The sequence below is a fragment of the Muscardinus avellanarius genome, assembly GCF_963383645.1.
Source record: "Muscardinus avellanarius genome assembly, chromosome: 3".
NCBI lineage: Eukaryota > Metazoa > Chordata > Mammalia > Rodentia > Gliridae > Muscardinus > Muscardinus avellanarius.
This window is the reverse complement of record NC_137788.1, coordinates 29,890,768-30,022,722: the sequence shown is the minus strand read 5'-3', so window position 1 is coordinate 30,022,722 and position 131,955 is coordinate 29,890,768. Positions and strand designations below refer to the sequence as shown.

The 131,955-nt window shown below is 48.7% G+C and overlaps 5 protein-coding genes across 7 annotated transcripts; 3 read left to right on the top strand and 2 right to left on the bottom strand.

The window, feature by feature from the left end:
- Positions 1–5,726: 5,726 nt before the first annotated feature.
- On the top strand, positions 5,727–6,101 carry LSM10 (LSM10, U7 small nuclear RNA associated; the record flags this gene model as incomplete). Its single annotated transcript, XM_080692859.1, has 1 exon — positions 5,727–6,101. The coding sequence occupies exon 1, from the start codon at positions 5,730–5,732 to the stop codon at positions 6,099–6,101; it is 372 nt and encodes a 123-aa protein (XP_080548985.1). The 5' UTR covers positions 5,727–5,729.
- Positions 6,102–39,946: 33,845 nt separating this feature from the next.
- Positions 39,947–62,915, top strand: STK40 (serine/threonine kinase 40; the record flags this gene model as incomplete). 2 transcript variants are annotated; one of them, XM_080692124.1, is made up of 10 exons in its annotated part: positions 39,947–40,061; positions 43,315–43,400; positions 43,744–43,887; positions 48,766–48,993; positions 50,194–50,246; positions 57,632–57,747; positions 60,694–60,838; positions 60,956–61,075; positions 61,686–61,770; positions 62,697–62,915. In XM_080692124.1, 10 exons carry the CDS (start codon positions 39,950–39,952, stop codon positions 62,913–62,915), a joined length of 1,308 nt encoding a protein of 435 aa, XP_080548250.1. The 2 variants fall into 2 exon arrangements, with proteins under 2 accessions (XP_080548250.1, XP_080548249.1); XM_080692123.1 differs by having other exon boundaries at positions 39,950–40,061; positions 43,285–43,400.
- An 11,960-nt stretch (positions 62,916–74,875) lies between these two features.
- Positions 74,876–75,666, top strand: EVA1B (eva-1 homolog B; the record flags this gene model as incomplete). The annotated part of the gene is made up of 2 exons (XM_080692151.1): positions 74,876–74,957; positions 75,230–75,666. The coding sequence occupies exons 1-2, from the start codon at positions 74,891–74,893 to the stop codon at positions 75,664–75,666; spliced, it is 504 nt and encodes a 167-aa protein (XP_080548277.1). The 5' UTR covers positions 74,876–74,890.
- Positions 75,667–78,389: 2,723 nt separating this feature from the next.
- SH3D21 (SH3 domain containing 21) lies at positions 78,390–88,100 on the bottom strand (the record flags this gene model as incomplete). Its single annotated transcript, XM_080691383.1, has 11 exons — positions 78,390–78,484; positions 85,031–85,073; positions 85,988–86,074; positions 86,184–86,284; positions 86,419–86,464; positions 86,548–86,603; positions 86,765–86,855; positions 87,190–87,308; positions 87,485–87,548; positions 87,635–87,792; positions 87,980–88,100. The coding sequence occupies 11 exons, from the start codon at positions 88,098–88,100 to the stop codon at positions 78,390–78,392; spliced, it is 981 nt and encodes a 326-aa protein (XP_080547509.1).
- Positions 88,101–90,634: 2,534 nt separating this feature from the next.
- THRAP3 (thyroid hormone receptor associated protein 3) lies at positions 90,635–115,531 on the bottom strand (the record flags this gene model as incomplete). Of its 2 annotated transcripts, none has more annotated exons than XM_080691003.1 (10): positions 90,635–90,856; positions 93,048–93,191; positions 93,671–93,869; positions 97,538–97,725; positions 100,211–100,295; positions 101,542–101,653; positions 102,330–102,502; positions 104,313–105,011; positions 107,275–108,180; positions 115,395–115,531. In XM_080691003.1, the coding sequence occupies 10 exons, from the start codon at positions 115,529–115,531 to the stop codon at positions 90,635–90,637; spliced, it is 2,865 nt and encodes a 954-aa protein (XP_080547129.1). The 2 variants fall into 2 exon arrangements, with proteins under 2 accessions (XP_080547129.1, XP_080547130.1); XM_080691004.1 differs by having other exon boundaries at positions 93,048–93,188.
- Between the last annotated feature and the right edge of the window lie 16,424 nt (positions 115,532–131,955).

Here is a 131,955-nt window from a genome sequence, read left to right as displayed (position 1 = left end):
CTGTGAGTCTGGTCCTCCATACTGTCACAGATGAGCTGCACGGCCTGCTCCAGCCCTCGGAGGTGGCCCAGGAGGCCCGGAAGCAGCAGCCTCCTCCCTGCACCGATCCCAGAGCCATGCTGCTGATTTCAACTGTATATCCTCTCAGTAAATAAACAAGATACAGATCTCTGTTAGGCAGCATTGTGATGAGGCAATCTTTGAGTTTCATGTCTCTAGACTTAACACAAATATTGAGAAAAACAAGTTTATTTGCATGGTGGTTCCAGAGAAAGCATGGGAGTCAGGAGGAGGCCATGAGTAAAGAAGAGGGAGCTGGAGGTGTAGCCTGGAGGTAGAATGAAATGCCCCTGGGTACAACCCCCAGATCCCAATGTAAATATATAAATACAGTGTCAAGATGGCCAGGTCCAGCCAGGCATGATGGCACACACTTGTAATCCCAGCATTGGGGAGGCTGAGACAGGAGGATTGTAGTTCATGGAGAGCCTCAGTTACTTAGTGAGGCCCTCTGCAACTTAGTGAGACCCTGTTTCAAAATAAAGAATAAAAGCCTGGCATGGTGGTGCACACTTGTAATGCCAGCATTTGGGAGGCTGAAACTGGAGGATCGCTGTTCGCGGCCAGCCTCAGCTGTTTAGCAAGGCCCTTTGCAACTCAGTGAGACCCTTTTTCAAAATAAAGAATAAAGCCGGGCATGGTGGCACACACTTGTAATCCCAGCATTCCGGAGGCTGAGACCTGGAGGATCGCGGTTCGCGGACAGCCTCAGCTACTTAGTGAGGCCCTCTGCAACTCAGTGAGACCTGGTTTCAAAATAAAGAATAAAAAATAGGGCAGGGGGTGTAGCTCGGAGGTAGAATGCCCCTGGGTTCCATCCCCAGACCCGCAAAAAAATAAATAAAAAAATAGGCTGGGGTATAGCTCAGAGGTAGAATGCCCCTGGGTTCCATCCCCAGACCCGCAAAAAAATAAATAAAAAAATAGGCTGGGGTATAGCTCAGAGGTAGAATGCCCCTGGGTTTCATCCCAATACTGGGGAGAAAAAGAAAGCTGGCAAGGTCCAGCCGAGGGTGGTGGAGCTTGCCTGTAATCCCAGGACTTCTGAGATGAAGACGGGAAAGGGTAGAACATCCCTGGGTTAATTCCCCAGGACCATAGGGAAGAAAAGGAAAGGAAAGGCAAGAAGAGAGGGATGGAGGGAAATGGCCAGGTCCCTTTCCAAACGTTCCTTCCTCCCTTTCTGGCCCTTCGCGTCCCTCACCCTTACCTCCCATCCTTGCTCTAATTCTCAGGCACCTGTTACTTATTCTCACCCCATCACTGATGCAGTGATTGACAATCCCCATCCCCAGGGTGCTTAGTTTGAATTCTTCTGCCAATTGTTTCCTGTCACTTTTCCTAACATCAGCCTCCATGTTCCGACATGCCCTCTGTGCCATCCCAGCCCCACTTGCACTGTGGGTTCACCTGACTGATGTTCCACACATCACTCCACGCTTCGGTGCCTAAAAACAAAGTCATTTTTCACACTTCATTTTCAAAAGGTATGGTGGCACACACTTGTAATCCCTGCACTTGGGAGGCTGGACAGGAGGGCCGCACAGGTTCAAAGCCAGCCTCAGCTGCTTAGTGAGGCTCTCAGCAACTTAGTGAGACCCTGTTTCCAAATAAAGTATAAAATAGGTCTGGGAGTATAGCCCGGAGGTAGAAAAGCCCCTGGGTTCCACCTCCAGTACCACAAAAATAAATAAAGAAAAATAAAGAAAAGCTGAGTGTGGTGGTGCACACTCATAATTCCAGCATTTGGGAGGCTGAGACAGGAGGATCACTGTTCACAGACAGCCTCAGCTACTTAGGCCCTTTGCAACTCAGTGAGACCCCATTTCAATATAAAGAATAAAAAATAGGGCTGGGAGTATTGCTGGGAGATAGAATGCCCCTGGTTTCCACCCCCAGTACCACAAAATTAAACTAAACAAGTAAAAATAAAATCGGGCTGGGGGTGTAGCTCAGAGGTAGAATGCCCCTGGGTTCAATCCCCAGCAACACACACACACAAACACACACACACACACACACACACACACACACACACACACACACACAGTATGGAGAAAGCCAGATGCACACACCTGTAGTCCCAGCATTCAGAAAGCTGAGGGAGAAGGATCACAAGTTCCAGGCCATCCTGGGCAACTTAGCAACGCTCTCAAACTAAAAAATACAAAGGCTGGGCATGGTGGCCCACACTTTTAATCCTAGCATTTGGGAGGCTGAGACAGGAGGATGGCAGTTTGCAGACAGCTTCAGCTACCTAGGGAGGTCCTTTGCAACTCAGTGAGACCCTTTTTCAAAATAAAGAATAATAAAAAAAAATAGGGCTGGGGGTATAGCTTGGAGGTAGAATGCCCCTGGGCTCCATCCCCAGTACCCCCCCACACACACACACAGAATAAAAAATAGGGCTGAGGGTGTAGCTAAGAGGTAGAATGCCCCTGGGTTCCCTTCCCAGTACTGAAAAAAAAAAAAAAAAAAAAAAGAGTTGCAACAAATGTAACTCAGAGCGCTTGTCTAGCTTGTGTGAGGCACTGGGTTCAATCCCAGACAGTGCAGAAATAAATAAGTAAATAAATAACCATCTGTTATGGGAAGCAGAACCTCCCCTCCCACTGAGATCACAGGATGTCAGGTTCCCAGCATGCCTGAGGAGTCTTGGGCCTTTCTCCCCAGCAGCCTCAGGATTCCGGTGGCTCCCCAGCCCACCCTGCTGAAGCTGTGGAAGACCCTGGCGGGTCCGATGGATGCCTCACAGCTAGCCCTATTTTACTTTTTTATTTTGAGACAGGGGCTCGCTAAATTGCTGAGTCCTAGGCCAAGCCCTCAGCAGAGCCCTCTTCAAATCTGGAAACCACAGACTTCAAGTCTGGAAGCCACTTCACACTGTGGAAGTCCCATTGACAAGGTAATTTCCACCAAGCCTTTCAAAGAACTTTCTAATTAATGCTCCCCTCTTCCTTGGTCTTTTGCTGTTCGTTGTTTTGTGGGTTTGGTTGGTTGCTTTTGGGGAGGGAGGTTACAAGGTTCATGTCACTCATCTTAGCTCAAATGTCACCTTCTCTGACCATCCAATAAAAGGCCAGCCAGTCACCTTCCCGTCGCACCATTTTAATCAGCTGTAGAATGTTTAAGCTGTATATCCCATTTGTTTTATTTTTTCGTGTGTGTGTGTGTGTGTGTGTGTGTGTGTGTGTGTGTGTGTGTGTGTGTGGTACTGGGGTGGAACCAAGGGGATTTTCTACCTCCGGGCTATACTCCCAGACCTATTTTTCTATTTTATTTGGAAACAAGGTCTCACAAGTTGCTGAGAGCCTCACTATGTAGCTGAGGCTGGCTTCAAACCTGTGCGATCCTCCTGCCTCAGCCTCCCAAGCGCAGGGATTACAAGCGTGCGCCACCACCCCTGCGTGTTTTCTCTGGGGGGAGGGAGTAGGGAGGATCGAACCCAGGGCCACTCTACCTAAGAGCTACACTCCCAGCCTTATTTTATTATTTTGAAACAGGGGCTCGCCCAGTTGATGAGACTGTCCTTGAGCCTGCGATCCTCTTGTCTCAGCCCCCCAAGTACTCGGATTACACCACGGAATTACTTGAGCGCCATCACGCCCGGCTTCCGGTGTGTTTTCGGGTTTTTGTTTCCTTTATACTTTGTGTTTTGGTGGTACTTGAGATTGAACGCGGGGTCATTCTACCTCCGAGTTTCAAACAGTCCCATTTTATTTTTTATTTTCAAACAGGGTCTCGCTAGGTTGATGAGTCTCATTGCTTGCTGAGGCTGTCCTCCAACCTGCGATCCTCGGGTCTCGGGCTCCAAGTACTGGGATGGCAGGCACGCACCCCCACGCCCGGCCTCGGGTGTGTTCTCTGGCGGGCGCTGTCCCGCCGCGCCGCCGGCCCAGGAGCCCTGGGACCTCGGTCCGCGCTCCTCCCTCCTCCCCGCCGGAGTCGGGGTCCCACCTTCGCTGAACCCGCTGGGCTCCGCGAGCGATGCTGGACCCGCCGGCCGCGGGGCGGGGCCCGGGCGCCGCGCGGCCTCCTGGGAGTTGTAGTCCTTGGGCCGCGGTTGCCATGGCTGCCCTGCGCGGCGGCGGCGCCGGCGGGAGGCTGTCCGGCTAGGCGGCGGCGGCGGCGGGGACGCGGGTGCCGAGAGCGGAAGGAATCCGGCGCGGTGGGTGCGCGTGGCGGAGCGCCGGGAGCCGGGGGCGGAGCGCTGGGGAGCCCGGCAGCTGTCCTCTACCGGATTTGCAGAGTAGCTCCTCTCCCCAAATCCACTTCCATTGCTGTGTGCTTACAGGGGCCTCAGGATCCCCATCTTACGCAGGGCTGACGAGCTTGGGGACGCCCAGTGGATGGCGCCAGGTTCTCCTTTCCAGGAAGTGGCGGAGCCTGTTCTAGACCTCGGCCCGGCTTGAGGTCCGGGGACTGCGCTCTGCTGTTACAGCAGCAGCAGGAAATCTTGTTTAATCAGAGTCTTGGGCTGATGGCCCGGTGGCGTCGTTGGACCCTTCCCGCACCCAGCTCTCACCGCCTCGTCAGTGGTGTAGTGAGCCTTGTGGCCCCTAAAGCCACTCTGTACAGCCGTGGTTCAGATTCAGAGTGAGGTAGTTGAGAGAGAGAGAGAGAGAGAGAGAGAGAGAGAGAGAGTGCCAGCTGGTGTGGTGGTGCATTCCTGTAATCTCAGTACTTGGGTCGCTGAAACAAGAAAATCGGAGGTTCGAGACCAGCCTCAGCAATTTAGGTCCTCAGCAATTTAGCGAGACTGTTTCAAAATAAAAAATAAAAATAGGGCTGGGGGTATAGCTCAGAGGTAGAATGCCCCTGGATTCCATCCCCAATACCAAGAAGAAAAACAAACAAAAAACAGGAGCTAGGGGTGCAGTATGTCCTTGGCTCCATTCCTAGTACCACAATAAATAAAGACATAAATGAAAATAAAAAGGGCTGGTGATGTAGCTCAGAGGTAGAACGTCTCTGGGTGCAACTGCAGAAAGGAAGGAAAAAGAGAAAGAGAAGCAGGTAGGGCACATCCCTGGGCCCCAGCTCAAGCACACTGTCTGGAACTGAGTGGGGTCCAGCAGTCTGCACTTGACAAGCCCTGCAGGTGATGCTGATACACACTAACACTTGAGAACTGGTGTTAGCCAATAGTTTCCCCAATGTTAATGTGCAACCAATTCAATTAGGGGTCAGATTCCATTCCAGTAGACCTGAGATTATGCATCAGTAACAAATACCCATACTAGTTCACAGCATATTTTGAATAACAGGGATGTAATCCCAGCACCTGGGAAGCTGAAACAGGAAGATCACAGTTTCAAAGCCAGCCTCAGCAACTCAGTGTGGCTCTTAGCAACTTAGACCCTGTTTCCAAAGAAAAGGGTTGGGAGTGTAGCTCAGAAGTAGAATCTCCCGGAATTCCCAGCACCACCAAAATAAAATAAAGTAGATATAGTTAATCCTTGGCTTGCAAGGCGACCTGAGAATTCTGTGAGTCGTGCACATGAAACACCTGTGTCCATAAACAAAAAGTGGGTAGGTAGTCAGCTTTGGGGAGGTCTGTTCTAGGACTTTTGTTCAAGGTAAGTAGGCAATGCTAGCCAACCCATAGCCTATACACCTCACATCTTTGTGTTTCTGGCCCACAGCGAGTCCCCAGCCGGTGTGGAAAAATGGCGGTGAGCCACTCAGTGAAGGAGCGGACCATCTCGGAGAACAGCCTGATCATCCTGTTGCAGGGCCTCCAGGGCCAGGTCACCACCGTGGACCTGCGGGATGAGAGCGTGGCCCGTGGGCGCATTGACAATGTCGACGCTTTCATGAACATCCGCCTGGCCAAAGTCACCTACACGGACCGCTGGGGACGTCAGGTGGAGCTGGATGACCTCTTTGTGACAGGGCGCAATGTCCGATACGTCCACATCCCAGATGACGTGAACATCACCGCCACCATCGAGCAGCAGCTGCAGGCCATCCATCGGGTGCGCACCTTTGGCAGCAAGGGCCAAGGCCGGCGGGAGTTTGCCTCAAAAAAATGCAAGTGAGGCTGTCCCCTCAGCAAGCTCCTGCACCAGCTCAGGTTCCTCCAGGGTTCTGAGCCAAATCCCTGCCATTTATTCTTGCCCAGAACCCTTGGTCTCAGACAACCTGCCACAGTGGCCTTTCACAGGAGTCCACCTCCCAGACTCACCTTGGAAACCTGAATCCCACCAGTCTGCCTGTGGCCTTGGGGAAGGTGACAGTCCCCCTTTTTGATCTTTTGCATCCAAGTCTCTGATTTACCAATTTAGGGAATCTGTCAAATCGAATTATTACTTGTAACTGGCCTGAGTCATCCCTAAATCCCTATTCCCCTTGCAGTTATATTCATTTTCTTATAAAACCAAATTTAGATAAAATAAGGCCCAGGTCTCCTGCTTTCCCTGCTGTGTTCTGGGCTCCCTTGTTGATCCTGTGTAATAGGTTGTGAGGTCCCAAACTTGGCTGCATATTACAGTCATCTCCCACCCGCAGAGATTTAACTGGTGTAGGGTATGGCCCATGCCCCAGGCCTAGGGATTGAACTCAGGGCTTTACCACTGAGCTACATCCCAGCCCACCCCAGGACTACTCAAGTTTCCCAGGTGAAGCCGGGCATGATGCACAGGCCTGTAATTCTAGTACTTGGGAAGCTGAGACAGGAGGATCACAGGTTCAAGGATAGCCTCATCAACTTAGCAAGATCCTGTTTCTTTCTTTTATTTTTTTTTACTTTATTTATTTATTTATTTATTTTGCAGTACTAGGGATTGGACCTGGGAGCATTCTACCTCTAAGCTACACCCCCAGCCCTATTTCTTTTATTCTTTATTTTGAAACAGGGTCTCATTAAATTGCCGAGGGCCTCACTAAGTAGCTGAGGTTGGCCAGGAACCTATGATCCTTTTGTCTCCGCCTCCCAAGTACTGGGATTCAAGTGTGTGCCACCACACCCTGCAGCAAGACCCTGTTTGAAAATAAAAAATTAAATAGGTGATGGGGGTATGGTTCAAAGGTAGAATGCCCCTGGGTTCAATCTGCAGTACCACCCCCACTTTAAAAAAAAAAAAAAGTTTCCCAGGTGGTTCTAATAGATGTAGGAAAACCCGAGCTGTATAGTAGGAGAGTACTTCAGCTGGTCAAGTGAAACGTGCCATTTCTAATCGGATACTTGTTGAAGAGGATGTTAATCTCACTGCCGTTTCCAGAAGCAGACAGGCATGCACCACCACCACCCCCCCCTTGGGGATAAGCAGTAGTTGTGTGTGTGTGCGTGGTACTGGGGACTGAACCCAAGGGCATTCTATCAAGTGTGGGAGTTCAGCCAACATCAAACTGATCCCGTTTGTGAGATTCGCGGGGCCCTCAGGGATGAGCCCAAGTCTCTGTGGTAGCTACTCTGTGGTCATCGTAAACCTGCCACAGACAGCCCTCCCGGTGAGCGTGGCTCTGTGTTGTGGGACCGGGGAGTTTGTGTTTACAACCTAGCCGCGGAATGGCTGCCTTTGCCAAAGGCTTCCACTCAGCACGTGGTGCCGAGTAAAACTTGAACCTGTCTGGAGAGAGGCTTATGACCTAGTGGGGGAGGTAATCAACAAAAACAAGATGAAATCCAGCTGGAGAAATATCTGTGCCCCAGTTTTTTGTTTTTTTGTTTGGTTTGGGTTTGTTGTTTTTGTTTTTGCGGTACTGGGGATGGAACCCAGCCTGCTACCTTCTAGCTACGCCCCTAGCCCTATTTTCACTTATTTTATTTTTTTTCTTGCGGTACTGGGGATGGAACCCAGGAACATTCTACCTCCAAGCTACACCCTCAGCCCTATTTTTTATTCTTTATTTTGAAACAGGGTCTCGCTGAGTTGCAGAGGGCTTCACTAAGTAGCTGAGGCTGGCTAAGAACTGCAGTAATCCTATCTCAGCCTCCCAAATGTTGGGAATACAAGCGTGCACCACCATGCCTGGCCCCCCATCCCTATTTTTTTTTTTTTTTTTTTGTGGTGGTACTGGGGATGGAACCCAGGGGTCTTCTACCTCCGGGCTATACTCCCAGACCTATTTTATATTTATTATTTGGAAACAGGGTCTCTTAAGCAGCAGAGGCTGGCTTCAAACCTGCGCGACCCTCCTATCTCAGCCTCCCAAGCGCGGGAATTACAAGCATGTGCCACCACGCCCAGCTCCCATCCCTATTTTTTATTCTTTATTTTGAAACAGGGTCTCACTAAGTTTGAGAGGGCCTCACTAAGTAGCTGAGGCTGGCCTCAAACCCAGATCCTCCTGTCTCAGCCTCCCAAGTTTTAGAATTACAAGCTTGTGCCACCACGCCCAGCTTGTGCCCTAGTTCTGAATAAAGCAGTTCTGAATAAGTCCCTGACTGTGAGGTGCTCGTATTTCTTGAGATTTGAGAGGACCCTTAAATTCTGCCCTTGCATTCAGGAAAGAACAGAGGGTCCCAGCAGGGAGAAACCCACTTCTCTGAGTTTCTAGGCCCCTCTGACAGTCAAAGTCAGGTGACTAACACCAGAAGATGACCACGGGTAAGAGAAAGCTGGGGTAGGCCCTGAAGGGAGGCGCTGAGGGTGGAAATGCCCACAGACCCTCAGCAAGTGGAGGATGATGAAGAACAGGCAGGGAGACCCTTCCCACAAAGTCTGCCGTGTTTATAAGCTTGAAGAGGGCGCATGCTGAGAGCGTGTCCCAGGGTAGAGGAAAGGTCTGGCTCAGCAGAGGGCCAGTGAGGGAAGCTGCAGGACTCGTGTGGGTTGCTGAGAGGAAAGGCACAGGACATTTCATGTGCAGACCCCACTTGCGCCCTCCCTCCTTCCTGGGAAAGACCCTGGAAGATAGATGGGAAGGAACAAACAGGCCCCACTGAGACACACTAGCCAAACCCCAGGGATCGGGGTCTTTTGTGCTGGTCTTGCATTGCTAGAAGAGGCGTCTAGGGTCCCAGGTAGAGGTGCTGGGAGCTCAGTGCCCATCAGCCTATGGGAAGCCAGGAACTCTTTTTTGGTTTTGTTTTAGTTTGTTTGTTTGGTGGTACTGGGGTTCCTGGAAACCCTTCTATCTGCGGGCTACACTCCCAGACACCTATTTTTTATATTTTATTTTGGAAACAGGTCTCTTAAGCCAGCGAGGCTGGCTTCGAACCCGTGTGATCCTCCTATCTCCGCCTCCCAAGTGTGGGGATTACAAGCGTGCGCCACCACGCCCAGCCCAGGAACTCTTGTTGCCCCCAGTCAGCCATTTCACAGGAAATATGGCCCAGGCACCGTGGTCACAACTGAAAGAACATCAAGGCGGACAAGGTCTGCCCCTCACATGGCTGACATTGTGTGGGGGAGACAGATAATAAAATCAACCAAGGGAAAATATGTACAGGTGGTCGACATGGTGGTACACACTTGTAATCCCAGCTGTTGGGAGGCTGAGACAGGAGGATTGCGGATCTCAGCCAGCCTCAGCTACTTAGTGAGTCCCTTTGCAATTTAGTGAGACCCTGTTTCAAAATAAAAAATAAGTCGTACATGATGGTGCACACCTGTAATCCCAGTATTTGGGAGGCTGAGAGAGGAGGATCACAGTTCGCAGGCAGCCTCAGCTACTTAGTGAGTCCCTTTGCAACTCAGACCCTGTTTCAAAATAAAGAATAAGCCGGGTGTGGTGGCACACACTTGTAATCCCAGCATTCGGGAGGCTGAGACAGGAGGATCGTGATTTGCGGACAGCCTCAGCTACTTAGTGGCGCCCTTCGCAACTCAGTGAGACCCGGTTTCCAAATAAAGAATAAAAAACAGGGCTGGGGGTGTAGCCCCTGGGTTCCATCCTCAGTATCGCAAAAAAAAGGGGGGGGGACTGGGAGTGTAGCTTGGAGGTAGAATGTCCCTGGGTTTCATCCCCAGTACTGCAAAAAACAAATAAATAATAAAAATTAGGACTGGGGGTGTAGCTCAGAGGTAGAATGGCCCTCTGTTCCATCCCCAATACTGTGAAAAAAAATGAAAGAAAGAGAGAGAGAGAAAGAGAGAAAGACAGAAAGAAAGAGAAAAAAACATGTACAGGTTCCATGAAGGAGATAAACAGGGCCCATTGAGAGAGAACAGAGGTGGTTTTATTCTGAAAGCGTGGTCTGAGAAAGTGAAATTTAAACTGAAAGGGAGCCTAGTGTTTAAAGAACCAAGGGAAGGCAAGAAAACTGCCAGTGCAAAGGGCCTCAGGTGGGAGGCTGGGGTGGGGTCGATAATGCCATCATGAGCACCATTGGAGGGAGGAGAAGCATGAAAGGTGGGGAAATGAGAGGGGAGCGGGCAGGTGCTGCAGGGCACGTAGGCAAGCAGTGTAGCTGTTCAGTTTGTTGTTGTTTCTTTTTCTTTTCTTTTTTTTTTTTTTTTGTGGGGATGTATGTGGAGAGGAGGGTGTTTACTTAGGGACTGAACCTAGGACCTGTGGCAAACTCTACCCCTAAACTATATCTCCAGACTCTGGTTCCAATTTTTTTTCTTTGTGGTACCAGAGATTGAACCCAGAGACATGCTACCTCGGAGCTACACACCAGCCCTTTTTTTAACTTTTTTTTTTTTTTTTTTTTTTTTTTTTTTGTGTGTGTGTGGTACTAGGAATGGAACTCAGGGGCATTCTACCTCCAAGCTATACCCCCAGCCCTATTTTTTATTCTTTTTTTGTGTGTGCATGGTACCAGGGATGGAACCCAGAGGCATTCGACCTCTGAGCTATACCCCCCCTGCCCTATTTTGTATTCTTTATTTTGAAACAGGGTCTCACTAAGTTCTGAAGGGCCTCACTAAGTAGCTGAGGCTGCCCACAAACCGTGATCCTCTGGTCTCAGCCTCCTGAATGCTGGGATTACAAGTGAATGCCCCACATCCACCCTTATTTTTTTGAAACAGGGTCTCACTGAGTTGCAAAGGGCCTCACTAAGAAGTAGCTAAAGCTGTTCCTGATCCTCAATCCTCTTGTCTCAGCCTCCCGAATGCTGGGATTACAAGCATGCGCCAAGCCGGGTGTGGTGGCACACGCTTGTAATCCCAGCATTCGGGAGGCTGAGACCGGAGGATCGCAGTTCGAGGACAGCCTCAGCTACTTGGTGAGGCCCTCTGCAACTCAGTGAGACCCAGTTTCAGAATAAAGAATAAAAAATAGGGCAGGGAGTGTAGCTCAGAGGTCGAATGCCCCTGGGTTCCATCCCCAGACCTGCAAAAATAAATAAATAAAAACAAGCATGCGCCACCATATCCAGCTTATTTCTAACTCTTTATTTTGAAACAGGGTCTCACTAAGTTGCAGAGGGCCCTAATTAACTGAGGCTGGCCTCGAACCCACGATCTTCCTTTCTCAGCCTCCCAAGTCCTGGGATTACAAGTATATGCCACCACACCCAGCTTCCTGGCTCTAATTTCTGATGTGCAACAAACAGAACTTAAATTTTCTTTAATTCACTTTGAGTTCTTATTTCACCCTCCTCAGCTAGAGTGACAGAAACTTAATCGCAGTCAGTACGGAATTCTCTATATATGTTGGGCATGGTGGTACACGCCAGTAATCCCATGTTCGTGGGAGTCTGAGACAGGAGGATCTCAGGTTCGAGACCAGCCTCAGCAATTTGGTGAAATTCTGTTTCCAAATAAATAAATAAATAAATAAATATATACAAAGGGCTGAGGTTATAGCTTGGCGGTAGAATGATGCCTCTGGATTCAATCCCCAGAACTCCTCCCCCAAAAAAAGAAGGTTCGCTGCATTTTCCTCTCATTATGTTTGAATTCTGATTATGAATTTCCTCTGATTATTTTGAATTCTGGGCACTTCTTTCCGAGGTGTGAAAGCCAGGCAGGGGTGGTCTGATTTGTGGCCATCCGGTCACCCCAGCATCCATGGAGACGCCCTCATTTTGTTTGTTCCTCTGTCGGCCCTCATAGGTTGCTTCTGGGTTGTTTCTCCCAGACCAAAAGACCCCTCCAGATGTCACCTATATCCTCCCATGGGTAAATTTGTTTCTTGCAGCTCTCAGTCCCTGTCAGGACCAGGGAAGCCTTGGGCCCAGTCTGGCCAAGTGCAGGACATAGCCCCGGAGCTGCATTTCTCCGGAAGGCTGTTACCTCCCTGGTGCTGACTCCAAACAAGGAAGGAGTGTGACTCTTTCCTGATCCCAGTGCCTGGACCCAGCCCATACCCGCAGCCATGACCCTTCTCTGTTGACAGGGACCCTCTCCCCAGCAGTCTCTGGCTCCCAGATCCTCCACAGTTTTCTAAATCTGTTTCTGCACAGAAATTCTTTCCATTCCTCCCTGAAGGCTGGGCTTTCAGAATTCAGGAACTAAAAATGGATTCTGCATTCTGTTGTGCCCTTCATTTCCCAAAGAAACACATGCAGAGTAACCTGCAGGAGGCAGGGGCCCAGGGACACCAAGGGAAAGATGGAAAATGCATTTCAGAATGTTATCATCCTGCCGGTCATGGTGGCGCACACTTGTAATCCCTGCGCTTGGGAGGCTGAGACGGGAGGATCGCACAGGTTCGAAGCCAGCCTCAGCTACTTAGTGAGGCTCTCAGCAACGTAGTGAGACCCTGTTTCCAAATAAAATATAAAATAGGTCTGGGAGTATAGCCTGGAGGTAGAAAGCCTCTGGGTTCCACCCCCAGTACCACACACACACACACACACACACACACACACACAAAAGAATGTTATTATCCTAGCCGGGCATGGTGGTGCATACTTGTAAGCCCAGCTTTCTCGGGAGTTGAAACCAGAGGATCACAGTTCATGGACAGCCTCAGCTACTTAGCGAGGCCCGTTGCAACTCAGTGAGATCCTGTTTCAAAAAAAAAAAAAAAAAAAAGAAAGCCAGGTGTGGTGGCACATGCTTGTTATCCCAGCACTTGGGAGGCTGAGACAGGAGAATTGCATAGGTTCAAAGCCAGCCTCAGTTACTTAGTGAGGCTCTCAACAACTTAATGAGACTCTCTTTCCAAATAAAGTATAAAATAGGTCTGGGAGTATAGCCTGGAGGTAGAAAATTCCCTGGGTTCCACCCCCAGTACCATAAAAAATAAATAAATAAAAATAAAAATAATAAAAAATAGGACGGGGGGGTATAGCTTGGAGACAGAATGCCCCTGGGTTCCACCCAGTACCAAAAAAAAAAAAAAAAAAGTTATTGTCCTGTCAGGTGTGGTGGTGCACACCTGTAACCCCAGTGCTTGGGAAGCTTGAGACAGGAGGATCACAGGTTCCCAGCCAGCCTCAGCATCTTAGCGAGGCCCTCTGCACCTTAGACCTTGTTTCAAAATAAAAAATAAAATAGGGCTAGGGGTGTAGCTCAGAGCCGGAACACTCCTGGGTTCAATCCCCAGCACCACACACACACACACACACACACACACACACACGCTGCTGCAGTGTAGCTTGTGTACTACTCCCTCCTGTGGCCATTGCTCAGGCACACATACCCATCCTTCCTACAGCTTCAGCCAACGTGGGGAGCCCAGGTGATGACAACCCCTAAGACTGAGTGCGCGAGGAGACTGCCAAGACTCTGAGGAAGCCGGGTGGGCACGCAGTTATGGTTCAGATCCCCTAGGGCACGGCACAGCCAGCTCTCAGTGTGGCCGCACGGGATGGGACCTAAACTAGTCCTGTAAGTTCAGCCTGACGTCCCTGACAGCAGGGCTGATTTGAGTTTTCACTGATGTTTGAGAAGGATCCAGAAAGAGCTAGGGGTGTAGCTCAGTGATAAAGCCCTTGCCCAGCATGCTGAGTTCCACTTGCAGCACTAAAACAAAAACCAAAAAACACCCATAAGGACCCCCAAGGAGCAGCACATAGTTTGTGAAGGATAACAAAACGGGCTTAGTCCGTACTGGGGCAGAATTATGCCAACAGTGTGGTCACATTGGACCACTGTTTGCCATCGCCAGCTCAGATGGCTATAACACAGGGCCATGCTCAATAAAAAGGAAGCAGTGACTTGATGCAGGTTATGTGGCACCCAGAATTTACCAAATATAAGGCTTGTATAGAAGAAAAGTACTAAAAAAAAAAAAAGTATTTTGTTGTTGTTGTGGTCCTGGGGATGGGACCCAGAGGCCTCTACCTCCGGGCTACACCCCCAATCTATTTTACATTTTATTTTGAAACAGGGTCTCACTAAGTTGCTGAGAGCCTCACTAAGTAGCTGAGGCTGGCTTCGAACCCGTGCGATCCTCCTGTCTCAGCCTCCCAAGCGCGGGGTTTACGAGCGTGCGCCACCACGCCCGGCTTCTAAAAAAGTCTTTGAAGGCGGGAAGGTTGGAAACTTCTGGCCCACTCCAACTCGTCACTTTGTAGTTGAGAAAACTGAAGCGTGGGGGGGGGGGGCTTCCTGGCTCTCATGGGTCAGTTAGAGTGCCAGGATGGGCCTCAAGTGGTCATCAAAAATAGCTACTACTAAACAAAATTATGGCATTGACAGTGAAATGTCACAAAAAATAAGAAATCACATGCTTTCCCTAATGTGCGAAAACTAGGGAGAAATGGGTAACAGGAGGAACTCTAGATGAAGAAGGGATCCTTTAGAGGAGCAATTAAGGTGACCTATCAGAGGTGATGGGAGGGGGAAGAGGGAAACTCTTTAAGGCACATGATGTACTTAATCGTATCAAAGTCAATCAGGAAGCCAAGCATGGGAAGGAGGGAGGCGGAGGGAAGGGTTAGGGATTGGGTAGGGACTGACCTGATGATTTGTGCACGTATATCTCAATAAGTTTTTTATCCCATTAAGATGTATGACTACAATGCACCAATAAAGATTTATTTAAAAAATAGCTACTACTAGCCTGGCATGGTGGCAGACACTTATAATCCCAGTTACTTGGAAGGCTAAGACAGAAGGATCATGATGGATCACAGTTTGTGGACAGCCTCAGCTACTTAGTGAGTCTCTCCGCAACTTAGTGAGACCTTGTTTCAAAAGAAAGAATAAAAACTAGGGTTGGGTTGTATCTTGGAGTTAGAATGCCCCTGGGTTCCATCCCCAGTACTGCAAAAAAGAAAAAAATAGCTACTGCTGCCAGGCTGGTGGCACATGCTTGTAATCCCAGTACTTGGGAGGCTGAAAAAGGAGGATTCTACCTCTGAACTACACCCCAAGTTCTTTTTTAGTTTAGTTTTTTTTTTTTTTTTTTTTGAACCCAGGGGCATTCTACCACCGAGCTATACTCCCAGCCCTATTATTTATTTATTTATTTATTTATTTATTTATTTATTTATTTATTGCGATACTGCTTATGCCAGGCGTGGTGGTACACCTTGTAATCCCAGTACTTGGGAGGCTGAAACAGGATGATCACAGGTTCGCAGCCAGCCTCAGCTACTTAGTGAGGCCCTCTGCAACTTAATGAGGCTGTTTCAAAATAAAGAATAAAAAATAGGGCTGGAGGGGTAGATCTGAGGTAGAATGTCCTTGGGTTCAATTCCTAGTTATGCAAAATAAATAAATAAATAAATAAATAGCCGGGCATCGTGGCATACACTTGTAATCCCAGTACTTGGGAGGCTAAGGCAGGAGGATCACAGGTTCACAGCCAGCCTCAGCTACTTAGTGAGGCCCTCAACAACTTTGGTGAGACCCTGTTTCAAAATAAAGAATAAAACATAGGGCTGGGGCCGTGGCTCAGAGGCAGAATATCCCTGAGTCCAATTCCCAGTACCACAAAAATAAATGAACAAACAAACTACTGCTTGTACAATGTCCTGTTTCCACGGCTCTGTATGTTCCAGGAGGACAGAGTTGCTCTCTGGAATTATGGGCTCTCCCTCAGTCTGCAGAATCAAAGTTATCTTTAAAAAAAATTTTTTTTTATTGGTGCATTGTAGCCATGAATCTAAATGGGGTACAAGATGGTGGAGGCATACATGCACACGTCACTCTCTTTTTAGCCCTTCCCCATTTCCTACCCCAGCCCCTCTCCCCTTCCTCCTCCTTCTGTTCATAGGTATTACATCTCTATATCAAACCCTATATATTAACCATCTCATTCTACAAAAACAAAAGCAAGTTCAGCAAAGCTAAATGGCCTGTCTCAGGCAAACAACAGAGTGCCGATTTCAGCTCAGCTCTGCCTCCCTCCAAACCCCATAGTCTTCACTGCAGCACCCTCCTGTTTTCGCGAACCCTCACCATCTCCCTGATGGCAGAGTGAGGGAAGAGGTGCCTCTGCTCACCTCGGTGCTCGACCCAGATGCAGTGTGGGCCTGACACTCCAAAGTCGCCATTCCCAGGCCTCAGAGCTCGGCTACAGAGAGAGGCCAAAAACCAGCCAGTGAGGAGGGCTGGAGTTCAGAGCCTGAAGAAGCTCCTGGATGGAGGGTCTCCTCCCTCCTTCTGTGAGAAGCAGATCTGCCTGTATCTAATCAAGCAGCTGTCTCGTGCTGTTGTGACAGGTGTTGCTTTGTTGTAGCAGCCAGTGAACCAGAACCGGAAAGCCGGCAGAAGCTTGTGTGTGTATGTGTGTGTGTGTGTGTGTGTGTATGTGTGTGTGTGTCCTTATTTCTGCAGACTGGCACCTTTAGTTTTTTATCCATCACCTCTTCTCCTCCCCTTTGTCTCTTCCTCCTCCTCTCCTTTGTTAAAATCTTCTAACAGTGAGAGTCTCCTGCAGGCCTGGAGGGGACCGTGGTATCAGCTTGGAGTGACTCATCTACATGATAATTAGAGAAGTGGAAAACCCAAAACTCATTCCTGTCAGAGTCAGAGCTTCCGGAATCCCGAGGCCTTTCCCTTTGTCAGTGTGGGGTGCAAGGGCCTGGCTCCTCTATGCCTGGCTTTTGGTCGCTGGCCTTGTGGAGTCTCTGCCATTGAGATGACTGTGAGCACTTGCTAGGTCCTGTGAGAGTCTGTTTTCAAAGCTCACTGAGTCCTCACAGTGACCCTGCACAGTGAAAAGTGTATTTCTGTTTGAACAGCCAGAAGGGTTAGGGAACTTGCACAGATATCCAACTTGTGACATAGCAGGGATTCAAACCCAAGCCTTTTGGAATCCGCCAGATGATTCAAATCACAGCCCTTCCATTTTCAGCTGTGCATCTTTGGACAGGTCACTGCCTCTCTCTGAGTTCTAGCTTCTGGATCTCCGTAAAGAGATACCTAATGTGATGTTTCTAAAGTGCTTAGCTCAGTGTGCGCACCACGATGGCAGCTGCTCTCATAACTACTGTTATTCATCTCTGCCAGCTGCCCAGTGGGCACCAGGTATTCTAGAGACAAAAAGGATACGGGCGAGGACAGCCAAATCTCATTCAGACCAGCCCTCGTGTTCCCAGCACTGCCTGTGTGATGACAAATTCACATCCACGTAAGAGCCTGGCTGCATGCCTAGGAAAACCCAGCAGTGCACACAGACTCCGACATGAGTACCTTCACATGGATACCCAGTGGCCCAGGGGACAACTGGAAGGCAAATGAGAGTAAAACAGTCACAGCAGCCAGCACCCGGGCTCACCTCTCTGAGACAAAGGAGCGGGGCTCTGGCACTGCCGCTGCTGCCACTGAGCCCTTTTAACTGCTTCTGCATGCCAAGGGAGGGAAGCCAGGCTCTCAGAGGGCCCCAGTGAGTCACCAGCCTGATGCAATCCCTTTAAAAGGCTCATCTGCTGGTGCAAGAAGCTGATTCATGGAGGGCGTGGTTGCAGGAGGAGGAGAAAGGGAATGAAACTGCAGCAGGAGGGACTGAGGTTAGATGACTGAAATCATTAATAGGAACTCTTCACTGTAAACCTCCCTGGTCAAGACTCCTGGGATTACCAGGATGAAGCTGGCTATCTTCAGGATTTCTAAGGGGGGGTAGACGGAATTGAGCGTTGCGAAAAATAATTCCTGTCCGTTATTGAGCCTGATTACAGCTCCTTCTGCACAGAGTTCCAGAAGTCAAGAAATGCAGATCAAGAAAGGGTCGCTTCTGTGACAAATACAGAACAATCGGCCCGATCCTCCAGCCTCTGGAGACTTCAATCCCCGCAGGAGGAGTGCGGGGCCCGCAGGTTCAATGTGGGGCGGTGCCTCCGTCCCAGCCTCACCGCAGACGGAGATTGGCATTAAATCCCTCCCCCTTGGTATCTCAACCTCCAATAGGCTTGCAGTTTTTAACGCAGACCCCGTCCTGAACCAATCCTCAACCTGATTCTGACCGGTTGCCCGAAGACTTCCGCCCATCGTCAAGATGGCGCCCATCTGAGGGCCGCGGGGCTGGAGTCGCAGGCGGGGGCCGGGCCGGGGGCGGGGCTGCGGCGCGGGCCCGGAGGGGCGGTGCGTCACTTCCGTTGTCAGGTGGCGGCGCCGCAGCCATGGAGGGAGGCGGCGGCCGCGGCTCGCGCGGCTGTGCTGGGAGGCGGCGGTAAGCGGCTCCCACGCCCCCGGCTGGGCCCTGGCCCTCCCGGACGGAGCGCCGAGCAGCCCCGCCTCCGGGCTACGGACTATGGGCGAGCAGCGCTGACCACCCGGGGAAGGTGAGGAGGGGTCCGGAGCTGGGAGCCGGGCGGGGGGCTGCGTGTTGGCCGAGCGGGCCTTCGCGGCCGGGGCCGTGGGACTCGGGTGACATCCCGAGTCCAACCTGACGCGACAGAAATGTCAGTAGCGAGCGCCTCCTCCTCCGCCGGGGGGTCTGCCCTTCCCCGGCGTCGGGGGCGGCGGCCGTGGGGACCCTCAGTGCCGCCACAGCCCTGGGAATTGGGCACTGGCAGCCTTGCCCCGAGGCAGCCGGCGTTTGAACCCAGTTTTCCCAGAGAGGCGCTCTCGGCATCTCCATGCTTCCCTCCGGATCCCGAGAGGTACTTGAAAGTTAGGACGAGTCCGCAGGGAGGGCCAGGCGGGGCAGGGCGTCCTCCTGGAGCCCTCATCCGTTGGCACCCGCACCATCGCTGCTGGGAAATTTTTGCATCCTGGGCGGCGTTCAGGTGCGAGTCAGAGCTACCTGCTTGCCAGGTCCACGTTTGGCCGGCCTTCTAGAGGAGAGCTTGCTATGGTCACTGTTTCACCTGCCATGCCGGTCATGCCCGCCCATTCCCATGCCACTTGACCCCAACTTGCAGCCAGTAGGTTGGGGCGTTCATATTCCCGACTGCGTTCTCGGTCCACCCCCACTCTCTGGGTTTGTTGCTCTTTTGTTGGCGGAAGGAAGAAATGACAGCAGCCTTCTGTGGCAGGATAGACTTTGCTCTGTTTTTAAGTCACTGGAGGAAACCGGTTGGCTCTGCTTGATTTTGAAAACCATTGGGGAAGAGGGTAGTCATGCTGGGTTGGGCACCTTTCCCTCTTGTCTGAGTAGTTTTGCATGAGATAAGGAAGAGCAAAATAAGTAATTGTAGGACTCAGCGAATCCAGTTTGTAAATAGTGCTTGTGAACAACTTCTGCTCTCCTTAATGGCCCTGCTTTGCCAGTTATTAGTGGATGAGATCTAGACAATTTGAAGGTAATCTTCATTCATTCATTTATTCATTCATTTCTCAAGAGCTACTGGGTCAACCTGAGGTGGTGGTGGTAGTGCCCCTGTAATCCCAGTACTTGGGAGACTAAGACAAGAGGGTTCCAGGTTCAAGGCTAGTCGCAGCAATTTAAGGAGACCCTGTTTCAAAATAAAAAAGGGCTGGGGGTGAATCCCAGTACCAAAAAAAAAAAAAAAAAAAAAAAAAAGAACATCAGGGCCCTTGCCTGGAGAGGCAAACGAGGTACAATATGTGGTTGAGAGTGGGCTTTGGAGCCATACTTCCTGAGTTCAGGTTCTGACCCAGTAGCTTTATAGCTTCATGACCTTGGACACTTTGCTTGACCTCTTTGTCCTCTTTATCTTTAACCTCGTTGCATTGGTAATATAGAGTTGTTATGAAGAGTTAAAAAGTTAACAGAGACATGTAAAACATATAGACCCGTGTCCACCACATAATAAGAGTTCAGTAAGTGTTAGCTATTCCTATTTCAAGGAATTTGTGGTCTAGTTAGGGCAAACTGACCTGTAAACAGATAGTTGAAATGTGATCTAAAAGAACTTGGGAGCAGAAACAGAGTGCTATGGGAGTCCATCTGAGGAAGCTGCCGGGTCAGCCTGGGGTGAGGGGCATCGGGTGGGGGGCCCTGGGAAGGTTGGTAGAAATTATGCTGGTGTCAAGTCAAGAAGAGGAGGGGGAGGCTCAGCTATGTGGAATGCAGAGAAAGGTATTTACTGAGAAAGAAAGAGAAACTCATAGTTTATCGAGAAACCTCGAATCAGCATAGTGGTGTGGAAGTTGACATGGTATAAGCACAACGTAAGTTGCCTAGGGAATGCACATTGATGATTTGGGACTTTACACCCAGGGCAGTGGAAAGCTTTTAAGCAGAGAGGTGATGTGATTTGATCTATGTTTTAGATAGGTCTCCCCAGAGTCCTCGGACAGGAAGGAAGAGAAGTCTAAAAGGCTGGGATCTCTTCAGAGACCACTGCAGGCTTCTGAGAGAGGAGAGCGGGTACTGAAGTCGTGGATCTCTGCTGAGAAAGCACTGTGTGCAATCAGTGCTGGGTGGCTATTCCCCTGCATGGGCTTAGGCTTCTGTGCCCAGCACACAAGTGCCTGGCACCTATGCTCCTTTTTTCCTGGAACTGCGAGTTGCTTACACAGCTGGGTGGTGAGGCTGCCCTCTCACAAGGCTAGTTGTGAGGGCTGTCACATTTGCTCATTTGTGCCTCTGATTTGACCTCTGGGGAAGGCAGTAGGTTGTAGTGGCTGAGAACTTATTTGGTTCTGTCGTCAGACAGATCTGGGTTCTAATGCCAGCCCTGCTGGTCACTAGAGATGACTGATTCTCTCATGCCTAGCTCTCGTCTATAAAATAGGGACAGTATGAGCATGCCCCTAGTAGGGCAGTTGTAAGGATTAAGTAGGTTGTTGCAGGTTAGTACTTTGCACTCACTGAGTAGTAAATGCCTGGTAAGTGTTTGCTTTTATTAGGAGTTACAGGAAAGAACTTCCAGGAATTAGTTGAAGCAATTTATGTGACTAGAACTATGTCCATTGAGCTGCAGAACTGTCCTGAGGGATCACAAAATCACAGAATTTTATTGTATTCTTTCTGAAAAGGAAACATATGGGGAGTTTACCCAGTCTGTATGGGAGCAATGCAGATAATTCATTATGACTCTTTAAAAGAACCAGTCTTTTAAAAAATAAATAAATAGGCGGGGCATGGTGGTGCAAGCTTATAATCCCAGCATTTGGGAGGCTGAGACAGGAGGATCATGGTTCACAGGTAGCTTCAACTACTATTTAGTGAGGCCCTTTGCAACTTAGTGAGACCCTGTTTCAAAATAAAGAATAAAAATAGGGCTGGGAAGCCAGGCATGGTGGTGCATGCTTGTAATCCCATCATTCGGGAGTCTGAGACCAGAGGATCGCGGTTCGCGGACAGCCTCAGCTACTTAGTGAGGCCCTCCGTAACTTAGTGAGACCCTGTTTCAAAATAAAGAATAAAAAATAGGGCAGGGGTATAGCTTGGAGGTTGAATATCCCTGGGTTCCATCCCCAGTAGTGCAATAAATAAATAAATAAATAAATAAATAATCAATAAAATTAAAGTAGGATTGCAGAGGAAAAAATAGAATTTTTAAAGTATGCATGGGAGAAAATATATTTAGAGTTTCTTCTGTTTGAGCCCCTACTAGTGACCCTAGTTTGGTATCTGACTTTTTATTTATTTATTTATTTATTTTTTTTGGTGGTACTGGGGTTTCTGGAACCCCTTTTACCTCCGGGATACACTCCCACGGGCTACACTCCCAGACCTATTTTTTAACTTTTTTATGTGGAAACAGAATCTCTTAAGCCAGCAAGGCTGGCTCCGAACCAGCGCGATCCTCCTGTCTCTGCCTCCTAAGCGCGGGGATTACAAGTGTGCACCACCACACCCGGCTTGGTATCTGAATTAACATCTGGAAACATCAAAAACATTGATGTGTGTGGTGGCTCAAAATACAGAACCCCAGTTGCACTCACATGACCTCACATATATAGCTGGCAGGTGCTGGGTCCTGGGAGAAGAAGAGAAAGATCCTGCCATGGAGTAGGTTGTGGTCCAGGAGGGACAGGCAGGCACCTAACTCATGGACACTTGCACAGAGCTTGATGAGTCCCTCCCGGAAGTTTGTGCAACTTGTGGCAGGAGCCAAGCAAGTGAAAGGAGTGATTCACCTGAGGGATAAGAAGGAGATTGAGGAGCACTTCAGAGAGCCCTTAGAATTTGAACTGAATCCAAGCTGGGCTCAGTGGTGCACGGCTGTAATCCCAGTACTTGGGAGGCTGAGGTAGAAGGATGCCCAGGTTTGGGGCTAGCCTCAGCAACTTAATGAGACCCTGTTTCAAAATAAAAAATAAAATAAGTTTGGGGGTCTATCTCAGAGGAGGAATGTCCTTGGGTTTTTTTTTTAAAAAAAAAAACTGAGCTAAATCCTGAGGAGTGACTAGAGTGGTCTGGGGGGGGAGGGGGCGTGTCTATGAATTGCTCCAGACAGGGGGAGCATAGGTGTGGGTGTATACTGTGTATGTGGTTCTTTAGGGGCTCCAGCACAGGGTGTGAAGGGACCTGGCTGCAGGACGCACTGGAGAGCTAGGCAGGCACCGTCCTAAGATGCTTAAACTTTGTATTCTGTTGGTAATGGATACCTTAGGTAGAGGAAGCTCACCTTAGACCTTCCAGAGAGCCCTCTGGCTGTGAGGGAGGATGGTCTGGAGAGGGAGCGAATCTAGGAGGCTGTTGCAGTAATCACACCAAGAGTTTTGGATCAGGACAGAAATGGTGGGGTTGGGAGGAAGGGCAGAGATCCGAGCCATTTGGGGGAAAATCAGCCTGACACTGGCAGTGTTTGCAAGAGATGGTTGAGGGAGGAGGAACAGTGGCAGGTGACCCTGCTGTCTTGGTTTGGGTGACAGAGTGAATGATAGTTCCGAGATAAGTGGCTCGGGGAGAAGATAATGGCCAGTGGAATCTGCCAGTTTCACTCAGTAAGCTCTGAGCTCACCCTCAAGGGAGAGGATCAATTGTGCAAAGTCCTATGGAACCCTTTCAGCTTTGGGGCAGGCCTCCCTTTGGTTGTCTGAGTCAGCGCCTGGGAGAAGGGCAGCTTGCCTTCCTGCACCTTCCTCTGCCCAGATTTGACCAGAGAGTGCAAGTTTCAGAAGCTCCATTGCAGCCCTTCCTTCTGGCGGTAGCTGCCCTAGTTCAGCAAGTGACCCTCAGGAGAGAGACAGCTTTCTCAGCACCCCTGGAGGTCCTGTCTAGAAAGAGATCTTGCGATTTGATTTACTACTTGAATCAGTGTTAGCAGATTCAATCCCACTTCTCAGGAAGAAGAGGCATCTGTCAGAGGCTGCCTGGGACTCAGAACTGTCAGAAACATGAAAGCTCCTGTAGTGCCTATGTCTCCTGAGTTCTGGGGAACCCAGGAGCTGTCCCTGGATCAGATTGGGCTATGCAGAGAGGTGTGCTGGTGGGCAGGGCTTCATTGGAATTCGAGAGCTATTTATTTATTTATTTTTGCAGTACTAGGGATAGAACCCAGAGGCATTCTACCTCCAAGCTACACTTCCAGCCCTATTTTTTTTTTTTTTTGAAACAGGGTCTCACTGAGTTGCAAAGGGCCTCACTAAGTAGCTGAGGCTGTCCTCAAACCCCAATCCTTCTGTATCAGCCTCCCAAATGCTGGGATTACAAGCGGGCACCACCGGCCTGGCTCGCTTGAGAGCTTTTTTATGGGATTTGTCTTTCAGTTGTGATACAAAGAAGGTAGAAAGGAAAGTAGCGTTGGACAAGAGGATTTCTCCCTCCTCCACCTGCTCAGGTGACACTGTGGCCTTTAAGGTAGTCACAGACCCACAGCCTTCCCTACACACCCTTCCAGGCTCTGTAAACTGCAATCAAGAGCCAAGAAGGGAAAGGCTGGTAATGTTTACTTTGTGTTTTGTTTTTTTGTCTTTGTTTTTTTGTATGTGTGGTACTAGGAATTGAGCCCAGGGACATTCTACCTCCAAGCTACCCCCCCCCCTAGTTATTTTCTTTCTTTATTTTGAAACAGGGTCTCACTAAGTATCTAGGGCTGTCCACAAACCTGCAATCCTCCTGTCTCAGCCTCCCAAATACTGGGATTACAAGTGTAATCTATGCCTGGCTTTGCTTCCATTTACTTACTATCATAGAAATGGTTCCATTTTGGCATACGCACATATTTGTCTGGGTCATGTTGGGCCATAATTGTGTACCATCTTGAGTGTAATTTATTCAGCAAGCTCTGTGCTGATGATAAACAGAAGTTATTTTCTGTCTTTTCCTCCCTCAAACAAAGATGAAGTGACTTTATTTTTTTTTGTTTTTTTGTGGTACTGGGGGTGGAACCCAGAGGCTTTCTACCTCTGGGCTATACTCCCAGACCTTTTTTATATTTTGTTTGGAAACAAGGTCTCACTAAGTTGGTGAAAGCCTCACTAAGTAGCTGAGGCTGGCTTCGAACCCGTGCGATCCTCCTGTCTCAGCCTCCCAAGCGCTGGGATTACAAGCGTGCGCCACCACGTCCGGCGAAGTGACTTTATTCATGCATATTATTTTGCCCACATTAGGTGCAGGAAAAGTTCAGAATCTCTCTCTCTTTTTTTTTAAAGAATTTAAATTTTAAAGAAAAAAAATTTTTTTTTTTAAATTTAATAAACTAGAACATCCTTACCCTTCCTCTCCCCCCCAGCAAGTACATCTATTCCTGGGTTGAGTAGATGGGCAGCAGCCCAGAGGTATTCATTCTCTCCTATTGGGCTGTGGTACCTGTCTGGGTGTGAGTTCAGGCTCCCAGGGCTTAGCCTGCCTGATGACATAAAGAAACTTCAGTGTCTTAGGAAACACCACAGGTAGTAAAGCTAAGGAGGGCTCTTATTCTGTAGGAAGCTGTCCCCTCTATATATTTTCAGATCACCGACTTGGCAAGACAGAAAGACAGAGGATCTTCTGCTTTGGGGAATCTGTGGCCCAAGGATCCAGAACAAAGATGGGTGGGTCATCAGGGTCCAAATTGCCAAGAGGAGAGCAGGAGTTAAGTGGGCTCGGGGCAGAGCTGGTGTGAGATATGTTAAAGGGACGGCAGTGCTCCTAGGGAGAAGCTCAGTTCAGCCCCTCCAGAGACCTTGAGACTGGCATGGCCCAACTTCCATGGGCCTTTGGACCCCATTGCTGGCATTGCTGTTTCTGAAGAGTAAGAGTCCCGCCACTTTTGCAGTAAGTATGGCACTTTCGGCATCACCCAGCTTGGGCCAGTCTCACTGTATGTTCTGTTTGGACTCTTCTCTTGAGGTTCTCCTAAAGAAACCAGAAGGAAAATGGCACAACAGAAGGACCCCCACCACCATCGGTCCTTCGCTGAGTACTCTGCAATGCTGGATTGACTCTGAGGGGGTGGGGCGCAGCACAGCCAGGCTTACAGGGGATAAATTAACCTGCCTACTGCTCCAGTGAGGACAGCACTGGGATTTCCAGCCCACGTTTGTGTGGCTCTGGAGCCTAATCCTGATCAGCTCTGGCCCAGGGAGCTCGGTCACTAGAGTCTTTTTTTTTTTTTTTTTTGGTGATACTGGGGATAGAACCCAGGGGCCTTCTACCTCCGGGCTACATCCCCAAATCTATTTTATATTTTATTTGGAAACAGGGTCTCTTAAACCAGCCAAGGTTGGCTTCGAACCTGCGCAGTCCTCCTTTCTCAGCCTCCCAAGTGCGGGGATTACAAACGTGCGCCACCACGCCCGGCGGTCACTAGAGTCTTGAACTCATAGAGCTGTAGAGCTGTAAGGAACTTTAACAAAGCTAAACCCGTCCCTTCTTTGCCAGAAGAATGGAGCTGCCAGTGCCTAGAAGCCAGTTCCGCGTCCTCCTCCCTACCGGTAGTGAGTGTAAGGAGGCTTTAAACCATGTTTACCCGCAGTAGGGGCTGAGGTGCAAAGCAGTCTTGGCTACAGAACCCAGTTTTGCCACCTGCTAGCTTAGTGACCTTGAGCAAGTCATTCTAGGTTCCTCCTCTGTAAAAGACATAGCAATCCCTGTGCTCAAGGTAATAATGAGGATTAAACACTTGGTATTATCACCTGTAGCTTGTTTAGCCTAGCATCTGGGATGTAAGCAGAACCTTTTTTCTTCTTCTTCTTTTTTTTTTTTTTTTTTTGTGGTACTGGGGCTTAAACCCAGGGGCATTCTACCTCCGTGCTACACCCCCAGCCCTATTTTATTCTTTATTTTGAAATAGGGTTTCACTAAGTTGTGGAGGGCCTCACTAAGTAGCTGAGGCTGGCTGCAAACCTGCAGTCCTTCCTGTCTCAGCCTCCCAAATACTGGGATCACAAGCGTGCGGCACCACTCTGGGCACCAGCTCATGTCTCTGTTAGCAGGTCTATGAGTATCACCAAAGAGGCACGCTGAGCAACTTCCAGCAATTATGCATTCTAGGTAGCAAGCAGGTAGTTCCTTATAGGTATGTTTGCAAGCTGCCTCAGAGAACTGAAGCTTACCGGGAATATCTGCCTTGACCCTTCCAACCCTCAGGTTGCACCTTGCATCCGCACTCAGACTCACACATCTGGAGCACTAAGTTTACACCTGTCCCTCTGTCATACCTTCTCAAGTTTGCCTTCTCTGAGGCCCAGCCTGCTCCAATTTCATTATTGTGCTTAATTTTCTAATGGGTTCATGGATTCAGAAAATCTAAGATTTCCAGAAATTATTATAGCAGTCTGTGGTAAAAATAGAAAAGTACTGCAATTTGCTTTCTATTATTTTTATTTTTGGTGGTACTGGGGTTCCTGGAAATCCTTCTACCTCCAGGCTATACTCCCAGACACCTATATTTTATATAGAAACAGGGTCTCTTAAGCCAGCTGAAGCTGGCTTCAAGCCTGCGTGATCCTCCTATCTCTGCCTCCCAAGCGCAGGGATTAAAGCGTGCACCGCCATGCCTGGCTTTTGTATCGTGCTGAGGATTGAACCCAGGTGCATTCTACATCTGAGCTACACTCTCAGCCCTATTTTATTTTTTATTTGGTCTTACTAAGTCGATGTGAGCCTTATTGAGTTGCTGAGGTTGGTTTCGATCCTCCTGTCTCAGCCTCCCAAGTACTGGGATTACTGGTGTGTTCCACTGTGCCCAGCTGGACCTAGTCTTCTTTTTTTAAGCCCAGGGGCATTGTACCTCTGAGCTACACTTCCAGCCCTAGTTTTTAGTCTTTATTTTTGAAACAAGGTCTCACTGAGTTGCGAAGTACCTCGCTTAGTAGCTGAGGCTGTCCGCGAACCAAGATCCATCCAGTCTCCACCTCCCAAATGCTGCAGCGCCACACCCAGCCATGGACCTAGGCTTAAAGGCCACGTAGTATCCCATTATCAGTATCCCATTATCGAGGTGGAACTTGATTAGTTAATCCAGTTCTCTCTTGGGGGGCATTGTTTCCTGACTGAGGAGTGTGGATGTTTTAATTTTTGTGGTTTTGTTTGTTACTGCTGCAGATGGTGCCACAGGGACCCTTGTTGAGCCCATTTATTCTTGAGAACTTATTTAAATTTATCTGGAGGATAAATCCCCAGAATTGGAATTGCTGGGCCTGAGGCATGTGCATGTTTTCACTGGGGTCCTGAAGTGGAAACCCCCTCGCAAGACACACGGGAGCAGACATACACTAAACGTGCTCTCCAGTGCTTGGACAGTGTCTGGGTTGTGGCCCTTGACCCCTGAAATGGGTTCTGTCTGGACTCTCACAAAAGCAGGTGAGGCCCTCCTGTGGCCCACCCACCTGAGCGGACAGCTCAGGGCACTGTGTTGGCAAGGCCTGGTGCCTGCCTCTGGAATTATACCAGACAGCCTCTTGCCCCTCTGAGCACCACAGCCCACAGCAGCCCGTAAAACTTCAAAAAGTGAACCATATTGTCCACTGTCAAAGTTGTGAAATTTAAATTAATTTAAGTTTTTATAGAGGCAGTTAAGGAAAGGCAGTTTGTTGGCCTCTGTCCAAATTGCCTTTCTCACAGGAAGATCGCAGGGAGTTTTGCTGTTGAAAACAGTCTACAGAGAGAATTGCATGCACCCAGGCCTGGCTTGGGTTCTCCTATGTCACTCTGGAAATCTGGGAAAGAAAGGAAGCATAACACCTGTGCCTCCTACATGCTGGCTTCTGTCAGTCCTCAGGGAACCTCCTCAGGGGCAGCACTGTCCCCTTCTAGTCAAGGAGGAAACGAGCAGAGAAGCTTGTGTCCGGGCTGCGTGGGGGACAGCCCTTCTTCATCTTGCTGCTGTCTCCTTGCCTGATTTGGGCTGCCTTGGGTGGCAAGACTAGAGCTCCACATGGAGCTCGTGCACGCCTTGTTCCCGGCTGAGTCACCACACAAAGCAATAACTGATGATTTGAGCTGAGGAGCTCCTAAGTCACATGCTCAGGCCCCATCGCCCTTGTTGCAACCTTGGGAGAGCTGTCAGGGACTTGCTCTGCTGTTCCTGCACATGACAGAAGGCCTCCTGCAGAGCCCAGGGCCACCACAAATGTCTCCCAAGCCAGTGTGCTTGGCTGCTTCCCCAAACTGCTTCTCTAGATGGGGGATACCGGACCAACACAGCCAGAGAAAGCACTGTTAAGTCTGTCCCTTCCTCCAACACCCACACACAGTGACAGATTATTTGTTGTAACATCAGCTGCTTCCGGAGGCAGGGAGGGGGCGAGCTGGTGGCAGGGCTGGCTGCGTTGCCCTGGATCCTGTTCTGGTGCCTTCAGAGTGACTGCTAGTGAAGCCCTTTGCCCCCAGGAGCAGCCGGCCTGCTTGAGTGTCCACAGGGACTGGTTTCTCGTTCCATTGACCTTTTCCCCAGAGGAACCTGCAGAGAGAGCTTCTGTCCACTTCTGTATGTACAGCCCCAAGGCATTTCTTCCAGAATTGCTCTGGGACACATCCTCCTGGCTAGGGGCCTTTAGCTACCAGGCCCTCCTTGGAACCTTCAAGAAAGTGACAGTCAGCGGGCGTGGTAACGCACTTTGTAATCCCAGCATTTGGGAAGTTGACTGAGACAGAAGGATGGTGGTTTGTGGCCAGCCTCAGCTACTTAGTGAGGCCCTTTGCAACTCAGTAAGACCCTGTTTCAAAATAAAGAATAAAATGTAGGGCTGGAGGTGCAGCTCGGAGGTAGAATGCCTCTGGGTTCCATCCCCAATACCAAAAAGAAAAAGAAAAGAAAGAAAGTGACAGCGGAGCCCAGTGCAGTGGGCCTTCCTCAGGGCAGTGGAGTAAAGAGGGGCGCAGTGATTACAGTCTCCTGCATGGAACTAATCTGTGAATCCTGCCTCCTGGAGGAGACTAGAGCTGGTCCCTGAGCCTCTGTCCTCTCCGCCTGTGGTGTTCTGCCTGTTGGAGTCCTGCAGAGGAAAGGCCTCAGGAGAGGACAGGTCTGGTGCAGACATGCTGGGGAGAGCAGGCTGGGCACAGGGCCCTTTTTCTGAACACCCCTCCCACTTCCCACTGGCTGAGTCATTTCCTCTCTGGCTGCTGCAGGTATTCTCCCACAGGCCTGGGAGCAGCGCAGCTCAGGGCGTGAGGCTCGCCCTGTGCACCCAGAGAACTCTGATTAGAAGTAGTCAGTTCATTTGTAACCCCCCAGGCAGAAAAACACAGCAGTTAGAGAACGATTGGATTCTGTGTGTGTATTCTTGACAAATTAGAGCTGTGCATATCCTGAGTTTTAAAAATGGACAGAATCGTCACTATTGGGAACAGTGAAGATGACAGCACATGCATGCATCTCTGTCACCAGGCGCCCTTGCTAAAGTCAAAGGATTACTAATTCTCCTCTCCTTCCGCCTCCCCACCCCACTCACCCTGAGCACAAAGCAAACGGCCTCCAGGGGTGCTTCAAGCTCCCCGGGAGAGGGTTCATGCCTCTGTCTGCAAAGGCTACCATTCTGACTCAGAGGAAAAGCTCAAACAGCTGTGCTCCAGCCAGGCCAGCAGGAGTGGAAGGAGCCTCTTGGACTCCAGGCTTTGCCTTCTTGATAATAAAGAGAAAAGATGTAAGAATTAAAGAGAGAATCTCTTCTTTTTATTTTGGGGGTACTGGGGATGGAACCCAGGGGCATTCTGCCTCCAAGCTATACCCCTAGCCCTATTTTCCATTATGTATTTATTTATTCATTTATTCATTCATTTATTTATTTATTTTGTGGTACTGCGGATGGAACCCAGGGACATTCTACCACTGAGCTGTGCCCCTAACCCTATTTTTTATTCTTTATTTTGAAACAGGGTCTCACTGAGTTGCAGAGGACCTCACTAAGTAGCTGAGGCTGCTTGCAAACTGGGATCCTCTGGTCTCAGCCTCCTGAATGCTGGGATTACAATCGTGCACCACCACGCCTGGCTTCTATTTTTTTTTTCTTAATTTTTTTTTTGGGGGTGGTACTGGGGTTCCTGGAAAACCCTCTACCTCCAGGCTATGCTCCCGGGCCTATTTTTATACTTTTTATTTGGAAACAGGGTCTCTTAAGCCACCACGGCTGGCTTCGAACCTGCGTGATCCTCCTGCCTCCACCTCTCAAGCGTGGGGATTACAAGCGTGCGCCACCACGCCCGGCTTTTTCTTTTCTTTTTTTTTTCCTTTCTTTTTCTTTCTTTTCTTCTTCTTCTTCTTCTTCTTCTTCTTCTTCTTCTTCTTCTTCTTCTTCTTCTTCTTCTTCTTCTTCTGTACTGGGGATGGAACCCAGGGGCATTCTACCTCCAAGCCAGCCCTATTTTTTTATTCTTCAATTTGAAACAGAGTCTCACTGAGTTGCATAGAGCTTCACTAAGTAGCTGAGGCTGGCTGCAAACCGCGATCCTCCTGTCTCAGCCTCCCAAATGCTAGGATTAGAGCGTGCGCCACCACGCCCGGCTTTGGGGTGGTGTTTTTACATATTTGCAAGTGCTTTGTTAACTTACAGCTGCATGCAGAAATTATGATGCTGATGTGAATGAAGGTGTGGGCTTCCCATGTGAATTCTGAAATTCACCACTCAGAGAGACTCATCCGGAATTGACTAGGGAACTGGCAGCCCTGTTGTGGACGGTGGTCCATAAAGAACAAGTCCACAGGCAGGCTACCTTAGTTGGATCACATATTCAGATTCACATTGCTCACCTCAAGTCCTGTCATTGCAGGTGTCATCAGCTAAACACAGAGTTAGGCCTCATTTCTGGGGAAGTGAGAGGGAGGAATTTTTCTGACTGGCCTGAGGACCCGTCTCCAGCATGAGGGGCGGGTCAGGCTGTCACTCACAAGCTCCCACATCAATCCCTAGTGGGGAAAAAAAAGAGGTTCATGCTATCTTTGTTCGCCATTGTTGGTGATTTCACTTTGACCATGCTGCAGCTTGCTTTTTGTTCAGATGAGGTGTATTTACACCAGTGAATTTCACAGATCTTATAACTGGAGTGTTCAGTTGCTTTGACAAATGCACACACTCAGAAGCTATGTTCTTTTTTTTTTTTTTTTTTGGTGGTACTGGGGGTGGAACCTAGAGGCTTTCTACCTCCGGGCTATACTCCCAGACCCATTTTATACTTTATTTGGAAACAGGGTCTCACTAAGTTGCTGAGAACCTCACTAAGTAGCTGAGGCTGGCTTCGAACCTGCACGATCCTCCTGTCTCAGCCTCCCAAGCGCGGGGATTACAAGTGTGTGCCACCACACCTGGCGAAGCTATGTCCTTTAATAGTAAAAGTTTTATAGCCCGATATATATGCTTTGCCCTCCTCCCCTAATCTTGCTTCAAAAGATCTTGGACCAGAAGCACCAGGGCTCAGCTCCATATCTGCAACTCCCAAATCTACACTTCATCCCAACTGAAGCATGACAGCAGCGCTGTCCAGGGTGACCTCACCGTCCTGGAAAATCTCTTACTGCGCTCCGAGCAGATAATTGCCAGCTGTACAGCAGCCTTTGCTTGCAGAGTGGAGGTCCTCTGTTCCCCCAAGGAACAGCAAAAGAGAGGACATGATGCTCTGTACCTTCATTCAGAAGAGCAGGCATTCCATGAACCTCCCCACAGCTGTACTCAGCCTGCCTCTGCAGCATGTATACCTGGTTCTGCCCAAAACTACTCCTCCTCTGCAGCAGCTGCAGCATACCCCAGGCCTCCCCTTCTCCTCACTGGGTCGAGCATGGCACTCAGGCTGGCTGTCAGATTCCTCAGGCCTGTAGGGTCAGGCAGCAGACAAATAGCAGGGCAAGGCCTCCCAGGCTCAGTCCAGTTACCTTCCTTCTCCAATCCCCAATTCAGTGTCTAACTATCCCTTCTTGGGCAGGAGAAATTCAAAGCTATTGTGTTTAGCCTAGTTAGTCTAATAATAGCATATTATCAAGTACTTACACGGTCCTAACAGATAGCCTGCTAAACCTTTGCTGTGGTTTATCTCACTTAATCCTTAGAACAACCTCATAAGCAGGGAGGGTGTTGGCCTATGTGGTTTGTAGATATAGAATAAGAACTTGTCATTCCAGTGATGGTGCTGGAGTTTTAACCCAGGTTTGATGTACTCTAAAGGCCTTGGTTAACCAGAGCACGGATTATGTAGACCAAGCTGGTGATCCCTTCAAATCCAGGATAACTGGACCAGGCGTGGGATATCTGGAGTTCAGCCCATTTCACCTCCAAATGCTATACCAGTGTCCTCTCTCTATATCATGAGGCGAAGAAGACTGAGACATATTGTTCTAACAACCTCTGATTTTTTTTTCCCTTCACAGTACTAGGGATTGAACCCAGGGGAGCTCTACCACTGAGCTACATCCCCAGCCTAGGCTGGCCTCAAATTTGCAATGCTTCAGCTTCAGCTTCCTGAGCAGCTGGAATTACAAACGTGCACCACAGTACCTAGCTAAACATGGTGCTCTTGAGCAGAGACTCTTTCCCTCCCGTGGAGGATCTGGGGTGAGTTTGGACACACACACTCCTAACCAGTTCATGGCAAATAGGATTGAAGCCAGGGATGTATGAGGAGCTCTGTGCTCACTAGCAGGTGCCAGGTGGGCTTGGTAGAGGAGCAGGATCTCTGCCTTCTGTAGATGATGGTGGAGGTAAAGACAAGAATACAGGAACACAACTGAACAACTTAGAAATACATTATTAGTGGTAGCAGTAGTAGTAGTACTGGAGCTTGAACCCAAGGGCATTCTACCTCCAAGCCACACCCCAAGTTCCTTTTTAAATTATTTTATTTTATTTTATTTATTTATTTAGTGGCATTGGGGATTGAATCCAGGGACATTCTATCTCAGCTATACCCCCAGCCCTGTTTTTGTTTTTTAACTTTGAAATAGAATCTCACTAAGTTGCAGAGGCCTAAGTTGCTGAAGCTGGCCACACACCTGCGATCCTCCTACCTCAGATTCCCAAGTACTGGGATTACTGGTGTGATCCACCCACACCCAGCTTTTTTTTTTTTTTTTTTTTTTTTTTTTTTAGGTTTTTTTGGTTTTTTTTCTTTTTCTTCTTCTTCTTTTTTCGTACTGGGGACAGAACCCAGGGGCATTCTAGCTCCGAGCTACACCCCCATCCCTATTTTTTATTCTTTATTTTTGAAACAAGGTCTCACTAAGTTGCTGAGGGCCTCACTAAGTAGCTGAGGCTGTCTGAGCGATCCGGTCTCCGTCTCAGCCTCCCAAATGCTGGGATTACAACCATACACCACCATGCCCAGCTCACATCCAGCTTTTTAAAAAATTTGAAATGGTCTTGCTAAGTTACTGAGGGTCTCTCTGAAGTGCTGGGGCTGGCCTTGGACCTGCAATTCTCCTGTCTCATCTTCCCAAGTACTAGAACTACAGGTGTATGCCACCCACCATACATGGCAGTCTTTAAATTTATTTTTGACAGCCAAGAAACAGAGTGGGGATTGGGACTGTTGATAGGGAAAGCTTAAATATTGAAGTGATTGGAGACATAGTCCTTTGGCTCCTAGTAGGCATTAATAGCTGCTGACAGAACATGGTTCTCAGCTGTTGCTGCTAAGCACATGCATGCAAACACACACGCACAAACGCACACACACTCGTTCACACAACAAGCAAGTCACTGGCCTAGGACCACAGTTTGTACCCTTGTGGGGATTGTCTCTGTACTCTTTATTCACTGCTTTGATTTGCAGGTCACCAGCTTTCTGGAAACCCAAGGTTGCTGCAGGAAGGCTAGGACCTTCTGTGCAAGTGTAGGCCTGCCACTGCCTGTCACGTTTGCTGAGGGAAGGGCTTCCTTGCCTGGTACCCATGCCTCCTGTGCATGGGGACCATGCTTCTGGCCTGCTTCTTTGTGAGTGGCTGGACCTGCTACACCTTGGCTAGGCTTCAGCTGCATTATAATAGGGTAAAGCTGGAGCCGGGCGTGGTGGCACACGCATGTAATCCCAGCATTTGGGAGGCTGAGACAGGAGAATCGCCGTTCATGGACAGCCTCAGCTACTACTTAGTGAGGCCCATTGCAACTCAGTGAGACCCTGTTTCAAAATAAAGAATAAAAAATAGGGCTGAGGGTGTCACCCAGAAGTAGAATGCCCCAGGGTTCCATCCCCAGTACCGGAAAAAAAAGGGGGGGGTAAAGCTGAGGATGCACTAAGCTGGGTATTGGGGGCACAGTGAGTATTTTCCTTAGCTCAGTGCTCACTTTCTTTACAGCCCATCTCCCTTTAGAGGTATGTCCTGGAAGCCAAGCCATGTGCCATGTCAGTGCCCTGCCTGGTTACCCCTGCTCTCCTGTGCCCTGTCACACTGTATCACTGGATTCTGGGCATCTGTGGCCGTGGAACCCTTCTGTGTCTCTAACGGCCCTGCTGAGAGAGCTGGACTCACATTGCCCGCTGCTTTGGGACGAGATGACTTTAGCCCCAGATTGACAGGGTGTAGGATCAGATATCCCCACGGAGACATGCGCTGGTAGCTGTCCGAGTTGAGTCCTCTTGTTGGGGCCCACAGCCTACTCCCCAGGTTTGACAAAGCACAGAGAACCCGCTGCTTTCAGAAGTGAGGAGCCCAGCCTTAGTGCCTCACTCCTGGGTAGCCATTGTTGCCTCATTGAGCTTCCTGTTGAGTTCAGGTTCCAAGGGGACTGGTCCCCACTTGCCACAGAACATGGGAGACTCGAGGGACTCAAGGATCCAGAGACTTCTAAGGTGGGTCTGTTGAGTTCTTGGGGGAACTGAGCCAGGTTGGACTGGAATGCTTCACCCAAGTCTGAAGACTGGCCATCTCTGGAGGGCCCAAGCCCCAAGTCCTCCAGAGACCCAAGTAGGCAGAGCAGAGTTCTGGCGGATCTCAGTGACCCCCACCCCCACCCCACCCCAGAAGCCTTGGTAAACTGTTCACAGGCGCACGCGCGTCTCTCAGGATGATTCAGGGTGAGGAGGTCCTCCCTGTGCATCAGCAGGAGGGGGCAGAAAGGCCTGTGCCCAGAAGCCCCATCCTCGCTCTCTCCACAAGTGAGCGCCGCCGCTGCAGCTGGCCATCCTTCAGTCAGCTTCTGGGCAGCGAGAAGGGGTGTTCAGGAAGCCAGGCAGCCTGACTACCTCTTCCCCACTGCATCTTCTTTCTCTCCCTGCCCATCTGTCCTGTCTTTCTGTCTGCCTACATCTCCATCTTGGAGCAGTTCCCTTGCCATTTGTGGGAGTTGAATCCCGAGTGGGGTGGGAGGGGTCAGGCCGAGCCCACTCATAGTCTGGGCTGCAGCTCCTCCTGGCAGACTGTCGTCTAGACCATGTGTGGGTGCATAGCTGCATCTTGCCTTCCTGGTGCTCTCCGGAGAGCTGGGAAAGAGGAGACTCAGCGCTCCGGGGAGGAGGGAGAATGGAATCAGAACGTCGTGATGCCAACAGGGCAGTTCAGGACAGGCCCAGGGACCGTCACCAGCTTCAGGGAATGCGTTTATTTGTGGTGTATCTGAGGGGCCAAACACTGAAGTACAGTGGTTGTGTGTACAACATGGCATGTATATATAGATAGGGTTTATATGTGTATATAAATATGGGTTGTTGTTTTCACATGGAACTTTTGGAGGTTGGGAAGTTTTTCTAAAGGTAGGTGTAGACATTAAGCATATAAACATAAGTAAAACATCATTATAAAATGTGGGAAGAGCTATGAAGAAAATGACAAGATACCATGACTAATGTGGGGCTATCAAGGAAGGCTTCTATGAGGATTTGACACTTATGAGAAGGAAGCCTAGGAGTTAGCCAAGCAAAGAGAAGGCACTTTGTGCCAAACACATCACTGCTCATCTCTTCGTGGTGGCACACACCTGTAATCCCAGTACTTAGGAGGCTGAAACAGGAGGATCACAGGTTTGAGGCTGACCTCAGCAATTTAGCAAGACCCTTGCAACATAAACCCTGTTTTGAAAAAAAAGGGGAAGCCAAGTGTGATGGCACTCTTGTAATCCCAGTACTTAAGAGGTTGAGACAGGAAGATTGCAGGTTTGAGGCCAACCTTAGCAACTTTAGTGAGACCCTGTTTCAAAATAAAGAATAAAAAGTAGGGCTTGGGGTGTAGCTCGGAGGTAGAATGCCCCTGGGTTCCATCCTAGTACTGCAAAAAAAACCAACCAAAAAACCAGACGGATTGCGAGTTCAGGGCCAGCCTCAGCTACTTAATGAAGCCCTCCACACTTAGTGAGAACCTGTTTCAAAATAAAGAATGAGACACCGGGCGTGGTGGCCCACGCTTGTAATCCCCGCGCTTGGGAGGCGGAGACAGGAGGATCGCGCAGGTTCGAAACCAGCCGCGCTGGCTTAAGAGACCCTGTTTCCAAAAATAAAAAAATAGGTCTGGGAGTGTAGCCTGGATATAGAAGGGCTTCCAGGAACCCCAGTACCACATAAAGAAAGGAAGGAAGGAAGGAAGGAAGGAAGGGCGGGCCAGGTGTGGTGGCGCATGCTTGTGGTCCCCGCGCTTGGGAGGCTGAGACAGGAGGATTGCACAGGTTCGAAGCCAGCCTCAGCTACTTAGTGAGGCCCTGTTTCCAAATAAAATATAAAATGGGTCTGGGAGTGTAGCCCGGAAGTAGAAAGCCTCTGGGTTCCACCCCTAGTGCCACCAAAAAAGACCCAAAAAAACAAAATAAAGAATGAAAAATTGGGCTAGGGTGTAGCTCAGACATTCAGTAGAAGACCATTCATTGGCCTCAATCTTCAGGACCACACAGAAGGGTGGTGAGCAGGAGGTGGAGCTTGCAGACAGCCTGTCCCTGGGTCAATCTTCAATATAAACGCAAGAATACAAGCCAGGTGTGGCGGCACATATTCTGTAATCCCCGTGACGCTGGAGGCCAGGGCAGCAGGATGGAATGTTCAAGGCCAGCAGAGACCCTGTCTCAAAGAGAGCTGGGTTTAGTTCAGTAGTAAATTACCCCTGTTCAACCCCTAGTACCACAAAAATAAATAATACATGTAATCCATAAACATGGGAAACAAGTTCCACCTCAGAAACAATTGAACTATGAAGTTAAGTAAGTATTTTTGTTACCCACCAAAGTTGCCATTTACAAGAATAAGGCAATACTTGATTCTGGTGCAGCTTCTAGGACTCTCTCCCACACTGCCAACAGGATAGCAAATTGGCACAGCCTTCCTGAGAACACTCTGGTGGCATATGTCAGACGCCTTTAAAAATTTGTACCCCATTTGACCCTGAAGTTTTGCTTCTTAGAATTTATGTGAGGGAGAGAATTGAGAATGCCAAGTTGTGTACTTGTATAGGTGGGACCACTGACTATAAACAATAGTGGAAAGAACCTGAATTTTTTTTTTTTTTTTTATTGGTGGTACTGGGGGTGGAACCCAGGGGCTTTCTACCTCCAGCCGATACTCCCAGACCTATTTTATACTTTATTTGGAAACAGGGTCTCACTAAGTTGCTGAGAGCCTCACTAAGTAGCTGAGGCTGGCTTCGAACCCGTGCGATCCTCCTGTCTCAGCCTCCCAAGTGCGGGGATTACAGGCGTGCACCACCACGCCCGGCTAGAACCTGGATATTTATAAATAGGATATCTATAAAGAGATCAGATAAATCACAATGTATTTGTACCATAAACTAGATATCTCACATAATACTACAGAAGAATATTGCCACAGGTGTTAATAATAGGGTGTTGTTGTTTTTTTACAGCTTTCTGAGGATTTAGTTCCCATTACAGTTCACCCTTGTAATAGGTGAGAGAAAAGGAAGCTCAAAAAATGGCATTATAGTATGGTCCAAATTTTTGTAATAATTAAAGCTTTGCATTAGCATACACACAGGGAACATCTGCCTGAATGTTAATGTCATTTGTGTCTGGGTGGTGAAATTATCATTCCTTTTTTTAAAAAAATTTTTTTTTTTGCCTGTTGTTGTTTTTTTAATGTTTTTATGAGTAACACCAATTACTTTAGGATGAAAAATAAATTAGAGGAGAAGGTTGGGCTTCTGTGTTTCTGTCTGAGTTCTTTGGGTGAAGGTTACATCCCTAACGTGGCCATTAGGTCGCCTCTCCCTGGCTCACATTGGACACTCCAGTAACAAACTACCTGGAGCTTGTTGCTTTTTATGTAATTTCTTTTCTTTTCCCTTTTTTTTTTTTTTTTTTTTTTTAGTACTGGGGATTGAACTCAGGGGCATTCTACCTTTGAGCTACACCCCCAGCCCTATTTTTAATTCTTTATTTTGAAACAAGGTCTCACTAATTGCAGAGAATCTCAGTAAGTAGCTGAGGCTGGCGTGAACTCGCGATCCTCCTGTCTCAGCCTCCCAAGCACTAGGATTACAAGCATGCGCCATCATGCCCAGACTTTTGTGCCATTTTTTACCTGCCCCGGGCCCCTCTCCCTGGAGTATCCTGGCCCCTTGCTGGTCCAGAGAGGTTTTGTCTGAGCCCCTTCCCCCACCCTGGGCAGCCCTATGACCTCTGCCTTCCCGAGGTGCACATCTGTTTCCTCTCCCCCTCTAGACTCTGCTTTCCGAGGCATTTGGCTTTCTGAAAGGAGACACTCCTTTTTTGTTTTTTAACCATCTCAAAAGGTATCTCCCAGAATCTGGCTCCTTTGTCTACTTTTGCTTGGACTCCTGGTGGAGATAGGGATTATTGGGAAATCAAAGCACTCCAGGATCTCCAGAGGTGTTCTTAAAAGTAAGTAAGGAAAAATTTGGAAATAGGAGGAAGGGAAGAGAAACCCCACATTTTTTTAAGTTTTTATTTTTTTATTTTTTATTTTTAAAATTTTTTATTGGTGTATTCTATTCATACATCATATTGGGGGAGAAACCCCACATTGACATCTTTGGTGTGTTCTTTTATTCAAGAGGAACTAAGATCTTTAGGAGAATAATTATTGCCTCAGGGCAGTGATCTTCAAACTTCGTGGTCATAAGCTGCCCTGGGCCTCATAGAATCGTGCCAGGTCCACACCCCAGCATTCCCCAGAGGTGGCCCGGGTGGGGGTGGGCACTGTGGGTATTTGGGGGAGGCCTCACCTTGGGAACAGGTGCTGGGGAGCAGCTGGATGGGGCTGGCTCCCTCCCGTTGGTCTCAGTGTGGGTCTCTGGCGCCTTTTTGCCCTCAGCATCCGTACACTGGCCCCTTGTGGTGGGCCGGCTCCCCACCTCTGGCCTGTGTCTGCTACCTCAAGGGACATCCTCAAGGAGCTACGCTTCTTTGTCACTGGCAGCCTCAGCTCCTCAGGTTGGGAGCCGCGGCAGCAGCATGAGATGCACCCCCACAGCAGAGACTCAGGATGGGTTAGCATAAGGACTTACTCATCAAGAAGGGATTTTTTTCTTTCTCGTCTAGAGCTGAGAATGAAGCGGAGAGCATCAGACAGAGGAGCTGGGGAAACGTCGGCCAGAGGGAAGGCTCTAGGGAGTGGGATTTCTGGAAACAACGCAAAGAGAGCCGGACCATTCATTCTCGGTAAGCCTCTGACCGCGGGGCGTGAGGGTGTTAGGGGCAGGGTGACACATGGGCTCACCAGGTGTGAGCCTCCACAGCTGTGTGGAGTCCTGACCAGCCCCCACCCGGACCTGCACGTCACCACTTTATTTGGCACTGGGGATTGAACCCCAGGGGGTATTTTACCTCCAAGATACACACCAGTCCTTTATTTATTAATTTTTGTTTATTTGTTTACAGTACTGAGGATGGAACCCAGAGACATTCTGCCTCTGAGCTACACCCCTAGCCCTATTTTTTATTCTTTATTTTGAAACAGGGTCTCACTGAGTTGCAAAGGCCTCACTAAGTAGTTTAGGCCGTCTGCGCAACCCTCGTATCTCAGCTTCCCAAATGCTGGGATTACAAGCATGATCCACCACACTCAGCTTTTATTTTCCACTTGTTGAGGGTCATGCTAAGTTGATGAGACTGACTTTGAACCTGTGATCCTCCCGTCTCAGTCTCCCAAGTACCACTTAATAGAGTGTGTTTATATTGGTGGAAGACGTGGGCATAAGTCACTCTGTACCGCTGGTTGTCGGTAGACACACCAGCCTTAAGTGAGTTTCAGCTGAATATTAGACTGTCTCTTCCTGCAGAGAATCCTGTGTGTGTCCCCAGGATGCTGGTGTGCTCATAGGCACACAGCTGCATTCGAACCCAAGACCCATCATCTAAAGCACTTTTTGTGGGTGCAGTACTGGGGATGGAACCCAGGGCTTTTCAACCTCTGAGCTACACCCCCAGATCTATTTTTTAATTCTTTATTTTGAAACAGGGTCTTACTGAGTTGCAAAAGGCCCCACTAAGTAGCTACGGCTGGCCTTGAACCATGATTCCTCCTGTCTTAGCCTCCCAAATGCTGGGATTACAAACATGCACCACTATGCCTGGCTATCTAAGGCACTGGGGTGTGTGTGTGTGTGTGTGTGTGTGTGTGTGTGTGTGTGTTACTAGGGATTAAACCTAGGGGCATTTATTCTACCACCAAACTACATCCCCAGCCCCATTTTTTTGTTGTTGTTGTTCTTTATTTTGAAACAGGGTCTCACTAGGTTGCAGAGGACCTCAGTAAGTAGCTGAGGCTGGCTGCGAACCTGTGATCCTCCTGTTTCAGCCTCCCAAGTACTGGGATTACAAGTGTGTGCCACCATGCCCGGATTTTTTTTTTTTTTTTTGAGCTTGAACCCAGGGGCATTCTACCTCCAAGCTACACCACCCCAGACCTATTTTTTAATTCTTTATTTTGAAACAGGGTCTCAAGCCGGGTGTGGTGGCGCATGTTTGTAATCCCTGCGCTTGGGAGGCTGAGACAGGAGGATCGCACAGGTTCGAAGCCAGCCTCAGCTACTTAGTGAGGCTCTTAGCAACTTAGTGAGACCATGTTTCCAAATAAAATTAAAAAAAAATAGGTCTGGGAGTATAGCCCAGAGGTAGAAAGCCTCTGGGTTCCACCCCCAGTACCACCAAAAAAAAAAAAGAAAAAGAAACAGAAACAGGGTCTCACTAAGTTGCAGAGGGCCTCACTAAGTAGCTGAGGCTGGCCTCAAACTGCAGTCCTTCTGTCTCAGCCTCCCAAGTACTGGGATCACAAGCATGCACCACCACGCCTGGCTTACTTTGACCATTTTTGACAGCATAATTAATTTCACAGAACATTTTGTATAATACCCACACACAAGATTCTTACAAAATTGGCATAAAAAAATCCTATAGAATTTGATGTTCCCAGTAGGACAGAGGAGCAACAGGGGTTTCTGCATGATGTCTGCGGCCCAGGAAGTCCAGAAAACATATGGTCAGGGTTACAGGTGGTGGGGTGCTAGGGACCCCAACTCACCTGGCACCAGAGGCTGGGTGTGACTTTTGCTTTGGGTTAGCATTGTGAAGTTATGAGCACAGGATCGTGCAGGCCTCAGGCATTTTGCAGATACATACTGGTGCTGCTGCCCACCAGGCCTGTGCTGTCGTCAGGACCGCAGCAGCGATGACAGGCGAGCTCCTGCCCCCTGCCCTCATGCGATTCAATATTCTAGCTGGAGAAAGCAACGAGTAATAAAGAAACAGGATCCTCGGTGGTGCTGCTAAGTGTTGTGAAAGAACTAAACAAGATAGTGTGAGAGTGAGAAGGGCCTTTATCGCTTTGATAAGTGACCTGAGAAGGAGAAGGAGAGGCCACTGAGAAGCAGGGGGAGAGCATTCTAGACAAAGGAACAGCAAGTGCTGAGGAAGGCCAGGGTACACTGTGTAGGAGAGGGCCTGCCGGGGAGGCAGGGGAAGGGAAAGAATGTAAGAGTTTAAATGGCGGCCCGAGGCCGGGCGTGTGACGCACCTTGTAATCCCAGCATCGGGGAGGCTGAGAGGGCAGGATCACAGTTCATGGCCAGCCTCAGTGAGGCCTTTTACAATTCAGTGGGACCCTGTTTCAAAATAAAGAATAAAAAATAGGGCTGGGGGTGTAGCTCAAAGGGGGAAAACAAAAAAAGGCAGGCAGGAGCCAGGCACAGTGGCACACACCTGTTATTCTGGTGTCATGAAAGAATTAGTACTTGGAAAGCTGAGACAGGAGGATCACAGGTTTGAGACCAGCCTCAGCAACTTGGCTAGACTCTGTTTCAAAATAAAAAATAACCAAATAAAAAGAGCTGGGAGTGCAGAAAAGTGGTAGAGGCCTGGCGTTGTCTTCAGCACCTAAAACGCAAAAACACGAAGTGCAGCAATGTTGAGGTTCCACTGAGCGGTGCACGGTGGCATGGTCTTTCTGCTCTGAAGGCTCAGGCTGATGCTGCCACAGGACAGAAGCGCTGTGAGCCCACAGAAGTACAGGCAGTCCCAAAGTGAGGCCTTGGACAGAGGACAGGTAGCTACATTGGGCTCCCCGGGGAGCCTGTTGAAGCTGTAGTGTGCTGGATCTTCACACTGGAGTGGCTGAGTCAGGGGGCAGGTGCCAGCCTTTTTTCACAAGTGCCTCAGATATTCCAGCATATAGCCAGAATCGAAAACTTCTGTTTTTGAGAAATGTTCTGGCAAAATCCGATGCATCTCAGGCAAATGCACACACATTTCTCTCTATTTTTGGAGGGAAGGTCATGAGAACGCTTCATCAGGAGACTAGGGGTCAGGCCAGTGGGCCTAACCAATGATACCCACCTAAAGATCAGTCTGGAGGCTTGAGGCCACTACAGATGAGGCTTCTGGAAAGTAAGCCTGCAGCCCTCCCTCTGTGCCATAGGTCCCCGCCTGGGCAACTCACCGGTGCCGAGCATCGTACAGTGTTTGGCAAGGAAAGACGGCACAGATGACTTCTATCAGCTGAAGGTAAGGGTGGCATGGGACCCAGGGCATGTTCCGGCGGCCCTCCCTCCCTCCTGTGCACCTTCACACATGCACAGTTGTGAGCAAGAGTAGCGCCATTTCTTCCCTCGAAGCACTCGAGTTCACACAGTCGTGCTCAGAACAACTCCTGATTTCAAGTTTTCTCTGTGCATAAATTATATACCTGTCACATTAAGAAAAAACATCTTCACTCCATAGATTTGTGTGTGAGGGGTGTGCAGGTATCACGTGGCAGAAAACAGACCCCTTGCTTCCCTGTTCAGTCGTTGTGCAGTGTAAAGGAAGGTGTTTGGTCTTTTGGTTTTCTCTTTGTGTTTCCATCAAGATCCTAACCCTTGAGGAGAGGGGAGACCAAGGCATAGAGAGCCAAGAGGAGAGGCAGGGCAAGATGCTGCTGCACACGGAGTACTCGCTGCTCTCCCTCCTGCACACGCAGGACGGCGTGGTCCACCTGCATGGGCTCTTCCAGGTGAGTGGCCTGCGCGTGCCCCCCCGGCTGGCTGCATATCCATCCTGTCATAGCTCCTGACACTGGACCCTGGAGTCCCTGCCCTGCTGCTACATCAGGACCTCCTCGGCAGAGTGGGCAGAGGTCAGGCTGGGCATGTTTGCTGCTGCAGTGGTCCCACGAGGATGCTCCTGGCCTGGCAGGAATGCACACAGTTGGCATCTTATAGTGACCAGGCTTTCTTTGAAGGGCTGTTTTTCTAGGAAAAAAAGGAAAGCCAGAAGCCATGTAAAGACAGCTGGACTTAGCCAGTTATGGTGGCACATTCTCAGCTGTTTCGGAGGCTAAAGCAGGAAGATCACAAATTCAGGGATAGCCTGGGAAACTTAGTAAGACCCTATCTCAAAATGAAATTTTTTTGTTTGTGTAGCACTGGGGATAGAACCCAGGGGCATTCTATCTCCAAGTTACACCCTCAGCCCTATTGTATTCTTTATTTTGAAACAGGGTCTCACTGAGTTGCAAAGGGCCTCACTAAACAGCTGAGGCTGGCTGCGAACCGTGATCCTCCTGCCTCAGCCTTCCAAATGCTGGGATTACAAGCATACGCCACCACATCCAGCTTCAAAATGAAATTTTTTTTTTGTGTGTGTGTGGTACTGGGGTTCCTGGAAACCCTTCTACTTCCGGGCTACACTCCCAGACCTATTTTATATTTTTATTTGGAAACAGGGTCTCCTAAGCCAGCGCGTGCGGCTGGCTTCGAACCTGCGCCATCCTCCTGTCTCTGCCTCCCAAGCATGGGGATTACAAGCGTGCACCACCACGCCCGGCCAAAATGAAATTTTTAATAGAGCTGGAGGTGTAGGTCAGTATTAGAGTACTTACCTAGCACTTGGGAGGCCCTGGATTTCATCCTTGCTATAAGAAAAAAAAAAGGGCCTTATCCGGCTGGGTTGTCAGGAATGCCACCCTGAGGTGGCAGAGAGGGCAATGAGGGAGAGTCGGCGTGTGGGCGCTCCTCCAGGTCTCCACAGCTTTTGTATTACCAGCAGTCCTTTAACTGCCCAAGCATTTCAGTTTGTTCAGCAGATGTCCTTGAACTCCCAGGCTCAGGCATTAACAATTCCGTTAAGATACAGGACATGGTAGCACTTGCTTGTATCCTAGTACTTGGGAGGCTGAGACAGGAGGAGCACAGGTTTGAAGTCAGCCTCAGCAACTTAGTGAGGCTCACAGTAACTTAGTGAGATTGTTTCCAAATAAGAAAAATAAAAGAGGGCCGGGAATGGTGTTGCACGCTTGTAATGCCAACATTCTGGAGGCTGAGACAGGAGGATTGTGGTTTGTGGGCAGCCTTAGCTACTTAGTGAGGTACTCTGCAACTCAGTGAGACCCTGTTCCAAAATAAAGAATAAAAGAGGGCTGAGGGTGTAACTTGGAGGTAAAATGCCCCTGGGTTCTATCCCCAGTACCACCAAAATAAATAAATAAATAAATAAATAAATAAGATAAAATAGGGCTGGGAGTATATCCCAGAGGTAGAAGGCCCCTGAGTTCCATCCCCAGTAACACACACACACACACACACACACACACACACACACACACACACTGATTAGCAACTTGTGCCCTGAACAGAGCCATCCTGGGACAGAACTGAAGTTGTGTCTCAAGTAATGAAGAGCCAGATTCAAACCTAGTGTGGTAGTGCATGCCTATAAATCCCAGTATTTGAGTGGCTAAGACAGGAGGATCACAGGTTCGAGGACAGTCTCAGCAAGTAGTGAGACTCTCATCAACCTAGGGAGACCCTGTTTCAAAATAAAAATAGGGCTGGATGTGTAGCTCAGAGGTAGAATGACCATGTTCAACTTCCCACATAGACCAAAAGAAGCCAGCTTCAGAATGGTCAGAGGCTCCTGCTCAGGCCTGGGAGCAGCCCCCTTCTCAGCAGAGCCTTTGCCAAATGCTGGCCGGGACCAGCCCTGCTGAAGCAGAGCTGATGTTTGAGAGGTGCCGTTGTGCCAGGGCAGGCACGTGGGTTTTGAAGCTGGCAGTCCTGGATTCGGGCTGTGTGAGCTCAGGAAGTCATTTCAGCTCCTTGCCTACACAGTGGAAGAACAGTGATGGCAACCCCTCATAAAGTGGTCAGAAAGGTGAACAAGAGCGTCAGACGCTGAGCAAGTAGAGCTTTCAGCAGCATCACCGTTTCAAGCAGTGGAAGCTCCTGTCAGCTGGACTTGCTGACATAAAACAAACGGAGGACGCCTCCCACCCACTGGCCCATCAAGGTCTTATCCATAGGTTTGCATTTAGGGGGCAACTCAGTGTCATTGGCAACTCTGAAGATCAGTGTGCTTCCCTTACACTTGAAATCACAAAGGTGTTTGTAATTTCTTAATATCTCATCTTTAACATCTTGGAACGTTTGGTCTTGAACAAAAGAGCATGGATAGCTGGTCATGGTGGCAAACACCTAAACACCTGTAATTTCAGTACTTGTGAAGCTGAGACAGGAGGGTCACAGGTTCAAGGCCAGACTCAGCAACTTAGCTAGACCCTGTTTGCCCGCCCTTTCTTTCTTTCTTTCTTTCTTTCTTTCTTTCTTTCTTTCTTTCTTTCTTTCTTTCTTTCTTTCTTCCTCTTGTCTTTCTTCCTCTTGTCTTTCTTTTCTTTTCTTTTTTCTTCCTTTTTTCTTTCTTTCATTTTTTTCCTTTCTTTTCTTTTTTTGTGGTACTGAGGATTTAACTTAATGGCATTCTATCTCCTAGGTATACCCCCTTTGGTCTTTTATTTGAAACAGGGTTTCACTAAGTTCTGGAGGACTTTACCAAAGAGCTGAGATTGGCTGCGAACCTGTGATCCTCCTGTCTTAGTCTCTCAAGAACTGGGATTATGAGCATGCGCCACCACACCTGGCCTAGATCCTCTTTCTTTCTTTCTTTCTTTCTTTCTTTCTTTCTTTCTTTCTTTCTTTCCTTTCTTTTTGTGTGTGTGTGTGGTACTTGGGGGGAACCCAGGGGCTTTCTACCTCCGGGCTATTACACCCCAGCCCTATTTTTTATAATTTATTTGGAAACAGGGTGTCACTAAGTTGCTGAGAGCCTCACTAAGTTGTTGAGGCTGGCTTCAAACCTGTGTGATCCTCCTGTCTCAGCCTCCCAAGCGCTGGAATTACAAGCATGCACCACCATGCCCGGCTTAGATCTTGTTCCAAAATTAAAAATAAAAAAAGAAGCCGGGCATGGTGACACACGCTTGTAATCCCAGCATTCAGAAGGCTGAGACAGGAGGATCGTGGTTCGCGGACAGCCTTAGCTACTTAGTGAGGCCCTCCGCAACTTAGTGAGACCCTGTTTCAAAATAAAGAATAAAATATAGGGTGGGGGTGTAACTCGGAGGTCGAATGCCCCTGGGTTCTATCCCAGGCCCGCAAAAATAAATAAATAAATAAATAAATAAATAAATAAATAAATAATAAAAAAAGACTGGGAGTATAGCTTGGAGTTATAATGCCCCTGGGTTCAATCCCTAGCACCAAATAAAAAGAGAACATAGGTAATCAACAGTATTTATAGCGTGTCATATGTGTGCTGGGGACTCTGAGGAAAGGGCTATTCAGTCCTCCAGGAGTTCCCCAGAAGGCATGGTCTGTGAACTGCTAGGATCAAAGTTTCCATGTCATCCCTGTTTTTGTCTCATGGAATACTCTGCAGCAAGGAGAGTGGGTGGAGGCTTGCTGGTAGCAGTGCCCACCTACCAAGTCCACTGCAGCACTCCACATGGGTTCTCTCCTTTAGTTCTCAGCATCCAGGGAGGGGGACTGTACCTCTCTTTTACAAAGGGGTGCTAGAGACTTGGGAGGCTAAGCAAACTGCCCCAGGTCCCACAACTAAGACAAGTGGAGCTGGGGCTGAACCCAGCTGTCCGAGGCTAGAGCCATACTCAGCCATTTTGATGTGACTGCCAGGAGTGCTGCAGCTGTGAAGAAATGGTCACCTTGGACACACACAACACTGTGACCCTTGGAGTTAAAGGGGCTAATCTATCTCTAATTTCTGCCATCTTGGACATAGGAAGGAAGGTACAATGGTGAAAGCTAAAATGTGGAAGTACCTGAGAAGAAGGCTCTTCCAGGCCCCAGTTTACCGTGCTGCTCTAAGACAGTCAATTGTCTTTTTTTTTTTTTTTTTTTTTTAAGTACTGGGGATGGAACTCAGGAGCATTCAACCTCTGAGCTACACTCCCAGCCCTATTTTTTATTCTTTATTTTGAAGCAGGGTCTCACTAAGTAGCTGAGGCTGGCTTCAAACCGGCACAATTCTCCTGTCTCAGCCTCCCAAATGCTGCAATTACAAGCGTGCGCCACCACACCCGGCTTCAATTGGCTTTAAAGGATTAAAGCTAGTCCTTTGCATCTTGATCAAAGCATGAAGCCTTAACCTGAGATGTTTTAGCCTCTCCCCTATGGCCTGACAGTTGGCACTTGGGAAGCTGGGCAGTGCTGAGTGTCCCTGTCAGACTACCCAAGCCTCAGTTTATTTTATTTTATTTTTTGGTACTGGGGGTGGAACCCAGAGGCTTTTCTACCTTCGGGCTATACTCCCAGACCTATTTTATACTCTGTTTGGAAATAGGATGTCACTAAGTTTCTGAGAGCCTCACTAAGTAGGGGAAGCTGGCTTTGAACCTGTGCGATCCTCCTGTCTCAGCCTCCCAAGCACTGGGATTATAAGTGTGCACCACCACGCCCAGTTTAAGCCTCAGTTTTCTACCACCAACACCTGCAGTCTTACTCTAGATTCTCTCGTTGGTTTGAGTATGCAGCTGCGGAGTCTTAGACCCATCGCCTTGGCACTGCCGGGCCTCTAGCCAAGTTTAAGTCTTACCTCCTAGGACCGCACCTGTGAAATCGTTGAGGACACAGAATCCAGCCGCATGGTTAAGAAGATGAAGAAGCGCATCTGCCTCGTCCTGGACTGCCTCTGCGCACACGACTTCAGTGACAAGACCGCCGACCTGATCAACCTGCAGCACTACGTCATCAAGGAGAAGCGGCTCAGCGAGCGGGAGACTGTGGTCATCTTCTATGACGTGGTGCGCGTGGTGGAAGCCCTACACCAGGTGAGCCCGCACTCCCCACACACCTGGCTCCCGCTTGTTGTGCCCAGGAGTGGCCAGGGCCCCTGTGCCATGGAAAGCCACCCTTTAGCAGAAAGCAGTTCTCTCCTGCCCTTGCAGCTGGGAGTGAAGGATGGGTGCCCCGTGAGGCACAGTGCTTCAGGCCCTGGCACATGTTCCCATGAGGGCCGATCAGGCATCGCCACAGAGCCCGTGTGGTTAATTCCCTTCAGTCGAGAAGCTAAACTAGCCTCCCAGCTCAGGGATGAATGCAAGATATCCACCTGATGGCCACAGCCATTCTCGTGTTTTTGGGTTTTGTTTTTTGTTTTTTTGTGGTATTGAGGATGGAACCCACAGGCATTTTACCTCTAAGCAACACCCCCAGGCCTTTTTTTTATTCCTTATGTTTTGTTTTGTTTTTTTGCGAGTCTGGGGATGGAACTCAGAGGCATTTGACCTCCGAGCTACACCCCTTGCCCAATTTTTTATTCTTTATTTTGAAACTGGGTCTCACTGAGTTGCAGAGGACCTCACTAAGTAGCTGAGGCCGTCCACAAACCACAATCCTCCAGTTTCAGCCTCCCAAATGCTGGAATTACAAGCATGTGCCACCACGCCCGGCTATTCCTTATGTTTTTGAAACAGGGTCTCACTGAGTTGCAAAAGGCCTCACTAAGTAACTGAGGCTATCTGCAAACTATGATCATCCTGTCTCAGCCTCCCAAATGCTAGATTATAAGTGTGTGCCACCACGCCCAGCTATGGCCACAGCCATTCTAAGTCCTCTGTAGGATCGGATGTCAGACACCGGAGGTAAGGGGCAGAGGAGCCCACACCTCTTCCAGGCACACAGCTTCTGTGGGCTGAGCCTCAGTACGTAATTACAGGGCCAAGCAGCTAGCCTCTGATCCCCAGCTATAGGCTGAAGCTCGGCTTTCACCGTGGGATGGTTGATGGAGGGGAAGAGAGGAGTGTGCTTCCCTATTCGCTGTTTCTCTGAGGGGGCAAAGAGCTGAAAAAACTGGCCTGGGAGGTACACTGACCAGGCCATGTCTTACTCCTTCAACCTGGTTAATGAGGCCTAAGAGACATGTCCTAGGGGTTTCCTGCCTCCCTAGACCCTGAAGAGCCCCATCTTGCAGGCTGGGCCCACTCCACTCTTACTTTCCCAATGCAAATCATATGCCTGTTGGTTTTCAGAAAAACATTGTGCACAGAGACCTGAAGCTCGGGAACATGGTGCTCAATAAGAGGTAAGGTTCCGCCATTCCCTAGCCTTAGACGTGGGGCCGGCTACATGTTGCAAGTACCCAGGCCTGCAGCCTCCCCCTCGGAGCTGACTCCAGGCAGCCCAGGACCCCAGGGCCCGGGGTGGGCTGCCTGCTTCTGTCTTTTGCCATGTGGAAATCTGGTGCTTGCTGAGACCAGGAAGTTTGTTGGGTTTCTTTGCTTAGTTTTGTTTTGGTAGTACTGGGAATTGAACCAGAGGCATTTACCTCTGAGCTACACCCCAATACCAATTTTCTTATTTGGAAACAGGAACTCACTAAATTTTTGAGAGCCTCACTAAATTGCTAAGGCTGGCCTCGAACCTGTCATCTTCCTGTCTCAGCCTTCCAAGTACTGGGTCTACAGGCATGTGCCACCATACCCAGCTGAGACTGAGAGTTTAGAGCTCTGGAAAAGATTTGGGGGAGCCTCCCTGGCCCATCCGTTTGTCATGTTTGGCTTTTAGTGGGTGCTCACTGAGTGGTGATGAGGATGAGTGGATGGTGAAGGGACCAGTAAAATGAGGCCTTGGCGTAGGTGGGCTCCTCGGGGTGCACACCAAGGGGAGCGTGCAGGAGGCTCACTGGGCAGTGCTTCAGGAAGGAGGTAGAATCGGACTGAGGGAAGCTAAGCTGCAGTGAAGTCGCAGCAGGGTGTCAGCCTGCAAAGTGTGGGAGCTGGGTGTCACTTTGATACTGCAGATCAGGACAAAGGGGCCTGGCCTTTGTGCCCGAGAGCCACCAGTCACTGGATGTGCTGTCCTTGGGAGGGGCGTAGCCTCCAGCCAGGCAGTTTCTCTTGGCCAAGAGGACTTCCTGGAGAGGGACACCACATTGAGTGGTCAGAAGCCGGCACTTTGAGCATCAGAGACAGCACCTCAGTGTCAGAGGGATGTGGCTGGCTCACCCCAACACCCTCTGCAAAGCAGCCACAGAGGCTCATCCCTCAAGGGCCATCAGGTCCACCACAACAGAGGGTCTGGACCCCAGTGGAGTGACAGGGCAGTTACGGAGGGGTACCACCATGCAAGGGCCCAGGACAGACACGTGAAGGGTGCCACTCTGTGGGTGACCATGATTGTAGACACACAGGCTGGGAAGGACACATGGCCCCTCCCCTGCTCTCCTGAGCCATCTCCATGTTGTGCTGGGGCTGCAGACAGACTTCTGGGCTATAGCTTCTACCCCTGTGGAGCTCACCATCTAGTGGGGTGTGACCAGAAGACAGAGATCATATGCTAAGGAAAAGCATGCAGAGGGTGGGGCATATGGTGGGGCAGTGAGTCTGTCAGCTGAGTTGATTTTTGAAGAACAAACAGAAGATTTGCCAGCCTAAGAAAGTGAAGAGATGACAGCCAGGCATGGCGGCGCACGCTTGTAATCCCAGCATTCAGGAGGCTGAGACAGGAGGATCATGATTCGCGGACAGCCTCAGCTGCTTAGTGAGGCCCTTTGCAACTCAGTGAGACCCTGTTTCAAAATACAGAATAAAGCCGGACGTGGTGGCGCATGCTAGTAATCCCAGCATTCTGGAGGCTGAGACTGGAGGATCATGTTTCATGGACAGTCTTAGCTACTTAGTGAGGCCCTCTGCAACTCAGACCCTGTTTCAAAGTAAAGAATTTAAAAAGGGCTGGGCATGTCACTCAGAGGTACAATTCCCATGGGTTCCATCCCCAGAACCAAAAAAAAAAAAAAAAAAATACAGAATAAAAAATAAAATAGGGCTGAGGGTGTATCTCAAAGGTAGAATGCCTCTGGGTTCCATCCCCAGTACCACAAAAAAGAGAAAGAAAGGAAAGAAAGAAAAGAAAGAAAGAAAGAAAGAAAGGGAGAGAGAAAGAAAGAGGGAGAGAGAAAGAATGAGAAGAGGTGAGCAGGGCACAATGGCGCACACCTGTGATCCCAGAACTTGGGAGACTGAAAGAGGAGGATCGCATGTTCAAGGACAGCCTCAGCAAGTAGTGAGACTCATCAACCTGGCAAGACATTGTTTCAAAATAAAAATAAAACAGGGCTGGGGGTGTAGCTAAGAGGCAAAATGCCCCTGGGTTCAACGCCCAAGACTGCACGCAAGAAAGAAAAGGAGAGAAGGGAGAAAGAAAGAGATGAGAACCTGACCCTGTCCTGCTCTCAAGGGCAGAGGGAAGAAAACAGGAAATTCCAGGGCTGTTTGAACCCTGTCTGGCTGAGTGAGGAGTTGGGAAGAAGGAGCAGAGGGCTCACATCTCTGCTGCCTCTTCTCTTGAAGGTCATTGTTTGTTTACTTGCTGATTGGATTCATTGATGTAATAAGGTTCCAAGCACTTCTCTGAGCTGCCATTTCCTCATCTGTGAAAGTGAAGCTGATTCTATCTTCCTGGAAAGATTACCCTGAAATACAAATCAGTGGATGTGAAGCTGCCTAGAGGGGTTTGGGCTGTCAGAAGCACACCCTCGAGCGAGCACTAACCTGGCAGTGCTGTGGCCACTCCTTGCTTCCCCGGGGAGATGGGGCCTGCTGTGTGTTGAGTGGTGAGGACACCTCGCAAGGGCCTGCGGTCCCTCCAGCCCCAGCGGGTGTGGGACACAGCTGGCTGCTCCGGCCCTGAGTTGTGGGGACATAGCTCTGTGTTAGAGGAGGGAGCTTGGGTCCTGCCCCTTCTCGGGCCCCTGTGGGACCTTAGACTCGCCTCTACCCACAGCAGGATGCGGGCTCTGTGTGGCCCTGCTGGTTTTTGTCTCCCTTCTCCGGCCCTGGGTTCCCAGCGTGCAGTCAAGGAGCGCCGCCTCTGGAGCATCCCGCTGTAACTGGCAGCTCAGCCGTGTGCGAGTGTGGCTCCAGTCTCAGGCACGCACACTTCTTGTAGACCCTGCATCTTGGCCGAGCTTCCTTAACTGATAATCTCATTTGTGTGTCATGAGCCAGACAGAGGCTCTGGCTGCTTTTCGTTTGAGTCCCAGGCACCCCAGAAGGGCGAGGGAGAGGATGTGGTGCTCCAGAGCCCCACACTGCTCCACTGGTATCCTTGGCCCCACCTTCCTGGTTGCGTAGTTGGCTTGACCTGGAGGGGCTCTGGCCCCTTCCTGCCTATCCTGCCCAGCCCTCAGGCCAGCTGAGGCGAGACCAGCAGGAGCCTCGGGCTGTCCCCAGGGAAGGCTTGGGGAAAGTGTCTGTGACAAGTCCCTGTTGTGGGTGAAAGGAGAGCGCTGAGATATGCAGCCTTCTTCTGGGGTTGTGTGAGGCTTGCTTCTTCCTCTTTGCACTCGGGTTGGCAAGTTGCATACCAATTCCTAGAAAAGGAGAGCTCTGTGGTAGCGTGGAGGGCATAGCTGAGGCGTGACTCACTCCAAGCAGACCCTGTGACGCACGCCACCCTCCCCCCTCGCTGCCCTGGCCCCCCTGGGCCAGCCAGGGGATCTGGGACTCCCAGGGAGCTGTTTGCCACCCAGCGCTTGTGGGCGGCGCTGGTGGGTGGCAGGGGAGCGCTGCCAAGCTTCAGGAGGTCCTGGAACTGCTACTCACTGTGGGAGAGCCTTGAGGTGCCTGCCCCACTCACCTGGAGCCCCTGTGCTCCAGAGCGAGCTCACTGTCCCTCTCCGCCTCCTGGCAGTGTTTGTCTTGGGTCTCCATCAGTAGTCTGCCAGACATGCCGGCGGCAGGGGGTGAGAGGGTAATGGCCGCCTACCGTGTGCCAGCCTCCAGGCTAGGCGCCCTTTGGATAGTTTAATCTTAGTAGATCCCAGCACAGACTTGAGGCCGGCGCTGGTGTTCTCCCTGTTTCACAGATGGCGAAGTCCAGGTTTAGCCAGAGCTTCACACCTCAAGGAGATGGCCGAGTCAGGACTGGGACCTGGGAATCTGAGTCCCAAGCACCATCCCCTCCCCTGCTCACCCCTCCCGGCATCTCCGTCCCCAGTGACCACAGAATACATTTGTGACTACAGTGGCCGGGGCAGAAAACACACAGTGCTGCTCTGTGGGAACCTTCCGGATCAGAGGCCCAGGCAGTCCGTGTTCAGGGCGGTGACCGGTGGAGGGGGCTGGAGCGGTGCACTCCTTGGCGTGCACAGGCTTTTGTGAGCACCTCTGCCTGCACGCTCAGGCTCCTGTTGCCCCATGAACCGCCGTTCAGGTTCCTGTAGGACTGGCCGTGTGAGAGCTAGAGTCCACGTTCTGTTGGGAACAGAAACAGACTGCCCTTTGTTTGCCCCAAGACCTTTGCCAGCAGAATTCCCCCAGATACCTCAGGGCTCTTGAGGCTCTGGGACGAAGCTCCAGGGAAAGTCACCCACAGCCACACACCCTGCGCCTCTGAACCCAGCCTTCTCCCTCACTGGAGGGCAGGAGGCACGTCTTCACTTCACTCCCCACGGGGGTCTTCTGGAAGGACCAGCTCAGTCCTCACACCCCCAGGCATCGTTGGGGGCTTTTCTTTTTGTTCTGGGGATTGAACCCAGTAGCTTTTATACCCCTAGCCTCCCCTTTTTGAGTGGGTTCTCACTAAGTTGCCAAGGGTCTAAGTTGCTGAAGCTGGCCTCAAACCTGCGACCATCCTGTCAGCCTCCTAAGTATTGGGATTGCAGGTGTGCACCATCACACCCAGCTTAGGGACTTTTTTGGGGGGGCACCGGGAATTGAACCCAGGTGTGTTCTTTTTTTGTGTGTGTGTGGTACTGGGGGTGGAACTCAGAGGCTTTCTACCTCCAGGCTATACTCCCAGACCTATTTTATTTGGAAACAGGGTCTTACCAAGTTGCTGAGAGCCTCACTAAGTACCTGAGGCTGGCTTTGAACCTGTGCGATCCTCCTATCTCGCCTCCCAAGTGTGGGGATTACAAGCGTGCGCCACCACGACTGGCTGAACCCAGGAGTGTTCTAACTCTAAGCTATATTTGTTCTATTCTAGCCCTTTATTTTTTATTTGCAACAGGGTCTTACTATTGCTGGGATTCTTGCTGTGTTGCTGAGGCTGACCTTGAACCTGCAACCCTTCTTTCTCAGCCTCCCAAGTACTGAGATTACAGGTGTGTGCTACCGCACCTGGCCTGGGGACTTCTTTTTAGTCCACATTGTGAGCTTCTAGAAAGGTTCAGAGTCCATGACTCTCAGAGTTGGAGAATCTGATTTTCTAGATCAGGGCAGAGTCTGAAGTTTAAGACAAGGGATGAATCAGCTCTGATGAGACAGAAGAAGTCGTGAGGGGCTGGGTACTGCTGGGACCACAGGCACTGGATACAGAGGCCTGAGTTTGGGCTGCTTCACTGCTACTGCCCATGTGGCCTGGACCAAGTCCCTTCGCTTCTCCCAGCCTTAGTTCTAGAGTGGAGCAGTGAAGCTGGGCATGGTGGTCACGCCTATAATCCCAGTTCTTGGGAGAATCACAGGCTCCAGGGCAGCATCAGCATGCAGTGAGACTCTCATTACCTAGCAAGACCCTATTTCAAAATAAGAATGAAATAGGGCTGGGGTGTAGCTCAGAGGTATAATGCCCCTGGGTTCAATCCTTAGTGTTACAAAAAATAAAAAATAAAGATAAAAAATAAAACAGAGCAGTGAGAAACTCTCTCATTGACTGTTGTGAGAAGTGAATGAAAACTTAACTTCCTTACCAAGTGCTTGCTGTTAACGAAAAGGAAAGTGGCAAAAGTGCCACCCAGTGGTGCACTCCGGAGCGCCTGCATCACCTGGGGTCCCTGGCTTGGTCATTTCATTCAAAGCAAATTGCGCCTCCGCAGCTGGCTGCTCGGGAGCTTGTGGGAGCACCTCTGCTCGTGCCAATGGCCCTCCTGAGGAGTCTGGCCCCGGCTTGACTAAACAACGCAGTGCCCATCGTCTGTGCCTGTGGGGACGCTGTCCTCCCCTGGTGTCAGCGTGGGCAGCGCTCAGCTCAGGCCATGCTGCTCCAGATGAAGACTACCAGGAAGTGTCTAGCCATACTGCAGGGGTTCCAAAGCGTTGGGGAAACAGCTCATTGTCACATTGTCTCATCCATGTGACTAAGTGTGTCCACTAAGTCTGGTGGCTTCTGCTGACCTACAGGACCCCGCCTGCAGTCTCCTCAGCCGGGGGTATTGGTGCCGGCAAAGCAGGTCTGCTCCCCGGCGGTAGACAGCAGCATGACCTGTTCTCTGGTGTTATTCCCTGCCTGCCCTCTCAGGGCTCCTGGGCAGTGCCCAGCACTTTCCTGGAAGGAGGCAAGGTGGACGGCCATCTGTCCATAACTGGCTGTGTGGCCTCACCAGCTCATGGGACCCTCCCTCTGGAATGGACTGCCCTCGGATGTCTCAGCCAACCCAGTTATAGGTGGAGAGTCCTGGGGGAAGTAGCTCTGAGCTCAGAAAGGGCTGGTGGAGACCCAGCACCATGCAGACCTAGCTCACTGCCACCAGCCACCCGCACCTGCAGCAGTGTGGGCGCCCTGCCGCAAGAGGAGAAGCAGCCAAGGTTCTACTTGCTCCTAAGAGCAAGGGTCTCCTGCCATCCACTGGTTCACTTGTTGACAGATGTAATTTCATCTTGGAATTGCCCAGGAAAGTTCCCAGCCACCACCTCTCAGGCAGCTCTGGCCTGTGAAAGGCTTTTGGAAACACAGAGAATAACTGTTTGAGTGTGCCGTTGCGCTGTGACAGCTGTGCTGCCATCTCCCTCCCAGCCCCTCAGCCTCTGAGGACCATGCAGACTTGCTCTACTCAACCCTGTGTTGTGCCTGACTGGATGCCAACGCCAAGGTCCACAGAAAGGATGGGCTCTGTCAGCAAGGGCCTTGTCTCCACCTGGAGGGCTCCATGCTCTGCCAGGCCTGTGGAAACCATTCCTGCAGGACCAGTGCCCCCGAGTGAGGCCCAGCCCTGTGCCCGCCCCAGTGTGCTGGGTCCCCACCCAGGGAGGCGCATGTGACTGCTGTTTCGTCTGCGGTGGATGTGGCGAGACCAGGAGGCGCAGTGCTGTTAACGCAGGGAATGCTCAGGGCCTGCCCTCTGGCCACCGTGCAGTGTGGGTGGGACAGTTTTTAAGGTCACTCACCGCTACTGATTTTCCATTTCTAACGTGTGTGAGTGAGAGAATTAAACTAATTTCCCCAGTCAATCCCAATCTAGAATAGCATGTGAGGCTATTTTGGAGACGTCTCAGAAGGTTGTTCTAAACCCTACTCTATACCCCCGAGTCTCTGCCAGGGCTGTGGGTTCAGGAAAGTCCCCTGCAACACACCAGACATTAGAATGACAGACTTCTGCTGGAGAGCAGGGCAGATGGCCAGGAAAGGACGTGGGCATGCTTCCTCTGCCTCCTGGGTGAGGGGTGGGCTGGCCCAGCAGGGGTGCCGGCTCTCTTCTAGCCCCAGCTGGCTGTAGTCATGCATTTGTTCACTCTTGGCCTCCATTCCCAGGACACATCGGATAACCATCACTAACTTCTGCCTGGGGAAGCATCTTGTGAGCGAGGGGGACCTGCTGAAGGACCAGAGGGGGAGCCCCGCCTACATCAGCCCTGATGTGCTCAGTGGTGAGTGTGGGCCCGGACTGTGTGGCCGGGCTCTGCGGCAGCTGCTCACTCAACAGACAGTGCCTGTCGGCAGGCCCTGCGCTGGGGGGCCCAGACCAGTATTGTCCCTCCCTGTAAAAAGTTGTTCTAGTGGAGGAGGAAGATGTACCATCACACTCATGCATGAGATTAGTGCAAGGAAGGAAAGGGACAGATGTCTGAGAGAGCCCACAAAGGTGCTTGGAGGACCTTCCCAGGTGGTGACATTTAAAATGCCTTTTGTGTGTGTGTGTGTGTGTGTGTGTGTGTGTGTGTGTGTGTGTGTGTGGTGCTAAGGATTGAACTCAGGGACATTCTACATCCAAGCTACACCATCCCCACCCCTATTTTTTATTCTTTATTTTCAAACAGAGTCTCACTAAATGGCTGAGGCTGGCCACGAACCTGTGACCCTCCTATCTCACCCTCCCAAGTTTTGGGATTACAAACATGTGCCACAATGTCTGGCTATGAAGCCGGGCGGGGGACTGTGAACTCCCTGGGTGTGTGTGACCAGGCTGAGCTGTGTCCTGGAGCTTGCGGAGTACATTGGAGAAACTGCAAACTCTCAGAAAGTGGGCTTGGTGTAAGGGAGGGCCAGAGAGGCAAGCAGAGGCCGACCACAGAGCCGAGGCAAGGTAGCCCCCATGGGTAGCTGAGGCTCTGCCGTCCTCCCTGCTGCCGCCTGTATATCTGCCTCTTCCAGACTGATGCCAGTTGGGAGGATGAACGTCAGGGAACTGGCTGCATCAGCCAAAGCCGTAGGCCTTCACTGTCTAGCTAGCTGTGTGGCTCGGTCTCCAGCCCCTTCTCTGCTCTCCTGGGTAGAGGCAGAAGTGCTAATCCTGCCGAGTGTGTTTCAGTCCCAGGCTGCCAAGCACAGCCTTGGGCGTCAGGCGCAGGTCTTGCCCTCACAGAGTTCATAGTCTGACTGGCAACTACATGACCTGAATAACTCCCTTACCCTGGAGTCTGGCATTATGATTACTGAGAGGAAAGCTTAAGCTAAAGCTTGGGGAAAGATTCCCTTCCTGGTTAGAGGTTTTTGCAGACTTTGTTCAGGGGCCATGCATCCCATCCAGGGTGGGGCAGAAGATCTGGTGCATTCCTGTGCACTGGCTCAGGTCCACACTGATCCTGGCTGCGGTACCCCTCCCTCCTTAGCCCCACCATTCTAAGCAGGAACCACCTTCCAGGTGCTGGAGGAGAGGTGGAACCTTTTGGGGAGCCCTATATTTTGTATTGGGACCCCATTGGGTGGGCCAGGGTTGGGGAAAAAGAGCTTCAAGTTGGCCTGGGGTTGACTACAAAGATCACCCCAGCTGCATTTTGGCATCAGGGTCCGGAAAGGGCCGAAGGTACCGCAGCCTTCGGGAGAGCTGGAGAGGGCGCATCTCGGTAGAACTGCCTGCCGCACCAGCCAGGGCAGACGCTGCTTCCACGCAGCCTGTGCAGCAGCTGGCTGCAGTGCCATTCCTGTGTCATGGGTGAAAGGACAGGCCCACTGAAGGAGAGCAGCTTAATGGGGTGGAGACAAGATGGGCAAAGGGAAGTACCGCGGCAGGCCTGGGTCCTCCAGAAGTGCCCATCATGTTCTGGCCCCATCAAGCTGCTCACCTTCAGTGGGCCTGCTGAGACCCCTGGAACCAGTGTCCTCACCCAAAGGCATCCCACCTGGCCTGAGAACCCATTGCAGGGACCCAGATGGTGCCTAGCCCCACAGCCAAGTGGCATGGAAATGTCTGGTGGCATCTCTCCCACACCCAAGGAGAGCAGAGTTGTGTTTGACAACCCAGCTGCTATAGCCTGCCACTGCCCCAGAGGGCACAACACAGGGACTGGGCAGGACAGGGGCTTTGGAAGCCGTGAGAGGTCCTCACTTTTTGTGTTTGGGGAAGTAGGCAGGCAATGCTGTCCCAAGGAAGGGGCTCCATTGCTGATGGGTGGATGGAAGAGCAGCAGGACTTTTGTAGTCAGAGGCAGGCCCCTCACCTGCTGTGTGGCCTTGGGCAGGTCACAACATCCCTGCACCTCACTGTCATCAAGTCCTGGAGGACAGTTAGTGAAACAAGTGTTTCTTCCAGTGCTGTCACAAAGCAGGGGTTCAGGGTCCACTCCTTTCTGTCTTACAGTATCCTAGTCTGTTTTCTGTTGCTGTAACCGAATGCCAGAGGCTGGGTTATTTATAAAGAATAGAGGCCTATTTGGATCATGGTTCTGGAAGTCAGGAGGTCTCAGGTCCAAGGGCCACTTCTGGTGAGGTTCTCCTCGTGGGTGTGGGGACTCTGCAGAGTTCTGAGGTGGCCCTGAGAAGCACATGGTGAGAGGGTTGTATAAGGGACAGCGATGCACTCACGATCCAGGTTAATGGCGATGCAATTTCAGTGAGCTTTGGAGGGGACATACAAACCATAACATACAAGTAAGGAAACTTAGCACAGAGAGGCTGAGGGGGCCAGCGTCTGGGTCCGTGCTGGGCCCTGGGCTTGGCAGTGAGACACACAGAGGCAGTGCCTGCTTCTGAGGACTCGCCTCTGGTGGGGAGCTGGGGAGTGACGGAGGCAGAGGAAGGGACCCTGGCAGGTGGTGACCAGTGAGCCAAGAGGGCGGTGCTGGGGGGCGAGCGTGCTCTGTCTGTTCCATGGGCATACTGACCGCCTGCTCCAGCCGCTCTGTGCTTGAAGAGGCAGCTCAGCCCCCAGGGACTCACAGTCTGGCGGGCAGAGTGGGGCAAGTGAGCAGCTACCCACAGCGGGCACAGCCCTACCGTAGGGCGGGTTAAGAAAGGCACTGCCCGGGGAGCAGGGACTCTTAAGCAGCTCAGAGGCCTACACAGCGCCCGCTCTGGGACAAAGGAGGTGCAGATCCGGAGGGAGGGTGGCCGGTGGAGCGTCCCCTCCTCTGAGTGTGCGTGTTCTCTACTCCCAGGCCGCCCCTACAGGGGCAAGCCGAGCGACATGTGGGCCCTGGGCGTGGTGCTCTTCACCATGCTGTACGGCCAGTTCCCCTTCTACGACAGCATCCCGCAGGAGCTCTTCCGGAAGATCAAGGCTGCTGAGTACACCATCCCTGAGTGAGTCCCGCCTCCCGGGGGTGGGCCAGCCGGGGTCCCACAGCAGAAGCCCTGGAGTGGGTCAGACCCAGCCCCATACACCCTGCTGAGCCTTCTCCCTCCCCTCTCCCGGGTCAGGGATGGGCGAGTCTCGGAGAACACTGTGTGTCTCATCCGGAAACTGCTGGTCCTCGACCCCCAGCAACGGCTGGCTGCCGCCGACGTCCTAGAGGCCCTCAGTGCCATCATTGCATCGTGGTAAGTGGCAGGGCGCTCAGACACTTGCACGTCCTATGCTGAAAAGCAGCTGCTGTCAACCTACTTTCTTCACCAGGCACCAAGATGCCCAGGTCTTCCCCCAGGGCAGGGCTGGGAGGGGCGAGCAGGACGGGGCCGAACGTCTCCCAAGTGCCAGCCCCCTAACTGTGGGGTGGGCATTGCCTTGCTGACTTCTCACCACAGCCATGAGCAAAAAAAAATTCCTTTAAAGCCGGGCATGGTGGTGCATGATTGTAATCCCAGCATTTGGGAGACTGAGACAGGAGGATCGCAGTTGACAGCCAGCCTCAGCTACTACTTAGGCCCTTTGCAACTCAGTGAGACCCTGTTTCAAAATAAAGAATAAAAAATAGGGCTGGGGGTATAGATCAGAGGAAGAATGTCCCTGGATTTCATCCCCGGTACCACTTCTAAAAAAAAAGTTCTTTATTGGATCAGAAAATAGAGCTGAGAGAATTAGTTGTGTCAGGTAAGGTAGCTGGACCCCGTGCCAGGCACACCACCCCCACCCCCACCCCGCCCCCTGACCCCAGACAAGTCTGGAGCAGCACAGGCTGCCTGGAGCCAGCCTGACCCGTGCCTCCCTCAGGCAGTCCCTGTCGTCTCTGAGTGGGCCTTTGCAAGTGGTTCCTGACATCGACGATCAGATGAGCAGCGCAGACAGCTCCCAGGAGGTGAGCGGGCACAGGGCCCTCCTCCCCAGCCCCGGCCATCCTGTAGCCTGGGAGAGTGGCGGCGGAGTGGAGGCCCCAGCCAGGGAGGCCCCCGCTCGCTCTCATTCCTCTTCCTGCCCCTCTGACTCACTGGGTCCTCTCGCCCTTCCTGCTTTTCATTTTTCAGTGATTCATTTGTTCCTGGTTTCTCTCCCTGTTCTCTGCACTGGGGAAAGCGCTGGGCCTGGGGTAGGGGCAAAGACTTGTGCCGGGCATCAGCTGGCTGGTGGTGTTAGGGCGCCCCCTGGAGGGCAGGGGTTGGCTGGGCCTGGGGAGGGATGCAGGGCCTTCTCTCCCTGCCCACCTTGGCACCCCACAGCAAGCTGTAGGTCCACGCCCTTCCCTGGTGTTCAGCAGCTGAAATAACCAGCCCTAATGTGCCTCTGGAGCCCCTCACCCCCAGCGCACGTCATTCCTCCCTATGGCCTTATTCTTACCCCATTCTACAGGGAGGCAATTGGTTCAGAGAAGTAAAATGATTTCCCCAAGGCCCCCAGCCTGAAGTAGTGGAGCTGAGCCTTGAAACCAAGTGTGACTCCTAAGCCCTGCTTTCCTATGTGATAATAGGCATAGGAGGCTTCCCTGAGGCCCCCGCATGTGGGGCTGAACTAGAGAAGGAAGGTGGTCCAGGTACCGAGCACCTGCTGCTACCCCTTGGCTATGCACTGGCCCTGCAGAGTTCAGAACCTTTGCGAGGGGAGGCGGTGATACCTGTGGTGACCAGCAAGCTGCTGGAAGCCAGCACTCAAGGGACCCAAGCTCAGCCCCAGCCAGATGGTGGCCAGAGCGTGGTGCCCGCACGGGCGGCCTTGGGAGCCAGGATGCCCAGGCTCACTCCGCCTTCTCTCCCCGTGTGTGGCGCTTTGTCTCCACCCTCGGCCTCACAGGCAAAGGTGACGGAGGAGTGCTCCCAGTACGAGTTCGAGAACTACATGCGGCAGCAGCTGCTGCTGGCTGAGGAGAAGAGTTCCATCCACGAGGCCCGGAGCTGGGTGCCCAAGAGGCAGTTCGGCAGCGTGCCACCAGTGCGACGGCTAGGCCACGACGCGCAGCCCATGACCTCCTTGGACACAGCCATCCTGGCACAGCGCTACCTGCGGAAATAGCAGCCTCAGCGGGCACCAGCCCCAGCACCACCTCTACCGGCCCCCAGCACGAGGCCCAGCCCCGACAGCGGGGCCCTGTAGTGCTGGACTCTCCCAGTCTGCAGCAGGGACAGGGCAAGGGCAGGGACAGCCCAGGTCACGTGGGGTCAGCAGAGGTACCACGAAGCTACCTTTTGGAATGATTGCTTGATTGTTTGGTTTTTTTAATCTGAGAAGCCTAGATAACTAATCTGCTTTTAATCATGACATTTTAATCTACCTCTGTCTCTAACCATGCTGTCTCTGGACTGAGTGACGGGAGGAAGAGGGCACCTGCCCGCCCCAAGCCCTGACCCAGCTGGCCACCTGTCTGACCCCGGGGGGCCGCTGCCCCCACAGTCCAAATAAGCTGAAAGCACAGCTCACTGCTGGCTTCCAAAATGAGTGCCCACCCTCCCAGACCCCTCCCGCGGCCCCTGCCACCCTCTCTGCCCCAGCCCTCAGTCCAAGCTTTGCAAACTTCACCTCATCTTACTCAAATATTTATTTTTTTACTGAAACCAAGTTCTCTCCCATCTCTAGGTGGCTCAGACCGTGGCCAGCAGGGGTCCACAGCCCACGCCCCTAGGCAAGAGGAGCCCTCCTAGCTAGGCCCCTCCACTAGCCCACCAGCCCTCTCTGTTTCCAGGCTTGGCTTTTTCTGTCTCAGCTTCTCTGAGGTGCTGCATATGCTCATTGGCCCTGCTTCTCGCCCTCCGTGGTACCCAGGTAACATGGACACCTGTGTGAGGGGAGCGTGGCCAGCTGGGGGAGCACTCTGGACCTGGCGGGCCAGGACCCGCCTGCATGCTCTCGCTCCCTCGCCCTCTGTGTATGGAGGACAGAAGGTGCCCCCCTAGCCCTTGCCTCGAAGTGGATGCCGTTTTTCTCCCAGCAGACCTTGCCAGGGGCCCTCATGGTGGGAGGCTTGGGGAAGATTTTAGGGCCTGGGGGACCTGCCCGGCCTGGCTTGAGAACAGCCCTGCTACCCTTTTTGAGCCGAGATTTCGAAGTGGATGCCTGTCTTGCCAGAAATGCTGTTCTCACCAGAATGCCCTCCCCCCCTCACTGGACATGGCCCTGTCCAGTACCAAGCAAAACCCTTCCCCAAGGCCTGCCCCCACGTGCCTCGGAGAGGCCAAGCGTCTCCTCCAGGCAGCCAAGACCCCCTCTTTCCTTGCTCCCCACTGGGGAGGCAACCGTGTTTCCCAGAGTGTGAGCTGCCCCACCCCCCAAAAAAGCTGACTCACTGTGAGTGACCTTGGGCAAGTTCTCAAACCTCCTCGTGCCTCAGTTTCCCCATCTGGAAAAAATGGGGCCACCTCTTGCCAGCAGTAGCAGGGCTGCCCACGCCCCTCCTTCCCCACTCCCCATCCAGCACTAGGGCGCCTTGTGCCTCTGCCTCAGTGGGCCTGTGGAGCCCGCCTGAGCCCAGCACTTACTCCCTGAGCACCCAGCTCTGCCTCTTGCTCAGCCGTCCAGCCGCTGAGAGCCAGGGTATGGTGCTGTGGGGGGAGGGGCTCTTTTCTATATTTATTTGATAAGGAAAATTCTCCTTAGGGAGCAGAACTGCAGTGGGCCTGGGCCCCCAGCCTGTGACTCCTCCAGGGAGGCTCTGAGGCCCGCTCGGGCCAGCCTGGCCCTGGGCCGGCTTTCCAGGTGTGATCTGCTCCTCCTTTTCAAAGCAATATCCTCAGGTCTGCAAAGCCCTGGTAGACAGACTGGTTCCTCCCAAGGTCAACTCATGTGTCTGGTTACATTTCTGGCAAAACAAATGAGAGGAGATTGGGTCTGCCCTCACTGGTCACACACTGAGAGAAGTCCTGTTGTAAAGAAACAAAACAAAATGGAAAAAGTCACAAAAAAGTTTGTATAAAGACATATTTTTGTACTACATGGGGACTCTTCCTGCATGTCAGCAATAAAACTTCCTGATCTGGAGCCCCGTGGCCTGTGGTGTCCGCCATTCTTGCCCTACCCTGCGCCTCTATCTCTGGTCCCCACCCTGCCCCATCCCAGCTAAGCAGGTCTCACAGCCCAGCCCTGCCACCAGGCGCACCCCACCCCCAGCCAGCAGGTGGCTCCCAGCCTCTCCTGAACACAGCAACCCAGAGCCTCCCCGTTTCTGCCTCCAGATAAGTGCGCAGTAGAAGCTGCTTGCTTGGCTTGACCCAGCCCTGACCTGCTCCAGCAAGGAGGCTCCAGAGCCGCGGTAGCTGGGGAGTGTGGCCCGTCTCTGCCAATCCCTGTGTGCGGTGGGCGAGCCTTGCCAGAGACTGCGCGTGTGCACATGCCTAGCCAGGAGCAGGGCCAGGCCAGGCCTTTTCCTGCACCACCCTCCCTCCATAGGAAGCCCAGGGGGTTCCTTCCTTCCTTGCTTCCTTCCTTCCTTTGCCTAAGTTTAGACTGCAGATAGATTGTATGTCCTGAGCAATGACGCTAGAGGTAGGATAGCCCTTTCCCAGCACTCTCAGGCCCAGCACAAAAGGAGCACATCCCTACAGCTGGACCAGCCTCTTCTAGGCAGACAGCAGATGCAAGAGGGCCTAGCACCTCCCTAAGACATAAGAAGGTCCTGGTTCTCTGCTGCTGCTCCAGGACAGGCCCCCAACCCTAGCCCCGGGACCCTTTGTCTACCCAACAACCCACACCTGCCCCAGCAGCCCAGGCATCTTTACAGCTTTGCCGTTACCCTCAGCTCCTACCCTGTCCTGGTTACACTGCCAGAAGGTGCCTTTGCCCCGGGCCACCGCAACCACTCTAGCCCTGCCAGCCACTGTCCCTGGACCTGGGCCCAGTCACAGACCCTCCCTGTTCTTTGACTCCTTCAGCCTCTGTGCGATGTCCAGCTATCTCCTAAGACAGCAAGTTTTAGGCCGGCAGGAACTTTGTTTTGCTCACCCTGTGTCCTCAGCACTTGGAACGAGGCCGGTCACACAGCTGGTACACAGAACTGCTGGTTTATTGATTGGAACTGGCATTGCTCATCCTTCCCAGGTAACCATTGGGAGCCCTGGGAAGGAAGAAAAGGAAAGTACAGGGAAGGGGGTGTGATCGCCGTAATCAGCAGCCTCCTCCAGAGAGGCCACACAGCTGAGAGGCGCCCAGCCCTCTGCCGCCTGGTCTCCAGTGTTCTCAGGAGAGCAGTTTTAGAAGGAAGCCAGGTGTGCCAGGCATGGTGGCGCACACTTGTAATCCCAGAATTTAGGAGGTTGAGACAGGAGGACTGCAGGTTCCCGGCCATACTCAGCTACTTAGGCCTTCTACAACTTAGTGAGAACCTGTCTTAAAGAATAAGCCAGGCATGGTTGCCTACGCTTGTAATGGGAGGCGGAGACAGGAGGATCACGCTGATTCGAAGACAGTCTTGCTGGCTTAAGAGACCCTGTTTCCAAATAAAAAAATATAAAATAGGTCTGGGAGTATAGCCTGGAGGTAGAAGGGCTTCCAGGAACCCCAGTACCACCAAAACAGAAAGAAGGAAAGAAAAGAAGAAAGAAGAAGGAAGGAAGGAAGGAAGGATGGATAAAATAAAGAATAAGAAATAAGGCTGGTGAGGGAAGGAATGGGTAGGGAATTGGGAAAGGGGTAAATGAGTAATGTGTGGATGTATACCGGACCATCTTAAAGATGTATGACTACGGCCAGGCGTGGTGGTGCACACTTGTAATCCCCGCGCTTGGGAGGCGGAGACAAGAGGATCACGCAGGTTCGAAGCCAGCCTTGCTGACTTAGGAGACCCTGTTTCCAAATTAAAAAATAGGTCTGGGAGTGTAGCCCAGAAGTAGAAGGGTTTCCAGGAACCCCAGTACCACCAAAAAAAAAAAAAAAAAAAGTATGACTACAATGCACCAATTAAAAATAAAAAATAGGGCTGGGGGTGTAGCTTGGAGATAGCTGGGTTCAATCCCCAGTACTGGAAAGAAAAAAAAAAAAGATAAAAAGGAAGCCAGATGTGCTATGAGCTGTCTGAATGGGAAGACTGAGCTCGAGAGTCCAAAGAGTTGGTCTGCATCCTCCCATGTTCCGCTCTTTTCTCCGTCTCTCCCATCTCTACCTTGGTCTGACCACGTCTCACGGCCCCGTTTTACCCCAGGCCCCCACTCTTCCCCTCCATAATCCAGGTACCTGTTGGCAGCCAAAGTGAGCCTTCTGCCAGGTGGTGGCGCACGCTTATAATCCAGTACTTGAGAGCCTGAGACAGGAAGATCAAGAGGTTCAATGCCAGCGTCAGCTACTTAGTGAGGCCCTCTGCCACTTAGTGAGATCCTGTTTCAAAATTAAAAATAGGAGCCAGGCGTGGTGGCGCACGCTTGTAATCCCCGTGCTTGGGAGGCTGAGACAGGAGGATCGCACAGGTTTGAAGCCAGCCTCAGCTACTTAGTAAGGCTCTCAGCAACTTGGCGAGACCCTGTTTCCAAATAAAATATAAAAAATAGGTCTGGGAGTGTAGTCTGAAGGTAGAAAGCCCCTGAGTTCCACCCCCAGTAGCACAAAAAAAAAAAAAAATAGAATGCCCCAGGTTCAATCCCCCAACACTGCAAAAGAAATATAAAAGGGAATATAGCCCACAGGTAGGATGCCCCGGGTTCAATCCCCCAACACTGCAAAAGAAATATAAAAGGGAATAGCACACAGGTAGGATGCCCCGGGTTCAATCCCCCAACACTGCAAAAGAAATATAAAAGGGAATAGCCCACAGGTAGGATGCCCCGGGTTCAATCCCCCAACACTGCAAAAGAAATATAAAAGGGAATAGCCCACAGGTAGGATGCCCCGGGTTCAATCCCCCAGTGAATCCCCAAGAATCTAATCCACTTCACCCATAAACACTAAAGACTTAGGTATGCATAATATATGGGGAAATTTGTACTTTTGTCTTTTTTTCTTTGTGTTGGGGATTGAACCTAGGCACATTCTACCTCCTAGCCACACCCCCAGCCCTATTTATTTTGAAGCAGGCAGGGTTTCACTAGATTCATGAGTATCTCACTACTTGCTGAGGCTGTCCTCGAACCTACGATCTTCCTGTCTCAGCCTCCCAAGGATTGCAGATGTGCCCCACCACACCTGGCACACCCCCAGCCCATTTAAAATTTTATTTATATTTATTTTTTTGGTGGTACTGGGGTTCCTGGAAACCCTTCTACCTCAGGGCTACACTCCCAGACACCTATTTTTTATATTTTTATTTAGAAACTGGGTCTCTTAAGCTAGCAAAGCTGGCTTTGAACCTGCGCGATCCTCCTGTCTCTGCCTCCCAAGCGTGGGGATTACAACCGTGCGCCACCACGCCCGGCCCATTTTTTATTTTTAATCTCAAGTATTGGTTGCAGGCATGTAGCATTACATAGGCCCAGCAAAGAGTTCATTGCTTCATACATCAACACTACTGCGATAGTCCAGAATCCATCGGCACACACAGGTGTCACCTTCCCGGCAAGATCCGCTTCACAAATATATTACTTTTTTTTTTTTTTTGGTGGTACTGGGGTTCCTGGAAGCCCTTCTACCTCCGGGCTACACTCCCAGACCCATTTTTACATTTTTTTAAATTTGGAAACAGGTCTCCTAAGCCAGCGCACGTGGCTGGCTTTGAACCTGCGCGATCCTCCTGTCTCTGCCTCCCAAGCGGGATTACAAGCGTGCGCCACCACGCCCGGCTATATTACTTTTTATTCATGTCATAGGACAAAAAAAATCTACATTTTTAATTAGATGAGAAGGTTACATCAGAAATGAACTTTGTTTCAGGAGGGTGAGCAACAGGAGGCATTGTGAGAAGCAGCTTTGGGGCTGGTGGGTGGCAAATGTGACCTAGAGCTGCCCGTGGGAACTGTCCTTGCACAGGCAAGTTCAAATCCAGGCCCATGTGACCACAGAGGACACCGCGCTGAGCCTCACTCCTCCTCTGCCCGATGATGCTACAACCAACCACACGGGAACGCCGGGTACCAGGAAGGCCCCAAACCCTAGGCAGAGTCCTCACTGAGCAAACTGTCCCAGTACCCTCCCCCAGCAGTGTCCTGGGAGCTGGGGTGCAGAGACACACAGAGGCCCTGAGGGAGTTCCCTTCTTGCTCCATCCAAGTCCCCGGCCTGGCCGCAGGGGAGGAAGCAGGCTCCCTCTGAAGCTCCACGTTGCCCCTACAGATGCCAGCACCAACGGTCCCTCCCAGCCTCTCTGGAGCTCTCAGGCCCCTGAGCCCGTCCTTCCTATGTCCTATGAGGAGCACTGTCAGGGGAGGAAGTGCCTTCCAAGGTGACAAATTCCTAGTCCCCTATGCAGTAAGAGGGCAGAGGCAGCCAGCCAGTGGGCAGACCGACTGGACATGGTGCAAGCCTATAGTCCTAGTACTTGGGAGGCTGAGACAAGAGGATGGAAGGTTTTTTCCAGCCAGCCTCAGCAATGCAGTGAGACTCTCAGCAACCTAGTAAGGCCTCATTTCAAAACAAAAGATTATAAAAGGGCTGCAAGCTAGGTGTGGTGTGGTGGTACATGCCTGTAATTTCAGTTCCTAAGAGGCTGAGACAGGAAGATTGTAGGTTCAAGGACAACCTCAGCAAGATGTGAGACTCTAAGCCCGGCGTGCTTGTAATCCCCGCGCTTGGGAGGCTGAGACAGGAGGATCATGCAGGTTCGAAGCCAGCCTCAGCTACTTAGTGAGGCTTTCAGCAACTCAGTGAGACCCTGTTTCCAAATAAATATAAAATAGGCCTGGGAGTGTAGCCTGGAGGTAGAAAGCCCCTGGGTTCCATCCCCAGTACCACAAGAAAAAAAAAAAAAAGGAAAAAAAAAAAAAAAAAAGAAGTGAGATTCTTATCAACCTACTGAGACCCTGTTTACAAAGTATGGTGTGAAGCCGGGTGTGTAGTGGCTCACACTTGTAATCCCAGCATTTGAGAGGCTGAGACAGGAGGATCATAGTTCAAGGACAGCCTCAGCTACTTAGTGAGGCTCTTTGCAACTGAGTCTGTTTCAAAATAAAAAAAAAAAAAAAAATAGGACTAGGAGTATAGTAGCTCAGAGGTAGAATGCCCCTAGGTTCCATTCATTGCAAGTACAAAAAAAAAAAAGGCATGGTGGTATATGTTTGTAATCCCAAAACATGGGAGGCTGAGACAGAATCACAGGTTCTCAGACAGACTCAGCTGCTTACTGAGGCCCTCTGCAATTTAGTGAGATCTTGTTTCAAAATAAAGAATAAAACCAGGCATGGTGCTGCACGCTTGTAATCCCCGCGCTTGGGAGGTGGAGACGAGGATCATGTAGCCAGCCGCGCTGGCTTAAGAGACCCAGTTTCCAAATTTAAAAAGTACAAAAATAGGTCTGGGAGTGTAGCCCGGAAGTAGAAGGGTTTCCAGGAACCCCAGTACCACCAAAAATAAAATAAAATAAAGAATAAAGTCAGGCATGGTGGCACACGCTTGTAATCCCAGCATTTGGGAGGCTAAGACCGGAGGATCGCGGTTCACAGACAGCCTCAGCTACTTAGTGAGGCCCTTTGCAACTCAGTGAGACCCAGTTTCAAAATAAAGAATAAAAAATAGGGTAGAGGGTGTAGTTCAGAGGTCAAATGCCCCTGGGTTCCATCCTCAGACCCGCAAAAGAAAAAAAAAAAGTATATAAAATAGGACTGTGGGTGTAGCTCAGAGGTAGAATGCCCCTGGGTTCAATCCCCAGTACTACAATAACAACAACAATAATAATAATATAAAGAATGGAATGGGGTTGGGAGTGTAGCTCAGAGATAGAATGCCCTTGGGCGGTTCTATCCCCAGTACTGCAAAAATAATAATAATAAAGTAAGGAACCAGGCGTGGTGGTACACGCTTGTAATCAGCATTCGGGAGGCTGAGACAGGAAGATTGAGGTTTGTGACAGCCTCAGCTACTTAGTGAGGCCCTCTGCAACTTAGTTTCAAAATAAAGAATAAAAAATAGGGCTGGGGGTGCAGCTCGAAGGTAGAATTCCCCTGGTTTCCATCCCGAGTACTGCAAAAATAATAATAAATAATAATAGTAATAAAAGCAAAAATAAAATACAGCTGGGGTGTAGCTTAGTGGTAGGATGTCTCTGGATCCAATCTCCAGCACCAAAAAAATAAAATAGGGCTAAGAGTATAGCTTGGAGGTAGAGAGCCCTTAGGTTTAATTCCTACCAAAAAAAAAAAAAAAAGGCTGGCAGGCTGCAGATAAATCCTGGGCAGACAGTGGAGGCAGCAGGGGGAGATTAGCACATGCACTGCCAGGCAGGATGCTAGCCAGCCAGGCAGGTGACAGACATGCAGAGATCCCAGCCAGGAGGCCAAAGCAGGTGGCTTGGTAGATAGATGCGGCAGAGCAGACAGGTGGTCATGATCGCGGTCATGATTAGCAAAGAGCAGGGCCTCAAGTAGCAGCCATCCGCTTCTGAGAAACTCCCAGGGCATTGCTGCCCTTGTGCCCCAGCGCCTGGCTTGTTCTGGGAAGCCTCTCTCTACAGGGGCCAGCAACCTGGTTCCAGCATGGCCACCTGTTTCCCCGGAGCTGAGTCACACCTGACCCCCCACCACCACTCTCAGTACACTCCAAGCCCGACACAGACGCACCTTTGCCTATGGGAAGATACCCAAAAACAGCTCGACAGAGTGCGCCCCCAACCTCACACACCGAGCGCCCACGGGGCAACATGCAGGCAGGCCCTCAGGGAACACAGACACCCCTCCAGGCACACAGTTATCCAAGCACAGCCGCCGCCCACACCAACGCTCACAAGGATGGAGGGCATTAATTAATATGTCAACAAGCTTGAGCCTTGGACAGCCGAGACCTGGAGGAGGAGTTTGCAAACAGAGACTGTCTAGGTGAGGGAGAATCAGGAAGAGCCAGGAAGTGTCCAGCTGCATCAGGTAAAGATGAGGCTGCCGGGTGTGATGGCGCACAGGTGTGATGGAGCACACTCGTAATCCCAGTACTTGGGAGGCTGAGACAGGAGGATCACAGGTTTGTTACCAGCCTCAGTTACTTAGTGAGACCCTCCATAACTTAATGAGACCATTTCTTTTTTTTTTTTTTTTTGGTGGTACTGGGGGTGGAACCCAGAGGCTTTCTACCTCCAGGCTATACTCCCAGACCTTTTTTATATTTTATTTGGAAACAGGGTCTCACTAAATTGCTGAAAGCCTCACTAAGTAGCTGAGGCTGGCTTCGAACCCGTGCGATCCTCCTGTCTCAGCCTCCCAAGCGCGGGGATTACAAGCATGCGCTACCACGCCCGGCTGAGACGGTTTCAAAATAAAGAATAAAACAGGGCTGGGAGTGTAGCTAGAATGCCCCTGGGTTTAATCCCCAGTGCCACAAAAAAAAAAGAAAAAGAAAAAGTCAACACACTCCCAGCCACACAGTAGCCACCGATAAATGTGGAGGGAGGGTGGGGGCAGATCATGGCCTCATCTTTTTTTTTTTTTTTTTTCCTTCTTTCTTGCAAGTACTGGGAATAGAACTCAGGGGCATTCTACCTCTGAGCTACACCCCCAGCCCTATATTTTATTCTTTATTTTGAAACAGGATCTCACTAAGTTGCAGAGGACCTAAGTGGCTGATGCTGTCCATGAACCACGAACCTTCTGTGTCAGCCTCCCAAATGCTGAGATTACAAGCGTGCGCCACCACGCCCCCGGCAGCCTCATCTTTACCTAACACAGCTGATCACTTCCTGGCTCTTCCCAGTGTTCCCTATTCTCAACGGTCTCCCTTTACAACTCCTCCTTGGGTCTTAGCAGTCCAAGGCTCAAGCTTTATTTTGGTGCTGAGGATTGAAGCTAGGGGCTTTCTACCTCTGAGCTACACCCCCAGTCCTTTATTTTACTTTGAAATAGGGCCTCCCTAAATTGCTGAGGGTCTAAGTTGCTGCAGCTGGCCTCAAACTTGTGATCCTCCTGTCTCAGCCTCACAAGCACTGGCTTGTGCCAGGGCCACTGGCTCTAAAGCCCCACTTCTAGGAAAGGTTAGGCACACCGCTCGTTCAGGTCTGGTGGGTAAGGGCTGTATGGACTTACAAGCAGGCACACCCCCCACAGATACACAGGAGCAGCATTCTGCTAGACAGATGTCTACACAGATGTGGACAGTAACACCTCACCCTGCTCTCCGGTGACAAGATGGGAGTTGGCCTGGCCCCTGCCCCACCTGAATCTGCCCTCTACTTGAACCCAGTCTCAGGACAGGCTGTGTGGGGGTCTGTGGCTCTGCACAGAGGGGGTCGCTGGCCAGCAGGCTCAGGCAGCGCCTTCAGCTATGTCTGCAATTTCCTCTCCCCCTTCCCTCCCTCCTCCTCCTAAGGCTCCCGCCAAGAAGGCCTCCCCCTCACCCCAGCTCAGGCACCAGGAGGGGAAGGGGGGCAGAAGGGAAGAAACCCTCAGCTGCATACAGATCTGAGAACACATCACCAGCCCAGGCAGAGCCCAGGTGGGAAGGCTGGTGTGTGCCTGGGCAGGTTTGTGGGGGAGGCGCTCCCACAGGGCTGGGAGCAGAGGGGCCTGAGCTCCGCTCCCAGGCAGAGGCCCCATGCAGGGTCTGCAAGCCTGGCCCCGGCCAGCTCTGCCCAGAGCCCAACAATCATTAACCCTGGTGACCGGACCAGAGCTCCCAGCTGGACACACGCCTGGGCTCTGGGGAGGAGCTTAGAACCCCTTCCTTCCCAGGGCATTTGAGAGACTGGGGTGGGGGGGTGCCGCTGCCTCTGCAGGGACCCGGGAGGGTTTGGGAGGAGGGGCGGTCTTTCCCAATGAGAGAGCCTGGCCGATCTGAGAGGGGAAGCAAGGTACAGGGAAATTGTTCAGAGCCTGAGCTCTAGGGTCAGAGAGCTGTGGGTTCAAATCCTGACGGTCTCAAAAAGTTACTCAGTCTCTCCATGACTCAGTTTACCTGTGAAGTGGGGACAAGGATGCCCACTTTATAGGGTTGTTAGAGTTCAGTGAAGGAACACATAAAGGAGTTCCCCATTGCCTACCACTGAAACAGAAACGTGAAGCATAATGTCAGCCCGGCGTGATGGTGTGTGCCCAGTAATCCCAGTACTTGGGAGGCTGAGACAGGAGGAGCGCAGCTGGATCTAGCGACAGCCTTAGCGACTTAGTGGGACCCTTAGGAACTTAGACCATTTCAAAATAAAAAGGGCTGGGAGTGTAGCCCCGAGGCAGAACGCCCCTGGGTGCAGTCCCCGGGACCAAATAATGATAACAACAACAATGTCATCGTTGTCGTTAGCAGGGGTCCGGGGGCGGGCCCCCGCCAGAGGCCTCCCCAGCGGCTTCCTGTGCGGGAGCAGACGGCCGCCCCCCTCTCCCCCTTCCTCTCCAGGCGCCCTTCCTCCCGCCTCCCCCGCGCCCCGCCCCGCCCCGCCCCTCTCCTCGGAGGAAACTTTCCGCCGCTGGTCCAGCGGCCCGTGTCCGGCCAGCGCTGCCGCTGCCGGGAGCCGAGCCGGGCGGGGCGGCCCAGACCGAACAGGACGTGGCGGGAGCGGCCGGGCCAGGGTGTATGCAGCCGCCGACCGCCAGGACCGGGAAGCGGGGCGCCGACGGTGAGTGAGCCGGGCCTCCGGGCCCCCGCGGGCGGCCGGCGCATGGGGGAGGGAGGCTTCCCCTCCCGGAGCCGCTTCTACGGTGCATCCCGCCCGGGAGAGATCGGGCCTCATTTGGGGACCCCACATGGGGGCGGAGTTTCCTGCGATCCACTCTGCAGCTCCCCAGGATGGAGGGGCGTCGGCGCCCAAAGGAAGGATTCGCCCTTACAGGGCCCAGGTCTGCAACGAAGTTAGGGGACTGCTCTCTCCAGGGTGGAACCTGGGGCTGCTCCTCCGGAGAAAGGAGCTGCCCGGGAAGCCAGCGGGTCGCGGTGAGCTCCGAGCTGGGGAGAAGGAGCTGACCTTGCTGACCTCACAGGCTGACAGGGGAGCCGCCCCCACCCCCGAGCAGCATGGATGCCCCCCGAAGGGACATGGAGCTGCTGAGCAACAGTCTGGCGGCCTACGCACACATCCGCGGTGAGGGCTGGCGGTGACGCGCCTGGGGACTCGGGACCCTTCCCTGCCCACACTGCCCCATCGCCCCCCACCTCCGCGCCCAGCCGTGACAACCCTCCCCTAGCCCGCCACCTACTCCCGGCGTCCCCGTCCTCACGGGCCTGCTGCCCGCTCCCTGCTGCCCTTCAAATAGGATTTATGGTCCTTGCCCCACATCTAGAAGTTGGGGTTCCCCCGAAATAGAAGGACTCGCATCCCTGGGCCCTTCCCTGACCTCTGCCCTCTCCTCCCAGCGAACCCTGAGAGCTTTGGTCTCTACTTCGTTCTGGGCGTCTGCTTTGGCCTGCTGCTGACCCTGTGCCTACTGGTCATCAGCATCTCCTGCGCGCCCCGCCCGCGGCCTCGGGGCCCCGCGCCACGCCGGGACCCCCGCAGCAGCGCCCTGGAGCCCGAGGAGGAGGACGAGGACGACGAGGAGGAGGACACGGTGACGCGGCTGGGCCCCGACGACACGCTGCCGGGCCCCGAGCTGTCCGCGGAGCCCGACGGACCGCTCAGCGTCAATGTCTTCACCTCGGCGGAGGAGCTGGAGCGCGCGCAGCGGCTGGAGGAGCGCGAGCGGATTCTGCGGGAGATCTGGCGCACCGGGCAGCCGGACCTGCTGGGCACCGGCACGCTGGGGCGCAGCCCCACGGCCACAGGCACGCTGGGCCGCATGCACTATTACTGACTCCCAGCCCCGCTGCGCAGGGCTCCGAGGACTGGACACGCAGCTGAGCCCAGAGCTGCCCAAAGGCCTTCGGGCTGCCACCCCAATCCCCCTGGTGCTAACGGGCATGGGCGCTGCCTTCTGAGAGGCTGCCTTTCCGGGGGTAGGGGGGATGCAAGATCCCCACCTTCTCGAAATGGTAACTAGGTGAAGTGACCAATGAAAGCCGCATCCTCGTGACTCGGTCTCTCCCTCTGTCCCCCCTCCCTGTCCCCACGGTCCCGGGCTGAGACCCACGCGGGCTCCTTTACCAGGATGCACCACCTTGGCCCACCGACCCCACACACGCGTTCCTGCCGACTTAGACTAAAGAAAGCCCCGGCACACGCCCTTCCCTCCCCCATCCCATACCGAACAAGCACCAAATTCCTCACTCAAATGCATTCCTCACCTGCAGATTGCAGATGCCTGGGCGCACTTCGCCATTACCCAGACCCAGACGCACCCAACACTGTAAACTAACACACACCCCCCACAGCCTGGGGACCCAACCTTGACGCAAAAGTGCTTGGTGCTGTGCGACCGCGCGAGCCAGGGCGGGCGATGGAGTCCAGTCTGGACGCCTGGGCCAAAGGTGCGTTCGAGTGGCAGGAGGCCCTCTGCATTGAGGCCACGGGGGAGGGGTGGGGGCCCAAGACAGGCTGCAGGGCTGACCCCATGCACAGCTGGATTGTGGAATCCGAGCCCCTGGGGCAGAGCCCGACCTGCAGCCCCTCTGCCCTCCTCCTGGTCTCGTCCAGCACGGGGCTGGCCTCCACAGGAGACTCCCCGCCCCCCGCCATCCGGTGGATAAAAATAGCCACGCAGGCCTTGGGAACGTAATGGGAGCCACATGTTGGCCAGATGTGCCCGGGAGAGACCGCTAGGAATGCGGAGGGCCCGAGCGCACCGCGCAGGCCCCGCCCAGGACGGACCAGGCCGGCTCTGCGCGTCCAGAGCAGTTTACTTTCTCGCTTTTCCCAAAACTGTGCGTAAGGACCGGGTGGCCTGAGGCAGACGGCCCTCTAAGTCTGGCCGCAGGCCTCCGAGCCCCGTCCTCACTGCGTCTGCGTCTGCGCGTGTTTGGTGCCCAGCGTCGGGGACTTCTGGGTCTTCCGCAGCAGCTGAGCCTAGACCGGAGAGGGCGTCAGGGCCGGGCCCCGGCCTTCGCCCCCCCCCCCCCGCCCCCAGCCCGGTCCCCAAGCCACCCACCTCCAGCAACTGGCGCTTCTCCCTCTCGCTCTTCAGTTCCTCCCAGACCTCAGTCATCTTCCCTCTGCGGACAGACCCGAGGACCAGGTGAGGGGCTGGCAAAGCCCTCCCCTTCCTCCCCACACCTCCGAGCCCCCCACACTTACTCCATCTGCAGCCCCAGCAGCTCCAGCGCCCTCTTTAGAGACTCCACCTCATCCTTTAGCATCTTCGTGTCCACTTCATCCTTGCCTTCCGAGTTCTGCGAGTCCAAGGCGTGGAAGGTAGGCGTTTCTTGGGGGTCTGGAGTCCGCTTGACAGCGGGCTGGGTTTGGACAGGGTCGACCTCTTGTGAGAGCACCTGCTCTTGGGGAGCGACCTCTTTGGGAGGCAACTCCTTTGGGGACACTTCCTTTTCCAGGGGGGGCTCTTCTTGGGGGGGCACTCCCTCTCTTGAGGTATGCTCATCCCTCACAGATGCCCCCTCTGGCAGGGTCGGCGCCTCTTCATGGGGGAGGGCCTTTTCAAGGGCAGAGGTAGACTGGCTGGACTTGGATTCATCCTGGAGCAGGGAGCTGTCCTGATGCATGTCACAGAGGCATCTCTCGGAGGAGTGAGACTGCAGGGGGCGCTCCATTGGGGATTGAGCCTCCAGGGCCATAAGGGACCTGGCCCGCTGCAGGTCCTCCTCAGGAGAAAACCGAGTGTGGTCTCCAGGGTAGAGCTCATCTTCAGAAAGCACCTGCTCTGGGGTCAAGACATTTTCTAGAGGGGGCACTATTTTGGAGTCAAGGGCTTCATCCTTAGGTGGGACTTCTAGGGCAGGGGGCTCCTCCACAGATAAGACCTTCTCTAGACTGGAGGCTTTGTTGGTATTTGGTGTCTTCTTGGGAGCAGGGACTTTGTCCAGAGCTAGACTCTTCTCTGCGCTGGGGGCCTTATCTGGAGTCGCTATCTTCTCTGGGCTGGTGGTCTTGTTCAGAGTTGGGGTTCTGTTCACAAGGGGGGGCTTTGCCAGGCTGCTCTGCTCTTCGCCCTGTGGTGATGGTGGTGAGGTCTCAGCTAAGAGCTGGGTTCCTTGGAGGGTGGGGTGTGGTCCCCTGGGTCTGGGCTTCATCATTCTTGGACATCACACCTCTGTCCAGTATCCTCCCCTCCCATGTCTCCAGCCCCTTACCTGACTGGCTGCAGCTGCAGGGCGCTGGCGGGAAACCTGGGTTTTGGATCGTTTTCTGCCATATTGTCCTGGACCCCCACTGGGGAAGCTGCCATTGGAGCCTATGAGAGCAGACGCTCAAGAGCCAGCCTCCTCTGATCCCTGGTCTCCCCCACCTTTGCCCCTCAGCCCAACCACCTACCCTGTCCCCTAGGACTCCCCCTACTGGTGGAAGCCTTACCTGAGTCTCGGGAGGGGCGCTTCTGACTGTCCCCACCAGGTGTCCTGGAACATAGCCAGATGGGGCCCTGAAGCCAGGCCCTCCATCCCCTTCTCCACCCCCACCTCCACCTGTTCCTTACTTGGCTTTGCTGGGCCCAGTGGGAGCATTCACCATCTTCCTGACATTTGAGAGGGATGTTTTAGGCACCAATTTTTTTGGTTCCTTAGGAGCTGGGAGGAGAGAGAGGAACAAAGCAATTGCTCATCAGCTCTGGTCCACCTAGCAGGGGCTGGTCCAACCTTGCGCTGTGTGTGGGAGGCTGTACAAGGGATGGGTCGACTCTAGCTCGGAAGCTAACCACGCTTGTGCCACCGGGGCTTAGGGAATCGTGGGAGCACTCCAAAGGGGCACCAGCTGCCGGGGAAGTGGCTCCATATCCTGCCTGTTTCTATCCACTCCTCTAAGACCCACCCCTGCTTGGTCCAGACCATGGCTGTGGGCCATGGCAAAAACCTTCCCCTCCCAATCTACCCTTAAACATCATTTTTTAAATATATTTTTTGTGAGTATTTTGAAACAGGGTCTCACTAAGTTGCGGAGAGCCCAAGTAGCTGATCCTCCTAGCTCAGCCTCCCAAGTACTGGGATTACTGGTGTGCACCATCATGTCCAGCTAAACTTCATTTTTTTTTTTTTTTTTGGTGGATCTGGGGATGGAACCAAGGGGCATTCGACCTCCAAGCTACACCCCAGCCCTATTTTTTATTCTTTATTTTGAAACAGGGTCTCAATGAGTTACAGAGGCCTCACTAAGTAGCTGAGGCTGTCCGTGAACCGCGATCCTCCTGTCTCAGCCTCCTAAATGCTGGGACTGGGATTACGAGCGTGCGCCACAACACCCAGCTAAACTTCATAGTTCCTATCTCACTCCCTAAGAATTCTCACCCAGGTTTAGAGGTTTAATTATCACCAATCAGCCAGTGGCCCCCCAATTTCCCTCTCTAGCCTCTTCTTCCTCCCTGAACTCTGGATTCATGTCCAGCTGTCTTATAAATATCCCATTTGGGGGCTGGAGACCTTTGAGCGGTAGAGCACTTGTCTCATATGTGCAAAGCCCTGGGTTCAATCCCAGGACCCCCTAACGCACGCAAACAAAATCCCACTTGGAGAGCCACTGGGGTCCCACACTTGATACCCAAAGCCAAGCTCTTGCTTTCCACTTTTTTTTTTTTTTTTTTTTTTTTGCGGATCTGGGGATGGAACCCTGGGGCATTCAACCTACGAGCTACACCCCCAGCCCTATTTTTTATTCTTTATTTTGAAACTGGGTCTCACTAAGTTGCGGAGGGCCTCACTAAGGAGCTGAGGCTGTCCGCGAACCGCGATCCTCCTGAATGCTGGGATTACAAGCGTGCGCCACCAACATCGGCTTCCTTTCTAATGTCCCCCTTCCCAGTGTCCCTCATCTTACCCATTTTACCCGCTTGCTCAGATGAGGACTGAGGAGTGACCCTTGACTCTTTTTACTTCCTCATGCCCGTACTTTCAAACCCTCAGCAAGTCTTGTCTGCTCTGCCATCAGAACACATCCTGCGGGCCGAGGGTGGAGCTCAGCGTGGGGCACTTGGGAGCCTTGGTTCTTTGGTTCTATCGTCCCCAGCACCATCACAGAAAAACCAGAGTATCCTGAATCCAGCCACTTGTCACCACCTCCTCCGCTAAGCGTTAGGCATAAAAGCCCAACACACAGAAACGGCCAAAATGTCCATCCATCAGGGAATGCATCAAGTTGGTGCATTTGTACAATGACATATCCTTTTTTTCTTTTGTGGTACTGGGGCTGGAACCCAGGGGTCCTCTACTTTCGGGCTACACCCTCAAAGTGAAGACTTTATATTTTATTTGGGAACAGGGTCTCACTAAGTAGCTGAGGCTGGCTTCAAACCTGTGCAATCCTCCTATCTCAGCCTCCCAAGTACTGGGAGTGTGTGCCACCATGTATTCTTAAGCAATAAAAAGGAAGTAAAATACATGCTACAAGATGATGAACCCTGAAAACATACAAAGTGAAAGAGGCCCATTCCTAAAGGCCATATATCATATGATTTCACATATAAGAAATGTAAATAAATCTAAGATAAAGTAGATTATAGTGGTTGACCAGGGCTGGTGGGGAGAATAGCGAAATTGGAGGGTGAAGGCTAAATGGTAGAGTTTCTTTTAGGAATGATGAAAATGTTCTAAAATTCTGGTGATTTTACACAGTTATGAGTATATTAAATATTGAACTATAAATACATGAATTTATAGTATGTGGGTTATATTTAAATAAAACTGTTACAAAAATAGAAGAGATGGTAGGCCAGATTTGGGCCATAGACTGTGTGTGTGTGTGTGTGTGTGTGTGTGTGTGTGTGTGTGTGTGTTTGTTACTGGGTATTGAACCCAGGGACATTCTACCTCTGAGCTATACCCTCTGCTTTATTTTTCTCTCCTCAAACAAGGTTTCACCAAGTTGTGGAGGGCCTGGCTAAATTGCTGAGGCTGGCTATGAACATGCAATCCTCCTGTCTCAGCCTCCCAAGTACTGAGATTATAAACATATGCCACCACTCCCAGCTTCTGAGTATTTTCCTAAAATTTTTATTGGTGCACTGTACATGATAGTGAGATTTACAGCAATACATTCATAATTGTACATACACATCATCTGATCTGTTACTTTACTCATCTCCTTCCAGTATTCTACTGCACACACCAGGTTTTATTGACTCCTGGTTTAAATACCCTAATTAAAAGACAGAGACTAACTGGGTGTGGTGGTGCACACCTATAATCCCAGTACTTGGGAGCTGAGGCAGGAGGGTTACATGTTCAAGGACAGCGTCAGCAAGCAGACTGTGTAAACCTAGTGAGACCCTGTTTACAAACAAACAAACACTGGGCTGGGTTGTAGCCCAGAGGTAGAATGCCTCTGGGTTACACACACACACACACACACACACACACACACACACACACACACACAAGCAAACAGGGCTGGGGCTGTGTAGCTCAGAGGTAGATGCTCCTGACTTCAATCCCCAATACCACACACACAAATAAAAGGCAGAGATTGTCAGACTAAATTAGAAAAACAAGATCCAGCCAGGCTCCTTGGTTCATACCTGTAATCCCAGGATTTAGGAGGCTGAGACAGGAGGGTTAGAGGCTAGAGGCCAGCCTCAGCAATTTAGTGAGACTCTGTTTCAAAATAAAAAGGTCCAGGGGTATAGTATGGAGGTAGAATGTCCCTGGGTTCAATCTACAGCACCAAAAAAAAAAAAAAAAAAAGAAAAGAAAAAGAAAAACAAGATTCAAATTATGTGTTGTAGGAACCGGGTGTGGTGCCGCACGCTTGTAATCCCAGCATTTGGGAGACTGAGACCGGAGGATCGCGGTTCACAGACAGCCTTAGCTACCTAGTGAGGCCCTCTGCAACTCAGGGAGACCCTATTTCAAAATAAAGAATAAAAATAGGGCTGAGTGTGTAGCTTGGATAGAATGCTGCTAGGTTCCACCCCCAGTACCGCAAAAGAAAAAAAAAAATATGTGCTGTATCTAACAGATTCAAAGATTAAGATAGGTTGAGAGTAAAAGGTAAAAAAAAAAAAAAAAAAAAAAGATATACCACACAAATAGTATCCATAAAAGCCGGCCGTGGTGGTGCACACTTGTAATCCTCAGCATGTAGGAGGCTGAGACCGGAGGATCGCGGTTCACAGACAGCCTCAGCTACTTAGTGAGGCCCTCTGCAACTCAGGGAGATCCTGTTTCAAAATGAAGAATGAAAAATAGGGCTGCAAAAAAAAATTTTGAAAAAGTAGAGCTGGGGGTATAGTTTGGAGGTAGAGCACCCCTGGGCTCCATCCCCAGTACCAAAAAAAAAAAAAGCTTTTGAAAGGAAAAATAAACCGTTCAGCAATTACAGTTGGAGATTTTGTTCAGGAGGAAGGTAAGACTTTAATCTAGACTTGTAACTGGGTATGATGGTACCCACCTATAATCTCACTATTTGGGGGACAGCGTCAGCAAGTAGTCAGACTCTCCTCAAACTACTAAAACCTTGTTTCAAAATAAAAATAAAATACTGGGCTGGGGGCTCTGTATGGTGGTACACGCTTGTAATCCCAGTTCTTGGGAGGCTGAGACTCTTGGGAGTACTTGGAAGGCTGGCACAGACCTGCAATCGACCTGTCTCAAGCACAAGTGTATGCTCCCATACTGGTTCCTATTTTATTTTATTTTTTTGCGGTACTGGGGATGAAACCCAAGGGCATTCTACCTCCAAACTACATCTTATTATTTTATTACTTTTTATTCTTTATTTTGAAACAGGGCCTAAGTAGCTGAGGCTGTCTGCAAACCGTGATCCTCCTATTTCAGTCTCCCAAATGCTGGGATCACAAGCGTGTGGCACCACACCCAGCTTTTTTTTTTTTTTAATTCTTTATTTTAAAACAAGTTCTCACTAAATTGCAGATGGCTTCACTAAATAGCTGAGGCTGTCTGGGAACTACAATCCTTTTGTCTCGGCCTCCCAAGTACTGGGATTACAAGCGTGCTGGGATTACAAGCGTGCGCCACCACCCCTGGCTTTTATTCATTGTTTGTTTGTTTGTTTGTTTAGTGGTACTGGGGATGAAACCTAGGGACATTCTACCTCCAAGCTATACCCCTAGCCCTATTTTTTATTCTTCATTTTGAAACAGGGTCTCACTAGAGGGCCTCACAAGTTGCTGAGGCTGGCTTCCAACCTGTGATCCTCCTGTCTCAGTCTCCCAAGTACTGGGATTACAAGTGTGCATCACTATGCCTGGCTTTTTTTTTTTTTTTTTTTTTTTTAATTTTGAGACAGGGTTTTGCTAAGTTGCCCAGGCTGGCCTTGAACTTGCAATCTTTCTAATTCAGCCTCCTGAGTCACTGGGATTACAGGTATGAGCCACTGCAACCTCAACACCCATTCTTTATAAAAATCTTACATAGAAGCAGGGCATGGTGGCACACACCTGTAATTCCAGTACTTGGGAGGCTGAGATAGGAGGATTACAGATTGGAGGACAGCCTCAGGAAGCAGGGGGATTCTCATCAACCTAGCAAGGCCCTGTTTCAAAATAAAAATAAAATAGGGCTGGAGGTGCAGCTTGGAGTAGAATGCCTCTATGTTCAATCCCCAGTGCCAAAAAAGTAAAATAAAAAATAAAAAGACTAGGAGTGTAGCTCAAAGGCAGAACACTCCTGGGATCAACTGCCAGGTATCAAAACAATAACAACGCCGGGCATGGTGGCGCACGCTTGTAATCCCCACGTTTGGGAGGCGGAGACAGGAGGATCCCACTGGTTCAGAGCCAGGCTCGCTGGCTTAAGATAAGCTGTTTCCACATAAAAAGTTAAAAAATAGGTCTGGGAGTGTAGCCTGTGGGAGTGTATCCCGGAGGTAGAAGGGCTTCCAGGAACCCCAGTACCACCAAAAAATAATAACAACAACAAATCCTGTGTAGAAATAAATGGCAAAAAGGTATCCACAAAGATCTAAACAACAAAATAAAATTAAATTTAAAAAATAATTAAGGGGAGTGGCGAGTTGGCCCGGGCCACCTTCCCTCCTCACACCATTTTGGCATGGGACTGTAACTATTTTCTGTATTTCTATCTTTTCAATAAACTTCTTTAAATCTTCAAAAAACAATTAAAAACCTACAGCTGAGCATGGTGGCACATCCTTGTAATCCCAGCATTTGAGAAGCTGAGACAGGAGGATCTTGGTTCTTGGACAGCCTCAGCTACTTAGTGAGCCCCTCTGCAACTTAGTGAAACCATGTTCCCAAGTAAAGAAAAAAAAAAGGGACTGGGGGTGTAGCTCAGAGGTAGAATGCCCCTGGGTTGCACCCCCAGGACCGCAAAAAACAAAAATAAACAAAATAACTAAACAAATGTAATTGTTGGAGAGGAAAATTTGAAGCACTCCACTTAAAATCAGGACCATAAAGCTGGACATGGTGGCACAGTAATCCCAGTACTTGGGAGGTTGAGACAGGAAGATCGCAGGTTGGAGGACAGCCTCAGCAAGCAGGGAGACTCTCATCAACCTAGCCAGACCCTGTTTCAAAATAAAAATAAAATAGGGCTGGAGGTGTAGCTCAGAGGTAGAATGCCCCAGGGCTCAATCCCCAGTATCACAATAAATAAACAGATAGGGCTGGGGGTGTCATTCGGAAGTAGAAGGTCTCTGGGTTCTATCCCCAGACCCCCCCCACACACAAACACATGTACACACACAAAAGGGAATTACAAACATGAAATTCAAGAGAGTGGTTACCTTAGGGGGGGGTGTAGTAGAACAGAAGAGAAAAAAAGCACACAGAATATTCACAGTGGGTGCTTCTTATTAAGTTTTATAACATACTTGTTTTGTGTATTTGGGGCATGTGGCAAATATTGCACTTGAAGATAAAAAAGACTGACAGGCAGACACATTCTGAGCTATTCACTGACATATGAACACACACAGTTTCATGGACTCCAACACACACAGGTCCATCCACAGTGACTGATAGAAATTAACACGTGAGCACATACGAACTGATCCACACACTGACTCCTCTACAGCCCCTACTAGGATCTTACTCACGGCGGGAGCTCTCAAAGGGTGTATGAACCACTGGGGGGCAGCATGTTATGAGCAGTAGATCGGCAGGCCTCCCAGAGCGCCCCAACCCAGGATCCACAGGCACCCACCTGATTCCCAACACTCCAATTTCCGTGGGACCAGCTTCTTGATCTAGGCAGAGAAGAAATATCAAAGAGGAGTCCCCACGTGTGTAGGTCCACCCACATTTAGGAGTAACCCTCCAGCTGGGCCTAAGGAGTGCCATACCCGTGTGTGTGTGTGTGTGTGTGTGTGTGTGTGTGTGTGTGTGTGTGTGTGTGTGTGTGTTTTGTACTGGGGATGGAACCCAAGGACTTTCTACCTCCGGGTTACACTCCCAGACCTATTTTATATTTTTATTTGGAAACAGGGTCTCACTAAGTTGCTGAGAGCCTCACTAAGTAGCTGAGGCTGGCTTCAAGGCTGGGCAATCCTCCTGTCTACCTCTCAAGCACTGGGATTACAAGCGTGTACCACCACGCCTGGGGCTGTGTGTGTGTTTGAGGGGGAGAACCAAGGATTGAACTCAGGGCAGTATACCTCAGAGCTACATCCTGACCTGTTTTATTTTTTGTTTGGAAACAGTCTTGCTAGGATGCTGAGAGACTTGAAACTTTACTGAGGCTGTCCTCAAACCTATTATCCTCCCGTCTTGGCCTCCCAAGTATTGGAATTACAGGTATGTGTACCAGGTATGTGCCCAGCCCCCCCACCCACTGTTGTTTTTTGTTTGTTTTTTGCGGGTCTGGGGATGGAACCCAGGGGCATTCTACCTCCAAGCTACACCCCTTGCCCAATTTTTTATCCTTTATTTTGAAACCGGGTCTCACTGAGTTGCAGAGGGCCTCACTAAGTAGCTGAGGCTGTCCGCAAACTGCGATCCTCCAGGTCTCAGCCTCTGGAATGCTGGGATTACAAGCGTGCGCCAGCACGGCCCCCCCCCCCCCACTGTTTTTAGGAAGCCCCATGCCCCTCTGTATCTGGTGAGTGCCATGACTCCCAGTTCTCCACATAGCCTGCCGCCTGGTGTCGGGCTCCATACTCACTGGGGGTGGTGGGAGCACGAAGTTGTCTGGAAAAACTCCTCTTCTGCCTTGGCATTCTCCTTCCCACCAGCCCTTATCCTCTGTGGTCTGGGAGAGAAATGTACTGGTAGGAAGGTGCACAGCTCCCGCAGCCCTTTTCCTGGATTCTGTGCCTTCTTGCCCCTCCCTGCCCTGGACCTCCCCCTCCCTCTCACACCTTCCGCAGGACTTTCACCACATCCCCTCTCCGCAGTGCCAACTCGTCTGGGGCCTCAGGCTGGTAGTCGAACAGGACCCTGTAGGTCTCAGGGGGAGACACTGAGAGAGGGTCAGTCTACTGTAGACTGACACCCCCCTCGGTCAGTACTCCCCCTCCATCAACCAAGTTGGTACCCCCTCCTCCCCAGCCAGAGTGGCTGGGGAGTAGGGGGGACCTCTGGCTGGGTGCTCACCTGTCTGCAAGTAGTCGGGAGGGCTGTCATAGGTCAGGCTGCTCAGCTAGTGAGGGCAGAGAGGAAGATGAGCCTCCCACCACCTCAAGAGGAACCCTCACCTCTACGCCCACTCTGACCCTTCCTTACCTTGGGAGGTCGCTGGAGACCGGAGTTGCCTGAAGGCATGTCTGAGTTGCCAAGGCCTGGGGGAAGGGGGGCAGTGAGTTAGGGAGGTGACAATTCACTTAGGTCATGGGAAGGGATCAGAGGGTCGGCCGCAGGGTCAGGATGTGTGGATCACACGCTCAAGTCACATGGAGGGGTCATTGGAGATTGCAGTCTGGTCCCGGGGTCCAGGTCTCACTTGGGGGCCCACTGTCCAGCAACTCCACAAAGTTGGATGGGAAGGCTCCCAGCTGCCCGTTCTTCTTCCCCAGCCACCAGCCGTCCTCAATCTGGGGAGGGGGGAGGACGCAGGGGCATCTGGTTCTGCCCCAAAGGTCTCTAGAAATCTTACATCCTCGGCTGTGCTGAGAACCCACTCCTCTCCTGCTCCCTGGCCTCCCCATCTCTGCGCCCCTCACCATTCCCATCGTGCCCCCCACTTCACCCAACTCCCATTTTCATTTTTATTTACTTTATCTTCATCCAACCTGCAATTCTCCCGTCTCAGCCTCCCGCGTGCTGGGATTACAGACGTGCACCACCACGCCCGGTTTCCAACCCCCCTTATTCATGAGACACTCACTCCATTATCCCCCAGACCCTCTCATCCCTTCATCCTCTCACCTCCTTTATCATTTCCACAATCTCCCCAGCTTGCAGCTTCAGCTCGTCCGCCTGCTCCGGACTGTAGCTGAAGTTCACTCTGCACCATCTTTGAGGGCCCCGAGATTTGGCAAGGTGACCTGAGTAGGATAACAGGCAGACAGCTTGAGAAGCGGCTCGAGCACTCCCTTTAGTAACTTTAGGCCCCGCCCTTGAGCGAGCATTGTACTTAAGAGCCAATCACAGGCCACAATTCGGCCCGTGGCGCCTCCTATGACCGCGCCCATCGCCACGCCCCCGCCGGCTGCGCGCTCACCTCGGCTGCGCGCGCAGCGTGGTCTCGGCGCCTGCCCCGCGCCCCGCAGGGCCTCGGGAATCTCCTGCGAGAAAGCGCCGGAGTAAGAGCTCTTAGCTCCTGGGCGGAGCACGCTAGGAGCTCCCCAGCCCGCTCGCTGCTCGGCCTCACCTGCACCAGGCGCTTGGGGAAGAAGCCACGGCGGCCTTCCAGCTCTCCGCGCAGCCATCCCTTTGCCGGACCCTCGCGCACCTGCCGGATGATGTCTCCAGGCGCCATACTCAGTTCGCCCTCCTTCTGTGCGCGGTATCCAGCCAGAGCCAGGACCTCTGCGAGCGGAGGACCGGGAGGAGGCGCGGGTCAGAAGGCCCAGTTGGGGCAGGCAAGTCCTGGAGCGCCCCACCCCCACCCCCGACAAACCCGTTTGGAAGACAGCGGGAGAGAGGGGTGGTGGTGGTGAACTTTAACCTTCCACACGGTTGTACAGAGGAGCCACCCCAAACCCTCCGCACATACCCATGGCTTCCGGGGTGCCCTCCAGAGCCAGGCGGGTCCTGCTGGCGGTGAAGGACTGGGCTCTGTTAGGGTGGGACGGACTTCTAGACTGTGCAGCCAAAGAGGCGGAGACGCGAGCCATAGGTTGGCCTCCAGGTGCTGGGAGTGGGCGTGGGAGGGGGCGGCCCGGACCAGCAGGTTCGGTCCAACCCACGGTAGAGTACAGGGTCTCCGGCCTGTGCAGGGGTTCCTGCTCCCTCTGCGCTCTTCCCTGCCCAGGAGAATTTGAGACTAGGTGCCTCTCCACTTGCCCCAGCCTTGGCAGGTTGGCCCCCATCCACCATTTCACTCAGCCTCCCCCGGCCCATCCTCTTTTGGCTCACAAGCTTTTAGCCCCAGGGAAAGAGGTGGGGAGAGGCACATGCCAGGGTGGGGTTCCCTAACTGGCAACCGCTCTAAACCAGGCCCTGAAATGGAGGTAGTGGCTGCTTCTGACTGCAGAGCTGTTGCTGGTGTACACCCGTCTTCCCAACCGCAGCGTTCCCCCAACCCTGCCGCCTCTGGAGGAAGTAGCGCGAAAAGTTGGCTTTGGGGGCCCACTTGGGCTTCAAAAACAGCTCCAAGCCGGGCGTGGTGGCGCACGCTTGTACTCTCAGCATTCGGGAGGCTGAGAAGCTACTTAGTGAGGCCCTCTGCAACTAGTAAGACCCTGTTTTAAATTAAGAAAAAACAGGGCAGAGCGGGGGTAGCTCAAAGGTCGAATGCCCCTGGGTTCCACCCCCAGACCTACAAAAAACAAAACTAACTCCAGATGCTTCTTGAGGGAAGACAGGAAGAAAGAAAATACTGAGTCAAGCTCAGAGTGGGCAAGTCTGAAGGTTTAAGGCCCACCCATAAACCAGCTTCATGCGGGCTGGGCTCACTTTCAGGTAATTTTCTTCCTTGGAACACTTAAGGCTGAACCTGTTAATCCAGCCTTTGACCCCTGCCCCACCAGGAGGAAGCCAAAGTCCTCACTCATAACGTGTGTGTGTGTGTGTGTGTGTGTGTGTGTGTTGGGGAAGAGATCTAGTTCTCTAGAGATGAAGGCATAGGGACCACTGGGGTGGGAACGAGGGGTTACTGCTGGTCAGAGATGGTGGAGATTCTCCCTCAGGGAAGGGGAATGAGGGGTTACTGCTGGTCAGAGATGGTGGAGATTCTCCCTCAGGGAAGGGGCTGAGCTCAACCCCACACCCCACAGGCATTTTATCTTTCAGGTTTACTGAAACTGATGTGGGAGGTTATCTACTATACCTGCGCCCCACACACACACACACACACTCTCTGTAACAGAGAACAGTCCATTTACATCTGCCACTTCATTTATTGTTTTTATTTGCAGGAGGAGTTGAAACAAATTTTAAGGATGTTTTTCTTTTTCCCCTAAACATGAATCATTCAAGTAAAACCAACTTAACTATAGAAATGTAGCAAAGTAAGGGGAAAGAAGCATAACAACCCAAGAGGCAAAGGCTGGGGAGAGGAGGGTGCAGTCCGCATATAACATAGGCACAAAGGCCACAGGATTCACCTGCTCAGGACCGCCTCCCCAGAAGGCAAGCACAAGGACCCACTGTAAGAGGATGTTTTCCCCAAACATCTGAAAATGTTTCAACTTAAAGCTCAGGTTATAAAGAGAAGAAAAAAAAAAACAACTAACCAAAAAACACAACCCCGAACCACCCAGCCATAACCACCTTCCTTAATCAATCATAGGAGTTTCTTTTCATTTTATAAAAAGATTAATAAAAAATATTGAAAAAATTATTTTCTCATCTTACATTTGTAAAGATAATAGAATTCAGAAGTTTCTTAGAAAACAGACCAGAAACTGCCCTCCAGTTTTCACCCCTGTTGCTGAGGGTCAGCAGGACTAGAAGGTTTGGGATATGGAGCTGCTGGTGGAAAGTGGGAAGCCCAGCCCAGAAGAAATCAGAAGCGCAGGAGCAGGGGTGCATGGGGAGTGGTCAGGAGCAACTCCTGTGACACATGGCTGCGCAGAAAGGGGCACACAAGGTGGTCAGAAAGGCCTTAAACTCCTCCTTGACATACAAAACCAGTTTTTAAAAAGATCCAAGCAGTTTGGTCCCAAACTGAGGTGAACACTTCAATGTTTATTCACATGCTTTGTTTTCTCTTTTAAGAATCAAAGTTGCCCAAATTAAATCTTTCTGCTAATATTACTACATATGCCTAAAAAAATAAAAAAAAAAAGAAAAGAAGGGCTTTCAAAATCAGGACAGGGGAGAATAAACTGAAAACCATCCAATTAGTCCTCTTAAATCCAAATAAAATGAAATAAAGAACAAAACTGTTGGTTTCTAATAGGGAGCAAAACAAAATCCAAGCATCACGCTCTCCCTCCCTACCCTAGCCCCACCCCACACACCAAACAAACGCGAACACAGCTGGAGCCCAATGTGTTGTGTTCTGCTGAGAGCTGGGCCGTCCAGTGGGATGCAGCCAGGGATGCATTCTGCTGTGGTAGGGCTCTGCACAGCTGGTGCGGGGTGGGGTGGGGTGGGGTGGGATCTTCACAATCTTCTTGAGGCTCCTCTGTTTAGCTCCTCACCAGCCATCTCTTCCTTCCCAGCGCTCTCTCCCCTGGGCAAGGGCTCCCATCAAGAGTGGCCCCTACTCAGCTGTGGGCTGTAAATTGTCCTTCTCTTCTCGGTTCTCTGTCCCACTCTCGTCATCTTCAATCTCCCCTTCCTCCCCACTAAACTTGTCATGGGCCCACTTGGGGCTGGTACTCGACTTCCGGTACATGAAGCGGCCCCGGCCCCGGGGAAAAGCTCCTCGGCCGCGGCCCCGGCTGCCCCATTTGTCACTGCCTTCGCCTTCACGGTCATCGTGCTGAGGGGGAAGAAATCAGCCATCAGTGCCAGAGCTCTCTTCTCTGCCCCCACCCGGCCTAGTGTGCCTCCCCACACAGAACTGCCCCAACCCAGGCTTCTCCTCCTCTGTCGCCCTTCTCCCTGTCCCCACCCCAAACACCACTGGTTCAGATCCAAGAGTCTGGGTGGGAAACTGAGGCAGTAGCTCGGGCACTACGGTGAGGTGGCGATGATAAAACCTTGGCCAGCACTGAAAACGCTGGCACGCTGTATTTCCCTTAGTGCTCACACTAACCCTGCATCCGCCACTCTCCACTGTGCAAGTGAGGAAACGAGCTCAGGACCTTAGGTAACTCCATTAGTATTTAGCCATCTCTCGAAGCTGACTCTAAGAACACCAACCACACCAAAATGTGAAGCTATGTCTGAACTGGGTTATTACCTAAGAAAAGAAGCAACACGCAGAAGACATAGCTGGTATACAGCACACAAGGCTGGGCACGTGGCCCAATGGTGGAGTGTGTGTTTAGCATGCTGAAGACCATGGGTTTGATCCCCAGCACTACCGCTCACACACACACACACACAAAATGGAACAGGAAGAAAAAGATACAGCTAGGGCTCCAGCTTGTCCCAAACCTCCGCCCCTTCTCTCCTCTAGTTGTATGCAAAGAGGCAGCATGGGACACACCCTTAACCTACATCTCAAGGAGATAAAATGAATGAACCAGAAAGCATTCTGAAAATTACGAGTTATTTAATCTGTACACTGCTTCTAAGAGTCTAAATTATCCACCTGCTGGTTGTGGTGGCGTACGCTTATAATCCCAATACTTGGGAGACTGAGACAGGAGGATCGCAGATTCAGTCAGCCTCAGCTACTTAGTGAGGCTCTTGGCAACTTAGTGAGACCCTGTTTCAAAATAATCAGGCTGGGGTGTAGCTTGGAGGTAGAATGCCCCTGGGTTCAATCTTCAGTATTGGGGGGAGGGACCACAAAACTATCCACTCACAATAGAGCCTGATGGCCTGTAAGGTCAGCTCAGCTGAAATGCTAGCCCCCTCTGTCCACAGCTGCCTGTGCACCACACTTCACTGGCTGACAGACCTCTTGCAAGTGGCAGACAGAGGCAAGAGAGAGGGGCCCTGTACTCTCCACCCCTGCAAAACTGGGGATTGAACCCAGGGGCATTCTACCTCTGAGCTACACCCCCAGCCCTATTTTTTATTCCTTATTTGAAACAGGGTCTGAGTTGTGGAGGCCTCAATAAATAGCTGAGGCTGGCCTTGAACCTGCAATCCTCCTGTCTCAGCCTCTAAGTACTGGGATTACAAGCTTGTGCCACCATGCTCAGCTGGGCCCTGTACTTTCAATATTTCCCTGCACAGCAGTCCCACTCAAACAACTCTTCTAAAAGACCAGCCAACTACATTTTCCTAAAAATAGGCTCAAAGGTCTTCTAGAAGCCTCAATGTAGCTCCTAGCAGTCCAGGAAAGTGAAGGTGGCTGTGCACAGTTATCTATACAAAGAGCTACTTCTGAGTGGTTTAACTAACAAGGCAAACTCATGCCAACTGTTTTGGTGGGTGATGGAGATTCAGCTGCAAGTTTACCTTGGTTACAACACTTAAGAGTCCTACCTGCTTTACTACTGTGAAACAGCAAGGACAAGAGAGTTCACATACTGGACAAGAAGCTGAGCCCAGAAAGGGCCCAACCTGATAGGGGCCCGGGAAAAGAAGGAAATTCACATCTGGAACCTCAGTATTTGGGAGACTAAGACGGAAGGATCACAGGTTCCAGGCCAGCGTCAGACTGGAACCCCCTTCAACTTAGTGAGGCCCCGTTCAAAAGAAAAAATAAAATAGGGCTAGAGATATAGCTCAGAAGTAGAGGAACCCTGGGTTCAATCAATCAATCAATCTCTCTCTCTCTCTCTCTCTCTCTCTCTCTCACACACACACACACTCACACACACACACACACACACACACACACACACACACACACACCCAAGGCAGGCAAGAGCATTACTTCTGGAATCCCTATTGTCTCCTCTCTCTAGAGAAGAGCCATCTAACTAGCCCTTGGTCCAACACTGCAACAAACCTGCACATGTGTTTAATCACAGGGCTCGGGGGCCATGGAATCACAGCTACTGCACATGCCAAAGGCCCTCTGGCTCTTCCCAGTTAGCCTAGACACATACCAAGTAATACTTCTTGCTTTTGGGTGTGTACTCTGGATCCCATTCCTCTTCCCGGTTCCTCTTTTGAAAATCGTTGCTGCTGCTGTTGTTGTTGTTGCCGGAGTAGCTGCCTCTGCCCCAGCCTCTCCCTCTGGCTCGAAACTGCTTTGACAATAAAAGGAGATTGGGGTAGGGGTTGGGAGGAACAAAAGTCTGTGTCAAGAACAGAAAAATCCACTGTGTTCTGTTCAAACCCTCTTCCGGCACAGAAAGGACAGCTATCTTCCAGTCATATGCGGCTCAACTGACTTCTAGCCATTCCCTCTCGGCTCACCCCAAGCCTACCTACAGCTCAGAGGATACACTAACCAAAGAGTCAAGGTAAGTAGAAAGTTCTGAGTTAAGAGGCCATGAGACTTTGTGAGTGGGTGATTATGAACAGCTAAACTATATATAACTAAGAAAAAGATATAACTTTAAAAAGTAAGTTTCTCTCACCTGCGTGGGGAATGTGGGTGGGAGAACTAAGGAATCTAGGGTCCAAAACCTAGATTATCTCTTTCAGAGGCAACGACAAAGCATACTCAGAACAGGTGTGAGCCGGGGCCTTGGGCAAAGAGAGAGGAAGGGAGGGAAGGTCTTACAAAGGTTCCTCGAGCTCTGCCGCCTCCTCTTTCACTTGGGCCCACGAAGTCTTTGGTCCCCAATCGTGACTTGTCAAAGCCAGTGGCACTCTCCTCTCTCTCCTCTGTCTCCTCAGGGTATTCTTCCGCTTTGTAGGAGTGAGATGAATGGGAGGAGGAGGAAGAGGACCTGGACCGGTCTCGTGCTCTTCGGTGCTTCCTATCAAGAGAAAAGGCAGAAAATCGATTAAGCTTCCAGTCCAGAACCACCTCATGGATGAGAAGCAAAAGGCTTCCAGAAGTGGATCTGTGATGAAGAAAATGAAGACAGCAGCCCAACTGGACCAGCTCCCGCAGCCTAGCCAGGGACCTGGGGCTTCCTTTCCATTCTGCTAGTCGTGGTCAACGACACATCTCTAAGTCTGGATGAACACCAAGAAACAAAACACAGCCACAGCCTCCGGTAGCTCAGTCTAAAACACACTCACCCACCGGAGAAAGGATGAAATGGTACAGAGCCACGAGCATCTGGTACTGTGCCAGAGGCTTTCCATATGACCATCAGCTGACGCTTTAGGTCACTTGTGGTTCTCACAGGAAAGCTACCTGTCTCATGGAGGTGGCTCTAAGGATGAAATAAACAGTGTGTCTAAACACTTTACAATGATGTAGCAAGGATTCAATAAGAGCAACTGATTACTCAGTGGTACTCCCTTAGTAGATTCAAGTAACAGCTGAACTAAGCCTGGAGCCAAACCTATCACTAATTATACTACTACCACCACCTACCTACCTCCCGCTGAACTCAAGTTGTGCTGTTAAACCTACATCTGGACAAACTTCCCAGAGCTAATTCCTTCCCCTTCCCTTCATCTGGGGGAAATTAGAGACTAGGGCAAATTAGCTTAATGTGATGAGTCATTGTCTATACACTAGAAGTTGGTACCAGCCCTGCGAGATGGTAATGGAGGAGTTATCAAACACCTCTTAAGGTGGCAGCAAGGCGGCTCCGAGGAACAGAGGAGGGCTTTAAGAGAAGCCAGCCAGGTGTGGTACCACACACCTGCAATCCTAGCACTTGAGAGGCTGAGACAGGAAGATCATAGGTTGGAAGCCAGAATGTGATACCTTACTTAGGGAGACCCTATTTAAAAAATGGGCTAAGAGCCAAGCATGGCGGTGCATGCTTGTAATCCCAGCATTTGGTGGGCTAAGACAGGAGGACAGCGGTTTGAGGACAGCTTCAGCTACTTAGTGGGCCCTTTGCAACTCAGTGAGAGTCTGTTTCAAAAACAGAGTAAGCCGGGCGTGGTGGTGCATGCTTGAAATCCCAGCATTCAGAAGGCTAAGACTGGAGGATCACGGTTCACAGACAGCCTCAGCTACTTAGTGAGGCCCTCTGCAACTTAGCGAGACCCTGTTTCAAAATAAAGAATAAAGCTGGCCGTGGTAGCACACAACTGTAATCCCCGCACTTGGGAGGTGGAGACAGGAGGATCACGCAGGTTCGAAGCCAGCCTCGCTGACTTAAGAGACCCTGTTTCCAAATAAAAATATAAATAATAAAATAAAATAAAAAAAGAATAAAATATGGGGCTAGGGGTGTAGCTGGGGCAACTATCATGCCACTGGGTTCCATCCCCAGACCCAAAAAAATAAATAAAGAATACAGAATAAAAAATAAGGCTAGAGTGTAGCTCGGAGGTAGAATACATCTGGGTTCCATTCAAAAGGGGAAAAAAAAAAAAGGCTAAGAGACTTTATTGCAAAAAAGGGCTGAGGGTATCTCTCAAAAGTAGAAAGCCCCTGAGTTCAATCCCCAGTACCATATACACACGCAAAAAAACAGCCAGCCAAGTGCCAATAACCTATTGTCCTCTCTTATGAAAAGCGCCTGCACTGCCCTGGTCCTAATATCTATTCATAAAAAGGAGAATTGTAAGCGCTGTCATAGAACTCTTATAACTTGGGATTTTTAACTCTAACTCCACTAAAAATCAATAGTAATGCAGTAATTTTTCAAAATTGAGATTTCCCTCCGTCTTGTTATACTAAAAATGGGATACAGGGGCATTCTACCTCTAGTCTATACGCCCAACCTCACCCACCCAACCATTCATCCATCTACCTACCTGATGTACTGGGGATTGAGCCCAACCCCACCCACCCACTCATCCATCCATCTGATATAATGGGGATTTAACCCAGGGACATTCTATCTCCAAGCTACATCCCAAGCCTAATTTTATTTTTAAATTTTGAAACAGGATCTATATTGCAGTCTCACTTGCTGAGGCTGTCCCTCAAACCTGTGATCCTCCTGTTTCAGTCTCTCAAGTACTAGGATTCCAGGTGTGTACCAATGCTTGAGAGGTTCTGCTCCCTTCCCACTAGGGGCAGTGCTAAGGACTACTGCACTGCCGCTTCCACTCCCCAACGACAGCTATCAGGTCCTTTATCTACAAGCAGTCCTGAAAGCTAGGGATTCTCAAATAAGAAGAAATGCAGGGTAACAGCAAGATAGGGCGGAGCCAAAGATCTGAGTGCTGAGGTTAGCTGATACTTATATGATCCTAGACAAAGCATTCTGAGCTTGGCATTTGCATCTTTCAAATGGGCCAGGTAAGTATCACACCAACTACTCAACTATTCTCACAGAGCTGTTACAAGAAAACGAGTCCATAATCCGAGTACTTGGGAAGCTGACACAGGAGGATCACAGGTTTAAGGCCAGCCTCAGCAACTGAGACCTTGCTTCAAAATAATAGGGCTGGGGGGTGCCAGGCATGGTGGCGCACGCTTGTAATCCCAGCACTGGGGAGGTTGAGACAGGAGGATGGCGGTTCGTGAACAGCCTCAGCTACTTAGTGAGGCTCTCTGCAACTCAGTGAGACCCAGTTTCAAAATAAAAAATAGGGCAGGGGATGTAGCTTGGAGGTTGAATGCCCCTGAAAAAACAAAAACAAAAAAAACAGAAGTGTGGGGTTTTTTTTTTTGCGTGTGTGGTAGTGGGGATGCAATTCTCCTGCCCCAGCCTCCCACGTACTGGGATCACAAGTGTGTACCACCACACCCAAAGAAATGTTGCTTTTTATGGGAAGGTGTGGACCTGTACTCTGTTCCTCTTAATAAGACTGAGAAGTCATAGAACTTTCAAATGTACACAGAGGAGGGCTGAGGGTGTAGCTCAGTGGCAGTGCCCTTGCCTAATGTGCAAAGCACTGGGGTTCAATCCCAGTAGAGCTTTAAAAAAAAAAGAAAAAAGAAAAATGTAAACAAACATCAGGACCTTGGCATGAATGTTGCCCTACCAAGTTCAACAATGCCAACCTTGTTTCAGAAATATTTGGAACACCTTCTCTTGGAACTAAGAAATTATTTTAAAAGGCATTTAAGATCAACAATCCTTTCCTATCTAGATCTACCCTCTTTTTTTTTTTTTTTTTTTTTTTTGGTGGTACTGGGGTTCCTGGAAGACACCACGCCCAAAACTTTCTTTGCTATAGGAATTCAGTTTTTAAGCCAAGGATTCTTTTTTGGGTAGTACTGAAGATTGAGCCCAGGCATTCTACCTCTGAGTCATATAAACCTCTAGTCTTATTTACTATTTTGAAACAGTTTTAAGTTGCTAAGAGCCTAAATTACTAGGACCCTCCTCAAATCTGCTATCCTCATGTCTCAGTCACCAGATACTGGTGTGATTACAGGCACGCTTCACTGTGAGGAGCTCAGGGACCCTTCTGATGGTTACATGGCTTGGAAGTACCTAAATCACCGTAATCAATGACCTCTGGCTTGAGAGCTCTGGCATGTAAAAAGCACAAAAAGGGGCAGACAGGAGACTACTCAAGAGTCTGGCTATAGGTGAGAGAATGGGGCTCCACGTACTTTTGCTTCTTTGATCCTTTATGAGTTTTCTCCGTTTTCTCCGTTGACCTTTCCCTTGAGTGGCTCGAGTCTCGGGAATCCACTGATTCTCTTGATTTACCTCGTTTAAGATCTCTCTCCTTATGTTTTTTACGACGCTCAATATCAAGGCGGAGATCAACAGGATCATCCTTGTATTTTCCCTCAGCCTGCCAACAGAGAAGTCAAAATTAAGGTTTTTGGGATTCAGGGCTGCCAACTCTACCTCCTCCCTCAAATGTGGTTTCTACTGCTGGGGAGGGTATGAAGGAAGCACAAGGGATGGAAGGCACTCTCCCCTGGCCAGTGTTTTACAACTATGAGGGACGGTAGCCTTCTGAACATGCTATGTATGGACCTCGTTCTGTCTCCTCTGTGGCTAGCCTACAGCTTGAGAAAGCCAAACTCAGCTCTGCAAGGTGGCTGGTTAGAGTGGTTCACACCAACAGTAAGTAGAAATGTTCACTGCCCCTACCTACTCTGGAGCAGCCAGCCATGGTTTATCCTCTATGTGGAATTATCTGACTACTAAGACAAAGAGACAATGAGCCTTAACTATCCTCCCAAAATGATGAGGTACACTGAGAATTCCTCCACAAGAGGTAGCAGCAAACACTAAAATGGAGAATTCACAAAGGGGCAATGGCAGGTCAAAATTTTTTTTTCCTTTAAAGTTAGCTTTTTAAAAAAAAAATAAATAAATAAAGTTAGCTTTTCGCTAACTTTGTAGAAAGTATAACCATCAGGGTAAGCTATAGATACAGCATGAGTTCAGCTGCTCAGCACCAACAGCCTAACCCAGCCATCACTGCAGTGGCTTTCTGCAAGTCTTGAGAAGTCAGTGGAGACACAGATGCAAGCAAGGCAGACCCAGGGATACCAGACACCTATGGAAGGAAATCTCTCCAGGAGGACGGGATGAGCAGTTCTTCTGTATTAACACTTACTAATCATTAAAACCTTTTTGGGGGTGGTCTAAGGCTTGAACCCAGGGCATTCTGCCTCTGAGCTGCAACCTTAGCCCTTTTTATTTTGAAAGAGCATCTCACTAAGTTTCTGAAAGTCTTGCCAAGTTGCTGAGGCTGGCCTCCAACTTACGATTCTCCTGTCTCAGCCTCCCAAGTACTGGGATTATAGGTGTGCACCACTGTGCCTCACTTCCATTAAACTTGTTAATAAATATTTAACTTTAATAAAAGGAGTGAGAGGAAATATGTGGCTTTTTTATTTTATTTTGGGGGGAGGTCTGGGAATGAAACCTAGGGGCATTTGATCTCTGAGCTACACCCCCTGCCCTATTTTTTATTCTTTATTTTGAAACAGGGTCTCACTAAGCTACAAAGGGCCTCACTGAGTAGCTGAGGCTGTCAAGCAAACCGCGATCCTCTAGTCTTAGCCTCCTGAATGCTGGGATTACAAGTGTGCGCCACTACGTCCGGCTGATTGATTGATGGAACTGGGGATGGAACCCAGGGGCATTCTACCTCCGAGTGACACCCCCAGCCCTGTTTTTTATTCTTTATTTTTTAAAACAGGGTCTTACTAAGTTGCGGAAGGCCTCATTAAGTAGCTGAAGCTGTCCGAGAACCACAATCCTCCTGTCTCAGCCTCCCAAGTACTAGGATTACAAGTGTGCACCACCAAACCCAGCTGTAGGTGTGTTATTTTATCATTGTTTCTAAGAGAAGGAATGAGAACCCCTGTATCCTCCAAAGACAAAAATAGAAGACAAATGCGGCCACTACTTCCTGGGGCAGCTGAAAAGCACCTCTAAGGAGTGGGCCTTTGAGGCGCAGATGAGATTTCTTCTGATATTCCAGTTAGTGCCAAGCTGACTGGTACTTGGAAAAAGAGAAGGGGCGGGAGCGGGAGAGAAAAGAAATTCTGCAAAAGTGTCTCTCAACACATTAAACCAGTAAGACAAATTTCTTTGGAAGCTTAAAAATCTATTATTAGGAATGGTATCAGAAGCATAGAAACAGCCATCTCTCATCTTAAATTTCAACTGTATATGTGAATGAAGGTCAATAAATACCAAGATTAAAAAAAAATCAATCTAATTATTTCACAGTAAAAGATAGAAAACAATTTTTAACCTCTTAGTCACAGTGTTACGAGAACTGCATTGCAATATAGCTGGGCTTTTAAACTAATGTTTTGTTTGAAAGCAACAGAAACCGACAAGATGATAGATAAGGTACAATGTTAGGAAAAAAACTGGACCAGCTGTTGAAAACAGTCTACTAAGTTAAGAAAGATATGACTATTTCATTCTCTTCTGACATGCATGTCTTTCTGAAATCATGGTTGGAAATAGTGCATGTAACAGTTGATTTGATAATACTTACAAGCAGAAAAATATCACAAAAAGTTCTCTTCTCTCATCATGGGCACTTGTTCCAAAACGCCTCTCTTTTTTTTCTCAAGCTCACCTCAATAGACTCTGGGGTCATTTACCATATTCTAACCACTTCACAAAGGTTGTTGATACATTTAATAAAAATTAACCCTTTGTAGTTCATTTTTAGAATTATGCCCATCCTTAAAAGAAAAACACAAACTTAAGTAGAGAGTAATTTAAACAAACACATTTCTGTCAAGTTCATGCCCAACGCACTCATTTTGTTGGAATTACTGATCAAAGCAACAGTTCACCTTGTAGCCAGGTTCCCGGGGACTTTTCATTTCATCATGAACCAAACCATGTTTTCTGAACGTACTGGGGGAAATGTCTATCCTCCTAAAATTGAAAACACAAAAATGGTATACTATTCCAGGATCAATAACATTACTGGTAACACTCTAGGTTCCTAAATTTGGCGATGGTTTCACAGATATTCCTTTTTAATTACTTTTAGAACTTACACGTTTATTATTCTTTTTTGTCCCCTCTTTAAGCACTGGGGATTGAACCCAGGGCATGCATATGCTATGTAGCTTATCCCAAAGCCACACCCCAGCCCCACTTATATTCTTTATTTGTATACTTATAATACTGACACAAACCAGATACACACACACACACACACACACACACACACACACACACACACACACACACACACACACCAGTCAAAACGGCAGGCTTACCTGTAGCCTTATCTATAATCTCATTTGTAGCCCTAACTGCCTATGTTCTGTTGACCTCAAAGAGCTACTTTCATCTTGAGAATGCGAGTAAGAATTATTCCCCAATAAGATTGGGTCTAGGTAAAACACACTTGCCTGGAATAACCCCCCCCCCAAAAAAAATCCTAAATTCAAGACTGCAACACAAACATGGTCCTCCTACATACTGAGTTGACAGTAATAAGAAATTAGAAATTAGGCCAACTTTGTTTCCAGAATCTATTTGCTGAGCAAACTCACAACCAAATGGGACATTCTTTGAACCCTTTGAGAAAATCTAAAAACTTTCTTCACGTCCCTAAGCCAGTTCTTCCAAAAGAATCAACAAAAGAAATACATGGGTTTGCTTAAAAAAAAAAAAAATTAGCCCTGACCCTACCTATAGAACGCTCACAATAATCTCAGATTACTATGTGGCAGATCAAGAATACAGGAATTCATTGTAATCCCAGCATTTGAAAGGCTGAGATAGGAGGATCGCAGTTCAAGGACAGCCTCAGCTACTACTTAGTGAGGCCCTTTGCAACTCAGTGAGACCTGTTTCAAAATAAAGAATAAAAACTAGGACTGTGTGTGTAGTGTAACTCAGGTAGAATGCCCCTGGGTTCTCCCCAGTATAGAAAGAAAAGAAAAAAAAAGAATTCACCTATAAAAAGAAAGCTATTTTCCTTAAGGCCTGAGTAAGAGACTGTATGTAGCCCTTAAACCATATCCTTCCCATCCTCAAATATAAACACTCATGGCTACCCTAGAATCTGCAGGAAGTCACTCTTATTTTGCATTAGCAGCAGATTGACAAGTCTATTATCCAATGACAAGTATTTTATAACCTCCGGTGTGAAGACTAAGGTCCTTACCTGTGTATCTCTGGGCTTTTCTTGTTTTTAGCTGCCTCCTGTTCAGTTCCTCTCTTTAGGTATTTAGTAAAACGTTCATGTAATGTCATTCCAGAGGACCCAAAGTGATGTTCTGTTGAGACACAAACACACATTATGCTATCAAATGCAGAGACAATGTTCAACTCTTACATGAATCTGCAGCCATAAAGATGTAACAAAAGTGTCAAATCCATATAACACACATACTAAAAAAAAAAAGAAGAAAAAGTGGCTGGTTCATACATAATCCAACGCTGGACCTGAGATTTCCAGTATAGCTCCTTTTCTTAGGACATGGATACCAAGAAAACTAGAGCTTACCTCCCTTCAAAGCACATGACTGACTCCTGCTTGACTTTGGGTTCCAGGTGGAATCTGTAACTAGCCCAACCCAGGTTCTCTAGCGATTCTTTTGGTCACTTCCCCAACTGCCCACCTTCACGTGCCCAAGGGATGACAGAGGAATTTGGGGAAGAAATTCACACAAGGTCTGTAACAGACCACTGGAAAACAAAGAGGCTCTATATTCCCTAAGTTTTCAAACATTTTAAACCTCATGCTAAGGATTTAACCTATTGTCAAGATCAGATTACTAACATTTTGAAATATTTACCTCTATAATTAAAACAAAAACTTTTCCCTGGAAAGAATTTCCTTCAAGCCACCCCCTAGCTAGCTTCAAAGGGCCCCGAAAGGATTCCTCATTGATTCACCCATCCCTGCTTACAAGAGGCGGTAGACACAGTGGCAATGGGGTCAGGACTCACCTTTAACATGATGAACAATGGTCACTATATGCTGGGCAAATAATTCTGAAGGACTACGCTGAGACTGAGCTGACTGTATGTGCTGGAAAATGGAGCGAAATTCCTGCTCCTTTTTGTTGCTGTGGACCAGATCCCGACAGAGCTTGCGTTCCTGAGCCAGTAAGCCACTAGGTCTGAAAGATAAAGACACAGGCCACAATATACACAAAGTTAGTACTTTTTTTCTACTGGGGGCTGAACCCAGGGATATCCCATATCTAAGTTACACCCCAGCCCCCTCCATTTTTAAAATTCTGAAACAGGGTATCACTAAGTTGCTAATGCTGACTTCAAACATGAGACTACTGTTTTAGCCTTCCAAGTACTGAGGTACAGCTGTGTATCACGATGCCTGGCTAAAAAGTCATAATACAGCTGGGCATGGTGGTACACAACTGTAATACCAATAACTTGGGAGGCTAAGACAGGAGGATCAAGGTTCACGGCCAGCCACAGCAACCTACTGAGAACATGTTTCAAAATAAAAAATAAAAAATGGCTGGGAGTGCCAGGCATGGTGGTGCATGCTTGTAATCCTAGCATTTGGGAGACTGAGAGAGGAGGGTGGCAGTTCGCAGATAGCCTCAGCTACTTAGTGAGACAGTTTCAAAATAAAGAATAAAAAACAGGGCTGGGAGTATAGCTTGGAGGCAGAATGCCCCTGGGTTCCATCCTCAGTAGTAACTAAGTAACTAACTAACTAACTAACTAACTAAAACAAATAAATAAATAAGGGCTGGGAGTATAGCTTGTAGGCAAAAATGTTCCTGTGCTCAATCTCCAGTACCACAAAATGAGAAAAAAAAAGTTATAACAATTAAACCATAAAAATATGACTTTTTTCCTTCAAGGCCAGGGATTGAACCCGGGCCTGTATATGCTAGGCAAGCACTCTACCACCGAGCCACATCCATAACCCTTTAAAAAATTTTTGAGACAGTGTCTCACTAAATTGCCCAGACTAGCCTCAACCTTGTGATCCTCCTGCCTCAGCCTCCCAAACAGCTGAGATTATATGTATGTACCACCAAATCTAGCTCCTCAAAGTTTCAAACCTACCCACAAAATTCCCTTTTTGCTAATTACCAAAGTACAAAGTAACTTCAACACACTAGAAAAAGGTATCTAAAATCTCCCTTTCATCACAGGGAATCTTCATGTGGGGGTAAAATTAACCTCAGTGATTCTGTTTTTTGGGTTAACTGCTGGTTTTATACACACAACAAACAGGAATATATTTTAAAAGACAACTAGCTTGGCCGGCCGATGCCATTCAGTGAGGTGATGCCAGGCAAGGGTGGTGCGTGGCAAAGATGCTACTCAAGCACACTTCCCACTATCCCACCACCTGGAGAACAGCCAGCCTGGGCCTCAACACTCTCCTAATACTAGGCCAGGGAGGAGGGATCCTGCCCCCTTCAACGATAAGATGTCTGTTACTTGCTGATACGGGCTCTAATAGACTTTGGTGACTCAACTAAATTGGAGAAGTAAATCCTGGATGGCTTTACAGGATAAAGACATCTAAAACAGAAATGGGATATTTGGGGGACTTGAGATAATGAAGAGGGCAAGGAGAAGCACAGGGAACCAAGCAACCAAGAAAGCCAACCGTTAAAGACTAAAAAGATCATGTCCCACTGGGTGTGATGGCACACACCTGTAATCCCTGTGCTAGGAAGGCTAAAACAGGAGGATTGCATAGGTCCGAAGCCTCAGCTACTTAGTGAGACCCTGTTTCCAAATAAAATATAAAATAGGTCTGGAAGTGTAGCCTGAAGGTAGAAAGCCTCTGGGTTCTACCCCAAGTACCACCAAAAAAAGAAAAAAGAAAAAAAGATGTCCTAACGATGCCCGAGCACAGGACTTAATGACACACTCTCCACTCCCGGAACAGGGGGTAACCACTGACACGTGGAAGCAAGAGGGACACGGAGTTCTCACCGTGCAAGGTCCTCGTCAAAAGAGTCCATGCGGACATTGACTTGGGCCTCTCGAGTAATAGAAAAGGAAGACTTCCCTGAGGAAAAGTCTCCTTTGGATCCCAACTTGTCTCGACTCTCAGAAGTCTTCCTTGGGGGAGGTGATGAGCTCTTCTCCTGGACCGCCTTGTAAGCGGTCACGCGGAAGTTCTTCTCAGGCACAAAACCCCTGTGCCCACTTTCGGTCCTCTTGGATCCACGCTCCTCCTTTTTGGATCTCTCTGTGAAAGGCTCCTCCTCCATCTCCTCTGCTTTCCTCTGCTTTTCCTTCCCTGAAGACGCATACACCAGGCCCTCCCACTTGCCTGGCTTCTCTTCCTCCTGGTTTCTGCTTGTACCACTTATGACTTTGGACATAAATTTGGGCTCATCATCGAACTCAGATTCCTTCCTTCCTTTAGGTTTGTCCTTATCTTGATCATCCACCTCCTCCTTGTGGAAGTCAGCCATTTTCTTCTCAAAGTCATCCCGAAGCTTGTACCTTTTGGGGGACTGGCTGCCCCGGTAGGACTTCTCAGTATCAGTCTTGGGAGCAAATGGATCAGATTTCATTTTTGCATCAGCATCAGAAAAGCTCCCTTTCTCTTTCATTTTCTCTTTATCACTACTCGTTTGTTTCTGCTCCTTATCTTTCCCATTCTCTGTCTTCTCCTCCAGATACCTAGTTATAAAGACAACGGAGACACACAAGAGGCCTCTTGAGCACCTTTTCTACTATAGCACCTGTCCCTGCTCTTTTGATTTTTGATTAAGCAAATGTGTCTTGAGAATTCCAGCATTACCAAAGAACTTTCTACTTGGTTACTTTCTAATAATTTCTGAAAACAGCCTTCCACAGATTTAAGAACTTGACATCTAAGAGTCTGTGAAGTTGTCTTTCAAAAACAACCAAAACCAAGCCAGTTATTTTTAGGATACTGGAAAGCAAAAATGCACTTACCTGTAATGCGGTCTACAGGGGAAAAAACTATGGTCTTACCCAACTTTCACTCAGTCACTTAAAATCTGCTTTCAGCAAAGTTAATATATAGTTCAACCTTGGACTGTTTGCTTTTATACAACTCACACTTGGGAATATAAGTCTCAAAAAGAGACTTCAAATTTGCTTCAAGTCACCTAGAAGATCACATCTAAATATGAAATGTACTGTGAACACAAATAAAAACAAAATACTTGTTAATGGGAGAGGAGGTGGTCGTGGCAAAAATCATTACTCTCTTTCTTATGGCTAAGTAGAGCTCAGGCTCAAGACTTCTAAGATTCAGACCTGGGCCAGGCGTAGTGGCGCACGCTTGTAATCCTTGCGCCTGGGAGACTGAGACAGGAGGATCACACAGGTTCTAAGCCAGCCTCAGTAGTGTTTCCAAATAAAATATAAATAGGTCTGGGAGTATAGCCCGGAGGTAGAGAAAGCGCCTGGGTTCCATCCCCAGTACCGCCAAAAAAAGAAAAAAAAGAAAGAAAAAAAAAAGATTCAGACCTGGTAAGGAACACAACTTTTTTTTTTTTTTTTGGCAGGTCTGGGGATGGAACCCAGGGGCATTTGACCTCCGAGCCACATCCCCTGCCCTATTTTTTTTTATTCTTTATTTTGAAACAGGGTCTCACTAAGTTGCAGAGGGCCTCACTAAGTAGCTGAGGCTGTCCGCGAACCGCGATCCTCCAGTTTCAGCCTCCTGAATGCTGGGATTACAAGCGTGCGCCACCACGCCTGGCTAGGAACACAACTTTGAAAGTAGATTTACTGTAGGCAGGAAAGCACAGGTTCTGAACATCTCATCTGTAACATCAATGGAGAGTGCCTCATCAAGTTAAGAGTTATTTAATATGGTAAAGATGAACCAAGAGACTACAGAGCCATCAGAGAACATGATAAAAAGTAAGTAAGAAAGAAAGAAAAAAAGAAAGAAAGAAAGAAAGAAAGAAAGAAAGAAAGAAAGAAAGAAAGAAAGAAAAAAGAGGGAGGGAAGCGAGGGAAAGAGAGGGGGAGAGAGAAAAAGAGAAAGAGGGAGCCTCTTGCTGTCAGAGTCCCTCCTGACCACAATCTGGTCCCAATGCAGTGTTCCTAAAGCCTTTCTGCCATCAAAATCCATCCAAAGATGCAAACAAAGATTCATGTCCCAACTCACCATGTCCCCTTGGACAGGACAGAAGCACTGCCACATCCTCTCCTAACTCACAGCCTGGTTGGCTTCTACTGGGACACATATCCATCTTGTGGCTTTAAACAAGGCCTTCCTGGACTAAGCCTCAGGCTTTCCCATTCTGCCCAATCTCCTCAAGCAGAGTGTGTGGCTCTTCATGATGGGTTGATGCAGACTGACACAGTAGATGGTGGGTCCTAGAGGCCTACTAGCTCCAATGGCCATTTGTGCTGGCAAAGACTTTTTTTTTGGTAGCTGACCCACAAATCTCTACTGCTCTCTGGCTTATATTGGTAGAATCCAAGGCAATTTTTATTATATTATTTGTAGTACTGGGATGGAATCTGGGGGCATTCTACCTCTGAGCGACACCCCCAACCCTATTTTTATCCTTTATTTTAAAACAGGGTCTCACTGAGTTGCAAAGGGCCTCACTAAGTACCTGAGGCTGTCCTCGAACCACAAACCTCCTGTTTCAGCCTCCCAAAGGCTGGGTTTACAAGCATGCACCACTATGCCTCACTTCAAGGCAAATTTTAAATGTGAAAACATCATAGCAGAATAGTCTAAAGAAACTATGCTGTAATACAAATTCAGAAAGATTAGGAAAGCTAGAGTAAAGCTAAAGGTTTCCTTGGGTGATGCTTTTAACATCTGCGAAAAGGAGAGGAAATGGGAATTACCTTATTACCACTAATCAGAGCTCCAACCTAGATCACATTACAACTAAACTGCCAACTGGTGAGATAAAGCACAACTGGAGAGAAATGAGATACTTGCCTCTTTGTATAGGCTGCTCCCCCTGAAGCAGCACTCTCCTCCTTCTGAGACGAGCCGTATGTGGAGCCAGTGGCCGGCGGACTCTTACCCACAGGGCTTTTTTTGGACGGACTCAAAGACCCAGAGCCATGGTCGAACTGACCCTGGTGTGTTCCAGACTGATAACCAGCACCACTCGACAGAGTTGAGCCCATCTGGGATGTGTTGGAAAGCGGAGGGCTAGGTTTTGGCACAGGGCTGGGACGGGGTGAACGCCGCCTCACCACCACAGACTGGAGGGGGCTTTTGAGAGCTGGGCTTCGCTCGCGGGGACTCAGGTCAGAAACTGCTGAGGCCCGTGATGCGGAACCAGTGCCATAGGTAGTGGCATCTGGCCATGGCTTTGAGCTCTCAGATGCTTTTGGATCTTGAGAGGTGCCACCAGAAAATGTCTGCTCCTTGGCCTCATCTCCCTGGTTATCTCCAGCTGCCTGAGATGGCCGGCTATCCTTGGAAGAGGACTTTTTCTCTTTCGCAGACTTGCGCTTAGAGGATTCAACTCGGCTGTGGTTGGAAGAAGAACGAGAGGATGAAGAACGCCTTGACCTGTCAGAAGAAGACTTATCAGAGTTTCTAGAATGGCTCCTGGATCTTGGTGAAGGGGACCTTCTCTTCGGAGACCGAGATCGGGAACGGCCCCGACGAGGACTGTACGCTTGCCGGTAGTTCTGCCAATTGGAGCGGTAGTTTCCGTAGCCTCCACGGTTATACTGGCCCCATGGATAGAAGCCTCTGTTGCGCCCTCGGAAGTAGTAGGGCCTCCTGTAGCCTCTGTTGTGACCTCGGAAGTCCCGATTTTGATATACTCTGGGGTGATTCCTTTCTCTATTATGAGCAGGAGAGTACGATCTGGAACGAGACCTAGAACTGCAGAGGAAGGGAAAGGGGAAAATGTTTAAATTTTTGACAGTTTTTATTAAAAAAAAAAAAAGGTATACTCTGAAATCCTTGCTTTGTTTTCAAAGCAGGGGTACAAACATATTTAATCCCATATGTTTAGCCCACAAATACAAAAACACAGATAAGAGTCATCTTAAAAAATGATGAGATACTGAAATGACTTCATTAATATTCTATACTTGAAATGGAAAGACAGATGGGTGAACTGTACACACATGTAATTCTAGTTCTTGGGAGGCTGAGACAGGAAAATTCCAGGTTCAAGGCCAGCCTAAACAATGTAGCAAGATTCTCAGCAACCTAGAAATATCCTATTTCAAAAAAAAAAACAAAAAACAAAAAACACAAAAAACAAAAAAACAAAGCCAGGTATGGTGGTGCACACTTGTAATCCCAGTACTTGGAGGCTGAGACAGGAGGATCTAGGTTCACAGTCAGGCTCAGCTACTTAGTGAAGCCCACCACAACTTAGTGAGACTCGGTTTCAAAATAAAGAATAAAAAAATAGAACTGAAGGTGTAGCTCAGAGGTAGAATGCCTCTAGGTTCAACCTCTGGTACCAAAAATAAACAAACAAAAGAAATAAATAAAAAGGGCTAGAGGTAAAGCTCAGAGGTAGAATATACCTGGATTCAATCCCTAGTACTACACACACACAAAATAATAAAATGAAAATGCATTTCTACAGTGACTGAAAGTATTATCACAATTTTCTTAATCTAATAAACTAAACAAAGAACTTTTTTTTTGTGGGTCTGGTGATGGAACCCAGGGGCATTTGACCTCCAAGCTACACTCCCTGCCCTATTTTTTATTCTTTATTTTGAAATCGGGTCTCACTCAGTTGCAGAGGCCCTCACTAAGTAGCTGAGGCTGTCCGCGGACTGTGATCCTCCAGGTCTCAGCCTCTCGAGTGCTGGGATTACAAGCGTGCGCCACCACGCCCAGCTGAACAAAGAACATTTTAATGTACAACTTCTTGGAGTTTCACAGACACAGGGGATTTAGCAGCTCTCAGGTCACGGGAAGGCAAGGAGAATGACACAGGTACTACTCAGGTCCTCCAGCCCCTTAAGGACATAATACTCCATTATCATCCTAGTCACCCTCACCCCTGCCCCGTGCAGGAAACATTTTTTAGAATGATTGATTGATTGATTGATTGATTGATGGTACTAGGAGAGGAACCCAGAGGCTTTCTATCTCCGGGATATACTCCCAGACCTATTTTATATTTTACTTGGAAACAGGGTCTCACTAAGTTCCTGAGAGCCTCACTAAGTAGCTGAGGCTGGCTTCGAACCTGCGCGATCCTCCTGTCTCAGCCTCCCAAGCGCAGGGCTTACAAGCATGCGCCACCACGCCCGGCGATTTTAGAATGTTTTAAAATCCTAAAAACTTTTCTGGGATTTTTAAATCTCAGGAAGACCTGGTATTGTAAAAGTACAGTTACAGCAGGTTAATGCCACAACACTTAGAGAACACATGTGATCAAAGCTTAAAAGAATTTACTAAGCTGGGCGTAGTGGCGCATGCCTGGAATTCCAGCATTTGGGAGGCTGAGACAGGAGGCTCTCATTTTGAGAATAGCTTCAGCTACTTAGTGAGGGCCTTTGCAACTCAGTGAGACTGTTTCAAAATAATTTAAAAAAATAAATAAATAAGGGCTGGGGGTGTTGCTTAGAGGTGGAATGCTCCTGGGTTCCATCCCCAGTAACAACAACAAAATAATTTACTAAAATCAGATCAGCAAAGCATATAGACACTGGTTTTGTACTGGGGATACCAAGATGCCACAAGAGGGCACTGTAAGACTGCAAGGTACCCAGGTACAAATGAAACCCAGCAAGGGAAACGACTAAAACAGGTCTTGCCCCACTGCGTCTACTTTTCCACTCAACTTCAAGGCTAGTGTTGTGCTCTTTCTTCATTTAACAATACAAAAATCTAATGAGCGAAGGTGCATTCCGAGAACATGGATTTAGCAGTTATCCAACTGTATAAACAATACACAAATACTAGGTTTATCAATGACTAGGGGTCTTATTTCTATCAAAAGCCCCAAAACTAGCTGGGCATGGTGGCACACACTTGTAATCCCAGTATTTGGGAGGCTGAGACGGGAGGATCACGGTTCACGGACAGCTTCAGCTACTTAGCGAGGCCCTTTGCAACTCAGTGAGACCCTGTTTCAAAATAAAGAATAAAAAAATGGGGCTGGGGGCATAACTTGGAGGTACAATGCCCCTGGGTTCCATCCCCAGTACTGCCAAAAAAAAAAAAAAAAAAAAAAAGCCAAAAACTATGCCTGTTGGTTTTAAAAATTTATAATGTAAGAACTGGGGTTCTTACATTATAAATCACTAATATTAGCCATTTACTCTTTTTTTTTTTCCCTTTTAGTACTGAGGATGGAACCCAGGGGCATTGTACCTCCAAGCTACACCTCCAGCCCTATTTTTTAGACCTTTTTCTATTTTTGAAACAAGATCTCACTGAGTTACGAAGTGCCTAAGTAGCTGAGGCTATCCAGGAACCACCATCCCTCCAGTCTCCACCTCCCAAATGTTGGGATTAAAAGCGTGAGCCACCATGCCCAGCACCATTTACTCTTCCGAGGTCAGAAATATGTAATTTTTACTAGAGAGCTCATTGCAAAAATAGTATTTCCTTTAATATGAAATAATTATTCAGTTAACCAGGTCTTTTCATATCACACCTGAGAACAAATGATGGGTGTGTGTGTGTATGTGTGTGTGTGTGTTTGTGTGTGTGTGTGTGTGTGTGTGTTTTGGTACTGGGGATTAAACCCAGGGGTAGTCTACCTTATTTATTTATTTATTTATTTCAGTAGTGAGGATGAAATCCAGGGTCATTTTTTTTTTCCCCCTGGTGGTACTGGTGGTGGAAACCAAGGATATTCTACCTCTGAGCTATACCCCAGCACTATTTTTTTTTTTTTGGGGGGGGGGAAGTACTAGGGATGGAACCCAGGGACATTCTACCTCCAAGTTATACCCTGGCCCTATTTTTTGGCCTTGCTTTCATGTTTCAGTTGATTGTAGCTAACCACAGACCAAAATATCAACTGATTAAACCCAAGAATCAATTTTTAAGTTTTTTTTTTGGGAGGGGGAGGTACTGGGGTTCCTGGAAGCCCTTCTACCTTCGGGCTACATTCCCAGACCTATTTTTACATTTTTATTTGGAAACAGGGTCTCCTAAGCCAGCGCGTGCGGCTGGCTTCGAACCTGCGCGATCCTCCTGTCTCTGACTCCCAAGCGCAGGGATTACAAGCGTGCGCCACCACGCCCGGCAATTTTTAAGTTTTAAATAGCTTCCAGTAAAGTATATTGCTATAATTATTCTATTTTACCATTAGCTATTATTAAACTCTTCCTAAACCTAATTTATAAATTAAACTAGGTACAGTGGTATACATTTGTAATCTCAGTACTTGGGAGGCTGAGACAGGAGGATTGCAGGCTCAAGGACAACCTCAGAAAGTAATGAGACTTATCAATCTGGTGAGACCCAGTTCCAAAATAAAAAAACTCTGGGCGTGGTGGCACACCCTTGTAATCCTAGTATACTTGGGAAGCTGAGACAGGAGGATTGCAGGTTTGTAGCCAGTCTCAGCTACTTAGGCCCCCTGCAATTTAGTGAGGCTCCATTTCAAAATAAAGAATAAAATACAGGACTGGGGTGTAGCTCGGAGGCAGAATGCTCCGGGTTCAATCCCTAGTACTGCAAACGTTTAACTTTATCATAGGTATGTAGGTATGTGTGATAGGAAAATACAGTACTGTGCAGAGTTCAGCCTCCTCAATATCAGGCATCCTCGGAGTCATGAACATCTCCCCATATATAAGGGGAGACTACAGTAACTCTGTTTAGCAAAAGTGTCAGGGTTTCACAACCCAAGTAGTTTATCTAAAGAAGAAAATTACATTCAATTTAATTTAAAGTGGAACTGGTTTTCCAGTATTTATTAACTACTATGGTCAGATTTTTTTTCCTGCCCCATGAAGAATAGCAACTGGCAAAGATACAGATACTGATTGTTAACAGTTGATATTTAAGTACAATTAAAAAATAAACTTACCTTCCACACTTTTCATTCAGAAAGAGTAACAATATAAGAAAAGAAGGAGGGAGAGGCAGATGCAGATTATGAAACCGAGTATGAAGGATTGAATGGCTATGCTTGAGGGAGGTGACCCACCACCAGCACTAAGGAGGGTCTAATTCGTTCTCATCCTCAGAGGCCACTGCTGCTTCTGTTATCAATTATTAGTGAGGGCCCTGTGGCATACTGCATCCAAGACCCGCAGTCATTGCACAGATGCAGGAGCACGAGTCTCTGCAGATTGCAAATGAGGTTATTTAAGAAGTCACTGAAAAGGATACAGTCTGTGAAATACAAGAAAATAATCAATTTTCTCCAATTCTGTAGAATTCAGCAGTTAGTTAATTTAAAGCATGGTTTCTCAAACTCTCTGGATAGATATTTTCCTTGTAGGAGAGGAAAAACAAAAGAAAAAAAACCCATCAAACAGATAAGCCAAAAGTAAAAACTTGAGCAGCCAGTGGCAAACTTATCTGTTTCAAAAAAAAAAAACAGAGAAGTCAGACTAGAATCAAATGTAAAAACATGTTTTCTAGTGAAGAAACTCCTCCAGAATATCAATCTTTTAGGTGTTTAGAAAGCACATAAAGTGGCTCTAGACTTAACACAGCATAGACTGCTTAAGATATTTTTCCTTCATTTACCAGGTCAATGACCACCACTCCAAATGATATGTAGAACCAGGAGAAAAAATCTTCCCAAGACTCAAGTTGTTACAAACACATCAAAGTAGATCAACATTTTTCAGTTTGTTTTTTTTGTTTGTTTTTGTGATACTGGGGATGAAACCCTATCTCCGAGCTTCAGTCCCAGCCCTATTTTTTTTTTCTTTTTTCTTCTTCATTTTGAGACAGAGTCTCACTAAATTGCAGAGGGCCTCGCTAAGTAGCTGAGGCTGGCTGCAAACTTGAAATCCTCCTGTCTTGGCCTCACAAGCACTGGGATTATAAGCATATACCACCACACCCGGCTCCAACATTTTTCAATTTGATTTGTGTCAATCTGTCTCTCAATTTTGGTTGTATAGCCTCTTGATTTAGAACCAATTATTTAGCTTCCAATGGAATAAAAGTGAGGCTTAAGCCACCTAATTCAAAACAGTGGATGCAAGGGAGGGGTTATGAGGAGTTCCATGCTCAGTTCCACTCCTTGACAGCAATTTCCTGAGATAAATAAACATACATTTAGTGAGTTTCCCCTTTGGTATTTATGCATACCTACTTTTTGTTTGATCTCTGGTCTGAAATTAATTTTGGGGCTGGCTTGGTAGACTGCATTTAAGAATTAACTTACTCTTAACATGAAAGAAAAACCCACAACCATGTGTTTAATGTTTAGAAGTATTACTGTGGAGCTGTGGAAGCCATCAAGGGTAATGCTTGAACTGGCTGTGATGGGACACTGCCTCAGGAGGCTGAGGCAGAGAATCTTGAGTGTGAGGCCGGCCTCAGCAATTTAGCAAGGCTCTTTCTCAAAAACAGCTGGAGGAGTGTGAAAAGAGCAAAGCTGGACTTACTGACTTTTCCTGAGGTTTAATTAAAAATCCTCCCCCCCAGTACTAGGGATTAAACCAGGGACATTTTATCTCCAAGCTATACCTCAGCCCTATTTTTTATTCTTTATTTTGAAACCAGGTCTCACTGGTTGAGGGCCTCACTAATTTGTTAAGGCTGGCTGCCAACCTGCAATCTTCCTGTCTCAGCCTCCCAAATCCTGGAATTACAAGTATGCACCACCAACCCAGCTTGTAATGTATTCTTTAAAAAAAAAAAAAAAAAGGATTTTAAATACTCATGTGAATAAATAGCAGGAGTTCCAAGTGACAAAACTGATAAATTATCTCCTTGTGTATTTTTTTTTTGGTGGCACTGGGGATTGAACCCAGAGTCATTCTACCTAAGCTACACCCCTAGCCCTATTTTTATTTGGAAATAGAGTCTCACACTAGGTGGATGAGTCTCACTGTTTGCTGAGACTGTCTTCAGATCTACGATCCTCCAGATCCTCCCAAGTACTAGGATTATAGGTCTGCGTCACCACACCCGGCTTTGCTAATGCAATTTTGACAAAAAGAATGACACTGTCTAGTAAAGTTCCTGCTTTAGTATTTAAATACACCAATATTTCCCAAATTCACATATACAAATATACACGTACTAAAAGAATTTCATCTACCCACAAAGAAAACTTTTAATAAATGTAAAACCTGACTCCCAAGATATCAAAAGAGGAAAAATTTGACCTATTTAAAAATGTAACTGACCCAGCGCTTGGGAGGCCGAGACAGGAGGATCGCACAGGTCCGAAGTCAGCCTCAGTACTTACTGAGGCTCTCAGCAACTTAGTAGGAACCTGTTTCCAAATAAAGTATAAAATAGGTTTGGGAGTATAGCTTGGAGGTAGAAAAGCCCCTGGGTTCCACCTCCAGTACCACCAAAAAAAAAAAAAAAAAGTAACTGAAACAGGGAACTCTTATTGAAGGGATGAAAACTAACCAAATTGGAAATTATTGGCCATAAATGCAAAAAAATCACTTTCATATTTAGTAAGATATAGTTGTGTCCACACTACTAATTTTTAGATAGCGTTAAGGTGTGTTTTTTTTAATAAGATGCAGGTTATTAGTAATTGCCACATTAGGTATATGTGGAAAAACCCTGATAAGTTTCTAAAATGTCTGAATTATTAATCCTCTCAGCTATCATTTCTTTGCTAATGATACAAATAAACTGTGGTCTAAGGCTTTCAAAACTATTTAGTGAAAAATAATCAGGTGTTGAGATTTGAAGCAAGCAGCAAGCAGCTCAAATAAAAAGAAAACATTCTTTCTTCCAAAGTGAATGGACAATATGTGTATGTGCTGATAGAGGAGAAGAGCAGTTCAGTAAACAGCATGGCAATTTGGAGTTTGAAGAGGCTCAGAGAATCACACAGCCCAACTCTGTGCCTCAAGCCCACCCCAGTCCCATCTGACACTCACAGAAAGCCTGACAAAGGCATTCAAAACTACTGACACAATGATAATCCTGATAGCAAACCCAAACCCCCTTACCTCAGCCTGCGCTTTCTTGAACGAGAGACAGACCGGCTTCGGGATCGAGACTTTGAAAATGAACGCGAACGAGATCTCGATGCAGATCTTGAGCGAGAAGAGCGAGATCCAGACTTGGATTTATTTGTCTTTGACATCTCTGAAGAGAGGGTCACTTTCAACAACACCTAATGTATGAAAATATATTCACAAAATTCATGAGTCCCTGTTTCAAAATAAAAGCTTTTTTCTTTTTTTTTGCAGGTCTGGGAATAGAACCCAGGGCATTTGACCTCTGAGCGACACCCCCAGCCCTATTTTTATTCTTTAATTTGAAACAGAGTCTCACTAAGTTGAGAGGGCCTCACTAAGTAGCTGAGGCTGTCCACGAACCACGATCCTCCGGTCTCAGCCTCCCGAATGCTGGGATTATAAGCCTGTGCCATCACACCCAGATAAAAGTAAAGCTTTTTAGTGCATACCTAGAATCCCAACACTTGGGAGGCTCAAAGAGAAGGATCACAGGTTTGAGACTAGATTCAACAACTAAGACTCTGTTTCAAAAATTAAAAAAAAAAAAAAAAATAGGGCTGGAGATGTAGCTCAGAGGTAGGATGCTCCTGGATTTAATCCCCAGTACAAGCATGGATGGTAGCTTATGCTTGTAATCCCAGTACTTGGGAGGCTGAGAAAGGAGGATCACGCAGCTTCAAAGTCAGCCTCAGTCACTTAGTGAGGCTCTCAGTAACTTAGTGAGATTCTATTTCCAAATAAAATATAAAAAATAAGCCAGGCGTGGTGGTGCACGCTTATAATCCCAGCATTTAGGAGGCTGAAACAAGAGGATCACAGTTCACAGACAGCCTCAGCTACTACTTAGTGAAGCCCTTTGCAACTCAGTGAGACCTTAGTTTCAAAATAAAGAATAAAAAATAGGGCGGGAGGTGTTGCTTGGAGGTAGAATGCCCCTGGGTTCCATCTCCATTGCTGCCAAAAAAAAAAAAAAAAAAAAAAAGTCAGGACTATAGCCCAGAAGTAGAAGGTCCCTGGGTTCCATCCCCAGTACCACACAGTAAGAGTAATAGTAGTAGTAATCTCCAGCACACACACACAGGGCTGGGGTTGTAGCTCAGAGGTAGAAAGCTGGGGGTTAGCTGGGCGTAGTGACACATCCCAAGTGCTTATAATCCCAGCACTTGGAAGGCTGAGATAGGAGGATCACACAGGTTCGAAGCCAACCTCAGCTACTTAGCTCTCAGCAACTTAGTGAGACCGTTTCCAAATAAAGTATAAAACAGGTTCAAGAGAATAGCCCAGAGGTAGAAAAGCCCCCAGGCTCCACCCCTAGGACCACAAAAAAAAAAAAAGCAAGCAAGCAAGCAGTTCAGTCCCCAGTAACCAAAAAAAGTGTAAAAAATACACATATTTCAACACCCAGAATCTAGAAAACTAACATACTTTTCATTAAGATGAAGAAAAGGTTGTCATCTAAATTCAAAGAGAGCAAAACCTAATGTTTCCATACATATTAAACTTACTAATATTGACAAGCACACTCAAGAGCCATACGGTAACACCATTCATACTATTCAACAAGCTAGAGCTTGTTCCTTAATGTAAATTGAAACTTTTTTTTCCCCAGGACCTCTGGGCTATACCTCCAGCCTATTTTTTATTCTTTCTTTGGAAACAGGGTCTCACTAAGTTGTGAAGAGCCTCACTAAGTAGCTGAAAACCTGCCATCCTCCTGTCTCAGCCTCCCAAGTACTGGGATTACAAGAGCACACCATTACCCGCAGCCAAAACTAACTTTTAAAACATCATTAAAGCCGGGCGTGGTGGCGGATGCTTGTAATCCCAGCATTCAGGAGGCTGAGACATGGAGGATCACGGTTCGAGGACAGCCTCAGCTACTTAGTGAGGCCCTCTGCAACTCACTGAGACCCGGTTTCAAAATAAAGAATAAAAAATAGGGCAGGGGGTGTAGCTTGGAGGTCGAATGACCCTGGGTTCCATCCCCAGACCCACAAAAATAATAATAATAATAATAATAATAATAATAATAATAATAATACCCTGTGAATTAAGTGGACTATGAATAATACAAAACCAGAACTGGAAATAACTTAGGGAATCACTATGTAACTCAAAAAGCCTTAGGCAATAAATAAACCTTACAAAACAGATACAGCCCTGGCCTTATGCAATCTGGCAAGGCCGTTTCAAAATAAAGAATAAAGCAGAGCTGGAGATGTAGCTCAGGGTATGTATAAAGCCCCTGGGTTCAATCCTTAGTTCCACACACACACACACACACACACACACGAAAGAATATATCACATGAAAAGAGGATGTGTCCAAAAATATAAAGTTTCTTCTATGAATACACATAAATACATAAAAAATATAAATTATGGTATAGAACCCCTGGGCCTATTTTATTTTTCTTTGGAAACAGGGTCTCACTAGGTTGCTGAGAGTATCTCTAAAACTGCTGAAGCTGTCTTCAGGCCTGCAAGCCTGTCTCAACCTCCCAAGCACTGGGATTTACACCGCCACGTAATCTCAGTGCACCGCCAAGCCCAGCTGCTTCCATTTTATTTTTAACATTTCTTCCATTTCTTTGCTCTAAAATGGTAAGGAAACAAGGCAAACAAATACCAACTTGGAAATCTACTTAGCGACTTTTTCCTGTTAGAACAGAGGATTTGGTATCTCCTCAAACTAAAATTTACTCAAAAAAAGTTTTTCTTCTTTAATAACATCTGTTCTTAACCAGGCACGGTGGGGCATGCTTGTAATCCCAGTACTTGGGAGGTTGAGACAGGACGATTGCAAGCCCTTCTGCAACTTAGTGAGACCCTGTTTCAAAATAAAAAATAGCCAAGTGTGGTGGTGCACACTTGAAATCCCAGCATTCAAGAGGCTAAGATAGGAGGATCATAGTTCAAGGACAGCCTCAGCTACTTAGTGAGACCCTGTTTCAAAATAAAGAAAAATAGGGATGGGGGTGTAGATCGGAGGAAGAATGCCCCTAGGTTCTATTCCCAGTACCCAAAAAGTAAAAATAAAAAATAAAAAATAGGGCTGGGAGTGTACCTCAAGCAAGAATGCCCCTGAGTTCAATTCCCAGTACCGCAAAAAAAATAAAAAAGTAAAAATGCACCTTATAGCCAAGTGTGCTAGTCCACATCTGTAATCCTAGTACTTGTGAGGCTAAGACAAGAGGATCACAGGTTCAGAGCCAGCCTAAGCAACTTTGTGAGAACCTCCACAACTTAGTGACAGCCTGTTTCAAAATAAAAAAATAGGGCTGGGGATCAGCTGAGGTAGAATGCCTCTGGGTTTAATCTCTAGTACACACACACACATAGCCTTCTCAACTCCAAGAAAAAGAAATACAAGAGCCGGGCGTGGTGGCGCACGCTTGTGGCGCACGCTTGTAATCCCCGCACTTGGGAGGCAGAGACAGGAGGATCGCACAGGTTCGAAGCCAGCGCGCTGGCTTAAGAGACCCGGTTACCAAATTTTAAAAAAAAGTATAAAATAGGTCTGGGAGTGTAGCCTGGAGGTAGAAGGGCTTCCAGGAACCCCAGTACCACCAAAAAAAAAAAAAAAGTACAATTGGCAGGAAAAGCCAAAGCAAAGTTCTCCAAATCAAAATTTTTCAAAGATAACAATGCTTTTGGTGCATGCTTGCAATCCCAGTACTTGGGAAGAAAGGACAGGAGCATCACAGGTTGGAGGAGAGCTTCAGCAACCTAGTGAAACTCTCAGATGCTGTTTCTAAACAAAAAATAAAATGAGCTAAGGGTGTAGCTCAGAGGTAGAATGCCCCTGGGTTCCATTCCTAGCACCAAAACCAAAAAGACCTTGCTTCGAGTGACAAAATTTTATCTGAAATGCTTTTTTTAAAGGGAGTGGAGGGAGAGAGATTACTTTTTTACCTTCTCACTCTAAATTTTTTTCCAGTCCCTACAGACTAGAGCAGTACTGTACTTGCACATGGCTGGGTGTCTGCTAAATTCACCAGAACATTCTAGGAGTATTTACTAGATTTGGTCTCATGTTTGGAGCCCTAGGGCAGCCTAGAGAGTTTACAGTTAGCAGGAGGAGGGGGATTGGGTTTCCAGAAAAAGCAATGCCAAACAAATCTTTTCAACAGGCCCTGGAAGTTTCAACCTTGAAAGCCCTAATTGGCTAGTTACAGATAAACTAACTATCCTTCAGTCTACTAACACTAGGTTCATATTTAAAATGATCTCAGAAAATCTTTTCTTTTATGTGGTACTGGGGATGAAACCCAGGGGCATTCTACCTCCAAGCAACACCCCCAGCCCTATTTTTTATTCTTTATTTTTTGAAACTAAGTTGCACTGAGTTGCAACAGGCCTAAGTAGCTGAGGCTGTCTTTGAACTGTGATCCTCCTGTCTCAGCTTCCCAAATGCTGGAATTACAAGCATATGCCACCACGCCTGGCTTTCAGAAAATCTTTAACTCTCCCCCACCCCCAGTATGGGGATCAAATCCAGGCCTCATGCTGCATGCTAGGCACACTATAGCTGAGTTATATAACATACCCAGCCCTTAATTTATTTCTGCAGTACTGGGAGGGGAACCCAGGGGCATTCTACCTCCTAGCTACACCCCAGCCCTATTTTTTAGTCTATATTTTGAAACAGGGCCTCACTGAGTTGCAAAGGGTGTCACTGAGGCTAGAGCCGAGGCTGGCCATGAACCCAGATCCTCCTGTCTCAGCCTCCCAAATGCTGGGATTACAAACCTAGGCCACCGCACCCAACTTTATTGTTATATGTTATACCACTGTATTCTCTACATTTTATTTATCCATTCATCATTTTATGTACATTTAGGTTGTTTCTACTTTTGTATTATGCATAATGTTGCTACGAACATTCACGTAAAAGGGCTCACACAAGTTTTTCTATTACATACATGTAAGTAGAACTACACACTATGCTTAATTTTGTGAGGGACCATCATTCCATTCCAAAGTCGCTATACCAGTTTTCATTCCTATCAGCAGTGTAAGGATTCCAATTTCTCTACTCTTTTAATAGTTGTTAGTCTTTCTTATTATAGCTATCCTAGGAAGTGGTAAAATGGAACCTCACTATGTATTTTGTTTGGTGGTTTTTTGTGGTCCTGGGGCATTCACCTCTAAGATATTTCCAGACCTATTTTATTTTGAAACGGTGTCTAAGTTGCAGAGAGCCTCACTAAGTTGTGGAGGCTGGGTGTGTGAGCCTCCCAATGCTGGGATCACAGGTGTGTGCCACCATACCCACCTCTCACTGTGTTTCCAATTTGCTTTTCTCTACTGACTAATGATGTTGAGCATTTTTTCATATACTTATTTGCTATTTGTGTATCCTCTTATGGAGAATTATCTATTCTGATTCTTTGTTCATTTTCAAACTAAATGTCTTTTATTATTGAGTTATAATTTGTTTATAAATTCTGGATACAAGTCTCTTGAGAGATATGATTTGCACCTAGCTGTGGTGGCTCAAGCCTAAAATTGCAGCTACTAAGCAAGCGGGAGAATCAGAAGTGCGAGCCTGAGCAACTTAATGAGACACTACCTCAAAAATACAGAGCTGGGCTAGTGGGGTGTGGTGGCACACGCTAGTAATCCCAGCATTTGGGAGGCGCAGACAGGAGGATCCAGTTCACAGTCAGCCTCAGCTACTTAGTGAGGCCCTTTGCACCTTAGTGAGACCCTGTTTCAGGGCGTGGGCACACGCTAGTAATCCCTGCGCTTGGGAGACTGAGACAGGAGAATCACACAGGTTTGAAGTCAGCCTCAGCTGGCTTAAGAGACCCTGTTTCCAAATAAAGTATAAAATAGATCTGGGAGTGTAGCCCAGAGGTAGAAGGCCCCTGGGTTCCATCCCCAGTACCACAAAATTTTTTTTAATTAATTAATTAAAAATAGGGCTGGGGGTGTTGCTTGGAGATAGAATACCCCTGGGTTTCATCCGCACTAACCCTCCCCCCCAACACACACACACACAGAGATGGGGGTGTAATTCAATGGCACAGCACTTGCCTAACATGTAAGATGGGTTCCAATGCCCCCATACTGCCAAAGAAAGAAAGAAAGAAAGAAAGAAAGAAAGAAAGAAAGAAAGAAAGAAAGAAAGAAAGAAAGAAAAAAGATCCAGCGGGGCACAGTGAACCATGCCATATAGTCTCAGCCACTGGAGAGGCTAAGACAGGAAGATCACAAGTTCCAGGACCTTGTCTCAAAATAAAAACTAAAACAGGGTAAGGAGGTAGATCCAGATATATGTAGTAGAGCTGGGTTTGCTCCCAATACCAGAAATACATACATACATACATACATACATACATACTAAGAACATAAAAAATTCACCAACGTAGAGTTTTCAGCACAGCGGGCAGTATGCCTCATCTGTACATCTCTGGATAGTTAGGGAAGAAAAGCATAACTCAGGTAAAATATTAAACATGTTTACTATTTTATTCTTTTCTCTGGAGACTGTCCTCTAGAGAAAAGGGAGGAGAAAAAGCAGCTGCCCTATCTCTAGGGGTGGAACTCTGCCAAGGCTTTACATCCCACTCACAAGTCCTGAAGAAATCGCATCAGAGACCTCTGAGATTTATTCAGAAATTAAGTGGCTCTCCTGTTATTTTGTAAGTCAGTAAACTATTATTTCAATTCTAAGACTGTATAAAAAATATCTAAATATGCATTAGCACTCCCTTAAAAGGTAAAGGGTATCATCCCTTAAAGTATGGTAATTTTACTTTTTAAAAAATTAAAGCCAGGCATGGTGGTGTATACTTGTAATCCCAATACTTGGGAAGCTGAGAGGAGAATCGCAGGTCTCCAGCCAGGCTCAACTATTTAGTGAGACCCAGTTTCAAAATAAAAAATTAAAAAATAGCCAGCATTCAGGAGGCTGAGACTGGAGGATTGCGGACAGCCTCAGCTACTTAGTGAGGCTCTCCATAACTTAGTGAGACCCTGTTTCAAAATAAAGAATAAAAAACAGGGCAGGGGGTGTAGCTCGGAGGTCGAATGTCCCCAGACCCACAAAAAAATAAAAATAAAAAAATAAAAAACAGGGTTGGGGAGTAGCTCAGAGGTAGAATATCCTTGTGTTTGATCCCCAGTTACCCCTCTGGAATCCCGAGTATTACACACACACACAAAATCATGTAAATTACCCAATTACCCATCTAGCTTATAAAAATTAACTTCAGCAGGGCCCACACCAGTAATCCCAACTATTTGGGTAGCTTAGACAGAAAGAACACAAATTCATGACTAGACCGAGCAATTTAGAGAGACTGTCTCAAAATTTTAAAATGTCCAAATAATGCTGTGTATGTACCTCACAGTGGCCCTGGTAAGCCCCATCAACACTCAAAGAAACAAATTAATTAATTAAAATCAGTCAGGGCTGGGGGTGTAGAAGCGGAACACATGCTTGTCTTGCACAATGCCTCAGGTTCAAACTCCAGCACCCTTTCCAAACAAAAAGTGATCCCTCTTTTTGAGAGATACACAGCCGGGCGTGGTGGCGCAGGCTTGTAATCCCCACACTTGGGAGGCTGAGACAGGAGGATCGCACAGGTTCAAAGCCAGCCTCAGCTACTTAGTGAGACTCTCAGCAACTTAGTGAGACCCTGTTTCCAAATAAAATACAAAATAGGTCTGGGAGTGTAGCCCAGAGGTAGAACAGCCCCTGGGTTCTACCCCCAGTATCACCAAATAAATAAATAAATAAATATAAAAATGTTTTTAAAAATGAAAGTGATACACAATGAAGGGACCCAAATGGTTTGCCTTTTATTTTCTTGTGAGTGCTCTGAATAAAAGGAGCACGCTTGTAATCCTGTTACTTGCGAGGCTGATAGGACTGCAGGTTCAAAGCCAGACTTGGCAACTTAGGGAGACTCTCAACAACCTCATGAGACTCTGTTTCCAAATAAGAAATAAAATTGGGTTGGGAGAATAGCTTGGAGGTAGAAAGCCTCTGGGTTTAATCCTCAGTACCAAAAAAAAGTCTAAGCCGGGCGTGGTGGCGCACGCTTGTAATCCCTGCACTTGGGAGGCTGAGACAGAAGGGTTGCATGGGTTCAAAGCCAGCTTCAGCTACTTAGTGAGGCCCTCAGCAACTTAGTGAGACCCTGTTTCCAAATAAAATATAAAATGGGTCTGGGAGTATAGTCCGGAGGTAGAAAGCCGCTGGGTTCCACCCCAAGTACCACCAAAAAAAAAAAAAAAGCCTAAATGAAGAGTCAGTAATAGCAAATACTTTTATACACTCAGAAATTTCAAGTACAACTTTGAACTATCTCCCAATCATTCCAGAAACATATTTGTATGAACTGGGTCAAGGTTGAACCCAGGGACATTCTACCTCTAAACTAACCCTCTGCCCTTTTTGTCTCACTAAATCACTGTGCACTGGACTGAAGCCTGCCATCGTCCTGTTTTAGCCTCCTAAATACTGGGATTACAGGAACCACACTCATCAAGAGATTGTTTTTACAAGTGAGAATATTTCCTAACAGCTAAGAAAATTATTATGAAAAAGGAGAAAACAGACGTAAATAAATTTGCTTTTGGTACTGGAGATTAAACCAGGGACATTCTACCTCTAAGATACTCCCCCAGCCCTATTTTTTTATTTTGTAACCAGGTCTTGCTAGGCTGATGGAGTCTCACTATTTGCTGATACTGTCCTCCAACCTGCAATCGTCTCAGCCTCCCAAGAATTGAGATTACAAGCATGCACCACCACACCCAGTTAATAAACTATTTTTTATTAGCAAACTCTAAGGTTAATGTTTTTAATTCTATGTGTAAAATTAAAGTTTACTCATTTTGATCTATTTAGCACTTGTGAAAATATATCGTGTGTGTGTTACTGGGGATGAAACCTAGGGGCATTCTATCTCCAAGCTGCATCCCAAGACTTTTGTGTGTGTATGCAGTGCTGGGGATTGAATCCAGGGGTATTCTACCTCTGAGCTACACCCCCCAGCCCGATTTTTTTATTCTATATATATATATATATATATATATATATATATATATTTTTTTTTTTTTTTTTTTTTTTTTTTTTTGGTGGTACTGGGGTTCCTGGAAGCCCTTCTACCTACGGGCTACACTCCCAGACCTATTTTTACATTTTTTTATTTGGAAACAGGGTCTCCTAAGCCAGCGCGCACGGCTGGCTTTGAACCTGCGCGATCCTCCTGTCTCTGCCTCCCAAGCGCGGGGATTACAAGCGTGCGCCACCACGCCCGGCTTTATTCTATATTTTTGAAACAGGGTCTAAGTTGCAGTGGGCCTCACAAATTGCTGAGGATGGCCATGAACCTATGTCCCCCTGTCTTCATATAAGGATTACAAGGACTAAGGATTTGTGTGTGTGTGTTTGTGTGTGGTACTGGGAATTGAACCCAGGGCCATTCTATCACTGAACAACACCCCAGGCCTATTTTATTTAAAAAAGGGATCTCACTAAGTTACTGAGTCTCAAGTTACCAAGGTTAGTCTAAAACTTGTGATCCTTCTTTCTCAACCTCCCAAGTATTGGCTTTACATGTGTGTCATTACACCCAGCTGATATTTTTTAAACAATGTGCATTTATGCTAGTCTTACTATTAACTTCCCTGAAAATAACTCTTATTAGTAAAAGCATACAGCTTTTTATTTATTCATTCATTTTTGTAGTACTGGGGATTGCACCCAGGGGCACTCTGCCACTAAGCAACAATCTAGCCCTTTATTTATTTATGGGCAACAAAAGGGTGCTGCCTTCCTTCTTCTTCTTCTTTCTTTTTTTGCAGTACTGAGGGTGGGACCCAGGGGCATTCTACCTCCAAGGTACACCTCCATCCCTATATGTTATTCTTTATTTTGAAACAGGGTCTCACTGTGTTGCAAAGGGCATAAGTAGCTGAGACTGTCTGCAAACCACAATCCTCCAGTCTTACCCTCCCAAATGCTATGATTACAAGTGTGCGCTACCATGTCCGGCTTTCTTTCTTTTTGAAACACAGACTCTTGCTCAGTTGCCGAGACTATCCTCAAACCTGTGATCCTCCTGTCTCAGTCTCCCAAATACTAGAAATACAGGCGTTTGTCAACTTGCCTGGCTAGTGAAAGCATATACTTTAGATGACTTGCGTTGACAAAACATAATCTCAATTGTCCTTTCTTGTCCCTTTAACAAGGTCTGGGGTTTGTAGCTCAGTGTCAGAGTACTTTCTAGCAAGTTCAAGTACCTGAATTCAATACCCAATACTCACCCCCAAAAAAAGGTGTGGTGGCACTTGCCTATAATCCTATTACTTGGGAGGCTTAGACAGGAGGATCATAGGTTCAAGACAGGCTCAGCAAGTAGCAAGACTCAGCAACCTAGTGAGACCCTGTTTCAAATAAAAAAATTAAAAGGGCTGTAAGTGTAGCTCAAAGGTAGAATGTCCCTGGATTCAATCCCCAGTACAAAACAAACAATAAAACACTAAACTGCCAGAAAATACAGATACTTTTTAGAGATTTGGCCACATACCTCTGAACTTAAAACTCATCACAGCAAGTGGAACAATCCACAGCAAAAAATTCAGACAATGCCAACATCACTTTGCAAAGATAAATTCCCAGAGTAAGTCTGAGTGCTACTATATAATCCTATCAGGTGAGGGACCTGGTATTGTTGGTTTCTTTTCAGCAAGAGATCTTATTTCCTGCCAACTTTTCAGTGAATGACTCAATTTCTGGTCCTAACACATAGCAAACTCCACTCTTTCTATCATTTATTTATTTGTTTGTTTGTTTGTTTGTTTGTTTACTTAGTGGTACTGGGGACTGAGCTCAGTCAGGGCCATTCTACCTCTGAGCTACACTCCCAGCACTATGTTTAATTTTTTTTTTTTTGGGGGGGGGCTAGGGATGAAACCCAGGGGGGCATTCTACCTCTGAGCGATACCCCCAGCCTTATTTTTTATTCTTTATTTTGAAACAGGGTCTCAGTAATTTGCAAAGGGCCTATGTAGCTAAAGCTGTGCATGAACCACAATCCTCCTGTTTCAACCTCACAACTATGCTGGGATTACAAACGTGGGCCACCCCGCCTAGCTTTTATGTTTAATTTGAAACAGGGTCTCACTAGGTTGATGACAGTCTCACTACTTGCTGAGACTGTCCTGGAACCTGTACTCTCCAGTCTCAGCCTCCCAAGAACTGGGATTACAAGCGAGAACCATATCACACCTAGTCATTTACTTATTTTGGGGGTTTTGGGGACTGAACCCGGGGCATTCTACCTCTGAGTGATATTCCTAGATAACCCAGATCCTTTCTCAGCTTCCTAAGTACTGGGATTAAGAAGCATGTGCCAGCTGGGCGTGGTGGCACACGCTTGTAATCCCAGTACTTCGGAGGCTGAGACAGGAGGGTCAGAGGCTCCTGGCCAGCCTCAGCTACTTAGTAGGCCCTCTGCAACTTAGTGAGACCCTATTTCAAAATAAAGAATAAAAAATGAGACTAGGGGTATAGCTTGGAGGCAGAATACCCCTGGGTTCCATTCCCCATTCCTGGCCTTGCCTACAATTTATTTTATTTTCTGTGGTACTGGGGATTGAACCCAGGGGATTTCTACCTCTGGGCTACACTGCCAGACCTGTTTTTTTGTTTTATTTGAAAACAGGGTCTCCCTAAGTTGCTGAGAGCCTCACTAAGAAGTAGCTAAGGCTGGCTTTGAACCTGTATGATCCTCCTGTCTCAGCATCCCAAGCACGGGGATTACAAGCATGCGCCACCATGCCCGGCTTGTCATCTACTTTTTTTTTTAAAGGAAATTGAGTCACATTACTTTTCAGAAACTTGGAACAGCAGGGGGAAAAAAATTCATGAAATGTCTTAGTTTCCACAGGGCACAGAATACAGCAGACACAAAAGCACCACTTATATCCATAAAGATTTCCAAACAGAAATAGACAACTGGAATCCGGTATGGTAGGGCACACTTGTAATACCAGCAGATGGGAGGTTGAGACAGGTGGATCGAGGATCACGGACAGCCTCAGCTACTTAATGATGCCCTCCACAACTTACTGAGACCCTGTTTCAAAAATTAAGGAAAAAAAAAAAAAGGACTAAGGGTGCACCTCGGAGGTAGGATGCCCCTGGGTTCCATCCCCAGTACAGCCAAAAAATAATCAAAAGAAAACCAGGCATGGTGGAACAAGCTTGAAATCCCACTACTTGAGAGGTTGATACAAGGGGATCGCAGGCCCCCCCACAACTTAGTGAGACCCTGTTTCAAATAAAAAAATAAAGCGAGAAGCCAGGTGTGGTTGCGTACCCTTGTAATCCCCATGCTTGGGAGGTGGAGACAGGAGGATCGCACAGGTTCAAAGCCAGCCTCACTGGCTTAAGAGATCCTGTTTCCAAATAAAAATATAAAAAATAGGTCTGGGAGTGTAGCCCAGAGGTAGAAGGGTTTCCAGGAACCCCAGTACCACCAAATAAATAAATAAATAAATAAATAAATAAATAAATAAATAAATAAATAAATAAATCCGGGAGTGGTGGCACACACTTACAATCCCAGCATTTGGGAAGCTGAGACAGGAGGATTGCAGTTCAGAAAGCCTCAGCTACTTAGTGAGGCCCTTTGCAACTCAATGAGACCCTGTTTCAAAATAAAGAATAAAAATTAGCTGGGCGTGGTGGCGCACGCTTGTAATCCCAGCATTCGGGAGGCTGAGACCAGAGGATCACGGTTCACAGACAGCCTCAGCTACTTAGTGAGGCCTCTCCAACTTAGTAAGACTCTGTTTCAAAATAAAGAATAAGAGACTTAGACAGGAGATTCTGGGCTCTCCGACAGCCTCAGTTATTTAGTGAGGCCCTCCACAAATCAGTGTGACCCTTTTTCAAAATAAAGAATAATAAATCAGGCTGGAGGGGTATAGCTCAAAGGTAGAATGTCCCTAGGTTCCATTTCTAGTACTGAGAAGAAAAAAACTTTAATAACGCCAGGCTTAGCAAGCCCTTTGCAACTCAGTGAGACCCTGTCTCAGAATAAAAAATTGGGCTGGGGGTATAGCTGAGAGGTTGAATGCCCCTAATACCGCAACAAATAAATAAATAAATAAATAGGTAAATAGGCCGGGCGTGGTGGCGCACACTTGTAATCCCCACGCTTAGGAGGCAGAGACAGGAGGATCCCAATGGTTCGAAGCCAGCCTCGCTGGCTTAAGAGACCCTGTTTCCAAATAAAAATAATATAAAATAGGTCTGGGAGTATAGCCCGGAGGTAGAAGGGTTTCCAGGAACCCTAGTACCACCAAAAAAATAAAAATGAATAAATAATAAAAAATAAAATGCCCGGTCCTAAACAGAGTCCTAGACAGTCATTTTACAATACTGGCCAAGTTCAGCAATAAGTTTTAACTCTGGTTGCAATGAAATAAACCCTGAGTCACTGGGCATGGTGGCGCACGATTGTAATCCCAGCATTTGGGAGGCTGGTCTCACTCAGACCATTTCAAAATAAAGAATAAAAAATACTGGCAAAGTAAGTCCTGCATGGTGGAGCACGCTTGTAATTCCAGCATTTGGGAGACAGACAGGAGGATCACCGTTCATGGACAGCCTTAGCTACTTAGTGAGGCCCTCTGCAACTCAGTGAGACCCCGTTTCAAAATAAAGAATAAAAAAAATAAATAAATAAATAAAAATAGGGCAGGGGGTGTAGCTTGGAGGTCAAATGCCCCTGGGTTCCACACCCAGACCTGCCAAAAAAAAAAAAAAAAAATAGTGGCAAAGTAAATAAATAAATCCTGAGTTCACTGGGCGTGATGGGGCAAGATTGTAATCCCAGCATTTGAGGGCCAGGTGGCCCAGGTTTGTAATTCCAAGAGTTGGCAGCAGAGACCAGAGGACTGCAGTTCATGGACAGCCTCAACTACCTGGCGAGGCCCTTTGCAACTCAGTGAGACCCTGTTTCAAAATTAAAAAGACAAAAAAATAGAGCTGGGGTGTAGCTTAGAGGTACAATGTTCAAGTTCCATACCTGGGACCACAAGAAAATGTTTTTAAAGTGCTGAGGGTATAGCTACAGGGGGAAGAATGCCCCATGAGTTTCATCCCCAATACCACAAAAATAAATAAATAAATAAATAAAATTCTGACTTCAAATCTTGCCTCTGTTGCCCCACCCATTAGCAGGACAAAATACTATCTCCATCTTCCTAATAAGACTTTCACCTGATAGGTAGACCACAGTAATTAAAGAAGTATCTATATACAAAATGCCTGGCACACAGCACAGGAGTTAACAACGTTAGCTATGTTTAACATATAGGCCCAGAATGGCCGGAGTATATTTAGGAACTTCAAGGCAGTAATGGTATTTTTCTTGTTATTTACTTTTCTGTAAGTCTTAAGTAGCTGGATTTCTTCCTACACAGAATAAACTGCTTTATACTTTTATTATTGCCAAAACTGGCATGTGGCATATTCTTCAAGTGCCCATGAAGAAAAGGAAGACATCAAAAGTCATTTCTAAGACTAATTTTTTTTTTTTTTTTTTTTTTGCAGTACTGGGGATGGAACCCAGGGACTTCCTACCAAGGTACATCCCCAGCCCTATTTTTTTATTTTTTATTTTGAAACAGGGTCTAAGTTGTGAAAGGGCCTAAGTGCCTGAGGCTGTTAATAAACTGCGATTCTCCTGTCTCAGCCTCCCAAAATTACAAGCATGCCCGACCACGCCCAGCTAAGACTAATCTCTTTTGTGAGAGCTGTTAGCAGAAGAAAATTACCTGAGGGGCTATTTATTCATTTAAAACTTTTCATCACAATATACCCAGCACAGGCAACTAGTGATACTTCCTCCTGAGAATTTATTCAATGGGTGTCTATTAAGCTCAGGATCATATATGCAATTAATATTTCATGATTAGGAAAACAGAATGAACAGCATAGCTGTCTGTTTAAAAAAAAATCTTTCTCCTCTAGAGACTCCTCTCTTATGTCTCTCAGGGAGGGTAACAGTAACTTTAGTTCCCATTTAAAATGAATGCCTGTCACCCACTGGGGAATATTTGTGTCTCATTTCTTAGAAGAACTCTCAGCTTTCCTAACTTAATAAAGACATTAAAAGTTAACTAGTCATCTATGGTTTCCCTTCAACTCCCATCATTACACTACACAGCTAATGTGAACTTTATTTTTTCAGGTGAAGTTATTACTAGAGCTGCGTACAATAAACATCCATACTCCCGGGGAATAGAAGATGGATGTGGGAAGATCACTTGCTCCAGGAGTTAAAGACAAGCTTCAGCAATAAGACCCTATCTCAGAAAAAGGAAAGATAGCGGCCGTGTGGCTCCCAGCATTTGGGAGGCTGAGACAGGACAATCACCGTTCATGAAGAGCCTCAGCTACTATTTAGTGAGGCCCTTTGCAAATCAGTGAGACTGTTTCAAAATAAAGAATAAAAAATAGAACTGGGAGTATAGCTCGGAGGTAGAATGCCCTGGGTTCTACCCCAGTACCACACACACAAAAAAACAACTTAATCCCAATACTTGGAAAGCTGAGACAGGAGGATCATGGTTCTCAAACAGCCTCAGCTACTTAGTGAGGCCTTCCGTGCACCACCACACCCTGCCGAGATCCTTTTTCAAAACAAAGAACAGCTGGGTATGGTGGCGCATACTTGTAATCCCAGCATTTGGGAGGCTGAGAAAGGAGAATGGTGGACAGCCTCAGTTACTTGGTAAGACCCTCTGCAACTTAGTGAGACCCTGTTTCAAAAAAAAGAATAAAAAATAGGGCAGGGAGTGAAGCTTGGAAGTCAAATGTCCCTGGATTCCATCCCCAGGCCCCCCAAAAAAATTAAAAATTAAAAAGAATAAAGACATGCGTGGGGGCACACACTTGTAATATCAGCATTCAAGAGGCTGATAAGGAGGATCGCGGTTCATGGACAGCCTCAACTCCTTAGGAAGGTGCTTTGCAACTCTGCAAGAACCCGTTAAGTGCCAGGCTTGGTGGCACACCCTTGTAATCCCCGCACTTGGGAGGCGGAGACAGGAGGATCCCACAGGTTCAAAGCCAGCCTCTCTGGCTTAAGAGACCCTATTTCCAAATAAATTTTTTAACAAAGCATAAAAAGCCGGGCGTGGTGGCGCACGGTTGTAATCCCCGCACTTGGGAGGCTGAGACAGGAGGATCACACAGGTTCGAAGCCAGCCTCAGCTACTTAGTGAGGCTCTCAGCAACTTAGTGAGACCCTGTTTCCAAAAATAGGTCTGGGAGTATAGCCCGGAGGCAGAAAGCCTCTGGGTTCCACCAGTACCACACACACACACACACACACAAAAAAAAAGTATAAAATAGATCTAGGAGTGTAGCCCAGAGGTAGAAAGGTTTCAAGAAACCCCAGTACCAACAAACAAACAAACAAGAACCCATTTTTTTGGGGGGGTGTCTGGGGGTGGAACCCAGAGTTATTTGACCTCCGAGCTAGACTTCCTGCCCAATTTTTTATTCTTTA